At 40.2% G+C, this 126,494-nt stretch overlaps 5 protein-coding genes, 6 long non-coding RNA genes and 1 pseudogene across 18 annotated transcripts; 11 read left to right on the top strand and 1 right to left on the bottom strand.

The window, feature by feature from the left end:
- Positions 1-778: 778 nt before the first annotated feature.
- LOC124342371 lies at positions 779-1,372 on the top strand. Its single transcript, XR_006918790.1, has 3 exons — positions 779-928; positions 988-1,147; positions 1,235-1,372. It is a non-coding gene; the product is annotated as an uncharacterized LOC124342371 (long non-coding RNA).
- A 71-nt stretch (positions 1,373-1,443) lies between these two features.
- Positions 1,444-2,168, top strand: LOC124342238. The gene is made up of 3 exons (XR_006918716.1): positions 1,444-1,601; positions 1,655-1,870; positions 1,954-2,168. It is a non-coding gene; the product is annotated as an uncharacterized LOC124342238 (long non-coding RNA).
- Positions 2,169-24,068: 21,900 nt separating this feature from the next.
- LOC124341711 lies at positions 24,069-24,990 on the top strand. Its single transcript, XM_046794650.1, has 4 exons — positions 24,069-24,147; positions 24,224-24,390; positions 24,454-24,546; positions 24,634-24,990. Exons 2-4 carry the CDS (start codon positions 24,225-24,227, stop codon positions 24,744-24,746), a joined length of 372 nt encoding a protein of 123 aa, XP_046650606.1. The 5' UTR covers positions 24,069-24,147; position 24,224; the 3' UTR covers positions 24,747-24,990.
- An 11,764-nt stretch (positions 24,991-36,754) lies between these two features.
- LOC124344408 lies at positions 36,755-40,571 on the bottom strand. The gene is made up of 10 exons (XR_006919732.1): positions 40,374-40,571; positions 40,228-40,302; positions 40,039-40,169; positions 39,812-39,951; positions 39,647-39,740; positions 39,417-39,581; positions 39,237-39,357; positions 38,295-38,362; positions 37,940-38,105; positions 36,755-37,595 (listed from the first exon to the last, which is right to left on the bottom strand). It is a non-coding gene; the product is annotated as an uncharacterized LOC124344408 (long non-coding RNA).
- A 544-nt stretch (positions 40,572-41,115) lies between these two features.
- On the top strand, positions 41,116-42,418 carry LOC124341800. Its single transcript, XR_006918610.1, has 3 exons — positions 41,116-41,222; positions 41,381-41,542; positions 41,605-42,418. It is a non-coding gene; the product is annotated as an uncharacterized LOC124341800 (long non-coding RNA).
- A 323-nt stretch (positions 42,419-42,741) lies between these two features.
- LOC124341801 lies at positions 42,742-44,060 on the top strand. Its single transcript, XR_006918611.1, has 3 exons — positions 42,742-43,065; positions 43,129-43,206; positions 43,488-44,060. It is a non-coding gene; the product is annotated as an uncharacterized LOC124341801 (long non-coding RNA).
- A 13,590-nt stretch (positions 44,061-57,650) lies between these two features.
- On the top strand, positions 57,651-58,859 carry LOC124342140 (26S proteasome non-ATPase regulatory subunit 10-like). Its single transcript, XM_046795109.1, has 3 exons — positions 57,651-57,748; positions 57,797-58,029; positions 58,126-58,859. The coding sequence occupies exons 1-3, from the start codon at positions 57,651-57,653 to the stop codon at positions 58,857-58,859; spliced, it is 1,065 nt and encodes a 354-aa protein (XP_046651065.1).
- Positions 58,860-65,767: 6,908 nt separating this feature from the next.
- LOC124344366 (glutamate receptor-interacting protein 2-like) lies at positions 65,768-95,807 on the top strand. Of its 5 annotated transcripts, none has more exons than XM_046797903.1 (14): positions 65,768-66,111; positions 81,311-81,460; positions 81,541-81,606; positions 86,356-86,550; positions 91,714-91,957; positions 92,181-92,285; positions 92,358-92,555; positions 92,633-93,172; positions 93,280-93,506; positions 93,593-94,093; positions 94,187-94,339; positions 94,414-94,817; positions 94,888-95,037; positions 95,116-95,807. In XM_046797903.1, the coding sequence occupies exons 1-14, from the start codon at positions 66,066-66,068 to the stop codon at positions 95,359-95,361; spliced, it is 3,225 nt and encodes a 1,074-aa protein (XP_046653859.1). In that variant the 5' UTR covers positions 65,768-66,065; the 3' UTR covers positions 95,362-95,807. The 5 variants fall into 5 exon arrangements, with proteins under 5 accessions (XP_046653859.1, XP_046653857.1, XP_046653861.1 ...); XM_046797901.1 differs by having other exon boundaries at positions 94,184-94,339; XM_046797905.1 differs by lacking the exon at positions 86,356-86,550 and having other exon boundaries at positions 94,184-94,339.
- On the top strand, positions 71,997-74,763 carry LOC124344367 (cytochrome b5-related protein-like). 2 transcript variants are annotated; one of them, XM_046797907.1, is made up of 2 exons: positions 71,997-73,095; positions 73,194-74,763. In XM_046797907.1, exon 2 carries the CDS (start codon positions 73,326-73,328, stop codon positions 74,649-74,651), a length of 1,326 nt encoding a protein of 441 aa, XP_046653863.1. In that variant the 5' UTR covers positions 71,997-73,095; positions 73,194-73,325; the 3' UTR covers positions 74,652-74,763. The 2 variants fall into 2 exon arrangements, with proteins under 2 accessions (XP_046653863.1, XP_046653864.1); XM_046797908.1 differs by having other exon boundaries at positions 71,998-72,114; positions 73,029-74,763.
- An 854-nt stretch (positions 95,808-96,661) lies between the features above and the next one.
- LOC124344046 (constitutive coactivator of PPAR-gamma-like protein 1) lies at positions 96,662-102,462 on the top strand. 2 transcript variants are annotated; one of them, XM_046797440.1, is made up of 16 exons: positions 96,663-96,818; positions 96,893-97,038; positions 97,225-97,439; positions 97,558-97,844; positions 97,899-98,045; positions 98,109-98,276; positions 98,339-98,534; positions 98,596-98,699; positions 98,764-98,830; positions 98,994-99,217; positions 99,469-99,643; positions 99,704-99,946; positions 100,119-100,348; positions 100,425-100,743; positions 100,797-101,217; positions 101,282-102,462. In XM_046797440.1, the coding sequence occupies exons 3-16, from the start codon at positions 97,247-97,249 to the stop codon at positions 101,346-101,348; spliced, it is 2,841 nt and encodes a 946-aa protein (XP_046653396.1). In that variant the 5' UTR covers positions 96,663-96,818; positions 96,893-97,038; positions 97,225-97,246; the 3' UTR covers positions 101,349-102,462. The 2 variants fall into 2 exon arrangements, with proteins under 2 accessions (XP_046653395.1, XP_046653396.1); XM_046797439.1 differs by lacking the exon at positions 96,893-97,038 and having other exon boundaries at positions 96,662-96,818.
- An 831-nt stretch (positions 102,463-103,293) lies between these two features.
- LOC124344047 lies at positions 103,294-104,128 on the top strand. Of its 2 annotated transcripts, XR_006919521.1 has the most exons (4): positions 103,294-103,444; positions 103,505-103,590; positions 103,655-103,907; positions 103,979-104,128. It is a non-coding gene; the product is annotated as an uncharacterized LOC124344047 (long non-coding RNA). The 2 variants fall into 2 exon arrangements; XR_006919520.1 differs by having other exon boundaries at positions 103,655-104,128.
- A 2,386-nt stretch (positions 104,129-106,514) lies between these two features.
- Positions 106,515-108,485, top strand: LOC124344382 (annotated as a pseudogene).
- The last annotated feature ends 18,009 nt before the right edge of the window (positions 108,486-126,494 follow it).

Genomic DNA, 126,494 nt, shown 5'->3' with positions numbered 1-126,494 from the left:
TTTTCTCTAATGGTAGAGCAATTAGGCTTTCTCAGTGCAGCAAGTTGCTCATCAGCCTCACCTAGGTACATAAACATGAGTTTCTAGTATTTAAGCATTCATTTATTGTTTTGTTTCCAACTGATTGTTCCACTGTCACACAAGATGGTCAACCAATTTACGTGCAACATCGTCCAGCTGACATCAGAAGTACCAGATAAGTAAAACATGTTTTGCAGTAGTGCTTTACTCTTTGAGTGCAAATTTGCTTGCACCTACTTTCATGCTTAATTTTTTTGCAATTGCAGAGTATACATGTATGAATCAAACAAAGTCAGTGCAGCACGCTGCTCACTCAGGTACGTAAACATGTTTGGTATATCTGAGTGCTCTATACTGAATTCTTTAAAAACTTCTTTGGGCTTAATCGGGCACCAGATGTCTGTTTTCGACCAATCTTTCAGCGAAATACTAGGTAATCTAATTAAACCATACACGCCATGTCTAAGTAATAACTTAAATGTTTCATAATTAATATTATTTTTAATGTTTTATTACTTTCATATATGCCCAACAAACAGAACTTATTAATCAATCAGCATTTCATACTGAAAATATTGAGTTTTCGAACTTTTTACTGAAGTTTTTTACTGCTGAGTTGAAATTGAAGTATTCGGGGGATTCTGATGACATGCTGTCTGATCTACTCAGTATAGGAAATTTTTGCTTTTTTACAGATTTTTGAAATGTGATGAAATATATTTTTCTTTTGATGTTTCCGAAAAAGGATACACTGTACCAAAAATAACGAAACTTTTGGGATTGCAACAATGGAAAATCAAGTACAATATGAAAAAAGCTGGATTAAGATCACGAAAATTTTCCGAAATAACAAACTCGCATTTAGATTGCATAGTCCGTGGTATAATCAGGCTGTTTCCCGACTCTGGTAAACAGCACAGTGTGTTGTGGTCAGTGACTATATTTAAATCTTTCATTTAATTATAGGATTCAAAAACTTTGTTGGGAAATACAAAATCAGTGGGCCAAAAGTTAGTCTACACAGATCGAGAGAATCATTTTGTAGAGTGAAGGACTTACGGAGGGATCCTCCAAGAAGGACAATCAAGAGGAGGGTATAGAGCGTGAAACATCTTCTCTCTCTTTGGTACGTCGACAGCCATCATAAACTATCAAGGAAGACTTATTAAAATTAATTCAATCACAAGTAAAATAGCAGTACTTTTATCTTTAGATGGAAGTTTTACGTCCAAGGTTGCGTTGATGGATATTCGAGGTTAATGGTGGTTCTTAACTTATCATCCAACAATCGAGCTGCAACAACCTTAAACCTTTTTTCTGGCGCTGTTGTGAAATGGGGTTTACCATTACGCGTGAGGTAAGGAAATAAGGTTATGAAAAATAATACACAGTTCATATTTTGAAATTGTTTTCATTGACCATGGGACAGAAAATTATGGTGTTTGTGATTTCATGTTAGCCGCAAGATCAGAAATTTGCAATCCATTTATCGCCGGCAAGTCGGTGCATAATCAGAGGGTCGAGCGTTCCTGGCGTGATTTGTTTGAAGCTGCTCTTGAACCATTCCACATAATGTTATAGTACGTTTTGTTATGTTTCCAAATAACCATTTATTAATTGGTCTGTTATTTAGTTCATGAGAGACCAATGGCCATTTAAATCCATCGTCCTTGATGGATCTAGTGTCCCTCCACATAACGTGCCGTCCGTTGTTGATTAGAACTGTCGATCCCTTCGCCCAGGGATGGAATAACCATCCTCTAAGCACAGAACATAACGAAACTCCCAAACGCCTATTTCACGGGAAGCTTTGAAGGAGACGGACGACGAATGCGATCTTTTAAAACAGGTAGCTCTAGACTTCTAACCTCCTGACTTGATTCAAAGTATTTCAATTATAATCGTAATTGTCTTGATTCTTTCCTTGTTAAGGACGTCGGAAAAATGCAAGAAGCTGTAAGGAAGTTGCCAACATACCCGACCGATGAATGCAGCATTGACGATTTCTTGATGCGAGAAGAAATGAGAAATTTGAACTTTGATGCGAATGTAGTTACTCTTGAAAATGCATTTGCGATGTATATGAATGTCAAAGCAGCATTATAAATGTTCTGTTTTTGATAAATTCATTTCCATTTAACTGTTTAAATGCTGGGGTAATACAGAAAGATCAAACTTATATCGATTTATAATCGATCAATGCGTAGATTGATTTCGTCTGATATAAAGATTACGTTTCGAAACAGTTTTTGTGCACCAAGTCTATCAATTTCGTTGTTCATTAGCATTAAAAATATTTTTCAAAGCATGTTTGTTGTCTTTCAGATTTTGAACCGTGAACTAGACATTACAAGAACAATTTTATTTTATCTCGGAAATCTACTTTTTTCCCAAAGGTTTTTTTAAACCCCAGTCTGGGACATTGCAACTATTGCGAAAGATTGCGAAAGGCGAAAATCCTACGATGATTAAAAGGCAAGACAAATAGCTGGTCTTCAATGTCTTCTATATCACGCACATAGCTCGTGTCCATCATGATCACTATTAATTGATAATTCAGTTAAAATGGCCGAATTTTAACATTCTAGCGTGTAGCGCCATCAGCAGAGAAAATTAATTTTCATTGTGTTCTATTTCGGATTGTACTCGGGGAAAAACAATAACACTTTTTGGTTTGAATTCTGTATTTTTTTACGCTTTTAGCGGATCTGAATTAGTGAACTAGAGTACAAAATCAATCGTATGCTGTGTAACGTAGAACGAGAAACACAATATAAAAAAGAATGCTAACAGGAACGATTGAATGCGTTCAATAAAATCCAAGATTCATACAATTTCAGGCACTTCGATTCCTAGGTAATTCATCTCTTGATGCGTATTTCAAATAACATAATTGAGTCGCAACATTCGTTAATTAAAGGTGCGAGCACATTAGGGTGTACAGTAAAAAATTGACATTTTTTTATTCACTCGGCATTAGAGATTTGGGTTAATAATTGTAAAATAAATAACTTCTTAAAGTCTTGGATTTTTAAAATAAAATTATCTTTCCCCATTTGCCAGTATAATTTTTGTGTTTGGTTGAAATTCATTTTTTTTTAAATATTTTTGGTTAGAAACTGAATTAAAACTAAATGAATTTAAACGGCGCTTTGCCGTTCGTTAGCTACACATATGAGGCACGCTTACTTAAAATTTGAGCCCTCCACCTCTTTTTTATCTTCACGCACAATCAGTTCAAAGAGCGCCAATGTTGGCAGAAAATTTACTTTGGCCGCTAGGGGTCACTGAAAGAGGTGTTGTTGTTGTCAGTTAATTGTCAGAAGCGTAGAAACGAACGAACGAACGAGAAACAAGTGTAAGTGAAAATGAAACGTGTGCTTCGTTCTGAAAGTCATCATTGGCTTGTTGGATCTACAATCAGTGAAATTCTTGGTTCAAAACTCCCAATCAATCACCTTATTTTAAAACGTTATCTTTTTAAAAAGAGATAATAGTTGCGGTCCATTTACTTCTACTGTTCGAGCCATCGCCAAGATTATTTACGATGAGATTATTTCTCGATTTTGGAATCCATAAAAAAAAATGAATTTCAACCAAACACAAAAATTATACTGGCAAGTGGGGAAAGATAATTTTATTTTAAAAATCCAAGACTTTAAGAAGTTATTTATTTTACAATTATTAACCCAAATCTCAAATGCCGAGTTAATAAAAAAATGTCCACTTTTTACTGTACACCCTAGAGCACATAACACAGTTGTAAGCTTAAAATCATCCATGGCTACCAAAAGTATCTTGGATTTACATCTTGTGGTAGCTTCTGTCTGCCTCAGTCGACGCACTTAACCACAACATATTTATTTCTTGCTGAGACGACGTTATGGGAAAAGAGAACTAGTGGAAGCACGTTGAGGCTTCCGGTCGCGCCAGGATGTTTTTCTTGCTTAACACGAACTTGTAGGCGAGTTTATCGTGCCGTACTCTCGGAACAATTTTTGATGATGTAATGAAGCGGTAAACTGAAGCCACTGTCAATTTTTTTCCATTAGAATCTTTTCCTTTTATATCACCGTCTACATTTTTCAAAAGAGTAATTAATTTATTTCGAAAACTTATTGAATAAAACAAAAATTTATACTCTCAAGTCTTCGCAAGAACGACAGGATTTCGTCAAGCGCTCTGTCTTCTGCGAACCTTTGAAAGCAGTTTTCAGAAGGTGCCACTGCGGGTTCCAACAGTTGTTCGAATTCTTTCACCGATAGTTTGACGGGTTTGAACAATAGTCTTTCTTCTTCAACAAAGCATTTACTTCCAAGACGTCAAGGCCTTCTTTAAAAGGGTGGTCATTTTCCAAGGTATCATGCCAGTGTCAAATGAATGGGGAACACATCTGGAGCTGTACTACCCCAATAGCACACCAGACTCCATACGCGAAAATAATTGAGTAGTTCTCTTCCTCCGTTTCTTTCCCGTCGGTGTTTGAGAAGGACGAAATGTACGAAACATGAATAAGCTAAATCGTTTCTTCAATGCTGTCGAACATTCGAATCACTGGATCAGTTCTTAAACCACCGTAGTCGGAGCCACCCTCTTCGTCAAATCGAACAACCAGTGGATATTTAATCTTTTCCCTGAAATAAAACTGAAAATTAGTATTTTTAATTAAATAATTTGTGATATTACTTCTTATAATTACGTAAAAAAGTGATCACTAACTGCAGCGAGACATTCTTTGTATAGATTTGCCCTTTAAATCGTAATTTCATTACGGAATTCAGGATCACATTATGAGATTTCAGTATGACTGATAAACATCACTTTTTTCTGGTGCTTTTCCGACCCCGTCTTATGTTTCAGTTACAAAATCAGAATCCGACAATTCATCGCGATAATTCTCGGTGGTCGACTCATCAAATGAATGACTTAAAGAAACAACTGGGACACCCAGTCGTTAACCCGAAGTCGAGGAAGAAAAATGTCTTGAGCCGTAGATTTAGATGATTCAGACACAAAAGTAGAGCTGGTGTCATCTGACTTGCAGGTAACCAGGGTATTGGCCATACGTAGATGAGGCGTATGTCGAGAATCACTCGTAATATTGCTCCATCTTATAGGTACACTAGTCACACCCGATGCACATGTTTTGCTAAATTTTGGGACTTCTTTTTTCCAAATCTGCTAAATAACAAACATACAGAGGAATTTATAAAACAATCGATTAGCTTTGCAACTGAATGATTCTGATTAAACCAACTGTTTTCGAGTAAATCCAAAACGCATAAGTCAAAATCTTTTTTACAGTAGCCACACGCAGCCAATACTTCGGTAATCTTGATTATTTGTGGGAGGTTTTCTTCCTCTCTCCTGGTTGAAACTACCACTCTTGAAGAACATCCCTGTTGCAAAATAAATATGTATTTGATCGTAAATAGGATATTCAACAAACGTAACATTTCTTACCCTCAACACTGTGCCTTTTACAATGGGTGCTCCCAGTTCCACCAGGGAATGATTATTCCCACCGGTGTACGCCCATATGTTAAGCCCACCTTTTACCTCAAGGAAGATTGAAAACGCCCTGAAACAAATGTGTAATTTTTAGGCGTAATTTTTAAGCATCTATTTACAATAACCATTCTCAACTTACTGTCTAATTTGATGATCAACAATGGACGAAGAGTCGGTCTCCCAAAATGTAATTTGTTTCTTACCGAGACCTATTGCACGAAAAATTGTTTCTTCGCATTTCGTTGGACCTCTCGGGTTGTTTCGATCAATTTCTTCCACTCCAATAACACTTATTTCCAAATCTTCTTTCTTTGGAGTTTTAGAAAATATTTTGCGTCGATCAATTTCTGAGAACGATCGGTTGGGAGTGCCAATTCTGCTGCCCATGCAGGGAGAATTTCCTGCATCTTAAAGAAATTTAACCAATAAAAGGAACAAATAAAGTACAAATTTATACATTTAGATTTTAAGACGTACTGGGAAACACAGTGTATCTTTTTCCTAGGTTGCTCTTTTGAAGTCTACCAAGGCCTCCTTCTTGCTTGCTAAGGTCTCCGAGTGTGGTAGTAACCAGAAGCCACTCTATCAACTAGTCTACAGTCTGATGGGTAGACCGAAACAATTGTCGCTACCGAAGCACACTTCTTCCTCTGACCTAGTTGTGACCTTCAACGAGTTTTTCTGATCGAAGATTTTGAAATTACGAGAGGGGCTTGACAAATTAGCCGACGGCTTGCCGCCTGATAGTCCTCCTCCGCCAGAATGTCTTTTCTCTACTCTTCATAGTGAGGCGGATCTTATAAATGGTTTCTTGCTGGTGACTACTGCTATGGTGTGCGACATTATCCGCGTGTCCCCAGCAAAATCGTGTCCCCTCGACCCGATTCCAACATCGATCCTGAAGAAAGTGCTTAGTGCCCTAGCTCCTTCGATTGTCAAAATCGCTAATCTTTCTATTTCATCCGGCCAATTCCCAGATACCATGAAGCGGGGCTTGATCACTCCTTTGTTAAAGGACGGCTCTCTCGATCGTGACGTTTTAGCCAACTTCCGACCCGTTTCTGGCTTATCGTTCCTGTCTAAGACGTTGCAGCGGCTTGTCCTCTCCCAACTCAACGACCACATCGCTGCATTCGACCTTATCTCTCCTTGCCAATCCGCCTATAGAGCACACCATTCGACCGAGACGGCCCTCCTGTCGGTTGTTGATGACCATCTCCGAGCTATCGACGGTGGATGTGGAAACGCTCTTTTGTTGCTTGACCTTAGTGCCGCTTTCGACACAATTGATCATGCGACATTAGTCGATCGTCTCTCTGTATCTTTCGGTATTCGTGGGATGGCTCTCAATTGGTTTCGTTCCTACCTCAGCGGGAGAAAACAGTGTGTAGCGATCAACGGTGATTGCTCGCCTGACGTAGTGCTTATGACGGGGGTGCCGCTAGGTTCAGTGTTAGACCCAGTCCTATTTACCACCTATGTGAATCCGGTACGAACGTTGGCTACTCCCTTTGGTGTGAAGATGCATCAGTTCTCCGACGATACTCAAGTGTACCTAAGCTTTCCAATTCTGCCTGACTTTCTTGGCCAAGTGAATGCTCTTACTGTCCTGGCCAACTGTGCTTCGTCCACGACTGACTGGTTCACAAGGAACAAAATAAAGCCTAACTCAAGTAAGAACCTTCTTCTCTACACATCTTCTCTTCACGCTGCGACCAAGATAGCGCCTATTCCTCTCGCCCTTGGTGACACCGTCATCCCGCCGTCCGACTCAGTTAAAAACCTGGGTGTTCTTGATAGCTCCCTCTCCATGGTGGCCCAAATTGGTCGGGTGTACAAGATTTGCTTCTTCCAGCTACGGACGATTGGCAAAATTCGGAAGTTCCTGACCACCTCAGCTGCGAAATGCCTTGTTAATGCATTGGTTTTATCGCATGTCGACTATGCCAACTCCCTGCTCGTCAATCTACCAGAGAAGCTGATCGCTCGTCTTCAACGACTACAGAATGCTGCTGCTAAACTGGTCGTCGGCGCCCGCAAATTCGACCATGCTAAGCCGATCATCAGTCGCCTGATGCTTAATGGGACAGGTTTATTGTGCCTCTCCAATAAACAGTTTATTACCACCAAAACTTCTTGGTTGACATACGAAAGACAAATTTTTTGACTAATGTTTTTTTATTTAAATAATGAAAATCCAATTCTTTCTCAAGTCGTCTCGCGTTGCATAACAGAATAAACAAAAAGGGTCACAATAAAAACTCCCCATGAATCCATTTATCTCATTCATGCCCAAATCATCACATGTAAATTGTGCTAATCTGACATACAGTAGCTACACAAAGTTTCCGCACAGCTGAGAGAAGCTTAAGGGAAAACGGGTATTTTGAAAATTCGCCAAAAATCGAGTTTTCGTCGGACGAAAACGATTTTTGGACAGGGGGTTCTTAGACTTAAGGTTTATAGCATATATTTTTTGGGTATTTTTTCGTTCACGCGAACGTCCCTTTTAAATTGGAAGTAAAAGTTTCCGCACAGTCGAGAGGGCCAGTAGTAAATCGTACTACTTTGGCTCTCTTGTACTGGACGGAAAAGAGGGCTAGGAGAGTTCTTTAGGGCTTAAAAAAAAGAGCATCGTTAGCTCTATAACCTCATCTGCAATGTTGACCCCCATGCTATTTGAGAAATCACTTTAATTTCGATGTGAAAATGAAAAGTTTTCATTTCTCAGTTATTTTCCCTTTGTTCCCCCCTCCCGTAGTTGCCGGTTTTTCAAATACCAAGTCTAAAAAAAGGTCCTAGAGATGGCCTGTCTTTTTTCTCCCCCTGCCCCTAATATTTAAAATCTCGGTATTTGGAAAAACCGGCAACTACGGGAGGGGGTAACAAAGGGAAAATAACTGAGAAATGAAAACTTTTCATTTTCACATCGAAATTAAAGTGATTTCTCAAATGGCATGGGGGTAAACATTGCAGATGAGGTTATAGAGCTAACGATGCTCTTTTTTTTAAGCCCTAAAGAACTCTCCTAGCCCTCTTTTCCGTCCAGTACAAGAGAGCCAAAGTAGTACGATTTACTACTGGCCCTCTCGACTGTGCGGAAACTTTTACTTCCAATTTAAAAGGGACGTTCGCGTGAACGAAAAAATACCCAAAAAATATATGCTATAAACCTTAAGTCTAAGAACCCCCTGTCCAAAAATCGTTTTCGTCCGACGAAAACTCGATTTTTGGCGAATTTTCAAAATACCCGTTTTCCCATAAGCTTCTCTCAGCTGTGCGGAAACTTTGTGTAGCTACTGTACACCTGCAAAGGTCCATTTTCAGTTTGAATTTCAATGCCTTGCGTTTCTAAGAGAGTGATTTCATTAACCATTTTTTACAGCAAAATTTTAATTGCTCGTCTTCATTCTTTAAATCTAACGTGTTAAAAATTTTGATGTTGTTTGTATATCCGGCGAATGCGATATTCAGTCGCTAAAGTAGGAATTACATATTTCAGAGATATTAAATCACCTAAGTCACATCCACTTTTTCTTTCAAAATTATAACTTCAGATACCATTTCAAATTCGCTTAGAATAGCTTCCGCAGCTTTGGTGACTAATTAATCTACATTTTTTTAATAGCTCAAAATATCGATGGAAACCTTTAACGGTATATTTCCTGAAGCCCTTAATCCAATAATCATGTTAAGGGCTTGAGTTTTCATTTTCTCTTTTATTAAGGTTTTTTCATCAAGTTAAAAGCCCACGAGAATCACCCCTCTCCTCAATGTCTCCCACTTCCAATGCAGTTTCGTCTCTTTTTCTCTCATCTAATGTGGCGGCGGTGGTGGCGGGAGACAGGAGATTGGGAAAGGGGGAGAGGGGGAGAGGGGACTGGTTGAGGAGACAACGAATATGCCATGGCAACAACTCCATCAAAATGATAGTGTTGAAACTGTTTCATAAAACTATCAATATCAGTGAGAAAAGAAATGCAAGATTTAGATTGTAAGCACTTACTGGAGAAAGTCAGTTTTCCAAATGTTTTGTGCGTATTAATATGATACCATGAATTTTGAAGAGATTTTACCAATCTAGACACTATAAACTTACACGTTTTTAAAAAAGGAAATCTTCGACGAGTTGAACTAATTAGAATAGCAGTAGTAATTTTTGTATGGCCACTGGCCTATAATTGGAATGCGATGATTCCATATATTTTTGTGTCTACACACTTCTTTTCGTTTTACGAAAGCAAAAAAAGTTTTTACAGAGAGTAAACATTGATGTAAACAAAAATAACTAAATGTCGTAATTTTACACATTTAGTGTAAACCCAGCCTTCCGTAGGCATTCTTCTTCCTCGTCTTCTCGCTTTCTTCTTTTTCTTCCGTCTTCTTGCTTTCTATTCCTTTTTCCTTGGTTTCTTTCTCGTCTTCTTCCTCTTCCATCCAACATACCCGTCTTTATTAGGCTTTCTTCATCCTCGTTCGCCATCTTCTCCTCCTTTTTTACTATGAATACAAGTCTGTGTTTGGGCTTACCCTGCATCTCCATCATGTAACGAGGGTGATCGAGTAGGACCGTTGCATCAGGTGTTTTCGTATAATAATTTGTAAGAGGAAAATTGCAAGGATTGGATAGAGCTGGCAATCTCAATTTAAATTCACGTTGAGGTTTGTTTGATGGGCTGTTTTTAATAGGTGCACCGTTAAAAAAGGTGATGTCGTTTTCGTTGTTGAACCATTTTCAAGATTGCGGTGTATCGTCGAGGACAACATTTGATTTGATCCTTACTTTTAGTTCTGAGGGTGTATACGCTTAATTAAGTACTTAGTGTTGCAGATATCTTTAGTGTTGTAGTTGTGTTGATGCTGATGAAGGTGAACAAGGGCCCTGAATAATGAATAGAAAGAAATATTAAAATAATTTTCTCTAAAAAAACCTTATCCCTATCATAAATATGTTATTTTAGATGAAATTTTAATAAATTTTAGATAAAATTTAACGTTTTTTGGTTATACAGACTTATTGATGAGTGGACCAATCACTTTTCTGGCAATTTTCTGGGCATTATCGGGTCTTGCGACAAACCAAAAGAATAACTACACAAACATATACCAAAAAATGAAACATTCTTTCTCATTTGGATAAAACGAATTTGCCTGGATTTTATGGATTGCAACCCCATGTTCGATACTGGAATAAGGGTCTGTCTTCCCGATGTCATTGTGGGAAATGGGAAATGCTCGTGTTGACGGATTGGAACTTCATCATGTAAGCGAGTATAGCTCAACTCCAAATCTACAGTCAAACATTGGCCAAATAGATTTTTTTAAAGTCGAAGTATTTTTCTTACATATCAAAATCATCGTCAACGTTATCTTTATTGCGCTTAAATGCAGATTTAAAGAGGGTAGTGGCTTTGCTTACATCAGCGTCATCTTCAAGCCAAATCAACTTGGGGTTTGATATGGCTGCTAACCATAATTCTTTATCTTGAAACATGTCTTTAAACCTGGGGGGGGGGAGAATTTTTATTAGCCTACCGAGCACTATTTAGATAAATTTATTTTACCTTAAGTTAGTTGCAAGTAATCCAGAAAGAAGGGGCTGACAATGAATAATGCTGGAATCATCTTGCAAAAGACGAAGAACTGATTTGTGAATATTTATGGTTGGTAGCAGATAACCCAACCCGACATTTTTTTCTCCTTGAAAAATATCCAACGTTTCGACGATGGGTTTCATCACCTTTATGTATTCCTTCATATGCTGCTCTTTACTCGTAGTAAAAAAGGGGGATTTTAAATTCGTCCATTAATTCCCGCATTGTTTTGGCATTCTTGCGCATTAGGATCACAATACAGGCAAACATTATATCGCGAAATACCAAGTGTTTCAGCGCGTTTCATTTTTCAATATGAACAATTGGCCAAGATGTCTGTGAATAGTATCCGAGTGGTTAGAGCTAGAAGACTACTTGTTCCACAAAGATTGTAGCTTTGCATCAACATTTGTCCTGAGTTCGTTAAAGAACAAGTCTTTACTCTTGTCGACATCCACGTTGGAGAACAAATTCAGTAGATGGCACGCACATTGACGATGAACCGGTAGAGTCAGCAGGTAGAGATTGGTCAGCTTTCTATTGATCTTGTTGTTGGGCGTTTATCTAGAATTTCCCCAATTTCGATATAAATCATATTTTCGTCGTTTTCGTCATCTGATAATAAATCTTCATAATCGCCAGAGAAGTTACTGCTAGCACCTAGAAAATAAATATAATATTTAGTTACTTACTGTAGCGAAGTTAATAGGTGAACTGATGTGAACGATTGATACTTCTCTTCCTGAAGTATTTAAAAAATTTCGATCCAACTACTGCCCGAAGTTTACTTGTGATGTCAAAGTCTACATGAATATCCTCGATAACCCTTGCCAATATATCGTGTGTGTGGTTCCCTGTTATTCTTTTTATTGCTAAACAGGCGTTTTTCGTTTTAGAATGTTTTTAGCAATCCAGTGGACAGTTTCACCAAGATAGCTTTTGCGGCAGCTGGTCTACGCATCAACCGTTGTACTGGCATCCGTACATAAAATCTGTCGGTGGTGAATACTCTTGGTTTCCAATTGTTGCGTTAAGAACGTCCAACCATGTAATTGTAGGTTTGGAGCAAAACGGGAAAATAATTGCTTAAATCAAGGCTTCTCTACAGAGTGCACCAATTCTAAATGAACATTAAAATTAACTGTAATATTACATATTTTGAATTTATAACTTCACAATCACATCATACCAAAACCTATCAATGTCATCCAAATCTGCCTGAGTTACTTCAAACTTGGTTGGGATGGATGTACGGGAATCACCATTACTTTTTCCTCACATTTTATTTTTTATTTCCAAACAGGCCTCTTTCCAAAGATTTACATGATTTAGCTCTTTGGTGGGGTTGTGATCCTGAAAAAAAAATAAAACATTTAGACCAAATAAAAACATTTATATAACAACTGTCTTACACAAAAATTTCGCTTTGCATTTGATCTAGTGTCAAAGTAGACAATCATGGGCTTCTCGTTACCATTTTTATCTTTCTTCATGATGCAGTTAGGGAAGGTACATTTGTAAAATCCAGCTTTTTTCGGTTTATCATCAAGGAATTCGAAGTATTGTGGTGGTAACATCAGTCTTTTCGTAGCCTCTCTACTACTGCAACTGTTAAAATGTAATGAAATGTCAATCAATATTTATTATGATTCAATTTTCATTAATGAATAAGAAGCTATGTTTTCACTCATCAACGTAATCATTGCTATCTTCATTGTTGATAATTGTAATTCGATTGTAATTCCTGTTATTATATCGGTTGTTTGGAATTCTTGCAACATCTTAGTAGGATTTCTGCCTTGGTCTAAACCATCTACAAAAGATCTTGCAAAGCAGTTGAGTTTCAACACATTTCCACGGTAAATTGTATGCGTTATATAAAAAATTTCGAATTATGTTTTAATTTAAATTTTAAATATTTTACCTGTTAATTAAAAAAAACGTATAGCATTTCTTCCTTGGTTAATTAGTAAGGTTTGCAACAGGTATCTCCGTCTTGTTTTTCATACCCACTCATAAAGAAAGTTATTTCTGTGGGTTAAATACGGAATGTTGTGAAATTTTCAAGTAATTGAACCTACAGTTGTAAATCAATGATTAAGAATGGGATATAATCACAAATTTAAAAGCATTTGTTACCAAATTGGCTGGTTTACAAGAAATTGTTGACATGTTTTTGCTACTAAAGTAACTTTATTTGATAAAATCACACAAGGGCAAATAGTTTGTTTCTTCATTCTTGTTCATCTTTTAAGGCAACGTTTAGTTCTCTATAACTTGCCAGACCGCTACCCATTGAGCCGATTGTAGGCATCACGAATTGTAAGTGCGCGTTAAAATTCGGCCTTTCTCTGCAATTGAAAACTACAAACAGTTAAAAAAAATTACTAGATGTAATTAAAATATTTTTCAATTCTGGCATGAATATTCTATTAGTTTTAAAAATATCAATTAAATGTAATTAAAATTTTTAACCCACTTGCTAGTAACAATGAAATCGTGAAATATTTTCAATGCATTAGCTCTGATCGTTCTTTTCTTCGATTCTCGTTGAATAGTTACAACGTAGTTGAAAGGCATTGATGTTATCGGTGGCATAATGAACGCAGTAATTGGATTTTTTCGGATGTTTGTTGATTGAAAGATTGTCACGAGAACAACTAAGACAAACCCGTTTATCGTTAAATTTTATTGTACAACCAACTTGATCGAAGCCTATTGGGCACGTAATGCCTGAGGGCCAATAAAAAAAATACATTCCAGGTTTTCATGTTAGTGGCCGTAGCCGTGACAACGTGCAGGTCACTAGGCTTGGAATGTGGACCGAAACATGATAATTCATCTAAAATAGGAAATATTTTAGATAAGAGATGAAAGATGATTACATTTTCATTGCTTCGATATTTGTAGTAACATTAAAATAATACTTGAATTTTTTATGTCAGTACATCACTTAAGAAAACCTGTTCACCTTTAGTCATATTTAGAAATTAGTTGTAGACAACATCATTCTTCATTCTCCCCAACAGCAATCCGTAAATAGAAATATAAACCTTGCCGCCCACAAGAGAGAAAGGGGTAAACACAAGCTGACTCCCTTTTTTAATTTCTAGAGCTTTCGTCATTTTCTTCAACAACTACCTTTCATGGGCAATTCTGTATTACTGAACTCTAACGCTGTTCACACTGACCTTCTCACCACGATTAAACACTCGATATGTTTTTAATACTGGCCCCCTAATTTTATGTCGAACCCTTCAGTGGGTCGAGCTTTAGTTTTTTAAAGCAATTTTGACACCAATCTGTAACAATTTTGTTGGAATATGAATTGAATAATTGTAATAAGTATTCTTGTTATTACCATTAGCATGACAAATCTTGTAATTTTAAGTTGTCTTTGGAAAGTATACGTACGAAATTGCTCAGCATTATCCGATAAAAGAAAAAAATTTTAAGACTTTGACTCAATGTATGTATCTCCAATTTGTGTATTTTTCAATGAGATATTCAAATGGTTTAATGTTAATAACACTAATAACACCAATTACAAAGAATTGAATGACATCATTATGAAAAAATGGGAGGTATTACTCTTTTACTCATTAATAATTCCAATTAGTTATTAATTGGAATTATCACTCTTAATTCTATTTAATTATTGTTTTTATAAATTGTAAGTTGTGTACACACGAGATCAATGAATTTTGCTTCAAAATATCAATAAAAGAAGACACCAACCGACAATTGTTGATTCACCAACAATATCGGCTAAGGTTTTGCCTAGAGGAGATAACCTCTTCCCCCCTTTTTTTCCATATTTTTCTAAATTATTGAATAGTATTGATGACATGCAATTTAATATTGTTACAGATTTTAAAAAAAATTAAATATAAATTTTATTACAAAACTTTTATTAAAATTAAAAATTAAAATTAAAATTAAAATTAAAATTTTATTACAAAACTTTTTTTAACTTATTTTTTATCTCTTTAAATTAACGAGAAATCTTCGTATGAAATAAAAGAAATCCAGCAGTCAGCCTCGAGAATTTGCTTATTGGGAGCTGTTCACAGTCGTATGATGATGATGTGGATGATGGTTCTGGTGGGGATGATCCGAGTAGTGGCTCAGGTCAACATGGTCTCCGATGATTCCAAGAAATCATGTAACAACTTGACATGGCACTGGATCAAAATAATGTTACAGTTAAAAAAAAACAATTGAAATTTATTTCCGTTAAAATTTGTTACTTTTTATTTCTTTACACAATTAGCTCAAATGAATACGAATATAAATATTAAAGAGATGAGAAGGGCAATTAGTTGGAGTTATTACTTGTTGCGGAAGTTTGGTTTGTTGGAGTTTCTGATGACATTGCTGAAGTTAAGAGAGGTGAGGAAGTTAATAAGGGTTGCAGGTAGAAGAATTTTCTTAATTTTCAGGGTTTAGAAGTAAACGGAGAAGAAACTATTGTTGATAAAACATTAAAACGAGGATTGAATATTGATCGGGGTAACGGTGCAGGTTCAGGAGTTTCAGGTTGGTCTACGAAAAAGAATAATCGCAACCCCCCCCCCCCCCCAAAAAAAAAAACAAACAAAACAAAACAGGAAACGCAGATACATGATTGTCAAAGATGGGTGAATTAGGACACATTCGTGAAATTTGCAAAAACCCTAGATCAATTTATCATTTTCGGATATTACAATCAAGAATTAACGATTCTGACATAAAGATTTAATCAGATTTATTGGTATCTAATACAAGTGCAGAAAGCAAAAGTTTTTTTTAGATAAAAAGGAAGAAATAAATCATGAGCAAGAGAAACAGTGACCTATTGGAGCCACACAAAGAAGAAATTTGTCCAACATCATACTTCGTTTTAGGTATCGAAATTTATGAAACGGGACAAAAATCAGAAAAAAGCGAAACCAGGTGATACCTATCCATTCCATTCCTCTTTTTCAGGTAAAACGAGTGCTATCCCGCTTCCAAAAAATCTGCTAGGGCAAGGGACGTTAACATGAGATCCTTTTGCAATTTCTGGCACTTGTGCCAGCCACTTTTTTATCAGAAAAACCAGAATCTGAGTTTATCCACCAGGAGCAAGAAACCTCAGTTCCAACCTCGCTCTTCGTCTCAACCCTTGAATCTACTACGACAATTTCTGACTGGGAATTGGATGCGGCATGAACCCTTAATCTGTATCTGGCAGCGATGGAATTACCACCAAACTGTTCATCGTCCTTCTTCCAGTAGTAAAACATTACCTCATGGCAATATGGTCTTACATCCGATTCATTCCTAACTCGTGGAAATTTTGAAAGTGTTCGTGATAAGAAAACCTAACAAAAAAGATTACTCGACGTTAAATAGCTTCAAGCCGATCAGTTTAGTATTTTATCTTGCCAAACTCCTCAAGAGGAATTCTTGTGCGACTCTCCTGGCTAGACAACACAAAAAAATCGCTCAGCAATTGTCAGCACGGCTTCAGAGAAAACAGATCAACCGCAGCAGCTCGCTCTCCTGTCTCGTTCATTTAATCCATATTTTTGGATAAAAAAGTCGGTGCCTCTGTTTTCCTTAATATAAAAAGTGCCTTTGAAACTGCTTGTACCCCGCAATCGTTGTAGCTTTTGCAAAACGCGCTTCCCACCTTTCCTGTTGAAATTGCTGCTAGTTTCCTTACACACAGAATATCCATCTTTTCCATCGACGAGTTTACTTTAAATCGTCCAGTTTGCCTCGGTTACTCTCAAGAAGAAGTGTTGTCTTACTTCTTGTGGAATCTTCTGGTCAAAAACCTTTTTAGCATTTTCTTCCCCCTGCCATCAAATGAAGGGATACGCAGACGATATCTGCGTTGCAACAGCTCAGAAAGACTCAGCAAGGGTCACTAGATTCTTGTAGCTGATCTATGAACACAAGTGGTTAGCAGCCAGAAAGCTACACGACAATTCTAGCAATACCACTCTCACGATTTTTCTCTCGTAAGAGACTGACATTCAGCGATTACTCCCTTTTTGTCTCCGTAAACGGAGTCAAAATCCTTCTGTCATTTGAAGTCTCCTTTCTGGGTCTCATCTTAGACCAAAATCTTAAATGAAATAAACACATAAAAGTGAAAACTGCACCAGCCAAACGAGATATATTCGCGGTTAGCGGATGTATTTGCCAAGCCTTGGATCCGTCTGCAAGCTTATGCACTTTTCATACTCCACGGTTTTTGAACCAATTTTTTTTTTGGGTGCCCAGTTTTTATTTTCGCAATGGATTTCAAAACTTGTATTAGGAAATTACGATCGTTTCATCACTCAATGTGCCGGATGATCACTGGATCTTTTAAAACAGCTCCAACTTCTTCCCTCATTCTTCTGTCCAACTTTCTTCCCTTTGAGCTGATTTTTTAAAGAAATTGTCTGTAAACGTTTCCTACTTTTCTCTCCTGAAGTTTCTTCACTGCCTCCTCTTCTAATCTCTACCGTTCCCATCACCTTCCCAAAAAATTCTACCCACCTGGTTACCATATCCAAAGGGTTATCGGTCCTGGAACATCAACCTTCGTCTTTGGGCCAATCCGAGTCAACTCAGCAAATCGGTGGCGCGAGCATCTCATCGATCTCATTGAATTTTTGCAGTAGGTTACTAACTACTATATCAACAGTTCCTCCAAAGGAATTTTTTATCTTTAACCGTTTAAAAGTTGTATGAGTTTTAATTTTAATTTTTCTGTTTTTTCCGTGAGCCATTTAAAAAATACAAAATTTAATTTTGCTTCCCATATTGTCCCCTTATTTGTGAAATCTATCATATAACTTCTATTTGATGAAAAAGAAAAGTATCTATACAAATCATTTTTTATTTAAAAAATATTTGATGAAATAGAATAGTTAAGTAAAAAAATAAAAACAAAATGGGTCGACTTCCAGGAACGTTATTGAATAAAGCCTCCGACCATTTTTTTAAATGAAAGATGACTTTGAAAACTATGTGCTCTCTAATTTTGAAATAGGTGACATGTTTCGTTTCACAACCCGCTTTTGTGTGTCTTTCGGTTTCCCCCATGTTTTTTTGGAAGGAGGAGGAGCTTACTCCTCCGTGGTTTTTGCCGTAAATATCACAAATTCGCAATATATTTATTTTTCCCAGTTCATTGCGTCACTATTTATAAGTTGAATATGTGAACCTTGTTTATAGTTCATCGTTACATATTATCTGTTTATCTATGGTGTATGAAACACAATAAAATTTATATTATTTGGATTATTTGAGATGCATCAAGGTCGAAAGGGGAGTCATAATGCTGTTATGCCTAGAAAGAGTCAGTCCTTTTTTTTCTAAGCTGATCATTCTTTAAGTGCTTCTCGTAGCTTATATATTCTGTGTCGGAAAATCTCTCATCTTTTATTTAATCATAAATTCGTATGGTTAATGGCTACTTCAATAAGAAACATAAAAGAGTGCGCAGTCAGATTACATCTCGGGGACAAATTGTGCTTCAGCAATACATATGTGTCTGAAAACAGCTCGCTCATCACGCTTGACGACAGTGATACAATAAACAATAAAATATAGACTGAACATCAAGAACATCAATAAGAGATGTTTGCATCATGTTGCGGCTTTCTCAACTAATTTTCACAAACAAAAAAATCAACAAAGTGCAGAGACCCGTTTGGAATACATTAGCCAAGCTTGGGAAAAAGTAAAGGCAAATGTATTGGTAGTAAGATGACATCATTACTTCATGCTGATCAAAACGCCTTGAAAAGTGCGACAATTCATAATTACCAGGGCAGTAATTATGTTTTGATTGTTATCAACATTTATTGAATTCCGTCTCTGTGAAAAACTTTCAAAGCCCAATTTTCTCGCCTTCAAGCAGTCTTGAATCTCTCAACAAAAATGCGCTTCATGACAGCGACGAAATCTTTTCACCGTTCCAAAGAACTAAATTAGAAGCAACGAATCCGTTATTTGAAGCACTTGACATAACCCCATTGAAAATCAAAGAAAAATCTTCCCATGCCAGAACACTGGATTACCTTGAGAAAAAGGTCAGCAATGTTGAAAGTACTTCAATCATTATTTTCTGGCAATGAGACTAAAATTTCTACAGAAAGCAGCATTGAAATTTTCTCATCAACTGACGCACAAATTTGGATACATGTCCTGAAAAATTGCTGCGCCAAATTAAAATCAACGAAGAAAAGTGCCAAATTGTTGTAATTATTAACGTTAGCGCCCACTTCTTGATTACTTAACAGACGGCGGCATTTTTCTCCGTATCAGTAAATGAAGTGCGTCTCTTATGACTATTGAAAGAGGAGAAAGGAATATTATCAAGACTTATTCAAAGAAATCAAGAAAGATATCAGACAGATGGTCCTTCGAACCGGATAACGAACCACAAATTATTATTATCATTGCAGGGGACTCTATCATGAGGTATTTCAAGAATATATCAGGCAAGGGTTCCTCGTACTCGCAGACTTGTCATATCAGGGTCCGGTGGCCTATACACCGCATCGGCACATCGGCACAGTGCGGAAAGAAGCAGAATCAACGAAAGTAAGACCGGTATTTGATGCTTCTGTAAAACAAAAAGGGGAAAGAAGCCTAAATAGCTGGCTAGAACCAGGTCCGAATTTGAATCCAAATTTAATGGCAACAATAATGAAATTCAGAAAAAAGAAAATATGTTTGACGGCGGACATCAAGCAAGCCTTCTTTCAAATTAAGCAGCATAAATTACCCTTATGGGTAGATGACCCAGCAAGCAAAGACAGGAAAATAATTTACTACGTATGGACACGACTCGCATTCGGGATAACCTGTAGCCCATTTATCCTAAGAGCAGTGATAATTCACCACTTAGACTCAAAAAAGGAAAGGGTAAAAAGCATTTTAGAGAGACTCTATGTGGATGATTGGATGGGCGGGTCAGTTGACATCAATAGTGCAGTATAAAAAATACTATGGACAAAACAAGTGTTTAAGACGACGCGAAAATGCCGTTAATCAAATGTGCACGAATAGCGAAGAATTGAAAGAAAAACTAAAAGGAATAATCGAATTCTCTACGAAAAAGAGAGAAATGGACTCGGAGCTAACCGATGAGACGAAAAAAGCACTAGGTATCCTATGGGATCCAGTCAAAGAAGAATTTCTGTTCAACATCAAACACATGAAAGAGGAGGTTGAAAAAAAAACGCAATTATAAAAAGAACGCTGTTCAGCCTCGGTTCGAAAATTTTCGATCCGGTTGGATATGTATTACCAGCAACAATGAAAGCACGGCTAGTGATGCAGAAAATATGGTCGGAACCCACAAAATGGGATGAATATGTAACTCCGGCAACTTTAAAAGATTGGAACCAATTTTTGAATGGTATAGATGGAATCGAGGATCCGATCCCTAGATGGACAGGCATAAGCGACAACGAACACAGTGAAATACACATATTTTGTGATGCCAGCTAAGATGCTTATGCGGCAGTAGCCTATCAAGTCCAAGGAAATAGAAGTATGCTGATCGCCTGTAAGGCCAGGGTAGCACCAAGTCCGAAAAGGTCAGTGACTATACCGAGAATAGAACTGTTGGGGAACCTAATAGCAAGTACACTAGGAAACTATCTAAGAACGGAGCTAGACTACAAAGGGAAAGTTACGATATGGACAGACTCAATCATATCCGTAGGATGGATAAAATCAGAAGAACAAGACTGGCCACAATGTGTACAAAACAGAATAAGTAAAATCAAAGAGGCAAAAGCAGAAATCAAATTCTGAACAGGAATTGAGAATCCATCTGATCTCCCATCAAGGGGTACATCAGTTAAAGAAATAAATTACACGAAATGGTGGAACGATATAGGATTGGCGTAAAACCAAAGAAGAACTGGAGGAATATCCGGTAAAAATAGACAAAGAAAAATCTATACCAGAAGCAAAAGAAACCATGTGAATATCGTGAAATAAACAGAAAGAAACTCAAATCATGGGTGAAAAATGTGAGTGAGTTGGACACAGCACTGCTAAGGCAATCCATAATATCTAGAGCGTTCAAGTTGCTTTGTAAAAAGCCGATAAACCCAACAAACCACACGGTAAAATTCAAGAACAAGGAATTCACAGTAAAAATTACTCCACCAGAGGATCTGAGAGAAGCAAAGTTCATGCTAATAAGGAAAGCACAGCAGCAGAAATATCCAAACTTGTACGATGCCCTAAAAAAAGGAAAAGCAGTAAACATCAAAAGCTTGGAAAAGCTAAGACCAATATTTGATAAAACAAATATGATAATAAGATGTGTAGGGAGACAAGAAGCAATGTTTTCGCACCAGAAAATACTGCCATTGATCCTATTACCACCAGATCACCGAGTAACAAAGTTGATCATATGGGATCTGCACAAAACAGACAGTGGGCACTTGAAATGATTGAACATGGTCTCCTCACATTATAAAGAATATTGTGAAAATACTTTGCTGATGAATCCTTGTGGTCGGACCACATTCTTTCAATTACGACCGCAGCACGTCATCGAAGTTGGTTCCGCAGGAACCCACTCTGTGTGCGTTTGTGAAAAACATAAACACGTGGAGATTTTGATCGACTGTCTGTGCAAAAACATAATGATAGCGCATTCTTTCACGGATAAATTGGTCTGTGACATCGAAATCGTGTTTGTATGATGTCAAGGTGTGCTGATTGCCCCTTATCTTCTGTTCTTCTCGAACATTTTCTCTCTTTTATTTATTCAAGAGCTACCATACAATTCCAACAGTGGAACAGTACCGATAGGACTACGTTGGCCGTCGCAGAGCTACCAATTGACGACTTTCTCAATAAACTGACGGATATGATTAGTGGGTTTACTACACATCATTTTGTTGCCAAAAAGCAGGGAAGATATTGCAAAGTTGAAGGAAAACTTGAAATCAAATGAATGTATATTACAAGGGGATTACTCCCAGAATTATTCAATGACTATGCAAGACGCTACACAAGGAATGTTTTGCAATGCCTCTAGTCAAGAATAAACTGAAGTAATAACTTTCTGATTTCATCATGCAAAAGAGAAAAATGTTATAGAAATGGGGAATTAGGCCGTTGCCTCCAAAGAGATCACGACTTGATATGGATAGTGAACAGAGTCATAAGGGTGAATCTGATGTAAAACATTTGACGTCTGAATGTGTCGAAGGGATAGTTGATATCGAAGGTACTTCACTTAGCAATAGCGATCTTCTAGTAGTACCACCTGATTCCACACCCATTCCAGTATTCGACTAGAACAAGCCTTTTTAAAGGATACATTTTAAATGTATCATTTATATAGAGATTGGCGTTGCAATTTTCAAGGGGAAATGTTTATAATATATATGAAAGATTTTTTAGATAATGCCACTGTATTCAGGATTTGGACAAACGGCGGTCTTCCTCGTACAAAGCGTTAAAAAACTGGCGGTTCCCAATATAAGCTATCAGTTCGCACTGACCAAATGTGTCAGTCACATTATCTGAAGATGAGCCTGCAAAGAAATTACAAGGGTTTTCTACTATAGCCAATTGATAAAAGAGACAAAAACTTTGGAACATTCTTCTCTTGTAAATGTTCGGACTGCGGATCGTGGACACGGTAAAATTGTGGATGTGGGACAGAACGTTCAAGGTGAGAGCATTTTCGGTATAATTTGCAAAATATTTTCTTTCGCTTGTCACTATAACATTGTCTTGGCGAGCATGTATCCTGAATAGAAGAATTGCAATTATAATTGTTGTTTTTCATGAACGACATATGATTTTAGTTATTACTACTGTTTCTACAAAAATTTCCTCACTTTCTGTGGATGTCTTTCTTTTTCACATGAATACCCACTCTATAGCCGGTAGATTAGGAACATCTGGTGCTTTTGGTCGGCTGTTGCGTATGTTTCTTAACATCTAGTAGATATAGCTGTCCAGTCTAGTTTAAGATTAAGCTGTAGCCAGAAGTGACGCCATCGCCCCGGAATCACGCAGAATGCTTCTCGCACGCGTTGTACGATTTAAGCATTAATTTAAGTTTAACGAAAAATGTTAAAATCGATGAAGTTGAATCTGACGGGAAGTTCATCCAACTTAATAACAAGAGCGAAGAGGTTTAAATGTTTTCTTCAGATAATTTGTAATTTATCCTGAAAATGTGTCGTCAATTTGCAAGAGGAGGTATTGTTGAATGCATGCAGTTTGGTTCACGAGACCCTGAAAGACCGAACTGTTTCCCAATTTCATCGGGCAATCAAAGTGGCTCCCGAAGGGACTGTGTCTATTTGGTCCTCATGTATGCGGCTGTAATTTTTCAGCATTGGTTTGGCACAAAACGTGCAAAATTGAGGCGTTGTTTTGCTGGTTTTGGTTTTATGTACAGTTGTCTTTTCTATTTAGACAGTGGAAAAAAAACACGAGCCACCTTCCACTGATGGAGACACAGCGATGGTACAGTATCCTTAAAAAAAATCAGAATGAATTTTCTTTCAAAAAGCCCCCTATCCATATTGCAGGGAACTGTGTTGGGCTATTAGCACAAATTTAGAGGGAAAGGAACAAAGCGAAAGGTGGGAAGAAAGAAACCCGTCCACTTTCCGAAAAAAAAAATAAGGAATAGCCTTAAGGTGCGTTCACACTGCCACTAACGCAGCGTTACGGAGCGTAGCGTAGCTTAGCGCCACTGGGTGTTAACGGAAGAATAAAATTGACAGCAAGCCTAAAGGTGCGTTCACACTGCCACTAACGCAGCGTTACGGAGCGTAGCGTAGCATAGCGTAGCGTAATGCCACTGGGTGTTAACGGAAGAGTTGGTACTGTAGCGTAAGGGTGTTTGAAGCTCCTCCTCCCGGTAGATTGAGTTGACTCTTTTTTTTTCAGCAGATGGCGTCCTCAACTCTTAATGACTCTGTTTACTTCTTGACAGCTGGAAATGATTTCGTTCAGTTCAATTCTCGTTTCTTATTTCAACGCGTCGAAATCGTAATAGGTGAGTTCTTTCGATTTCCTGTTTCATCATTGGTATAGATTGTTTAAACTTGAAACCTTTTATTTGAAACCATTAGAATGGCGTCGTTGGATTCTCAATTTATTTGGAGCCTAGAGTTGGACAATCAGCTCATGGAGCTGATAGAACAATTTCCTTGTCTTTATAACCGAAACGATGAATACTTCAAAGTTCCCTGGAAGCGTAATGATGCAATTGCAGAAATTGGGAGAATTTTGGGATGTGGTAAGTCATTGTATGTAAAATGGAATTATCAAGTGTAAGCTAATAATGTTTTATTGTATCTAGACATGTTTGAGGTAGCGAGAAGATTCAGGCAGTTAAAAGAAAAATACATTACTGACATCACTGAATCCCAGGACGCAGAAAAATTTGTGATGTGTAAAATGGATTTTCTTCAACCACACCTTGAATCTCATAGTCCCACTCCCAACAATCAATCTTCAGAATTTGTCTTTGAATTCGTAGATGTTCCAAAAGAAACTGAGAAGACCAAGAGAACAGCTGTTGATGAGGACCATTCTTCCAAAAAAAAATATCATTACTACGGAAAATACTGTATGGAGCAGCTATGGCATTAGTCTGGGCCAGACGTTGTCCAACTTGAACCCTCAAGCGGCCTGCTCTCTTCGCCATTCCATTGAATGGCGAAGATCATTTGATCATTGATCATTTGATCATCATTGATCATTTTTCAAGAGCTTAACGAAAATTAGTTTGTTTTTGATTTATTTTTATTGGAATGTGTCTTACAATTCAAATAAAAATATGGCAATGCCTCGACATTAATACGCTTACCTTTGTCCTTTTTTCTATTTCATGAGACATTAATCTGTTGAAAGTCCTCAGAAACTGTCCTTTTGTGTCACAAGGGTTTCAAGTGTAGTCAGAAAGTTGTAATCTATGCATTTCCCCATTCGTTTAAAAAAGTACGTCGCCTTTCTATGCTGCTATTTCATGGCACGCATAGCGATTGCAAGACAACGTCGTCGTCCAAGAGGTCGTAAATGGGTGAATTCTCTTAACACGGGAGATAACAGAAACAAATATGGTGCATATCGTGCTATCCTAGCAGAATCTAGGTTGTCGAATGAGTCAAATTTCTTTTATTTTGTTCGAATGACACCAAGTCAATTCGAGTATATTCATTCAAAAGTAGCTCCATATATACAGCCCGGAAAAACAAATTTTCGTCATTCAATCCCGACTGGTAAGAATTTATCATTTTATTGTATGCTGAATTAATTAAAGGAAAATATGTTTGGTTTTCAGGAGAACGCCTTGCATTAACTCTGCGATTCCTGGCATCCGGAGAAACTCTGCATTCTCTACGCTATAGTTTTCGAGTCGGTGTATCAACAGCACATTCTATTGTCCGATCGACTTCACAGGCAATATTCTTAGCATTATCACCTACATACATGAAAGTACCATCTAGTCCGGATGAATGGGAGACTATTGCAAACGATTTCCACAATATATGGAATTTTACGCATTGCGTTGGAGCATTGGATGGAAAACACATCAGGATAAGTTGTCCAGCACTCTGTGGCTCACAATTTTGCAACTATAAAAACTTCCACAGCATTGCTAATGGGATTAGCGGATGCCAGATACCGCTTCATTATTATTGATGTGGGAGCAAGGTAAAATTTTAAAAGCATGAATAAGTAACAAATCGTTGTTATTCGTTGTGTTATAGCGGAAGAGAAGGTGATGCCGCAATTTTCTCAACCTCAACATTATCTGCCGCATTAAAGAGAAATGAAATGAACCTTCCACAGCCATGCCCTTTGCCGCATTCTGTTTCTGAATTTAAGGTGCCTTATGTTATCGTCGCAGACGAGTCATTTCCTTTGTTGCGTAATGTAATGCGGGCTTATCCTGGTCGGACAACGGGATTACTCTCTATCGACAAGAAGGTTTTCAACTACAGGTAGTACTTCATTGATTGTGAGATGATGTGTTTTTCCATTTTATCTGAATTATATACAATATACTTATATACAATTAATAGTTATACAGGTTGTCCAGGGTTCGCCGCGTAGTGGAAAATGCGTTTGGGTTGTTGGTTGATCGATGGCAACTACTGAAATCTGAAATAAATGCCAAACCAGAAAATGTAGAGAACTTCACAAAAGCCTGTTGTGTGCTTCACAATTACCTACAGTCGGATGAAGAATTCGATCCTGACGAAAGGAATTTCGATCCTAAAACAGATTTCTTAGAACAAATGATACTTCCGCAATCATCACGTCAAAGTAAAGTTGATGGTCATCGTATTCGGGAGAAGTTTAAAAATAATTTTATGTTTGAATATGTGTTGGCTTGGCAGCAGGAACGTGTTGTGAATGATGGATATTCCCCAGTAGATGAGCAATGAATTGTGAATAAAATAGTGCAAATTCCGCTTGTCATTGTTTTATTTTTTTCATTAGCTGTAGTCACCAGGAGAGTCGAACTTCTGTTTAAAAAAACCCGACGCTTTATTTTACAAATCCACACCCTTCCTCTAGTCATCTACAATTGACATTGTGGTCTTTTATTGTTATTAAAGAGAAGGATCATAATAGCTGATTGGCAATAATGAAATCATACAATTAATAGTCTTAAACATTGTCTGTATTTTTCCAATCATTCCATCACATTTAACATTCTATGTAACAAGAGCTGAGTTAATGAAGAGAAACATAACTTGGATTTTTTTTCAAGAAACAAATTGTGAAAATCAGAACTGTTGCGACATCGATGTGAAAATACCATTTTCACATGAGAATATTCACATCGTAAATGCAAGGGTAATCCATCAAACACATTATTAACTTCTCCTCAAGTTCAAGGGTCCAATAAAAGTTGCAATGAAACGACGCCATTCTAATGGTTTCAAATAAAAGGTCACAAGTTTAAACAATCTATACCAATGATGAAACAGGAAATCGAAAGAACTCACCTATTACGATTTCGACGCGTTGAAATAAGAAACGAGAATTGAACTGAACGAAATCATTTCCAGCTGTCAAGAAGTAAACAGAGTCATTAAGAGTTGAGGACGCCATCTGCTGAAAAAAAAAGAGTCAACTCAATCTACCGGGAGGAGGAGCTTCAAACACCCTTACGCTACAGTACCAACTCTTCCGTTAACACCCAGTGGCATTACGCTACGCTATGCTACGCTACGCTCCGTAACGCTGCGTTAGTGGCAGTGTGAACGCACCTTTAGGCTTGCTGTCAATTTTTGAACAAGTGACGAGAAAACCCATAATCTTCCATCACAAACCAGGAAAAACTCAAAGGAACCGCCTTAAGTCACTTCTTTAACAATCGACAATGAGCTTAAGTCGGTTCAATTAGTTTTTCGTGCCATGAAAAATCCAGACAGTCTGTCTGATTTCATTTCTATTTTTGGGGGGGGGGAGGGGAGGGGGGAGGGAGGGAGAAGACATGGCCAGTGGCTTATTAATTCTTTTCCTTTCTTCCCGCCTTTCTTTTTCTTCCTAGCCCCACAAATTTGTGCTAAAAGCCCAACACAGTTCTCTGCAATATGGATAAGGGGCTTTTTGACAATAAATCGCATTCGGATTTTTTTAGGGTACTGTACATTGATAGTAAAATGGTGACTCGTTTGTACGATGAAAAGTAAATTGTAAGCAATTGTCCGAAGTTGGTGCCCTCCCATATTTGTTACATTGTGAGTTGTTTGTTGTTTCGCCCCACCGTAGGAAATGGCTAAGCGAGAGAGCAAAGAAGAGCAGCTTTACACGCCAACTCCGTCGAAAAAGTAGGTCCACCCGCAACTGACCCGAAAAAATCGCTGTACTTTTGTTATCTGAAAAAGAGGGAGGGCAATTTTCATTCTGATGCCATCTGTCGCATTCTTATCTGTAGGCTACATTAAAAATTGTCTCATCATCATCTCTGCTGGCCTCTTATTTTCCTGCCCTGTTATGTTGTCGGATCTCATGTCCAATTGGTGTTTCCATTCACGTTCCTCCGGTCAAAAGTGTCTGTCGGCATTGCGGGATAGCTTATTGTGTTTTGCATTTCAGTGCAATGAATAGTCAGTATTATATAGACATAAGTTTCGGCTCTCTTGTATTATAGAAAGATTCGATCCATGTTTCCTATTATTACTCAGCCGAAAGAAATTGGGGCCCCAAAGAATTCGATTATCTCCACGCGTACGCTTCTGGCTAAGTGTGTGTGTCACGGGAAAGTCAAAATGTTTCATTCCTCTCCCTCTTGGTTCTTTGTACAGTTGTATTATCAAACTGCGTCGTTTTGATCCGAGTACAACGTACACACGGTAAATACATATTCTTGCTTTTAAATCTATCTATTACATATATGTACGTGCTGCACACTGTACACGACTGAGCTGTGAAGATAAGCAGATATAAATAGAGAATAGGTTTTTCGGTGATGTATTGATCGCCGATTTTCTATAGATATATATTTTTCATTCGACTGGGTTTCCGTCTACATGCTCACACGAATTCTCGTTTTGCGAATCACGGAAAGGATAAAAAGAGAGAAACGCACAGAGAAAGAGAAAGGAATAAAAATAATGTCAACGTATTTATTCAGTTATGTCCCGCGCATCAACATCATCACGAAAAGTAAATTGTTGTTGTGTCCGATATTAAGCTAACTGCTATTCAATTCATGACGAATGTGATTCCGGTTATGTCAAGGAAACTATGAACTCACAAGGTTTAGTTTGAATTGACAATTCGAAAGAAGACGTTATTTATTTGCAACTTGGATTCATTATTCCTAATGTTAAGATCTGATGTGATATTCTTCTCATTATTACTGTGATGGCAGCAGAGATTAACGTCATCATTCTCTTATTGTTGGAGTGCCACCGAAGGGCAATTCTTCCTGCTAGCCATTCATACAATTGACATTATTTGATGGATCCATGCGCCTGTGGATATGTGGAAGGGGGACGGAAGGATCTGGATACATAGTATGGTCGAGTTTGGGTAATATTGATTTTACTCTGATACAAGATTACTGCGTGTCGGTGAATATATCCTTTCGAAATATTAACGTTATTTTGGTGACGCAATCATCTCTTATTGACCGGATGCACTCAATCAAACGGTAGATATGCACTTAAGCGCGTATTAAATCAACATGACGACGGTTTTATCTGTAACGTTTTGTATGAACAGGAATTAGCTCGTGTCGTTCAGGGTGTCTAACGTCGTCAACAGGTTTGCGATTATTTCAAAGAGATTGCGAAAGTGGGACCTGTAATTCAGGTTCTACCTTTAGCGTTCAACTTTGCATACCAAACGAACAGGTAATAATTTTTAGCCAGCCAACAGCTTTATTTGAACTATATTTAACTTTGGATCGAATATGTCTAGAAATGCCAACAATATCAGCCCGTGACAACATTTGCGAACCAGGTTTGTTGACAGCAACATTGGATGGACCTTCATCACGGAATTCAGCCAATTGGTTCGTTTTCATTTTCTCTTTTCAACGTTTGGTTTTTTTTAATTGCTTTCTCAAATAGAACTTACCGAAGATGCGTACGTCGTGCATTGCCGTGATCCCGGTCCGATGAGCTTACAGCAGCCATCGGCGAGACGGGCTGGTGTCCCTCGGGAACGTTATGTGATCTTCTGAAACCGGCATATTGTCTCAGCGGAAAATGTGTAGTAAGTGCTTTTCTGAGAAAGTTGTTCATACTCACGATAAATATTTTACAACAAATAATCTTTTTAAACAATGTAGGAGTTTAATGAAGAAGGAGTACCAAAGAAAATTTGAACTGGATCAAAACACACTCTGAATTTTTCAACGCGATTTTCATCTCTAATATTCCTTTTTAAGTGTTTTGTTTGAGTTTTTATTTTGTAAAGCATTTCTGTTTTTTATCAATACGAAACTAAAAACATTGTTCAGAACGAAATTTGTGTTCAATTTAATGATCAATATCACCGTCAAGTGGATGAAATCTCATTATTTATTATTCTCATTTTTGTTGACGACGGTTTAGTATGCAGTAATAGGGCTAACACACTTACTTACATACAGTCCCCCCCATAAGTATGGGATCACCCCGCGCCGTTCCATAAGGCGGCGTGTATTTTTCATATGGGTTTTTCGGGTGGCAAAAATCGAAAAAATGACATAAATTCACCAAACTTGGGATTTATGTCATTTTACGTTTTTTCTATTGTCTGAATTTTTTCAGATTTTTTCCCCTATTTTTTATGCCTAGAAAAGTGGCGCACAAATTATCGGATCACTCCGACGCCGGCCGTGTTGTCTTATGGCGCAAATGGGCTTTTCATATTGCTTTTTATATAATTAATTTTCTAGAAGGAATTTTTATTTTCAAACCCTTTTTACATTTCCCTTTTATAAATTAACTGTAAGATTTCCATTATGATCGGAACCATTTCCGAATTTTCCCAGATTTATTAATTTCCCCAGTTGCTAAAATAAGAGACTACAGAAGACTTCATTTATGGTTTACAACCTCTATCAGCTGACGTAGGCCAGAAAATTAGTGTCGTTTCTATACACCACTGGCGCTCTGCTTCCTTTTTTTACTTAAGGGGCGTATAGAAACGACACTAATTTTCCGGCCTACGGCTGGCGATAGAGGTTGCAAACCCTAAATGAACTCTTCTGTAGTCTCTTATTTTAGCAACTGGGGAAATTAATAAATCTGGGAAAATTCGGAAATGGTTCCGATCATAATGGAAATCTTACAGTTAATTTATAAAAGGGAAATGTTAATAGGGTTTGAATATAAAAATTCCTTCTTAAAAATTAAATATATAAAAAGCAATATGAAAAGCCCATTTGCGCCATAAGACAACACGGCCGGCGTCGGAGTGATCCGATACTTTGTGCGCCACTTTTCTAGGCATAAAAAATAGGGGAAAAAATCTGAAAAAAATTCAGACAATAGAAAAGACGTAAAATGACATAAATCCCAAGTTTGGTGAATTTATGTCATTTTTTCGATTTTTTCCACCCGAAAAACCCATATGAAAAATACACGCCGCCTTATGGAACGGCGCGGGGTGATCCCATACTTATGGAGGGGACTGTACTTGAAAATCTTTTTGAAGTACGGTCTTTTCCGGCCAATCGTTTCCAATACATCAACAGATATCGTGAAAAACGTCAACTCAATCTCTCGCAGTCTTACTTCATCTAAACAATCCTGGAATAATTCAACACACAATCCTGTCACCCAAAAGGTACATCCAGACCCAAATCACTAAGCAACATCATTCTCCCTGCAGATTCAGTCACTGACCACCCAAATGTGCCACCAGTACCGTATCGCGAAAGCATCGCAAGTCTCATATACGTGACGACAATGACTCGCCCAGATATCGCATTTTCGGTAAGCCAAGCATCTCAATTTTGCAAGAACCCTGGAAAAGGACACTGGAATGGAGTCAAAAGGATCCTGGCTTATCTCGCTGGAACGTCACATTTTGGTCTTCTCTTTTATGGCAACAAAGAAGAAAAACTGGTCGGTTATTCCGATTAAGATGCAGGGAATGTTGATAATTAGGAAATTGCTCGAGATCACGTAGTGATCGATGAGCAGTTGGAATGCGACCCGATGCGACAGCGACCCTCGAGCCAGCAGCGGATGAGGGTTCCCTTCCAGATCCGACAGTAGATTCACCACCGGTTTCAGGATACGGGGCGGTTGGTATGCCAACTCCATTTAATTTAATTTAATAAAATTTAATTATTGTTGGCCACCAAGGTTGTGCTGGCCAGACCGGCGTCAGCAGAAGCGCATCCGCTTGATCCCTCCAGATCTTTAAAAAGCATCTGTGAATGAGTTTGAACGGCGGGAACGCATAGCCTCTCAATTTGCCCCAATCCAACGTGAATGCATCCACTGCCATCGCGTCCGGCTGTGGCTGCCAACTGATGAATTTGTCCAGCTGACGGTTCCAAACTGCTGCAAATAAATCTATTTGCGGGTTCCACAGAGACGCTATTTGCTGGAAATAGTCCAGCCGTAGTTTCCAATCGCCGGCTTCCAGATTCAGCCTGGACTGGTGATCTGCAACCACATTCAAAATACCTGGTACGTGTACCGCCTGGATCGCAATCTGTCTACTTTCACACCAAGATACGATATCTAACATGATAGCGTTCAGATTGGCTGACTTGGTCCCACCTGCTTTGTTTACATATTGCACTGCCGGGAAATTATCCATCATAAGACGGACGGAAATTCTGCATAAATTCCCCGTAAAGTTTTTAATGAAAACAAACCCGCCAGTAATTCGAGCTCATTAATGTATCGATCCCTGTCATCTTCCGACCAAGGGCCTCTTGTCGTAACACCGTTTTGTACTCCCCCTCATCCTTTTTTTGACGCGTTCGAATATATAATAATATCGGGTTCTACAGCTGTCATGGCTCGGCTGTTTAAGGACTCAATGTTGTCAACCCACCATTTTAGATTGTCCCGCGACTCTCTGTCTAGCTTCACGATAGCGCTAAGTGATCCATTAAATCTAAAGTTTTCATTTATATGAAAACGTTGCAGTGCCCTGTAATGGGCCTGTGCGAAAGGAATGCATTTGACTGCCCAAGCTAAATTCCCTACAATTTTCGCAATCTCCCGGAGCGAAGCTGTTTCACGCTTCATTAGGTCGTTACATAAATACAAAATTTCGACCAACTTTTCCTGACGAAGAGAGAGAGAAAGGTGGAGGGAATTTACAAACAAACCCAGATATTCAATGATCTGCGTTGGCTTTTCGATAGTTTTTTCAATGTTTATTAAAAAACCGCAGTTTTCTAATATTTCTTTAGCTAATAAAAAATATTTCCTCGCCCCTTCCTCGCAATTGTTAAGCAAAAGAATGTCGTCAAGGTAAATAATGAGACGAACCACTTGTTTCCTTAGGAAAGTTATGACTGGCTTTAAAACTTTAGTAAAAATCCAGGGTGCGGACGACAAACCGAAGGCCAGGGTTTTAAACTGATAAAAAACCTCCCCCTATTTTACGTTTGCAAACTTCCGATCCTTCTTGCGGAGGGGGAGGGAGAGATACGCATCCTTCAGATCAATTTTAGTAAAGAAATCACCTGGGCGTATCAGCTCTTGGAGAAGGTGAATACCTTCCACTTTAAAATAAACGGGCCTAACAAATTTGTTGAGCGCTTTTAAATTTACAATGGGCCTGAAACCTCCTGTACGTTTCGGGATCACAAATAGGCCACTGATAAAACCTCATTCTGGTTCGATCGGTTCAATGGCCCCCTTTTCCAAAAGAGATTTTACTTCCTGATCACAGATTTCTAATTGATCTTTGCCCATCTGCATATTACCCTAGGGGTGTGTTTGAAACGGGGGGACACGAAATCAATTTGAACGCCCTCGCTTACACTCTGAATGATCAACGGATCGTTCGAAATCCAGTGCCAGAAATCTACAAAAAAATTTAACCTACCCCAGCCGGGGGAGAACACGCGGCTTGTTTAGGCGCCGATAAAATTGGCACTTACCTTTGGCTTGATTTCTGCTTGTTGTTCCTATAGCACCCATTCGAGTTGTTGGAACCACCGAAGTTGCCGCCTCAGTTGCCACCATTGAAGCCGTTACGATGATAGCCGCTTGCGAAATTTCTAGGATTATAGCTGGTGGGTGGGTAGCGATTTTTGAAGCTCGATGATTGGCCCGCCGGGCGTCCGATGTTCCTCAATTTCTGGTCGTTAGTCGCCTCTCTGACCATCTCTTTAATGAAGTTACTGCTGAACAGGGGGTCCACACTGTTTAGCCTTAAAACGTTCCGGTTACTTTAACAAGGAGACTGTAAAGGTTGACCCAACACAATCATTGTGTCACCAATACGAAGATACTTAATAACTAAAGAGGCGAATTTATTCACAATGTTAAGGCACTTTAACAGGATTTTGGTTTAACCCGTGTATTTTTACTAGTAAGACAGAACAATCGGCCTAATATAAATTAGACAAGAATAAACGATAGTGACAATTTACTTGAGTACAAATGGTAGGCGGCGATCGAGCGTCAGGCTAGTTGAAGAACTAGTAAAGGGTCGATACTAGTTTAAAGAAGATTTGACAACACTTAAATGGAAGTGAATTTAATACAGAACAGTACGAAAAGAGGAGTAAATGCCTCGGTAATATACGGGTAAAATGAGAGAGAGAAGTGCGGTACAGAATAGCTTTTACATCGGGTTTATATACTCATGCCGGCTGCGTTTTTAACACGCAAGGCATAGGAAAAACAGATTTAGACAAGTTTAAAAGGTATAAAATCCTGCCCGACCTTGTCAAAAAGAAGCAAAACCAAGTTCAGACGAGACAGACAAAGTTTATATAACGACTATTTCTAGAGTTCCGAGAAGGGTAAAACGAGCCACAAAATATAATAAAAGATAAAGATAAAGGGATAAGAGAAAAACATGAAGTAAAATGTAATGGAGTAAAAGATAAAAGTTAAGGGAATAAGAGAAAAATGTAATTAAAGTTGAACGCGCTCTTTTCGCCCGGTTGAGTCTTGCTTTTGCGCTTCTTGATAAATCGTTTCTGGCGGAATAAGCGCGGCTGGCGCTGACATCTAGTAGTCAGAGTTCGCGATTGTTTTGCAGCAGAAAAAGGGGACAGATACGGAACTGAGCCGAGCGTTCTGTTACAAGACGAACTTTGGATCGGACACCTTCAATAAATTTTCGCGGTGGTTTGCCGTGATTCCATGGAAAGTGTGGCCCCACAAACGCAGGGCGACATCGACAGCCTCCGCCATGGGTGAGTTTTGAAGTTCTTCTTCAGCGATCAGCTCTTTCAGATAAAGAATAGGGCGAGCGACATCTAGGACCTTATACTGTTCAGCTTTCAAGGTTTTTTCAGTAGCCTCCGCCTTCGACATTTCGGGGCACTTGAAATCTTTGAAACGACGGGAAAGAGAGGAATCCACCTGAGGACATTTTAAATCAAAACCAGTGTCAGAAAAGCTGGGCAAAAAACTCTCCCGTAGCTGCTTGGCTTCCGAAGGACTCAGGGTTGAAGTCATCCAGTCTCTGACGACCCGCATGCGTCTTTTGGGAACTGCAAATTTTCGTTGCAGGTTCTCTCTTGGGGGTTCAGGAACGCCAATACCACCAGCACCTCCCGCGCCACCAGCACCACCTGCATCGCCTTCTTGCGGTGGTTCTCCTCCGTCGGTCTTCATCTTGCCGTTCTCGTTGGGCCTGTAGTTCACGATCTCGCAGTTCTTGCTGACGTGCCCGGTCTAAGACATCTTGATCTTCCTGGTTGATGTCTCTTCTTTCCCGGTTGCGATTTGCTCGATCACGATCGCGATTGTTTCGACGAGAATCTCTTGATGAATTTGAACTGGAACTGGAACTAGGACTTCAACTTGGGCTAGAACCAGCCATGACTGCGTTGCGTCAAAGCCGAAAAGCGTCTGAGGTGGCAAGGGGCGTTATCGCCCGAAGAAGACAATCCGTTTTTCTTTTGTTTTTGTGTTGCGTCAAATGGCTGTAATACATCGTGTCCACACCCAGTTAAGGTGGAGCTAATTGAGTACAATCGTCGTTCAGTTTCAGGTCTTCTCTTCATTCTCTGTGGTTGCTCAATCTCCTGGGCAAGCAGGCTACAACGTTGTGTGTCCCTGTCCACCACGGAAGCTGAGTTCATTGCTGCGTGAGAATCAACAGAAGAAGCAGTCTTGCTACTTTCGCTGTTATCTGAAATCCTTGGCGTAAACCACGGCTCAACCCACTCCTATGTGACAATGAAGGTGCAATTCGTCTGGTGAAAAACCCAGAGTTCCACCAACGAACTAAACATATAGATTTCAAAATTCACTTCATTCAAAAATAACATCAGGATAAGGAAATCAAGATCATCTACACTCCATCAGAAAACCAACTGGCTGACCTGTTTACAAAACCTTTTCCGACACCGAGATTCAATCAGCTCCGGAAACAAATTTGTGTACACCCCTTGTAATCTTTCTCTCTGTCCCTTGTTTTCTATCATGATCACATTCATCCTATCTTTACTTAACCAATATGTTTGAGAGAAGGTATTGGAAAGGCAAACAATTATTGGTTGCCGAAACCCATTAGGTTTCTGTTTAGTACAACCTTCTTTGAACCCTACCCAAGCCATGGACTACTCTAATTAAGGACGGGACTCTTCGGCCTTTCCTATGTAAGCCATGTAAAACTTTTTTCCGGTAGAATCGGAATCGAAATTTAAAAATAGTTATTGTTTTACCTAATGTCCCTATACCAAAAATGTATGGTTATAGAGATATTTCAAATTACTTTACGGAAAATTTGAAATAGGTTAAAACATCGGTGCCATCTATGAACCAGGTACCCTAAGCTCTTAAGAGTTTCGGTCTGCAAGTGGCAAGATTCAAAACAAACACTTTGGTCACCTTTCCTTACTGCTGATTACCATAATTTTCGACGGTTCTAAAATAAACGATTCAAACGCATTGGACAGCTGAAATCTTTTTTTTTTTTTTTCTCGTCTTTAAACCTTTTTAAGCCCACCCCCTACGCTGTCGCAAATACAAAGATTGACATAACATTTGATTATTGAAATTAAAAGAATGGGATCCGTTCTCAGTTGCAATCATGCCTCAAAGGTGCATAGTTGGTGGCTGTGACTCTGTTTACGGAAAAGGGAATATTAAAACTACATTTCATCAATTGCCATTTGACAATGAAAAAAGAGAACTTTGGATTAGTGTGATACAGGACTGGAGTGGATTGAGACATCTAAGAAAAGACTCACGATTAACAAACGCGGCAGAGTGCGGCAAACATGTCAGTGCCGACAGCTTTAAAGCCGGATTTCTCTCAGAGAGAAAACAATTGCTACCTAATGCGGTTCCCTCAGTTTTTTTTTTGGTTCTGTTCAAGTACCTACTGAAATTCAAATTCCTGCAGCTGGAGTACATAATTGTCAACAGCCGCCAAATAAGAAAAGGCGAGTTTCTTACGTTGTTACTCACGAACATAACGCCGTTGCTCCACATCAAGGTTTGCCATTTAACTCATATAGCTATGCCGACCCTTATGATATAACTAAAAGAGATTGTGGTGTAACAGTTGACTTACCGCATAAGCTGAACGTCGAGGCCTCTTCAGTTGGTGTCGCTGTGAATGACACGGGCGTCACAGAGCCCGCAGATGACGTAGTCGCAAGTTGCTCATCTGGCCGCGGTGTTACTTCGTGGGCTTGCGACGATTTGGATGATACAGATCGCTCGTCGGATTGCGATTCCGAAACCAGTACGTGGGAGGATCGAACTTCAGATTCCGATTACGATGTGGGGTTGTCTGAGGACTGCGAGTCGGAATCCGAGATTGACGATTTTGGATCCCCAGAAACAGACAATGAAGAAGAGCTTTTGCGGGCAGCTAACCCTACAAAAACAGAAATGGAAAAAAACAGCACATACTGCGGTTACAGCAAAAAATCCTTAGGCTTAATAAAGCCAAAGACAAGATACAAAAAAGGGCACAGGAATTAGAAAATGCCATTAGTGGAATTACTTCTCCCGAACTAAATCTACTAAAAGAAATGAAGGCAGGATGTACAGAAGGGGATCCGTGGAGCTGCTTCATGACTGACCAGATGAAAAACAGATTACAGAAAAGCAAAAAAGGATGCAGATAGAATCAGGAGGTGATTCGACACTGCATTAAACTTCATGCTAGAAGTCCAGGGGCCTACGAGTACTTAAGAAGATCGGGAATGGTAAACTTACCATCGTCAAAAACACTGCGGAGCTACGTTGGCACTTCCACAATGGAAGTCGGATTCACTGATGCCATTAAACAAGCATTACTTGCTAAAATTGAAGAACTTGGAGGTGGCCGCGGGATTCATGTAAATCTCGCGCTCGACGAGGTTGCAATAAAACCAGATGAATCCTATATGAAAAACGTTGACAAATTAGTTGGTCACGTCGACATGGCCGGAATAGTTGAACCAGTAAATGGAGCCAAATTGGCAAACAAAATGCTAACTTTCGGTATAAACGGCCTGGCTAATTCTTTTTGCATCGTCGTTGGCTATTTCCTCGTCAATAAAATGACAGCCGAAGAGCTGAGCAAACTTACCCTACACATCCTCGAAGAAGTAGAAAAGATCGGATTTACTGTTGTAGGTGCCGTTGCCGACAACGCTTCTACAAATACAAAAATGTTTAAGTTGATAAATTCAGAAGGTGTTCTCTCACATGAAATCTCACACCCCAATGATCCTACAAGAAAGCTTTACATTAGCTTTGATTCTTCTCACATAATCAAAAATGTGAGGAACAAATTTATTGACCGCCCTTTAAAGAGAAAAGGGAAACCAATACTGTTTGCGTTTATAAAGAGGATCCACGAAAAGCAGAAAAAAGTTCTCCTGAAACTGGTGAAGAAGCTGACGAAAAGGCACCTGGAGCCTACGACAATTGAGCGGCAGAACGTCCAGAGGGCCATCGATATTTTTAGCAGGCAAACGAGCCCTTGAAGCTCTGCGTCGTAGCCGAGTATCAGGATTCATGGGGTCAGAAGAAACTATTGCGTTCATGCTCAAGTTCATCAAATGGTTTGAAATCCATGATGTAAGCAATCTAACGCAAGCTACATCCAAGCGTCTTAAAAATAAAGCTCCTTTCACTTCTACGTCCGACGAAAGGCTTCAGTGGTTTGAAGATTATTTGCAATGGCTGAAGGATTGGAAAAACTCGGTCGCGGAAAAGGATAATTTCCTAACCTCGGAGACTTATGAGGCAATAACTATCACCACGAAATCTACCATAGCTAAAATTAAGTTTTTACTGGATGCAGCCGGCTTTCAATTTGTACTAACGCGAAAGTTCAATAGCGACAATCTAGAACGAAAGTTTAGTGCTTTACGACAAGCAAACGGCGGGAACTACAATATGGACGCCAAAGCTGCAATTTACGGAATGGAAAAACTACTAAGAACGGAAATTACCTACAGCGCAATAAACTGTAACGTGCCGCTCTCACGAAAAAAACAGAAAAGAGGGAATGAAAATTTCTTACGAGTAACTGGCGTAAAAGTTCCGAAGAAAAGAGCTCTCGACGTCCTCAAGTCCCTTAACGCAGAAGAGTTGGCAGTGTTGGACGAATTGAAACGACCACCAGGTACGCTTTTATTTTAAACCTATAAATATTAAAGGAATTATTAATACGATCAATGCAATTTTGTTTTGTATAGCTTACGGGTTTGGGAATGAATGTGACAACAAGTTAGCAACGGCTGTGACCTCAGGATTTCTTCTGTTAGCCATCGGTGAACGGGAGATTTGCGTTGAGTGCTTGGAAAGCCTGAGGCACAATGATTTTCACGACTCCCAAGCAAATGCTGTGAACACCTTGAACAATTGCCTAGGTAATTAGCAATAAAAAATGATTAGGCGTACATACAGATCATTTAATAACGAAGTCCGCACTATACTAGACCGTGGAGGACTGAATATTCCTTCTAAGGAATTTGTGGAGAGGATGTGGACCATTCACAAATTTGTTGACTCTGCAATGAAAAAACTGAACAATACAATAAAAATTCGTGAGGACCTCATAACTTTCCTTGCCCCCCACATGGCTGCCTGCTCTACCTTTTGTTGCACTCGTGGAAAGACTTTGCCAGCTGAAAACAAACACAACGAAAGTCTTGTGATAGTAACTCTATGGAAGTTTATCAGTCCAATGCTGAATGGTTATGCAGCCACGCAAACTGACTTGCAGTCAAAAGCACCTGTTGTTGGTAAAAGTAAACATGTGAATCGCAAGTATAATACACTTTCCAAATAAAAATATGTACGTCTTAAACTTTAAGTCATACCAAACTATACATTGTTCTGTTACATGGCTGTTGCATACTCGTCAAAGTAGAAACAGTAATACAGAAAGTAGATGCTAGATGCAAGTTGACTCGTAATGGGTTGACAAATATGTGTCCGAAGAAATGCACCTCTAAAAAAGAAATAACTCTCATCAGAGTATAACAATAAGTGTTATCAGTTATCGTTACCTATTAGTTATTGTTACCAAAGTAGCTTAAGACATTATCTGTTAGACATCCTTTTCTGCTGCTGGTATGCATTTCCTGGGCATATAAAAACAACAAAATTCAATAAGCAATGTGAGAGTAACAATTAGACATCAATGTCATATTACCGTTTTACGCAGGAACAGAAACATACACTGCTTTTTGTTGAAGTAATCGTCTATTTTCGTATTTAACGAGTCATCACAACTATTGTCATTTGTCATTTCACCTGCCACAGACACAATACCAAATACCACACGTCAAAATTCACTTTGATTTTAGCTAAACGTTTGTTTTGCTTTTGGTCCAGACTCCACTTTCAGTATGACTTGCTTCTGTCATTCCCGGCAACAGTTTACGAATTACCATCGGTAGATGGCACCGGTGTTTTGTCCTTTTACCCCTACTCCTGAAAGTAAAATTAGAATACCTTATTAATTAGTTTTTTTTACTAAGATTTCTAAACACAGTTGAAATCAGCGGAAAAAACTGCATTTATTGATATTTTCCATTAATTATCCCCTGAAAAAAACCCACCCGACTAGCTTCAACACGGCAACATAGGCGAAGAGTCCCGTCCTTAATTAGAGTAGTCCATGCCCAAGCATGGACTACTTAAGCTAGAGGACGGGACAATCGTCCTATCCCACCGGTATGGCTTGTCGGGTGGATTTTTAATCATAATTTTTTAAAAAAAGGTCAATCGATAGAGCTTTTAAATGCGATTCCAAGTCCCTAGAGCACCTTTCAAGTGAAGATATGAAATTAAATTATGTTTGCGTTTTAATTTTGAGGGGACGGGAGAGGTGGTCGTTGGTTGTCTCCACCTAGCGTTAAGAATTGTAAACTCTTCTTTGGATTAAGAAAGGAAACAAACAGAATGCGAATCACAATAACAACGTCAGGAAAGTGTTCAGTGATGAAACTCATTAACTCATATCTTGCAGCAAAAGAAATTCGTTTTTCAGTGAGAAAAGGTTTTGTATTTACGGTTTTCTATCTTGTTTTGGCTCACCGTTGGTTCCTTTGACTGGAGATCAGTTTGTGTCTTTCCGTACATTCTTGTCATTGGTTTTATAAATTACCACAGTAAGAGAATCACTAATTGCTCATTGTGTTTTTGTGGATTTCGCAGGTTTTTACCCCTGCTGCAACAGAATGTGGAGCAATTTGTGACACATGGTGTTAGGAATACCACAATATCTTCAATAATTTTCTCGCTGTTGCAGATTTTTGGGAGTGTGAGCTCAACCAACTTGTATACTGTGTACATCCGTTCCCCAAATTCTTTCGAATGGTAATTCAAGCCTCCTCTATCTATTTACAAAAAGTATTAACATCTTTAGGAACAACGTTTAGGTATTTTTATTATCACCCTGGCATTAATTAATCGTATTCACTGCTTGGACTTGTGGATCTTGAAACTCAAAGTGCCGCAGACCTTCTCTGCATTCCACACATATTTCCTTTCTTCGATGACCATTAGAAGAAAACCGGCTGTGACAGGTGTAGAGAACTTGATGTCATCACAATTTCACTGATAAGCTAAATGGAGCAGTAGTAATTCATTTGCTATAAATTGTAATTTTATTTTCATGACTACCTGTAGCTTTTTTCAATTCCTCTAATACAGCGAAATATTTTTGTCAAAGTTAGCAAAAATGTGACGAGCTCTTACTTTGGGGTATGGCACGGAAGTCTCACGGACTAATGTCCCTATCCCTCTGTGGTGTTTTTCCGTCCTCAAAGCAACATTGCAGTTCATGGCAGAATAGGTGATCCCCGTTTGGAGAATTTTTTCAACACCAAATATCGCAGCCCTCGCATTCATGTATTGTAGTTATGCCTCCGTTGGCTTGACGAAGTGCACTGAATTTTGCTCCAGGTTGTCACTATTAAATTTACGAGTAAGTACAAACTGAAATCCCACTTAAAGTAAATGTTCGATTTTGGCAATTGTAGATTTAGTAGTTATTACGATGGCCTCGTACGTTTCATCAGAAAGAAAATGATTTTTTTCTTCAGCGTTCATCTTCCATTTTTCTAACCATTTGATGAAATCTCGCAGCCACTGCAGTCGAAGATCATATTTTGAGGTGAATGGTGCTTTATTTGGTAGGCGCTTGTGAATTGCTTGCGTAACATTGCATATATCATGTATTTCAAACCATTTTATGATTTTTATGAGGAATGAAATAGTTTCTTCACTGCCCAAGAATCCGGACACCTTTAACCGGCGATACGATTCTAAAGTTTTTAGCCATCAGACGGCTAAAAATATCCAGCGCCCGTTGCTCGTTTTTGTCTCTCGATTTTGGTAGGCTCCAGGTGTCTTTGGGTAAGTTTTCTCACTGGCTGAAGAAACTTTTTTTTCATGTAGTCTCCTTATGAAACGAAACGATATGTCTTTACCGTTTCTTTTCAATGGTCGGTCAATGAATTGGTTTCGTAGGTTTTTAATGATATGGGAAGAGTCAAAGCTGACACAAAATTTTTTTCTTCGCTGTTGGGATGGGTATTACATGACTAACCTTACCTCCAGGGTTAAGCATTTTGAACATTTTTTTGTTAATTGAAGCGTTGTCCGCCGCTATTCCTTCGATGGAATAGCCGACGGACTCGACTTCTTTGAACGTGTGTTCCGATCATTGACTCAGTTCTTCTGCTGTTAAGTTGGCTAAGAGAAAGTAGCCAACTATTATGCAAAACGAATGCGACAGTCCATTGATGGCAAATGTCAATAGTTTGTTTGCTAGTTTACCGACTTCTTTTGGCTGTACCACTCGTCTGGCTTGATCGCCACCTCATCCACAACAATATGTACTTTTTTTCCTAATATCCATTTGTTTTCTTGTTTTAATTCTTCTTTTTTCGCTTTTCAAGCCTTTAAAGCCAAATCAGTGAGCCTGACGTCCACCGTTGAGGATCCAGTGTATCGTCGCAGCGTCTTGTGAGAAAAGGGTAAGAGAACCATTCCTGATTTGCGAAGGTATTCGTAGGAACCAGGGCCTCTTGCATGCAAAATTATGCAATTTTTAATGACTTCTTGGTTCCATCTAAACCCATTTTCATGTTTCTTCGCGTGATTTTGGAATTGGTCACATGAAACAACTCCACAGATGGCGTTCATTAGTGGCGTTTTTAATTTCCCTTATCACGCTGAAATCTTCCATAGTCAAGCCTGAATAATTGTGTTGCATGCCTTCTATCTTTTTAATCAGTGTCTTCTTTTCTTTCTTTAGGCGAAGTACCTGCTGCTGTAACCGCAAAAGATTGTACTTCAGCTCAGTTTTCACATGGGATTCATCATTATCAGCGGATAAGTCGCTTACTGCATCAGCGGATAAGTCGCTCGCTTCATCAGCAGAAAAGTCGGTTGCTTCCATCGTACTTGGATCATATTCAGAATCGGAATCGTCCGACTACGATTCTGATTCAGCATCGCAATCCCATGAGGAGCTACTACCCTCCAAAAAGGATTCGGTATCGTCGTCGTCATTGACAGCAGACTTATTTATTAGACTTGATTTATAGATATATTATTTTTTTGATTTATTAGACTATAGCTCATTTTTAAAATCAACTTATTAAATTTAAAAAAAAAATTGTTGGCCGACGTAAGAATCGTCAAAGTGTCCCGTCCTCTAAATTAAGTAGTCCATGACCAAAGTTGCAAGTCTTCCTGTCAGTGAATATCTATGGTGTCTTTCTCTGTGTGTATCTGAACTTCAAGCTGACAGGTTACATATAATTTAAGTAATAAAGACTACTATTGAAAGAAAACACTCCGCGGTTTATTCCTTTCAACAGCATTTGTATTTGTAATATTATTTTAAATTTAATATTGTCTCGAGTGTTAGCCAACCTTTTGGACTTTACCAACAACTGTGGGTTCATCGGATTCATCAAGATCGCATTAAGTCACGCCCCACCAACCCTTTTAAGGCAAAATGAGGTTGAATTATGTATTGCATTTCATATTTTTTACTTGTACTTGTACTTTGTTTATGGTTCGTACTAGTTTTGCATTACATTTATTATTTTAATTGACATTATTTATCTTTCTTATTTTGATTGATTTATGTTAAATCTACATTTAAGGTATTTGTCCATACATAAGATCTAATTTTACGATACAAAGATATCCATTAGTCATCTTGCTTCAATGTTACTGCTATATCCAAACAACTTCTTCAAATATGTATTTAAGGTTTTTTTCGGTTTTTTTTTAAGTTGTCTTTTTTACATTCACAATAGATGCCGCTTGGACGTCATGGGAAACTCTCCCTTTACGCCCACAGTGCATAAAAAATATGCAGTTTGGACAAAGGGGGAACGAATTTCTTGGCCCGAATTCACAATATACGTCCTTTGACAATTTTAAATATTTTAATATGGATGAGGAAAGGATAGTCTAACGGACGGACAACCCATCTGGAAAATTCGTCCCAAAGATCTCTTAAGCCTAGCTTGCTACTAGTTACTGTTTTGATTGATGTATGAGAGGATACTGTTAAGGTACTGTTTTGCAAGAATATATTTGTTTGCTATTATTTTCCTCCTTTTCTCGCTGCAATTTTCAATCATAACATCATTTTCTTTCAACCCTGCCTCTTTTTTAGTCCATTCTTGTATTTCAGCTTCCATTGCAGAATTGTGTAGTTGATTTTTATCGGTAACAGTCGTCAGTAGCAGCACACTGAAGGACAATTTTCCTTTTCCTGATAATATTTTCCTGGTATTACGTTTAACCTTTTCATTTAAAATGTAGATAAATAATTGAATACCTTTTCTTGTTCATATAATTAAAGAAAATTTATGGCTTTTCAAAATGTTTGTCATCTCTTTTTAAATTTTTTTCAACGATACTCTAAACTCAACTGTAAAGCTGAATACTCTTTTTAGCAACACTTCATAATTGTTGTTGTTTACATTTGGACACGAAACAAGAATTTCTCCTTTAGATTTTACCATATTTGTCCAATTTCATCAGTTCATGTTTGCTGGAATATCTTCGATTATAGGTAAATCGAGAGAGTGAAGGCCACTGATGTTGTTTTGACGTTAATGAATGAATACAATTGAAATGTAGAAGGGCTTGGTTGAGTCGGTGACATCCCGAATCGATTATTTTTTTAACAGTCAGTTATTGCGATGATGAGGACGATGATTAAAAGCAGAAAGGGGATCAGATAGGCATTCTCAAATGAATCTTCAATAGATTATTACCCAAAGATGAGGCTATTGACCATCAAATGGACATATAAGGCAGAAAATATACGTACGGCAGAACAAGCACTAACAGCATGACACACATATTCAACAGAACAGACATGTAAAGCATAACAGACATGTACAACAGAACAGATTCACTTCAACAGTTTAACTAAATGGTACATATACATGAATAAGTGAAGAATAGACACGGCAAGTAGATGGAAATAGCAATAGAAACGAACCTTAATGCAATGATTTGATTTGTTGGTTGCAGATCAAATAATTTAACACTAGACATAAGTGACCAATAAGAAATTACACGTGAGACGGTGGGGGTCATACACAAAAGAAATTTGTGTTTTCATGTGGGCTTTTTGAGCGCTTGAAAAAGTAGATGGAGTTACGTTTGGCCAAAAACCGAGTGGGCAAAAATGTGTTGTCCAAGTTTCCCGAGCGTAGCCACAAAATTTCGCGGAGACGGAATTTGCCAGAAAAATGAGGTTGGAGCCAAAAATGAAATACAGATTTGACGTTTTTTGCGAAAAAATGTAATTTCATTAAAAAAAATATGGCGGCCAAAGTTGGAGATCCCAGATAACACAGTCCCGAGCAAAGACGTCCTAGGGACGTCATTTTGGTACGAACGCGATGCCCCAGGGACTACACGTTTTTTGTCTTTAGCTGTGTCGCAACCACGTGCTTAATTTGCGTTTAAATATGTGTTTCACTGTAATCAAATTGAAGACGTTTATGACAACACCTCCTTATAAGGCGCAACAGTTTATGTTACTTGGTGAAGCGTAAAGTGGAACTGCTGACTATAATACTTGCTTCATCGTTTACGCTCAATGATTCACTAGGATCCTCATTAAAATGATCCCAGTCACTGCCGTTGGTCGCATTTGAAAATGAAGGTGATTTGAATACTGAATAACTGGGAGTCTTATACAAATAAAATATATTGTTGGATTATTAAAATTGATTCTTAATTAGGTATAATTTATTATCAGTCTCTGCTAGTCCTACAGATTAAACTTACATTTCAGGGACAAGCAATGACTGACTTCCACGTGAGGTAGACACCAAAGGAAGCTTTTCGGAATGGCGTTGATGAGGAGCAGCTGGAGTACTGGGTGAAGGTCCTAGAGATTGTGTTTAAAAAATTCAGTGGCCGAAACCATTTACAGCAGTTGGGTGTTTAACACGCAAACGTAAACGAAAGTGATGGGCCGGGGTTCTAATATTATATATTTTTTGATGAGCAAAAAAAATTACCACTGCCTCTGCTTGTCTCTGCAACAGGCTCAATTTTCTTTTCATGGGCTGATAGACTTCCAAGTAAGATATACACCTGAGGAAACTGTTCCATATGATTGTGTCGATTAGAGGCAGCTGGGGTACTTGATGTAGGTCATGGCGATTAATTCAGTTAGCGAAGGATAACTTTTGAATTTTCCTTTTTTTCGTTTGTTTCCACATGTAGAGCTGATTACCATCACAATTTAATAGTTTATAGCAAATTAATGGAGCCAATCAAGAGACGATGCAATGTGGAAATTCTTTAATTGATCAATTCATAACCGGAATCACTTCTTCATCCTTGTTGGATTGGGACTTTGCAAGGCAAAAATTTCAAACGCGCCAATTATTTAATGTTAGTTTTTGAAATTCTGTTGAAGTTATACAAATTTATGATCCATTCAAACGGTTTGGCGGATTCAGGTCTGATTCAAGTTCCGGGTGATCTCTTCCTCATGTGCGTTCATTACTTTCCTTTCCAGCTAGCACTTTATTTCTCAAGGAACTGCCCACACGCGTGAATAAATTTAATTAACTGACGACATCAATAAATAAAAATCATGAATTAAAGTTATTATATGGCCTACCTCAATAAAGTGGAAGTAAGAAAGACAAAAAGCTAGCGCCAGTGTAATTTTATTGAACGAAACCCTGTCCATTTACATATTCAGCACAGCCATCGTTTAGTAAAAAATGGCATTACCAACCGTAGGGTCGTTAGTAACTTTTGCCACACTTCGTTTACATGATTCCGCAAATCTTCAATGTTAAAGCCATCAAATATTCGATAGTTGGGCTTTTCTTCTAACTTTACTACGCTTTCTTTATTAGTAAAAATTGTTTTGCTGTAGCATGCCATATACAGCAATTCTTCGATTGTGATTCAAACAAATATTTCACGGTTGACGAGCAAGATTTGTGGGGCGGGTAAAATTCCAACTAAGAAATTCACCTTCAACAGGCTCCCAGGTAGCCAAAATGGTAGAGAGGGTTGAAAGATGCCCTATATAACTCCTGGCAGCTGATAACTTCATGCATGACATTACGTTTCCCGTCTGCACTCCATCTAGAATGCGTGAAATATTTCGAATTTTAAATCTTACAGAAGCCTTTTTCATTTTATAAGTATCCTTCTCGGATTTCATTGAAGGATAATGAACAAAGCAACTAGAAAAAATCATTTTCAGAGAAAGTTCCATTATAAATTCTGAAATGTCCCTAAAATAATACGAAACGTTTCACAACAGCGAATCCCAATAAAAAAATATTTAAACAATATCTACAATTACAAAAACACATATCTAACATATAGTACTCAGGAATACGACTACACATAATAATGCACAAAATAATCAATCTTTATTGAATTTACTGGAGGAAATTATGATAGTGTGCCAGTAATTAAAAGTTTTTTTCTAAATTTGTATATCAGGAAACAACCCATTGTGATTGTATTTAACAGAAGTGTCGTTTATTATTAGATATTCAGCAGTACTGTGACAGTATTATCTTACTGCTAGTTGTGAGACTGAATTCTTTGACGCTGAAAAAAGCCAAACACATAAAATCAAAATTACGCCGTTGAAAGTGAAAGGATTATTTTTTAAATCCTTTATGTGAGGCATTTTTAACTTATAAACAGTCTAGCTATTCATAATATTTTCAATTAAATGCCTGTATAATAACTAAGAAGACGACTAGTAAGACGGATATTTTTAATCTGCTTATTTGATATGTAGTAAAAAACCTCTTATTATCCTAATCTGACCTCATTTTTAGAATTAATTTTCATACTTCATTGATTTTATTATTTTTTGTTACATTATTGACAAGATTACTTTATTTAGTGCAATCGTAACAGAAAGATCAAACTACGTCCACTTTTTTCAATCTCCGAAGTTAAACGTTCTCGTAAAAAAGGATATGAGGTGTCCATGACCAAAAAAAACGAAAAAATACTGTCTGATAAACTCTTCGGAATGATGGCCAGGATGCATGACTACGTTACTGAATTCAATCTAAAGAAGGTAAGTTAAAGGCCAAAATGCATGAGGAAAGTATTCAAGTGATGAAGAATGATGTTCTGTTTCACACAGGCAGGATCTTTTTGTATCTAAAAAGCAGCCCATAGGAGTTTTACAGCTTAGTTAGAAATTATAATAGCTTAATTGACATTCTTAAAAAAACCTTGCTAATTTGCTTTTCAGCCTTCACCATCGATTGACAAATCCGATGGTACAACGTACCATTGGAGTCAACCGCATGGAACACATTTACAAGGTGATAGCCACAACAGACCTTTTTGTCTTAGCTAATAAAATCGTTCGATGCCACGACGAAATGGAAGATTGACACAATCTTTCCAAAAAATTGCGAAATAATTATCAGATTCAATTTCAAAGTAATGTATTGGATGTCTTTAAACAAAAACCACATCTAAATTAATTTATTTGGTAAACGGAAACATCCAAAATCGATGAATTTTTATTGCGTTTTGTGATAGAAAAAAAATTATTTGTTTATGAAGCGTTTGAAATTAAGGATTTATGGGTTTCAACATTTGAACTAAGATTGCTTTACCGTAAATGCAGATGTGAGATTGCCGTATGGAGAAAATTCATCAAAAAAGTTATCGTCAGTTACACGAGCTTGGAGATAGAATAGTAGACATGGATGGATTAGGATGGAGCGTGCTTAATGCCTGACAATACTGTAAATCCTAATCGCCTTTTCAGATGTTTGCAAGTAAATCTTCGTCATTCAAAGGTTGCATCTGCCTCCTTGGCGGATGTGATTTTAGAAAACAAATTTGATTTAATCTTTATTCAAGAACCTTATGCTAAGAACAGTAATTCTCCCACCGTTTCAAATATTTCTCCTGGCTATATATCTTTCCACTCTCTTTCCAAAGATCATACATATGGGTCGGCTGCTCTTGTTAGGCTCTCTCTTGCCGCTACCTTCCGGTCAGTTTGTCACAGCCAGTCTAACCACATTGCGGCCGTTGATTTGCACACTCCATATTGTTCCTTCCGTTTTATTTCAGCCTAACTTCGTCCATCTATCAATGACGTAGTGACTCAGTTTATCTCTGGCATCGGTGGCATTCTTACCAATCTGTCGATCGTTGCAATCGATTCTAATGCATTGAACAAAATCTGGAACAGCAAATGTACCAACGCTAGATGGACTGAATGGGAATCTGTAATTTCAGATAACTGCCTGCAAATTTTAAATCAGCCTTTAGACCAACTTTCATTCGTTCCTGCTGGCACCTCATTTCTCGATCTTACGCTTGCCGGAAGCTCTGCGCTTGCCGGAGCTTGGAAGCTCCTCTGTAATTCCAATCCAGAGAGTAGTGACCTGTTCTCTCCCCTGAATGTTGCCTCTGTGAAGCTATCTTGTATTGGTCTCCCTACCGTGATCTGTATTGATGGCATTGAGATATTAGAACCCCTGGCCATTTTGGAAAAATGTGCCCAAAATTTCTTTCCCGAACCTCCCCCGTCTGAAGACGCTCATCTCCCTGCCGAGAAACTTGCAGAGTCGTATTCTTTTTCATCTCAGTCCCGCTCATTCATCTTCCCTCCAATAACAGCTGAAGAACTGGCATCTATGAATGTTAAGTCTTCTCCCGGACTTGATGGTCTCTCCACAGCCTTGATCAACTCCTGTTTTCCACTGATCACCGACCATCTTTTAAAAATTATGAATGCTTGTTTTTCCCTCTCCTACTTCCCGACTTGCTGGAAAGCTGCTAAAGTTGTCGTCATTGTCAAACCCAACAAGCCTGCCTACGATTCTTTTAACAGTTTCCGCCCAATAAGTGTTGTTAATACCTTAGCGAAAGTTCTGGAAAAACTGATCTTGAGCCGGGTCAGGTGGGTGGCGTCTACCTGTCAGTGGCTAAGTCCTAGTCAACACGGCTTTATTCAGGGAAGATCTACTGAATCTGCAGCACACTCCCTAATCTCTTTTTTTTAATCTTCCAACATAGCCAAGTGAACTACAGCCTGTGCCTTTTTAGATATAAAAAGTGCATTTGATGCGGCGTGGCATCCTGCCATTATTTCAGCCCTTGACAGCCGTCATTGTCCACGCTATCTGACCCAATTAATCGTGAGCTTTCTCTCAGACCACACAGCGCTTTTCTCTCTAAACGACTCTTCTCTGACTGTAAATGTTGGCCTTGGCTGTTCGCAAGGTGGCGTTCTGTCACCCTTCCTTTGGTCGGTTTTAATTGATGGTGTGCTGCGTCTCTGCTTTACCTTCCTTTCTTTTACTGTGGGGTTTGCTGATGACCTTACTGTGGCTACGGCCCACAAAGATCCCACCATAGCCACTCGCAACTTGAAGATCATGTGTGATCAGGTCAACAATTGGTGATTGAGCAAAAAAATGTCATTTAATGCTCGTAAAACTGTTTTCATGCTGGTAAACAAAAAATTAATAAACTTCTCGCACCTCAGCTTGACAATCAATGGGTTGTCCATATGCCCAACCCCTGAGACCGTCTTTCTTGGCCTCACAGTCGATTGTCGCCTTAATTGGCTAGCCCACGTTAATCATAAAATTGCAGCGGCCAAACGTGCTTTTTTTTTCTTTAAGAGCGGCATTGAAATCAACGTGGGGCTATGACAAATATAGAGTAAAATTTTTATACTATTCTTTTGTTGAACCCATCCTGGCTGTTCTGTTTGGGCCCCTATGCTCTCTTCTAAGAAAAACATGAAGCTTCTCCGCTCGTTTCAGCTTCTTCGTTCTGTTACCCTTCCGCTTTCTAGTGCCTTCAAATCTGTCTCGACAGAGAGTTGCCTTGCTCTCTCCAATATACTTCCGATCCATTTGTGAGTGCTTGAAACCATTTACATGCGTTATTGCTCTAACTCCACTGGCTACTTCTCTCTTGCGTCCTCGTAGTGGTTACAAGCCGTTTGCCTGGCCTTACCACGCCCGTCAAATATGATTTGCCCATGCTGCACTCTCACCCATTACTAGCTCCCTGGGAGCCTTTTTCACAACCTTCTCTCCTTGTCGAGGGGTGCGAGTTGCTAGCCCCTAATGACAAATCTGTTTGCATCTTTGTTGCTGCTGCAGCAGTGTCACGTGGATCGTATCGTGGTTGTTACGTGGCGACTAGCCATGCTGAAATCACAGATTTAGTAAATAAACCTGTTCCTTCAACCTGCACTTTTCTTGCTTTACAGCTTACAGTTTTGAGTGCGATCACGATGGCTTCCCGTGTAGTAGAAGAGGGTCTCAGTGTCGATATAATTGCAATCGACCCTTCTGCCTTTACATTTTCTCGCAATTTCTCTAATCTTTCTGCAATTCAACGTCTCTGTCTCGACATGTCTGTCCCCTCCCGAGACAAGATACGATTGTTTATTTGCCAGCTCTCAAAGTCTGTAGGCCTTCAGCTTTCCATCGCTGGCTGTCAACTACCTGGTGACAGTCTTGATAACCTCCCCAAATTAATTCCTTCTAAATCTTCAGTTCGACTCTCGATTAAAAAGATAGCCGAGGAATTGTGGGATTCGGAATGGCAGAGCTGCTCAAATGGAAGAAAGACTAGAGAATTTTTCCCAACGATTGAGTCCGTCAGACCTATTCCCTCTCACCAGCTCTGCCGTCAGATCTCCCAAGTCCTTACCGGCCATTCTCTCCTTAAAGAACATCAGTTCCGTTTTATATTTGCCAATTCTCCGGTCTGTACCTGTGGCAGTCCTGCGTAGTCAGTAGAGCATTTTATTTTTCACTATCCGCTCTTTTCCAAGCAACGTCTTCCTTTTGCTGCGACTTGCATCTCTATTGATGGTTCTTGGCCTAGGCCATTGCATTCCATTCCATCGAACCCCACCTTATGGGAAGCCTTTCGGCAGTTTCTGCGCTCAACCAAACGACTGATGTGGAAAGAAATGTAGGGTGATAACCGTATTTTGCTTGAATGTTGGCTCTATTCTCCTCCCTTCTTGTGACCTTACCTTTCTCGATGCTCACTCTGGCCCTAAGAATTACTTAGGCTGTCTCGGAAGTCATCTTGCGGTTTTTAACTATTGTGTAAATTGCGGCTCTGCTCCCCTGCTGGTCAGGGGAGTGTGAGCCTTCGCGTTTTACTTGTACATATTGATTGCCCATCTCCAACTTCAAGCTAGCCAGAGATTTTCCCGCTTTAACTGTGTTCACCGCTCTCTGCATCGTTGGAGGCTGTACCGGTGGCCGCCGGCTGACGTTCTTGAAGGTGTAATCAAACCGGGGACTCCTGAAAGCCATGCAGAGCTCGCGGATGATTGCCCGCTCAGCGTGGTGTAAATAGGCCCAGTTTCCCTTACTCATGCTGTCCTATTCGTGTACTCTGCCTTCGCCTTATTACCATGGCGATGTGTTCATTGTGTTGTATCTATTGCCAGTATGTTGTACAAATACATTCGAGTGACACTCCAGCAGGAGGTTACGCTCAGTTACTGGAAGCGGGCTTACGGCTCTTTGAGTCCTTGGTGGGCGTTCGGGGTGTGTGTCGTTGGTTGGCACATGGAGCTCCTTCGGATTTGGCAATGGAGGTATGGGGGTCACCGGTAAATTCGAGGGGACTGCGTCGGCTTGGCGATCTTGTCCACCTTGAGTGATGCGCTCTTCCAGTGCTCTTTCGGCTCGGAGTCTGGCCGTGATTGTGCGGATGTTCTCTGCGTTCGGCTCAGGTGGACCGAGGAAGGTGCTCCCGACCAGAATGCGTTCCTTCGATTTTGGTCCACTGACCCTGGCGGAGGTAAATGGCGTTGCGAGTGCTGCCATGTTGCACTGCAAGGCAAGATAAGTCTCTGACACTTTCTGCTTCTTCGTACTGAGCGTTTGGTGGCGTTGCTCTAGCTCAAACTCGTACTGATAGAAGGGGGGCTTCTGATATGGCTATATGGCCTTTAGCTTGCTCATTTCACGGGCGTTCAGATTGAATTCCCGTGCGATCCTAGCGTTTTTGGTGAGGATCCAGTCGTCGTTCTCAATTTCCTCCCTTCTTTCTGGAGATGGGCTAGCGATGGTTTCTTTCAACCTATTTAATGGGATTGAGGTTATAATATCCGTAACAAACTACAGAAGATATTTACATCAAAGATATTTCCACAATTGCCGTCTTTAAAGGAAAACCAGGACGTCAAATATGTTATTGATTCGAGAGAAACATTTTGTAGCATATACTTCTACAAACATAAGATGCACTCTACGAAATATTGCAGAGCATTTAATTCTCCTTAAGCAAAGAAACATTATTATCCAAAACCATACCCAAAATAATCAGATCAGAATTATTGATTTCGGAAGGAGTTAAACGAATGTTCATAGGGAGATCGTACCTCGGGTGAGCAAGAATAGGAGGGTTAATTTAATCTGCACTGCTGCTCCTCTGACCCCCCCCCCCCACCTCTATATATCTCATTAATTCTTTTAAGTTAGCGCTGAAAGCTGATAGCGCTTCCAGAGAAGCCAAACCCGAAACGAATTTTCTATAGTAGGAAAACAATCCTAAAAAGCGTATTAAGAGCAATCGTTCATAGACCCCAATGCGATGGTATTGAAAAAGTTAATAGGACATTAGCCGATAGTATAGCTATAGTTATGTATAAAACTTACTTTTCTCACGTTTCGAAGGGGTTCAAAAATTTTCTATGGCAGAGATCTTTACGGGGTTTGGCAACATCCCATACTGCTAACTATGTATCCTACGATGGATTGTTCTAAAAAGGAACATTTTGCCAGTTTCAACTTCCCGTTTTTTCAGTGCACTGGAGGACGAATTCTAAACGTGTTAAATGTTGGGTCACCGTCAATGAGAAGAAAAAAATGACGTCAAAGTATACGAGGCAGGTGATTTACTTGAGCCAAGACAGAAGAACATCTATCATTCTTGGGAAAGTGGCCGGGACATTTTTTAGCAGTTTAGTCGAATAGTCAATGCAAAATCTCCATCCCTGTCCTTTTTCTTTACCAATACTACCAAAAATGCCCACGGGCTGCTGGATGGCACGATGGCCTTTTCCCTCATCATTTCTTAAGCTTGTTCCTTAATTAATTATCGATTCCGACAGGCTCTTGCATGTAGAGGCTGGTGAAGTGGTAGGGAGGTCGGAAGGTATCGATTTCGTGCTAGACGATTTTCGAACAACCCTAATCGTGCGAGGAGGCAGCAAAGCAATCGGAATAGTTGGTAAGCAGGGCGAGGAGAATGATCCAGATTTGTATTAATCCAGCTATCCAAAGGAAAACTGTGCTAGGGGTTGAGGAGGTACTCTTGTCAGTGAAATCTCATAGGATTTGTCGAACAGAAAAAAAATTTTCTATTACCATTTCATCCTGAAATAACTGTGAAACGTGTAACTTTGTATGACTGTGTGAAGTGGAGTCCGTGACGAAAAATTCGTTAATCTTTAAATGTTGCTTTAGTTTTTTATGTGCACACGGAAGGATGCTCTACGGAAATGGACAGAAAAAGAAGAGAACACTTTTGCATTTTTATGAAATATATGATAAACTCACCTTCTATCCTAAGATATCATCAGCATTTTTCGTGAGAGTTCCTACTTTACACAGATGTGTTCAGATACGGTTCAATCTTAAGACAGAAACATACAGAATATGGTGAAAAACAGAGTCATTGGTGAAAAAAGAAGTAATTGCTTATGCTTAGCGTCATTTAAATACTATAGAGAAAAAGAAGGAGCATGATAGAAAAAGAAGCTTATGCGATTGAGAAAGTTTAACAGCTTTCCCCGTACCTGTAGGGCAGAAGATTTCAAATCCTAAGTGACCACAAGCGATTGCAAGAATTATTTAAAAAGCAAGAAACTTTCATTGCTCTTTTCTTTCTTTTCATCTTTTAATTATAAACGGATACCAAATTTGAGGATAGAAACTAAATCGTTGAACTTGAGAATGGTCTATTCGGACCAATGAAAAAAAAATTTAATCCGATTTAATGAATGTTTTGTAAAAACATTAGGGAATAACACGATTAAGAACAATCGTTCAGACCTTAATGCGATGGTATTAAAAAAATGAATAGGACATTAGCCGATATTATAGCTATAGTTATGTATAAAAAGAACCAATTAAATGGTCATCATGGAGCAGTCTAACATCCACGTTTCCATCAAATTTGTGTCCCAAACGGCCCAATCAGCGTACTACGTTTTAAAGATGCTGTACGCTGATAAGCCATTTTGGACACAAATTTGATGGCAACGCAGGATGTTAGACTGCTCCATTTCCTACTATCAGCAAATTTTACTTACAACACTGCAGTTCACTGTACTAAGGATATGCCCCTTTCTACCTTGCCTGACTTTGTCTAACCAATTGATGAAGGTCAGATTACGTCAGACAAAATCAGGCAAGGCGGGGCGGGCTATTGTAGCAGACATAAGCGAGACTCTAATGCTGCGTTGCCTCGATGGCAACAAATGTCAAAAAGATGTCGAACAGCCCTACAGAGTTAAAGAAAAAAAAGGAAATATAAATTACAAAATATATTCAGACGACGAGAAAAGAATGATATGTCGATGTAGACAGAATAAAAAAATTTCACGAGGAAAACCCAGACGTAAAGGTTAATAAAGAGCAACCTAAACGAAAGAAAAAACCAGCGAAAAATCCAACTAAATAAACTAGCCCAGCACAGGAATCTAGATATTCTTTAAGAAAAACTATCCGTGTGTCAATTCAATATGGAAATAACTAACCTCAGCATCATTCCAAATGGTAACAAACTCATTTATTACAATCCTGAAAAAATCATTATCATTACCCATCATTATCATCGCTGAATATAACTATATACAGTACCTACCCAAAGTTTGGGAACGCGCGAGAAAACCTTATGGAAAAAGGTATTTTTCGGTGTTCCCAAAAAACACAATTTTCGTAGGAACGCGACGAATTTTTTTGGTCGTAGTCATTGTGTGTAGGAAAAAGCTAATTTTGTTTCAGATTTTTGCAATCAAGGGAAGGGTAACTTTTAAATCGAGCCCTAAGTTTGGAAACACTCCGTAGAGCTATATGCAAATGAGGGTACTTTAAGGGGGGATAACTACAGAACGAGTAGAGCTGTGTGGTGTATGTGTACGGTACATTTCTGTGTTCCATGTTTAACATTTCTTTTTTTGTTTTGTTTATAGACAAGCTTGTCATGGCGTCAATTCGAAAATTGTTTGGTGCCGAGTCTAAACAAATGTTACGTTTAGTGCCTGATGCTGATAGCAAACCTGAAGAGCATCACAAAATATCAGAACCTGTGCTCTTACGATGGCTACTCAATGAAGAAAATCTGAAGCAACTCAACGAAGCTGAAATAACTCAAATGCTGGGGATTTTAAAAGACATGGACAAAAATTCAAAAATCACTCAAGTTGAAATACACCAAAGCAGCATTGGCCCAGCGAAGGATTCGTCGAAGGCATTTCACGTTCGGATCGTCTTCAAGACGACGAGTGAAAAAGATGGAGATTATTGGTGGTCACTAGAAAAGAATATGAAATGCATCGTCTTGCAACGTTCCCGCAACAAAGAAAACGTCAAGGACAAGTTGGAAGGCCAATCGCGAAGCAAAGTGAAACTCATCAAAGATAATTTGAAAGGAAAAGGTACGATCAAAGATCTGTTTGCTGTACTTTGGGCCCAACAGATGATTGTGGAAAAGTACCACATCAAGAACTCAAACTGCCAGTCCTTGGCCACTTATGTGTCATCAAATAAATTACCGAAATTGAATACGAATACGAGGGTTTTTCCCGTACTCTCCTCCTCGTGAAAGTGGCCGGTACAAAGAAATGTTGGATTGGATCAACCACATAAGGGGTTATAGCTTTACTGATTGGCACTCTATTATCGTTCTAATTGCAATGGAAAAAATTGATCTGTTTGATGTAATAGTAGCGAGTGGCAAGTACGACATCAACGCTTTGTACAATGGAGAAACTCCGCTCAACTTTGCCATTAGGTAGGAGAAAACCGAAATGGCTCAACATCTTCTAAAACCTCCGTATAGTGCCGATCCCTCAGTGCGTGACGGACTCGGGAAGAGCGCCCTTCATTGTGCGGGCATGATCACAATGAATGCAGAAATCTTCGATTTGCTACTAGCACATGAAAAAGTCAGTATCAACGAAGTAGACGAATGCGTAAGAACTGTTCTCCAATGGCCCATAATGAAATCCAACGTCGCCGTTGTCAAACACTTGATGGACAAAGGAGCAGATTCCAACATCGCCGACCAACTAGGTCTGTCTCCTCTTCTTTAGGCAGCACAGGAAAGGGACGGTAACGAGATCATTGATTTGCTACTTGCACATAGCAAAGTCAACGTTGACCATTTAGACGGAAATGGACACACGGCTCTCCATTGGGCCGCTATGAAATCCAACGTCGCCGTTGTCAAACACTTGATAGACAAAGGAGCCAATCCCAACATTCAAGACAAAGAAGGTCTGTCTCCTCTTCATGTGGCAGTAGGAGGAAGAAACGACAACGAGATCATGGATTTGCTACTAGCTCACCCCAAAGTCAACGTTGACTGTGTAGACAAATGCGGAAGAACTGTTCTCCATTGGGCCGCTATGACATCCAACGTCGTCGCTGTCAAAAACTTGATAGACAAAGGAGCCGATCCCGACATCGCCGACAAACAAGGTCTGTCTCCTCTTATTTGGGCAGCACAGGAAAGGGACGGTATCCCTATTATCGATCTACTGCTGGAAGCTCAAAAAGTCAAAGCCATAGGCGATGTAAACGATCGCGATGAAGAAGGGTGGACTGCACTTCATTGGGCCGTCTTGAAATCCAATGAAAACACTGCCGAGCATTTAATCAACAAGGGAGCAGATGTCAATTGTCAAGACAACTATGGCCGTACCCCACTTGACATTGCTGCACCTGGTGCAGAGGACATGAAAATCATCGACGTATTACTCAAGAATATAAAGAAAGAAAAGGTGGACGTCAATTGTGTCGACAATGAAAGACGTACTGCTGTTTCTTATGCTCGAGACAACGAACACGGACTAGGCGAGACGATTATCGCCCGACTGAGGGAATCTGGCGCTAAAAAATAGTAAGAATTTATGAATTTATAAAATTACAAGGCGCTGGCCATTCTGGAGAAGTACTTCTCAAATTACGTAAGTGATTCTATTTTCTGGCTTTTTGAAAATATTATTTCGATGACTACCACAACTATTCACATTCGGAGTGTTTTTGTTGACAGCTTCACCATATTATTGAGATTTTTAAACATTATTTTTATTTTGAAATCTCTTTCTTTATTCCGATTCATCGTTTTTTTATTGTTTTTTTTTTTCTTCCACCCATTTCCACCCCGTGCGCCTTTTTCTCTGTTAAACAGAGAAAATGCGCGCTTATGAGGGGGCGACAATCCGGCGTGGGTGGAATGGCCTGGGAAGAAAGGGACTAGAACGGGAAATAAAATAAAAACCTTTTTCAATTTTAAAATGACTAGACAAGCCAGACTAAAATCTAAGGGACCCTCCCAAACCCGTAAGAACTTCACATCGTACAAAGTTAATTTTCACCTAATATGGTCGCCGCAAGGATGCCATCGAGGGGTAGTCAACTCGAAAAAATATCCGTACACCCCCGTATTTTTAATGAAAAAATATGAAAAAATATGAAAAAATATAAAAAATATAAAAAATACTAAAAGTTTTAACACGAAAATTTTTTTTGCCTTACACAAAAAGGTTGCACTGAACATGTTTATTACGATTTTTAGGGTACTGAAAAGGAGAATTTTTGCACTTAATGTAAAAATGTTTCACTTAATATGGAGAACACACTTAAATAATCTTAAAATAAGTGTCTTTTTTAACAATTAAGTACTTACAAAAATTAAGTACTCTTTGGCAATGTACTTAATTTAATTTGCATACTTAATAAATTTATAAATAAGTGCCCAATGGTACCTTTTCCTCCTTAATATAACTTTGCACTTTTTCAGCATTCTTACTTATTCTGGGGCAACAGACTTAATTTTAATTTGCATTCTTAATAAGTTTTTTAAATAAGTGCTCAATGGATTTAAGTACCTTTTCCTCCTTAATAAATTGGAAGTGAAGTTTGAACATTCGGAAAAGTTTCTAAGTCCCAACCCCCGTCGTGTCATACTAAAGGATTGTGAAGAAATTCTTATATCTACAATGGCACAGTGGATGAGCATCCGACAGGCTTATCAATTATTATTAAAATACGTATGTTGAGTAGGTAAAAAATTTAAGTACTATAGAAAGAAAGTGGCACGGTAGTATTTCAATTTTTTTAGTGTATAAAATAGTTTAAGTACGTTGATACTATTCAGTAGGCAAATATTACTCACAAAACAACATACATATAAAAAAATATAAGAAATACAAAAAATATAAAAAATACGAAAAAATATAAAAAATACGGAAAAATATAAAAAATACGGAAAAATATATTTTTATTTAAATATTCGTACACCCAAATCATGAGTTGACTACCCCTCGGATGCCATGGCCGGGGTACGCGTCATTGGTTTGCTTTATTTGTAGTATTTGTAATGGTCAGTACCAGAGCCATTTACTATGGTTACCCGACTCTTATGGCGGAATATTCTCTCGGAGACGGCGTCGTCTTGATGGGTCCTTTACGGACATGCCTCTTTCAAACTCTATTCCGCCCCCTTCGAATGCCTCCCAAGTTTGAGCGCATCTAACGGTGATAGTCTCAACTTAATGAAAAACGACGAAAGATAAGCCGTTGTACAGAAATATTACAAAGCGGTTGAAATCATTTTTATCACCTTCAGTTGCAAATTTCGTCAAATCTCTAGAGGTGACGAATGATTGCGCTGAGCGTGGAGTCAAAATAATTAATGATTTCAAAGATGTAACTGAAGATGAGGAACAACTTCAATATGCACTTTTAAGTTATAGAACACTGAACACCATCGACGATTAGTTCCATCCCTCACCAAAGAAAATTTGAATAATCAACTATTTCCGTAAATTAGTCAAAAAGGCACAATTTTCGATGTTGTAATCATTTGCGGCAATACCAAATAAAATAGAACAAAGTTCAAATTTTCAGCAAAAATTACTTTCTTAGTGTACCATCTACAGTTAAAATAAGAAATTGATCATGTAATAACTTGACCCTCAAAAAATAAAAAAGTAGGGTTTTGGGGTTTTTTTTCATTTGCGGCAATAGATAAGATTTCATTTTTTAAAAAAATCAGTGTTATTTTAACGATATTTTAGTCGGTCCAAAATAATTTGGTGCAAAAATTCCGACTTTTATCGGAAATGAAACACCCTAACGCACTCTTGCGGAATCCGCCATGTTTTCACCCAATTTCGTGTTTCTCTCGAGATTCGCATAGGGAGAGAGGGTGTCATGAAAGAATATTCGTGAAACGTTTCCAGTTAACAGAAAACGACTTGGAATAATTTTTTGTGAAAGGTAATTGAACAAGCTACATTTTAGTATAAATTGATGTGACATATTTAAAAGAAAATCCGTCAAATTCAAATGTTTTCCGTAATGTTTACGGTTTTAGAGACCGAATCCATAGAGAATCGGCCCGAGGGAAGAAAAGGGAGAAAAGGAAAGTATGAAAAAAAGGGGGGCCCATACTTTCCTCTTTTCCCAATGTAACGTTATACAGAAACATCTCCATAAAGAATATATGAATGTGTAGGTTTGGGTTTCCCCTGACTTGGTTCCTTTCATTTGTCACGGAAAAATCAGTCATACTGTAGACGGCCTTAAACGGAATCACGTAAAAAAGTTCTCGGTTTTGGAAGGAAGAAAAGATCGTTATCTCTTTAAGTTATTGTGAAGGAAACTGCTTTGTGCCGTGGTTGTTGGTACACAATGAGAGCAATCTACTGGAAAGAAAAAGGTCAAAGTATATGGGCACGCCAAGAACCTATACATCTCACGTAATACTCGCTGCAACCGGCTGCAACATGCGGCAACATGTGTTATTGGGTCTACTACTGGGTATGGCAATATACACTAGTAAAAATAAGACATACAGTTAAACGAACGCGAGGAATAAATCCGACCACCCATCAACCTATGATGCCGCAGGTAAGAAAAGAATGACTCGACAGAACGATGGTTGATGGAATATAAAGAATGGGCATGCTGTGCAATGTGCATTCCTATGGAAGCTATAGAGTAGCATTACAAATGTTGGATAGAAACAGTAAGGTGAAAAGAATCTTTAAGTTGCGAGATGATGACTGTGTTATTATATTCTATTGCGTGTTGTGTTAAGAAAGAAAATTCAACACATAACCAACGTCATTTTATACAGCCGACTGAATACAAAGGAAATTAACGCAAGGCTCCAACAGATAAATTTTTAAAGTTTTTCAAAAGTATTAGTTTCATGATATGATATAAATAACGATGAATTTACGAATAGATAAGTTATTTTTTCTTTTACAAAATTAAATTTGTACTTGCAACATATACACTGTGTCGGATAGGCTGATTGGATTACACACGTCACACCTGACTCGCCACAATTTTTTTTTTTTTTCATTTGAAAGAAAGATTTTTATCTTCAGCCATGAATTTAGCGATTATCGCATTGCCATCTCCTTCTTCGCCTGAAAAATTTCCTTCGAAAAAATAAATAAATAAACGAAGACTTCCCGTCAATGCGGACCGTGGTATAATTGGATGGGAACGTTGCTGTTGCTCCTGTCCGCTGTTTACGAGTGACTTGCAGCACGCGTGATGGATGATCCTGACGCTATATACTGTTGCCTCGCTCAGGCTGAAGCTTGTACCCCAAGAACTGATAGCAACTCCAAATGTACTGATACCTTTTTTAAAGATTAGTCTACTAGCTGAGTTTGAGTGCTTTATCGTCTGCCATTACTCAAGTGTATGTCAATAGATTTTGCCAAAAAGCGACGTACAGCGTTTTCAAAACAAGGCGCCCTGCTGGTCTTTGGAGCAACACAACACACAGCAGAGCATGGGGTGTTTCGTATTTTTCTCTTTTATCGCTTAACGCGACCGTGAAATTGTGCCAGTCTGCTATTCCATATTATTGTGGCGAGGGAGTACACACACAGCCTGTGGTGTGTACTGAACTGAATTCCGGGGATGTCTTTGGCGGTGCATACAGCCCCGGTAACAAAATATAATGCTGCGGAATGAAACGCTGTGTACAGTTTAAGTAACAATTGCGTCTATGCTACCGGTATAATGCAGCACAACACCCTCCCGCTGCACAGACTCGAATAATGAGGCATTGTTAGCTCTATACAGCCTATATACTGGATATGCTAAATTCTCCATGAATCCCCGCTGGTACACGTGGATGCTTCAGCGTATGTATACCAACTGTATACTTACAAATAGATATTGTAGTTCGAGCAACTTCTGTATACTATATACCCACGTCGAGAGCGGTCGAGAGAGAGAAAAAGAGAGAAAAGCATCTATTTTCGGATCCTCTAGCTTTTAGACTGCACGCGTTTGCCGGTTTATTTTGTTTCTTACACAAACCAACCCGCAAACAAGAACGATGAGATTGAAAAATGGGGAAAAAAAAACAGTGCGCATGATCGGCTGGCACAAATGCAAAAACGGTTCGTTTTTTTTTTAACAGGGTCCTCTCTTCCCATTTCTCATCCATCAGCTTTGATGAATACCGGGAAAAATCTATACGATCTCTTTGTAACTATGTATGTGGAGAAATGATAGTGCTGCTGCTGTCACCCGATTATTATAGCGAGCCTGTAACTGTTTAAGATTTCTTTTATTTCGCATTTGTCTCTTATTCGAGTGCTGTGTGTGATCTCTTGGAAATTGTTTCCCAACTCTTTTCAGCGTTGCAGCAACTGTTATGCGATGAGACTCTTCTCTTTTCATCTGTCGAAGAAGAAAAAAATTAAAGGCTATACCTATAGGGTAATTTAACCCATAAATGGTTACATCTCTCCTTTGTATGATGATGGACCGTGCTGCGTAAAAATACGACACGACACACTCGAGTACAACAAGATGAGAAAACTCAGCATTTTTTTTCTTTGTATATTTTGACGATCGCACTTCTAAACTTGGCGACGGCCCCGATGAGGGTCTGGGATTGGTATTCAATATGGTACACCATGATTCCGTGACACAATAGACGCTACTGTTCTCTTCTCTCCGAGTGAATCCATCATTCTGTTTGGTGAATGCGGCGCTATACTAGCAGCAAAATAAAAAAAATAAAAAAACTCTTTAAACCGCGTCACCACGACGCATTCTTGGATACAACACAAAGAAAGAGAAGAATATGATGTCAGACTTCAACCAAAACCCGTGTAAAGAGAAACGATAGCTAATACAACCTATTCACAGATATTATGTATTTAGCAGCTCACATTTGTATCGACAGATCGTCTTCAACGACGACGAGAGACACATCGAAAGTTTTTGAAGTATAATACCTAATAGACGAACATTCCTCATAGTTTCGTCCCTTTTATGTTGCTGCCTTTTGGTTTGTTGCATCATGTCCCTTGCCAAAAAGTGGGTCGTAAATTGAAGATTGCCGATCCTAACACAAAGAAAAAGAAAAGGTTTTAATAAATATAAATGTATGTACTGTCCTTTTAGTGCTATGGGAGGTGGAAGGGGAGAAGGATCGATCCATTCGAGAGAAGCAGTGTCAACAACAGAACCCAGCCGAGAGAGAGAGCGAAAACGAGAAGAGAGTCACAACACACACACAGGGCACACACAACGAACGCAACACTACACCGCCAAATTGGGAAACTTACATGCTATATACATCACTCCTTTTGGGGCGATTCATGAATACACACATTTGCCTCCTATATGCGACTGTTATAGGAACTCTAAAGTACTCAACATTTATCGTTTCGCTTGACATGTATTGGGCCCGCAGCATGAAAAAAGAAAACCGTGTTTTGTCGTTGTCAATGAAAAACCATCGGCAGAGATAAATCATGTTACGGTCATCTGCATAGTGTCTCTCGTGTTCAAACCTCAGTTTATTACTATTCCATACGTTTTACTGTGCCAAAAAATGAATATAAGAACGCCAGAGGTATGCCTTTGGTATTTTTAAACTATCTATTCCAATCAGGTTGTTATGTTAAAATGTTTATGATATTAGCTTAAATGGCTATTGAATAAGATAGCCGATATAATCTCATTGGTTTTAATTTTTTGTTTTATTTATTTATTTATGTCGATGTATTTTTCTATTACATTCTAATGGATATAAATCTCGCTCCATAGATGTTCACCTCCTCTCCTGCTGTTTCAGTTCGACTTCTTAATTGGCCGTTACATCACCTTTCGTTCCGCGTTTTCTTCCATCAATAGTTTTCCCGTAATAATAATGGATTATCGAAGGAAAGATGGTGCCGGGACGTTTTGAAATCTCCCCTCCGCCTTTCTCCATTTTCCAAACCGTAAAAAAAAAAAGATAAAGAAAAAAATCCAAAGATAATCATAAAAATCAAGTCATAATATGTATAATGTAATAACCGGCCAGGAATTCCATCAATATAGAAATTGAATTCGTAGTGATGGTTTTTCTCGGCTTAATGAGGAGGCCGAAAGCGACGACAGATTCATACTGTTTTTTTTTTTACCCCGCCGGGTCGCAATTCAACTGATTTACAGTCGGACATCGGAACTCCCATCAGTAAATATCTAGTCAAAACAGTTTCGAAGGAGAAGGAAGAGAAAAACGACTGGAATGTTTAGCAGTTTGGCTTAAAAAAGCCAGAAAGTCCACACAAAAAAAAAAAAATAAAAAAAAGTATATACAGTTGGCCAGCTATGCTGTGCGCTGGAACTGTCTCTCTATTTCTTATTTTCTCTCTCTCTCTCTCTCTTTATATTGACGAGAGGGGGGATGTGGGGTGGGGTAGGGTGGTGGTGGACTCTCGCGGGACTCTTTAGCGATCCGCTGCTGTGGCTCTGGCAGTCGTTCCTCAGCTTTGCTCAGAGCGGGAGCTGCTACATCATCACGCTCCATTTGACGCGGTGTGTGTCTTTTCTACGTATTATTTAAACAGACAGAGTGACAGAGAGATTCTGGTGAATAATAGGGACAGTTCTTTTTGGTGGTTGGTGGGGTGGATGACAATGAATATGTAACCGGCCGTGAAAATCCCCCCCTGTCGCCTGTGAAAATTATTTGATTTCATCGAGAGAGTGCCACCACACAACGCACTCTCCTCCAGCGCTCTACTGCCTGCCATTGGGAATTTAAAAGCCGCGCGTCACAATCAACGATGAAGTGGCTAAAAGCCCTGCAATCCATCAGCTTGTCTCCTCGCGGTGAGTGAATCCCCCCCAGTTGCTTTTGTGTCTCTCTTGCTCCCGGCTCGTCCCTCCGAATATTTGGCTATGTTTCGATAGACGTATATATAGAAGATGTACACTACACAAAACAAAAGGCCTAGAAATATCATTGGTATATTTAGATATGGGTATAAATATATATAGATATATACACTCGCAAGTTCTCTAAACAAGGGCAATAAATCTACGACTTGAAATGACATTGATGTGCTGGCTTTGCGATGGGGCGCAATTGGAAAACTCTGCTGGCCGAGACTGGCTGAGCTCCTGCGAGCTGCTCTTCCGTGTACATCAGTGAATCTATGGCCTCTTATTTACGTTGATGGCTGACAAATTTCTCCACACGCACGAAGGAGAGATGTCATGTCCTCTCTTCTTCTCGGTCGTCGTTATTCTCTTTTTCTTTCGTCTCTCTTGTTTCTTTCATTCTTTATTCCCTTTTTTCTTTTTGTTGTTTCCTCTTCTCTGCGCCTCCGTTTCTTTCCGTCTCCTTTTTGCTTCCTCGTCTTTAAAAAGTTTCAAAACTATTTTTAAAAAAGCGGGACTATACTCGGCTTTTCAGCGACGTAACAGGACGACACACACACAGAGAGACGACAACGACGACGACGACTCCATGCTTGCCGACTGATTAGACAACCCCAAAAGTCTGAACGGCATAGCTCTCCTCTCTCATCTCTGTGGTACAGCAAAAGAAGTCGCCTTCTCACACACATACACACGGGAGCAGTCCCCAATCACAATAAATCCGAAATGGGGACGTTCGTTGGCGTTTTCCTCGAAATGTCTCCAGTTTTTTTAATAGTTATTTCCCCGTAAAACCCCGTAAAACCCCCGTCATCTGGGAGTTAAGATGATGACTTTTGTATAGTCTCGTCACTCAAGAAGACACAAGTGCAGACGACGAGTGCAGGCGAGTGCAGGCGAAGAGAGGCTCCAGTGTAACGGAGGATTCCTTTTCCGGGCGGCGCTGCTGGTTATTTCAAAAGTTGTGGGGCGGAAACGAAAATTGTTATTTAGGCTTATACTTTTTCTCTCATGCCGAAATCAAAATGCAAACAGATTTGCTATCCTCTATACAAGCTATGTGGCATGTATAAGAGGTTCCATACTACTATACTTCTTATCTGCGCATGTGTATACATGCAGGCGCGTATATAGAGCGCGGTTGCGGCTTCCCAGTTAAACGCGATTAGGCAACTTTGAGGAAGTTTACTCAAAAGAGCTACTACCGAAAAGCTAGCCTAACATGTTGGGCTTATTTTTCACCCGATTGACTTCCTTTCAAGATCCTTCTAAATGGCGGATGAATGAGTCGAAACCTCCCTCGATTATCAAGCAGGTCTCTCGTTTTTCCCTCGACTTGATGCTGACTAAACTGAGGCTATATAATATAACATAACCTCTTGAAATGGCGTTTTAAAGGGGCCGTGCTGAGCTATTCTATATACACTCTTTAGTCTTCAGCAGTCTATATAACTGTTATATATATGTGGTGGTAGGGAATGGGCCGAACGGTCGGGGGTAAATAGAAGACGCGCCATGAAAGAACCAGCCCCGGCTACTGCCGTTGGTGGCTGTGCAGCTCCATTAGGCAAACGACGAAGAGCAGCAGGGTGGTATGCGTCAACAGCCGTTTTCTTCTTCTTCTTCTTCTTCTCTCTCTCTCTCTCTCTCTCGCCTATTCCTTCTCATAAAGCTCGCACTCGGGAGAGTTCTGAAGTTGGTGGCTGCTCTGCTAGTCTGCTGTGACCAGTTGGAAATTTTTTCGACTGATGTGAAAATTGAAACTAAACAGCAGTCGGCCCTGTTGATGTTCCCCCCATCAAAAAGAAAAGAAAACCAGGCCGTCAAATTGTTATTCCTTTTTCTCTCTACCTCTCTTTCCTTTCCTATTAGAAAGAAATAATAATCATAAAAATAACAACAACAATAACAACAGAGGATGAATATTTTTCCGTGTTCACCTGTGCTGGGAAAAAAAGAAAAACTATTGTCAGAATGAACCGCATTGAAATAATCGGCCGGTGCGGATTATTATTCTAAAAAAGCTTATATATACGCGTACAAGTGCTGGTGGTGCTGCTCAAGTCCAGCACGGAAGTGATTTCAATCTACGTCTAGTTATATCTGTTGTGTGTGAACGTGCTGTTGTTCCAACGCTGTCGTTATCCCGCCGACGTGTAGACTGCTATAAGAGAGAAGCGTAAATACAAAAGAAAAAGAAGAAAGAAAAACAAAATACAACTAGTATATACTACTACTACACGCGGTGATGTGTGTGGCTTTGCCCGAGAGAGTAGGAATTGTTGATTTTGGCTGTTTCGTTCGCTATTTTCTCCCTCTCTCTCTCTCTTTTTTCTTTCTTTCTTTTGTTTTTTTTCTCTTGATGACTTCCGGTATATGCCCTTTGTTTTGGCTCGCTCCGTCTATTCTCTTTTCCCATTCTTTTTCAGCTAGTAGATCGCTGGCGGTGCTGTGCGGGCTGCGGCCAGCTGCCGCACTTCAAAAGAGTGTTGGGGGAGAGAGAGAGAGCCTGGCACTCTCTCTCTCTCTCTTCTTATATGCACTCTCGTCGATTTCTAGCACTATGGTAAATGTAGTTCTTGAAAAACTCAGCGTTCCAATGTACGTGCGGGCTACGCCTTTTCGCCCTCCAATGGCAGCAAATGCGCCGTGTTGTGTGTTGTGTGTGTGCTGCCCGTTTTGTATATTTTCGTTCGTTCCCGGCGTCGAGCTCCGACAACTTCATCACCTGCTTCTTTGACCGAATCTTTTTTGTTTCTTTCTTTCTTTTTCAGCTAACGAGCGTAGATAACATCCAGTGCCGTCAAATAAAATTGAAATAAAACAAAGGGGAAAATAACACACAAGAAAAAGGCAATAACTCTATATGCACATTACGGTATATAGAGTCGATTTGCATGTTACTTTCCAATGTGAATATAATATTATAATATCCACTTGGGTTTTTGTGTGTCTGATGCTGATGTTGGGTGTGGAGAACATTTTTCAAGTCTAGTGTTGTACATGGACCTATACAATAATGAGAATGTGAATGCTTAAGCACGCAGCTGGAGTTTTCTATTTGAAAAAAGAGAAAGGAAATAACAGAGAGAGAGAGAGAAGCTGTCACATCCGCTTTGAAACGACTCCGTCACGCCGGATTAAAGCTTTTTTTTTTTTTAATACTTGGCATATATATCCGCAGCAGCCAGCGAAACCGCCAACAGCATATCAACTCCAGCAGCTCCGGCTCTCTGACGTCAAGTCTCACCCAATTGAATCATCCATCACATTTCATTGCGTGGCTTTAAATTCATCTTTCTTATTTCTCAAAAATGGTGCATACAGTGTATGATCAGACCAGACCTTATGTGGATGCTAGTTGATTCTTGGCTGGCTGTAAAAGGATGAATGCAGTCATCGCCATTATACTGCGCGCTAATGGATTGGAAGCGAACCAGTAAATAAATACATTCTTCGGGGATTGAAAGTTGCCCCATTACCAAATAAAGGCCGAAAGCGATTTTATATGAACCCGACCAGCCGGAAAAATGTTGTTGAAAATCGTAATAAAAATCCAGAGAGAGAGCCAAAAATGAAGCGAAATAAACGAGAGTCTCCAACCGGGGTTTGTATAGTATACAAGAGTTTTTTAGAAAATGGTTGTGTATTTATTATTATGTAAGGGGCAGTATAATAATCGCCGGACCGACGTCTATACCAGCAGAATGAATAACGACCTCAAGCCATGTTAACATTTGAAAAATGACGGTGTTGATAAACAATGAGGGGGGAAAGAAAGAAACAAGCTTATATGGCTGCTGCCCTGTCGTTTATGACTAAATATTAAAAAAAGAGACAGAATAGAGCGCGGTGTCCGCCGTGTGTAATAATAATAATAAGAGCAAGCATATGGGGAGAGGACGAAACAGTTTCCCTTTGGCTCATATAGGCCTAATATAAAGCTCTAAGTGGTTGCGTTTAGATGGTAGTGTACTATATAGTCGCCGCTCTGTCCTTTTATACATTCTACACCGCCGGCCCATTTCGAATGGGAAAGGGACGGATCTCCCTCGTTGACAGATCGGGTGACCGGAACAACAAACAAACCACCCATTCTTTATCTTTTTATTCTTTTTTAAGTCTTTTTTCTTTTTTCTTTTTTTCACTTTAGTTTTTTGTATTTATTTATTTTCTTTTCGTTTTGTTTCTTTCGTCTTTCTCCACTCAGAGCTCGTTCGAATGTGACAAGCGTTCAAAATATGTTCCATGACGGGCGGCGGCCCGTCATTTCGGTTGTGACACCCGTTTAGCTTCATTTTCTTGTTTTTAGGAGCTTTTTCTCGGGTTTTTGTTGATTTAGCGTGTCGCGCGCGCCCAGCTCTTTTGGAAAAAGCTAAAAGCTCCTGGCTCGATCGTGTCACCGCGCGCCGCCGCTGCACTGAGGAGAAAAAGAAAAAATTTTAAAATAAAAAGAAGAAAAAGAAAAGGGGGCGACAGTTGAAAGATACGCGGCAAATGTGTTATTTTTCTCTCCGCGTTTCTAAATGCTGCGCGGGTCCGGCTTGCCCGCGCCTATATACCGTCTGAATTCGTGCCAGCAGCGTCATGTAGACTCAACGTTAAAGGCTAAAAGCCAAGGCCTATACAGAGAGCCAACATTTGACAAACGAATGATGGGCGGGACATTTGAACGAGCCTGTTGATAAAATGGCAGAGGGGGGCAAAGCGCGGCCGAGCCGCCGGAACGATGGAAACGAGACCGTCCGTCATCGCTCCAGTCTTCGTCCAATGTGTGTCTTGTGCGCCTTTTCCCTTTCACAGAAAAATTAGGTGTTCCGCCGGGGAGAAGAACTGCGGGAAGAAGTTGAAGCCGATGATGAAGGAAGCTTCTATACCTACCTATGGGCGCACCCCGCCCAGCTAAATAACTCCCACCCAAAGGCGCCGTGAGAATGGACAGAGCTATGGCCATTGATATTTTTCTCACGCCAAGCTTTTGCCGGGGCTCCCAAGAAACTTCTCTGCACAGCGTACAGCGGAGAGAGTGAAAAGTCGAAATAACGAACTGCTTCGTGTTACACAGACTTGATGAATAATGAGCCGATACAGAGTTACTCCAGTAAACAGCAACGGTCTCGGGAGCGGAGCTCTAGCGCGGAGAAGCCGCTGGCAATGGGCGAAATGCTCCGATGGTAATGGCGTCTGTAACGTCAGAGCTCCGCCAGCAGTTCGGATATAATGAACGCGGGATATAACTACACTGAAATATAGACATCGCGTTTCTCCTCGGGAAAACCCAACCGACCCTTTCCAAAAATGATTTCCTCCTTCATATAGGAAAAGGAAATCTATTTCCATACGCAAATCTCCGTTTGATTTCTTTTTTAAATAATTTTTTTTAGATAAAACTGAATGTATTCTATTTTAGTTTACACAAAGGTAGAGGCCAGAGAAATGCCAGTGAGAAAAGGTCAGTTTGTTTTGGCGAATCAATTTGGGATTTCCCGTTTGCCAAGTCATTGAGGATGAGTACATATTTGATCCCGTTTGCGGTCGGAGGGGTCGTTAGATTCCGTTGTAGACGCAGACTATACATGAAAACAGGTTCTGGCCGGCCCTGGCCGTGTCTCGCCACTTTGCCGTCGTCACGTCCGCCACTATCCAACATATGCAAATACATTCCACCCTCCTTATAAGTCTCTTTATCTCCACTTAGTACAAGTGTGTGCTTCTCACGTGATCATCTCTCTCGTTGGCCGGCTCGGGGCTGGATGACCAAGTCAAATAGTTTTTGTCGGGTCAGCAGATTTCCCCTGAAACTTCAATCTGTTCATTGTTTGAATTGTTAAACTCTCCCTCATCTGTTCCAAGTGCTGCTCGAACAGCTCGGCTCGTTATTCTCTTCAGTTTTTCGCCAAGAGCAAGTGTTGGCAGACGTATCAGCTCGACGGTCCAGCAGCCACTTTCCAAGTCCGTCTCATCGTAATTCTTATCTGTTGCCTTAATTACCCCAGTAGTAGTTGTTTTCTTCCTAGAACGAGCCTTCATTTTCTTGAGCAGAAAATAACTATAACACATGTTGATGTAAGAAGACTCTTGGGATTGGTCGACTCGCAGAGAAATTTCAGAGCAAAATAGCGGGTGTTTCAGCGCCGGAGGCGAGTAGTTCCTTGCCAATGTACCGTACTTGTTTTTTGTTTTCGTTGGAAATGAGAAAAGAATTCCTCCGGTTCTTTCTTTAGTCGACTTTGTGCGGGTTGGAATAGTTGACGTCGATAACACCCTCATCACCGTTCCCACTCGTCGATACGATACGGGACTCGGGCAGTGTCTCCTTACTCGTTAATTAGGTATTGATTTTCGCCTTGAATTATTTTCGCCACGTTGGAAAGCTCGTCTCTCTCTCTCTCAAAGCAAACAAACAAACCAACGCGTTGCTTTGCTCTCGTTTTCATCTAGTCCAGCCCCGGCTAGCTAGTAGCTAGCTCAAAGAGGTCAAGGGGCTGTGCTGTGCTGTCTAATAAGTCTTCGCTTGAATTGCGTCTCTCTCCTTCATTCGAGACGACACTCGATCAAGTGTCGCTACGTGCATTTCGTTTGTGTTGCGATCGTTACGGGCCGATTTGAACGTTACACAGCGCCGGCTCATTGCCAACTTTGCATTTTTTTTGTTTTCCAAAGGAAAGAAGATTGACGAACTTGAACTATACCCCCCCCCCCCCCTCCATTGTGTGTTCATTAATCTCCCGACACGTTCATTAGCCTTCGTGAAAAACAAGTGATTGTGAATTATTTTATTTACCCATCACCACAGCAGTTGGGTCAAAACCAAAACCGTTTTCTCAGCTCTTTCTCCTATACATAGTTGTTTATTTCACCGCTAGATGTCGCTTCTGGTCGTCTAGAGAACAAATTCAGAGGATAACAAATCCCAAACGCAAACTAAATCAAGTAAACAAACAAGTTCTCTTGACGTAAAAGAAACTTTAGTGGCTGATTACAACTTGTTTTCTGTTTGTTTTAATTTTTTATCGTCGCTCAACGAGAAGTGACCATAGCTGGTGTGTCGCTGATTATTATTATTCCGTCGTGTCAAACTCTCATAGCTCTCGCGGCGAGTAGTTGCGAGTTCATTTTCAATTTCTGACCGAATTTTTGGTAAAAGTCAAAATCTCAGAAAGATGGAAAAACAATTTTCAAGTGACGGATTTCGCAAGTATCCATCGTTACGTGATCACCCACTCAAGACGGCCGCCCAGTGGTTGGCTGGGCGGGCGTTGGACGACGGTCACGACCAGCTGTGGCGTGTCGGCGACAATCTTTACGACCTGTCGGCCTTCGTTGCAACTCATCCGGGCGGGAGCGAGTGGCTGGAAGTGACGCGCGGAATGGACATCACCGAAGCCTTCGAGTACTCCCACTTGAGTCCCCACGTCCGCACTGTTTTGGCCAAGTATTACGTCCGGCCGGCCGGAGTCGCCCGCAACTCGCCGTACACTTTCGAGCCGGACGGTTTTTACATGACGCTCAAACAGCGCGTCCACCGCCACCTTTCCACTCGGGTGAGCCGGGAGGAGAAGGAGGCGGCCCACAGGAGGATCACCACCATCCAGGATCGAATCGTCGCCACTTTCTTCCTGCTGCTGATAGCCACGGCCTGGACCGAATCCTACGCGTCGGCCGTCCTGGCCGGCCTCGTCCTCATGCTCAACATCAACTGCTCGCACAATTTCTACCACAAGAAGAACAACTGGCGCATGTACTGCTGGGATCTGGGTCTCCTCTCCTCCTACGAGTGGCGCATCACTCACGCCCTCAGTCACCATGGTTACACCAACACCTTGTGGGATTTCGAACTCTCCGATTTCGAACCTTTCGCCGACTTTCGGGTCCACCCCAAGAGCTTCTTCAAGCGCTATGTAATCCCGCTGAGTGTACTCACGTCGTCGTTCATCTTCTTCTTCGCCGAGGCCGTCAAACGGATCATCACCATAGCCATTGGCCAGCAGCGGTTGCGTCCGGAGAACTTGTTGCCGTTGGCTGAATTGATTTTCCTTTGCTTGCTGGGCTGCCCGTTCGTCCAGGCCGTCAAATTGTGGCTGGTTGTCCACGGGGTGAGCAGTTACATGTTCGGTGTTGTCGGCATCATCGCCGCCCATCACCATCCGGACATGTACCACCCCGGAGACGGCCCGTTCCAGTACGGCAACGACTGGGGACTAGGCCAGTTGGACGCCGTTCGCGATCGCAGAGATGTGGAAGGCGTTCTGCTGGCGGAATTGACCATGTACGGCAACCACATCCTCCATCATCTTTTCCCGACGCTGGATCATGGCATGCTGGACCTCATCCGGCCCGTCTTCAAGCAAACGTGCCTCGATTTCAAATTGCCCGCCGAGTGGGCCCAGCCAACCAGCCCCTACAATCAGTGGGATCTCTTTTGGGGAGTGTTCCAGCAGCTGGCCCGCACCCAACCTCGCCCTCTTTCCCGTTCTAAATCAGATTGATCCTCACACACAGCCCTTCCAGATTTATTTGTACAAGATGTTTTTTTTTTCTCTTGTTGGATTATTTACTTTATTAGCAGATTCGAAATATATAAAAGACTTGAACAGCTAATACTCATACAGCACGACCCATAACTTTTCTTTTGTAAATAAAGTAGTTTAAGATTTTTTTTTACAAATAGAGATAAGAAGCGGGAAAACAAAAATTCGAAAAAAAAGCCGGCGGCCACAACTCACGTTGACATTGATGATGCCGCGATTTTTTCCGTGGCGCGGCATTTTGAAGTTTATTTTTTTATTTTTTTTCTCGGCTGTTGTCACGATTGTTGTCATGGGCTCCCCGACCTATACCTCTTGAAAAAGCAAATTTAAAGTAGAAAACAGGTCAGGAATACAAAACCAAAAAAAACAAAACGAGATGACATATCTAAGCGAGATAGAACTTGATGGAATAGGCCATATAGACCGCCGTTTAAAAAGTGGGTTTTATTGTCTATGGGTGTCCTCTCTTTCGTTCCAACGCTTATGGATATATATTCCCGATACCTAAATCACGTCAGACTCTCTCGCCCAGCGATTAGGCTGGGCAGATTAGAAAAGTATCAAAAACGAATGTAAAAAAATAAATAAATGGGAACTCTGAACAAATTGGACAGTGTTGAGAAATTTTCTTCATTGCGTTGATGTTGTTTTCGTATGGGGAGGGAGAAAATTGTTGCCATCCATCATCGGCGCCGATGGAATGTTGTCGGTAAATATCAGTGGAGAAGAGATGCGCAAGCGAAAAAGGGAGGGGCTGGCTGGGAAGTTATGTCAACTCTCTAGACCATCACATCCCTCCGTCTCGCTCTTTTATAAACACACACAACTCGAGCTGCTGCTGCTGCTGCCGTATTTTTCTATAAGTTTGATCTTGTCATCGACCTCTGCATATATATACCTCGCATTATTGAGTGTAACATGGCTCGGGAATGTTGTACGCCATTTTCGCGCACCATTTCGTTTGCCTCCTTCTGCATCTCGAGTGTCGCTGTCCAATGAATCAGAACTTTCAAGAGGAGAAGGAATGCGCCAGCTCAATTCGATAAAGATACGATTTCAACCTTCAGCTAACGTCGATTATCAAAGGATCTCGAACCGTTTCGAGACGTTCTTCTATTTTTAAAAAGGAAAAAAAAAGCTTTTCTCTTTGACGTCAAGGAGCCTCGAGTCTTTTGAAGAGCAATTGGGGATGATGTGTGTGACAATAAGGGCCAATCGGACGGAATGAAGACGTTGCATCTTTGTATTAAACTTCTTCTTTTGAATCTTTTCATCGCCATATTTTAAAAAAAATATTTTTGCCGTCGAGGATTTTTTTTTTCTTTCTTTGAAAAAGAATTTTAAACGCCGTCCTCTTTGGCGCTGACAGACGGGATCGGATTCTTTTGAAAATGGCCAGTTCGTCTGGCGAAGCGATTTGTTCAACGGGCCATTTAAGGGACGAAATTGGGAATAGGGCGACACGCATGACCATTTGCTGCCCAATCAGCCGGCCAATTGTCTGCCCGTTCCGACCAGAGTGCGACGAACAAAAGAGCGAACGAGCGGATGAATTTTTGAAAAATAGATTTAAAAAAAAAAAAAAAAAAAAAAGTGTAGAAAGTCAAAAGAAGATAAGTCACGAGGGGTTTTAAAAAAAAATTCCCGAACTGGCGTGTCACGACCGATTGGTATATACTCTCTTACCTTGATGTCTAACAGTACATATATTATATTCTCTCTCTCTCTCTCTCTCCTGTGTTATATCTATCTACATAAAGAGAACATACTTTCTTTTCCGCCCCGGCTGCTGCTGCAGCATGGCATCGGGAGATTTTCGTGAACGTTTCGCCTCGTCATCGTGATAGACCCTGGCGCCAAACCGAACCACGTCCCGATGATCCTCCTCTTTTCTCTCACTCGCATCTCTTTGGAAAATGAAAATGTCTTTCTGTCAAAAAGAAGAAAATAGGAGAACTCCCCACCACAGTCCCGTAAGCTTGCTGGCGAGGGTATACGACTTATCAACTGACTATGGGCTTTTTTCCTTTCTTTTTTGACTCTTTCGTGAGAGATATGTATAGTTGTGTGTGACTGCGGATGCTGGGCTGACACGCTGGATGGCCCCGCGAGTGATGCATCATAACCGGAACAAAACAAACAACAATCGCTGATGCCATCGAAAAAGATCAAAATCCAAAGATAGACGCCCTGCGCTGGCTGGCGCATCTTCTTTTTCTTCTTCGTGAGTTGTATCTCACCGCGACTTCGCGCCGCGTCACGAAACCGAATTTTCCGTCTGTGACGAGGTGGAAACGTGCCGACTTTTTTTTTGTTTTGTTTTTTTTCTTTGGTACTTTCACACGATTGGCCGGACGTGTTGGCTATGCAGCAACGCCAGTTCAAAGTCTTGTCGTCTATTTTTTTTTTTTTTTTATTTTTGCTTCGACATTGTAGAAATGGCCACTACTCGTTTCAAAGGCACGTTTCCATCGCAGCATTTTCCTCTTCTCTTTTGGAAAAAAGAAAGAATGTTGAACTAGAGGAATTTCTCGTCAAGAAGAAAAGAACCGGCGGGAGTGAGTTAATAAGCGGCGGTAAATCAATCGAGACCCTCTCCATCGTGTCAACTTTCACGTTTCCGTTGTCGTGCCCGTTCCTTGTTCCGGTATTAAAACAAAGAAGACTTAACCGCCTTCTTCGAACTGGATATACGTATTTCATCGGGACCGCCTGCCATTACATCCGAGGACCCAATTATCTCGTATTGAGAGCCAAGTATCTTATACACTCTGTGTAATATACACAGCACAACAAAGACGGAAATACTGTTATAACAAACAAGCGTAGCGCACAACCCTATTTTACTTTTCCCTTATAGACTAGCTATAGATGAAGGGTGTACGGGGGCGTCTGAAGTCTTTGAAATACTCAAACAACAAGAACCACCCACACGTGCTGCTAGCTGCTGCTGCTGGCTGGCTTCTTAAAAAACAAAAAAAAAACAAGAAATGGGGTATGTTTAGTGCAGTAAAGAAAGCCATCCATCATCAGACGGCCTGTTGTGAACCCAAGAGAGTTGACCTTTCTCATTTTCGCGAAGCCCAAGAGGAACACCGGCCGTCAGCCGAGCCGTGGGGTTCCACCAGCCACCACACACATGTGCGCAAAAATATTTTCCATTAGGAAAAACCCAACTCTCGGAGGAATATCTAGGACGTAATTGGGCCTCTCACTTTTCTTTCTTTTTCTTTGATGTTGGAAAAATTCTATTTATTTATAGGGGTGTATATATAGTATATAGTAGAAGACGCTGTACAGTTGCGACCGTACAGCCCGTCGAAATACCAAAGGGAACGACGGTCGGAACCTTTTTGACTGGACGCCACCGAGGTGCTGCACAACAGCAGCAGCAGCGTTAGGGTTTCTTGCTAAATTTAAACTTTATTATTATTTTGTTTTCTCTCTCGTGTAGTAGTAGCTGTGTGCGATGCTTTTGTCGTCTATAGATCTCCGGCGCGGGGTTTGTATTTTCCCCCTTTTTTTTCCCTTCTTCTTCTCCTCGTCGAAAAAGATCAGATTGTTTTAGAAAAGAAGAAATCCAGATGATCTTGTTTGGAACACGGTGCAGCATTTTCAGAATATAAGGAGAGCCCATGGCAAAAGGGGGGGAGAGTGTACTACTACTATACATATACCCCATATAGTCTGGGCTGCTGCACTATAAAACAGACACAGACAGCACACACAGGCGGACACATAGTACTGCTGCTGCTACTAGTTTACCGTGAAAACAGTTGCTTTTATTTCCCCCCTTTTTCTTTTCGAAAATAGGGTCCAAATAAAAGCCAGAACGTTTCATTATTATTTTCAAGGCATTCTTCTTGGGTCGACTCCTTAAAACGTTCCACAGCCTACACGCAACACTCAAACTCAAATGATTTTTTAGACGTTTCTCTCTCTTTCTCTCCCGCGGCCGAAGGGAATTTTTTTGTTTTTTGTTTTATAACTAAAAGCTTTTTAAGCGCATTCGACTTGAAAAGGGAGGAGGTAAAAGAAAAAGAGGAGGGAAAATAGTGAGCAGCTAAAGTCACGATGAATGTCGAGCATGTGCGTCTCGTCGTCAAGTCATCGATAACTGTTGTAAGCTTTTTTGTAACTTATATTTATATATGTGCTATCCTAGACATTTCCTGTAGCTTCTTCTTTCCTTTTTTCTCTTTCTTACGATTTTTGTTGGTTTTTTTTCTGCTGGGTGTATCATCAGTGCGCCGTCCGTAGCCCAGTGTGTGGCGTCTTGTTTAAATATACAACACACACACACATATATGTATATATAAATAACTCTCTCACGAATCGACGGGAAAGAAGAAGAAAAAAAACCACCAGCATCCCGAAAGGGGTATACAACATGTACTCGTTGGGATGGACGACAGACGTCGAAGGAGGCCACTTGATATTTTTATTTTCTACAAATTTCTGGCAATCAACGACCCCCCACCAGCGGTTGATGTTTGGCTTCAAGTGAAACACACACACAACGAATTTAAAAGAACACAAAAAAAATAATACTAAACAGTTTGTAAACGAACTCCAGTTGCCAGAAATGTTTTCGGTTTTCTATTTCTTCTTCTTTTTTTTTTAAAGAAGAAAATTTAATAAAAGAATTTTGAGGGAAAATAGGCAAACTGGTGTGCATACTTGAACTGCTGATTTCCAGTATGAATGATGGGCGAAAATGGTGCGCTAACTGAGCATGCCAGGAGAGACTGCTGTGCATGGTAGTCTCATCAGACATTTTCTAGGGGTTGTCGAAGGGTCTCGACTTCTCTCGTTCTGGTTGATAAGTGAGGGTAGGTATGTTGTGCTGCCGGCGAGTCAAACCATTCGAAACATTCGCGAAACATTCCGCATCTGCTGCTGCTGGCTTTTGTGTGTGTTTTCGAACAAGCTTACGCCGGCCAAGAATCTAATACATAATAAGAATAAGGAAAAAGCGGAAGTCTCTCCTTAAAAACAAGGGCTGCTGACACACGACCAAGGAGCTTGGGTATATAGAATAAGTGTCATGCAACTCGTCTAGCTTTGCAGCTGTTTGGGAATTTGTCAGCCCTTGTCGTCGTCATCGCGACGCCCGCGACACACTCGCGTCGCACGAGCTCATCCGCCAGCACCGTACGCCTCTCCCGACTTAGTACAAAGTTTAAGACAACAAACTTTGTTGTACTACATGTGAAGTTGTAAACCACACAGAATTCAATACAAAGATATAAGGGATATAAGTTAAGTGACTACCGAGAATCTTATTGATCAAGTCATTTCGACACTTGTGTGGGAGAAAACGATTTGATTTTCGTCCGAGTCGTGAGATTTGGTGAAGGAAAACATCGTGTAAAATCACTAAAGGCTGACTGATTGACTGGTATAGAGATCCCGAAAACCACTTGGCAGCTAGCGCTCGGTATAGTGTGACCAGCTGTTTTATCCATTGACTTTTGTAATGGGATCCTGTCATCGCCCAGAACATGGGATCATCCGTCTCTTTTTTTCCCCCAGCTTGATATATCCGTGTGGATCTGTGTAGGAATGGATGTAAGTCTCCGTACAGCGCTAAGAATTTGCCATAGAATTATTAGCCATATAGAGAGAGGCTTAAAGGGATTGAAAAGTCGTAAGAAGAAGGAACGACCATTGGCGGATTTGTGATTCAATAAATACAGATGGAGGACGCAACTCTTGAAAATCAAGCTCTCTGTTAAGTATAACCGACTCTATAGCCCACACACACACACACAGACACACTTTCCGACTTACTAGCTATCAGCTTTGCTCGTGTTGACGGTGGCAAGTTGCCCGTCGGCGTTCAAATTGTGCCGACCAGTAAAAATAGTGAAACTAGCTACACACAAAAAGAAAATAAAAGGGAAAAAAAAACAAAAACAAAAGAAGAATTGAACGCGGCGCCGATCTCCTTTTTGAATAGTTTTCAAAAAATGCCCGCCACTTTGCGGCCGGCACATTCCGGCCGATTCGATGGCTGCTGTTGTTGTGGCCGCCATCGACAAACTCTTTCCTATAACAAAATCCCGAGCGTGTCGCTGCACCACCAACACATCAAAAGTTGTTAACACTTTTTGTTTTTTAAAAAAGACTCGATAAAGTTTTCAGAGTAACGATCCAGCACTCTCGAACCGAGTGCCGAGCCAATAAAAACACACAAAGAATATGTCTAAAAACACGTAATAATATTGGAATAGAAAGCTTTCAACAAGCGCTATTACTACTAGTTTCAAATTTGTGTTTTATCTTTTTCGGCAATTTTTTATTTTGGTTTTCACCCAATTTTTTTTCCAAAAGTTCATTAGAAAATCGCCACCGATAATGGCGGTTTACGTTATAAGAACTTCTTGAATGACGTCGGCTTCTTTGTTTCATTTGATTTCCGCTGATTTCTTTCGCACCCAACCATTTCGAGCTGGTCAAAGTCCGGCACTTGGACGACTTGTTTAATGATATAAGAATCTATAGTGGGAGTCATTAGCCGTTTGCGTGTGACGAGAAAATGTTAACGATTTCCCTTTTTTATTTTCGTGTTGATGATATGGCGGATTCCCGCCGGATTATTATGCGATTTGCAGACGAGTCTGAATCGCCGACGCCGTCGCTCTCTTCGCTGCACTCGTCGTCGCTGTCGTCCGCCTCGTCGACGGCATCGACCTCATCATCGCTGGATCATCATCACCGCGGCCATCAGCTCCTACTCCTCGAGGCGCCGTCATCAAAGAGAGGTATAATTCTTTTTTTTTATTTTGGGGCTGTATATAAGCGGACGAGTCTAAAATTGAGCATCCCGCATTATGATTATTAGACGTGACAGATGCGGAATTCACGATCGAGCCCGACAGCCACCGACTAGTTATCCAACACGCGACAGGTAATCCAATCGGACATCAATTTTGATTATTTTCCACGGCGATTTTTTTACATTATTCGTAAGAATGTGTAATATACTAAGTGTCTCTCTCTCTTTTTTTGGCATGTCCTAAAAAAATTAGCTACGCATTGGTATAGACTATTTATTTGAGATCCAATTGATGTCTGCCTATCACAGATCCCTTATTAACGTTTCATAAATAAAAAGGTGGTAAAACATAAAATTACGATGAAGTCAAGTGAAGTCAATCCATCCTTTTTTCAGAGGACAACGCCATATTATCGGATACGGATGATTTGACGGACGGAATAGAATCCAAATCGGGAAATTTAATTATTTTATTACATGTCAGTCACGAAAAAATAGAAATGTAGGCCTATATTTTTAAACTACAAAACATAGAAACAATTGAAACAATCGGAAACAAAACATAAATTTGGTTTAAACATAGAAAAATGATTTCTTTTGAGAAACACTATTTAGTTACAGTATTTCAAAAGTGTTGTATTTATTTAAACAAATCTAATTAAGCTCGTCCAAACATTTGGGCCACTAACTTATAGCGAACCTAGCGGCGATCATGCGAGTTATGATTTTTAAAGTGGGAGCGCGGTACTCTTTCGTCTTCTGGCCACCTTTCCTGTTTATTACATCATATTTGAACCATTGAGTAGGATATGACTAGGAGGACATGGGACAGTCAGTAATTTTTACCGTAAGAGAGAGAATGCCGCTGTGCCATAATATATCACGACGCCGCGGCCCGCGGTACATTTGAAATAAAGCGGAGGGTGTCACCCAACGCTTTATTCTTTTCCTTTTTTCTGTTGCCTGTCTCTTGTAATCTAATGTGAAGCACTCTACTGTAACTGGGTGCTGTTACGTATAGACTCTATATATAATGTCAATAATGTGTTGCGTGAAATTGGAATTCATTTCCTGTGCTGCTATTGGCCCTTCTCTCGCAGTTTGACAGTCGCAAAAGAGAAAATGTCTTATAGATGTACAAGAAATTAGTTTTGGCGATGTCTTTTGATTTTGCGCCATGTTTCTTGCGTTGGAAAAAGTCATTTCGTCTTGTGTAATGTCTTCCGACATTCAGACTCCGGAAATAGACAACTCAACGGAAGGAAACAAAAGAAGTTGGAGAGGGAAACAACGCTCGCTACTATATATATATAAACGCTGTGATGTTATTGGCGAGAAAACGCGATTGGTGCCCAGCCAGACGTCACTGTGAATTGAGTCACACACAAGAAGACACGCACAAAAAAGAAAAACATTCTTTTTTGGGGGGGTTTAGTAGGTGTGACGCGCTTGGTTGCTCTCCTTTAGATTTTTTTGTTGGGTTCTGCATAAATCAGATTGCTGAAACTTCTAAATGACGAACCAGCGCGCATCGCACTAGCCGCTGCTGTTATTGTCAGCGCCTTCCATCATAGCGCGACGTCCTTTTGATGGCGCAAGTCCGGGTGGTGCTGCGGCGCGGTGACAATTTTTTGGCCTTTTTTTTATTCTGTTTGTTCCTCCTTTTTTGGCTGAGTGTATAGTAGAAGAAGAAGAATTTTTTTTTCTCTCTCTTCTTGTTTGTTTGTTATTGTATATCCTGCTCGAAATAATCGGCTTCCGCTCTATCCGAAAACACCATATACTTATCGGAGCGCTCGTCTACAAATTGCTTTTTTCATTCCACATTTTTTCCACGTTTTTATTTTTTCCTTTTTTTTTCTCCGACGCTTGTTTCACATTCAACATTTTTTATCCTCAAACTTTCTTCTTCTTTTTTTGGGGAAGAATATCGACTGGAAAAATAGGGCCCGTGGAGCATATTATGCACCGCTTTTTCTAGGGGAAAAAAGAAAAAAGAAAGATGTATAACATATCCTAGAGACAGAAAATCGACTTATTTAAACTAAAATGTAAATATATCGATGAACTTTGATGATCCAACTATGACAAACAGTTCGGAGTCGACGTCTTTTCGACCCTACAAACTATCGTAAAGAGAATTCACTTAAAACTGTTTGTACCCAGTAGAAAAAAATGGAAAATGTGTACAACAACAAGAAAATATCTAGAAGAGTTTCCCCCCTCTTCTCTGAACATTAGGAGAACATTCGGGCGGTGTGCTGGCCCTTCCCTACGGCTGGGCCGAGCCTCTGTGATGTCAGTAGCTCGCCAGCCTTGGAGCGCGACGGTTTGTTTTTGCCTTTTTTCTGGTGGCTGCTGCTGGTGGTGGCTGGTGCTCCGGTTGGTCCCTCGTCGTCTTTTCTCGTTCAAGCTGTGCCGGACTTTTTTTTTATTAACTTCTGCTCTTATATTATCTGGGATGGGATGTAAGTTGGCGAGCAGCAGCAGGGACGTCGTTGTGTAATCAAGAAACCAAACGAAACGAGAAAAAAAGTGTGTGTGCGTTATTTTGTTTCCCTGGTGTGTTTTTTTGGCCGTGTGCTCGTGTGTATACTTCACGACGGGGTGCACATGTCTGACGTCGAGGGCTCGTTGATCGCCTTCTCCCGGGGCCGGTGAGAAAGAAAAAAATAAGATAAAGAAAGAAAGAAACGACGCCCGTGAGCGCGATCGTGTGAGCACCTCATCAGCATATCATCATCATGTTGACTTCGCTGAAGAATTCCCTGTCCAGCTATTTCAGCATCAATAAACCACCCCGGCCACCCAAACGCTCTCCTTCATCAGGTATATAGCCTAAGCTCATTTTTTGAATTTTATCGAAGAGTTCCGCCATTTATTATTTCCAGTTGCATCATTTGTTGGTTATCCAATATACCCCCGTCTACATGAGATAATAGGACAGCCAACGCTGTGGCGATCTATGACGAATGGCCTTTTCGCCACTCTTATCTCGACATCAGACACACATTGAACGAGTCACGACACTCGACAGCAGCATCAAATCTACAAACTTTGATGCATGTACATATGAGAATTTGTCGGTGCTGCTGCTGCTTGCCGTGCCGCTCTCTTTGAAGTTTGAACTGAGGGGGCGGTGCGAGCGTGTCTCGTATAAATATACATAATAAGAGCTGGCGGTGTGCAATCGGTGGTCTTATATTTCCCATTGCTGAACAGAACCGCAACCGTCTCGGTTTGGTTGTCAGAAACAAGAAAAACCAACACGCCATCATTTCAGTACCGGCCGCCTCCGTTCTTTTCCGATCATTTCACACACAAGCTAAGACGCTCCCAACCTCCTTCGTTCGGCGTCGGTACCCGCTGGGAGCCTTTCAAGTCTTCTCCACGCCACTGTACATCCTCCTACGTACATATAACTATCATTGTCTTCCTCCAGCAGCAGCAGCTAGCACTATAGCTTTTATTTTTAATACCATTTCGTTTTCTCTCGCCTTTTATTCCACCTCTAACCGAAGAAACAAAAAGGCCATTAAGACAAAAAAAGAAGAAGAAGTTCCCTTAGTCAAACATGTACGTCCTCCTTTTTTATAGGCGGCTACTGTGTATTAGATGATATCCTATATAAGCAGCCAAAGACAGTATTACGTATAGTACATAGACGGGCCGAGAAACCAGATCTGGTTCGTTAATTTCCGTGTGCTCGGAATGAATTAATCAGTATATATAAAAACAGAAGAAATGAAAAAAACCTGGCGTCCGCTACGAAACCGATCTATACACAACATTTTGTGTTGGTTCCCTCAATAAATTAAATTTTGTTTGTCGTGTTATACGCTCCGCTCTCTTTAAGCGACTACACACGACTTTAGATTTGTATCTTCGACATAGTTCCTCTTCTTTTTTTCTATGGCTAATGCTTAGAGTCTATAGGTATAAATAACGTTCGATTACAAACGACCGAATGGCCTTTTTTTTCTTCGTGAGTTATCGCTCACGCTGGCGACAATCTCACGCGCCGTCCGAGACAACAACAAAAAAGAGTCGATGATTCAAAGGACACACAAGCAACAAGAGAGTCATCGGCGCACACTTTCACCACGACCAAGCTCTAAGCGGCCGGGCGGCCTCTATGTATACGAGACAAGTGGCCATCTGTCGGCCGGGGCGGTTTAGAGAAGATGGTCCGACCGGGGCGACGGCGGGTGGTCGCCGACGCCGCCGGTCGGTCAGCTCACAGCTCCGCTCAGCTCGCGTCCTCTTTTATTATTTGGTCGGCTCTCGCTGCTAGAATAAGGTGCGATTCATCACTTTGCCAGGCCATCTATATACTGCACACGGAGGAGGAGGAGGAGAGATAATCGCTCCGTTCCGAAGAGTTGCGCTCTGTCGATAATGACTGGTAAAGGAGTGTGCGAGATGCTTCGTTGAATCTCCATTTGAATCCCCCGCCGCTTTTTTTGTCTCTCTCCCCCCCCCCCCCTTATCCTTATCTCCTCTTTTTGTTACATGTAAAAAAGAGAAAAATATCGTGACGAGGCTGATGGATTCGTGTGATTAGCCTCAGACCTTTTAGCGATTCTCTTTTGAGTCGGGGGGGGGGGGGGATGTTGTTGTTTAGTTTCGCGCTGCTGTGAACAATTTTTTTTCTCCAATATTATAACCGGCCAGGAGTGGGGGGGGGGGGGGAAGGGACGGACAGACGCGCAAGTGTGCCGACCAACTGTTTCCTCTTATTGAAATTGAAAAGCAGTTGAATGACATTACAAACTGTGTGTCCATCCCTTTTTTTATTTCGCCACTCGTCTCAAGCGCAGACAAATTGAAAATGACAAAATGTTTTTCAATGTTGTTGTTGTTGTTGTTGGTTTCGCTCAGGTGACAAAGGAGGAGGATCAGGCCGTTCGCGCTCGTCGGTCGCCGGAGTGTCGCGCAACGGCGGAGGCGGCGGCGGCGGCGGCAGCAGCGGCAGCGACGACGAAATAAACAGCATCCACCGCATCCTTCAGCAGCCGGATGTCGATTATGAGCTGCTACCGTCGTCCAGCAACAACAGCAGTTCCTACGCCGCCGGTATAGAGATAACTGAGATATATATTTACCCGGCCACCACCACTTCGTGTTTTTCCACCTTCTCTTCTCTTCTCTCTTCAGTCGACAATGTGTAAACACAAAAAAGAGGAAATCGGGATTGCTTTGGTCTTATACACCAACAAGTAGACGAGAGAGGCAAGAGCTTTTTTTTTGTGTGTGTCGCCGTGCTGATGATGTGAACGCGTTCAACGCCCCGCAGGCGTCTATAGATAGCCTAACGAGCTTTCACGGGCTCTCTTTTCTCTTTGGCTGGGCTCTCTCTTGCCGTCCGCCACGCTGTTTGATACAACTACGTACAGTACCTCCATTGATTGCCTTTTGATAATGTTAATAGCGCCCAAACAAAAGGACAGCACTACACAAAATCGGCGGCGATTTAACGAGCTATTGACACGTAACAATCGAATATGTGGACACATTGGCTGGATGATGATTATTATTAGATATTATAGGATCCGGTATCACAAAAGGAGAAATCAGCGCCAGCCGATATAACGAATGGAGATAATCTTTTGGGTTGTTTTCGGTTGATGATCGACTCTCTTTTTTTCCCTGTGTGTGCTGTGCACAGTCGTCCCCGCCCTATAATATTATCCCACCCGCTGGTGAGCGCTCTCATTCGCTCGTTATGTCTCAATGGCTCGGCCGCGCTCCCAGCCAACAACATCCGGTCCGCATTATCTCTCGCGCTTATTTCAAACTCATTTTTTCTCTCTTTCCTTTCTCTGTACAGGAGTGCCGCTCCTGTAAAACCGTACGTGTTTTTGTTGTTTGGAAGGAAAAAGAAAAAGCCCATTATTTCCAGTCAGAAATTATTAAGAGCTTTAACCTGTGTGTGTTGTTTGCCCACCCTCAGCAAAAGAACTATACCCTCCGTTTGAATTCCGGTGGGGAGTGTAATGAATTGCGGCTGGGCATTTGCACATGGCTAGGCCTTAAGTAGGCTCTCTCTTCCTTCTAGACTTCTTGAGTGCGTGTTAAGACGGAGCTATTGTTTCTCACTTGACTTTGAAGCCACCCCCTCATCCGCTGTTACATTTTCTCTCCCCCGTTTTTCTTGTGTGTCTCTTGTGCAGCACTGGAAAAGATGGAGGAACAACCCCCTGTTGTTCTGATGACGTCCATTGATACATTGGCTGCTCTTGTGTGGGAAAAAAAGACCAAAAGTTTTACCAAAAACTTTGGCCAAGATGTTGCATGTTGGCGCCGTGTTACAGCATTTACTATGATGGGCCTGTATGTATAAGAGCAGGTTCAAAGTATCTTGTTAAGCTTGTCCAGATAAAAACGGCCGGTCTCGAATGTCTTCTTGAAATTGAAAAATTTCTGAAGGGCCCCAACACCAGCAGTAGCCGCCCGCTAGCATTGCGATCTATATGTTTCTGAATTGAGATTCCACAGGCGACATCCTATATAGCGCGCAGGGGCTTGTACGTACAGCAGCATTGATGTATCATTTGGCCCGCCATCTATTTGGCGGACCTTTGGAACGTTAGACGGCCAAGGGACAACACACAACACAGGCAGCCGTCCAAAAAGGAGCGGCCTCTCACGACAGATGTTTTGATATTTTTCCTTTTGGATTTTCCCATTTGGCCTCTGAATCTTTGGTCTTTTACGCACCAGCCTCCGCTGCTACCAGAGTAGGACTATCAAGATGAGCTAGCGCTTGGCGTTTTATAATATCACACAGCACGCAAAAGCCAAAGGCCAGCACGGCAGCCAAAAAAGCTCAAAAACCCAGAAGACAACTTTTAAGTACGGCCATCACTATAGTTAGGAGAGAGGACTCGAACGTCTCGTAAAAATCCTCTCCAAGAGTGTCATCGTAAAAAATGACGAATAAAAAAAATATGTAAGTTGAAATAAGTTTGGTTAGGTTATTATTTTTTTAAATATCAATGAAGCGAATTCACGACTTGTCTCTCGCTTTTTTTTTGGGAGGGGGGGGGGATATTTCTTCGTGAGTGTGTCGTGTGTGCCAAATCGGGACAGAAGGTGGAAAAAATCAGTTTCACAAAACTATCATAACGTACAATAAACATAATGCGACAAAAAAATAAAATTAAAAAGCCGTTCTTGTCCGGCGTAACGGCCGCCTTTCGTGTTTTCTACCTATTTTGATGGCCGTCGCCGTCATATATTCCTATATCTCACGGCATCGTGGACTTATATATTCGGTCTGGCCGTGTTGTTGTCCATATGATACAACACACCACACACTTTTTATACTGACACACTATTTGCTGCTGTTCATTTCTATTTACCATATTTCTTATTTTTTAAAGAAACAAATGTCTTTTTCTTTCTTTATATTTCGGATGGGAAAATAGCGCGGGCAGGAATAATAAAACAATATCCAACACGACAGACACACACAGCACAATAAGAATGATGACGAGAGACTTGCATATAACGGTCACGCTCGTAATCAAAGAAATGTCATGTACCATGTCTTATATATAAATTTGATTCGCCTGGCGTGTTGGAATCAGCGGATCGACACGACGACCGCGCGCCATTTTTTCTTCTTTCAATTTCGTTTTAATTAGAAAACAACCCAAAAAAAAACGGGCGCTGGTATTTTGATGGCCTATTTCGAATAGTGTCAAGCTTCGTATGAGCTCTTCTCTATTTCACGAATATTTCGGGAGTCGCATTGGAGTAGAGCTGAAGGAGGAAACTGGAAACCCGACGAGCTCAATGGATTCGAAACCCCCCGAAAAAGAAAAGGAAGAAAAAGGAGCGAACAACCGAAAACAAATCGTTAAGAGTTGATTGGGTATATCGTTATCTGAATGTTTGTGCCAGTTGACGTGTGAGTGTGTGTGTGTGTGTGTTGAGACAACACGTATCAACGGCCCGGTTGTCTGTGCGTGCGATGACGACCGCGCGGCGCGGGAAACCCACACGATTTCTTTTTCCTACCCGAAAAAAGCACCGCAGGAGGAACAAAACGAGACGACGTGCTGCTGGGGTTCAAACCGCCCCCAGCCCCAGGCCCTGATGGAACAAATTGTCCCGCGCCGTCGCCTTCACACTCTTTTAACATTTATTTATTTTCCTTTTATTTCTTAGTTTTAGTTTTAGTTTTTTTTGTCCAAATTCCATGGTCAACAGATTGTTTTTTTTTGGTTGTTTAAGTGTCGAATCGTGAGTACCGACGTTTCAGTTTGCCAGTTGGGATTTTTGGGGTTTTTTTCACTCGACTCCCGTTTCGAGGAAAATAATAAACCTGACCCAAAACACCATCGCCAGTAGATTTTGGAATTAAGAAGGGTGGAAAACATTGTTTCGTTAACAGCCGCTTGAGGTTTGTTCAGCTGTTCCTTGTGTACTGGTTCTATTTTTTTGCATCAATAATTTGGTGGTAACTACGTCTTCATTTTGTTCCTGACGCCCCAAACGGTTGTCACAAATGCCGACGAGGTGTTGCCAATATCGGCAATAAGCGCCACTTGGAGATGCTATAAATTCATTTCATTCTAAAGGCTTTATTTGAACGGAAATATATATTATCCGTGTACATATATTTTAGGGTTACGCAATACATCACTCTCTGTCAATGCAAGCAGCCGACGACGCCGTAAAAACGCCCATTCCGACGTCGTTCTCCCTTTTTTGTTTTCTAAATTTCGTTTCATTCATTACGAGAGCTATTCTTCTTTCTTTTAATTATTCTTCGCTTCCTCCTAGCCGATCCCCGCGCTCTCTCAAATCACTTGACACTCGTCGTCGTTTGTCTTCTTTGACTTGCAGCAGCGGCAGCGGCAGTTGCGTTGTGTCATTTTGAGGAGGAGATTTTCTCGGTGGGGTTCACCAAGAAACTTTGTCTGCTGGTCGTTTTTCTTTCTTTCTTTCTTTTCTCTCTCCCCCCGGTTGGCTTATTACAGACACTCGGACGTGTGATGTGGTCGTGTCTCTCCGGCGGGGGCATCTTATACGCCCGAACGGTTTATGCCCACAATAAAATAAATGCAAGAAAAGAAAAAGAAAAGAAAAAGAAAGTTAAAAATGGGCAAAGAGAAGAGTCCTAATGGAAGAAAAGTGTCATGACAGAGAGAGAAAAACTCTTAACACACAACGAGTCGTTGTGTGTGGCTCGTGAGCGCGTTATATTCGCCCGGCTGCCACTCACTGATATTCCGGGCGTGTTATTTCCCATCGCACGTCTCCGTCGATATACATCTTCTCTTATCCTATGCGCTTGTGTGTGTCTGTGTGTTGGACAACACATTTCTTGTCTATTCCTATTCTTCTATTCTCTCTCTCTGCTCTCTCCTTTTGTTTTTTGTTGGTTTCCAGAAGTTGTGTAAGTTCATGGGTCTTCTTCTTCTTCTTTTTTATATCTTTTTTGAAATAGTTTCGTTTCCTCCCTATATATCCCGTAGACACTTTTAACCTTTTTCCTTCTTCTTCTTCTTCTTCTTCTTCTTCTAGTTCCCAATCAGGCGCCACCTCCGCCGCCCCCAACTACTACACCCTTTCGAAGAGGTTGGGTATATATATATATAGAGAGAGAAGAGGGACGGACGCGAGTGTCTTGGTTTATAACTGTGACGGAAATATATATATATATACATTCCTCCCCACCGCCGTCTCACTCACCGTGGCGTTCTGAATTTTTAAAATATTATTTCGTTTTCCCCATCTTCATATTTTTCACCGCGAGTCGTCCGTCTTTTTTTTATTTTATTTTATTTTTCTCCCTCGTTCGTTTTTCTTTTTCTTTTTTCACCTCTGTTTGTCCGTTTCCATCCGCGCCCACCGGCTTATTTTACGGACACGCCTGCGATATCCAAAACAACCCCCTTTGGTTTCTGAGCTTCCCCGCGCCCACCCTGTTTCACGGGGGTGTGCGTCATCATCCCGCGAAGAAGAAGAAGAAGAGTCGAAGCTCGTTTTTCTCTTTTTTGAACGCATTCTTTTCCCGATGGATGATGATGGATGATTGATCCTCCATCTATCTGTCTATTTATCTCTCCGCGTCTCGTTCGTTTTCAGAGACGGGCCGTAAATCCCTCTTTGTTCCGCGTTCGTTCGTGTCACCTTATTGCGTCACACTCAGTCTTCCATTGGTTTTTTAATTTTATAAATTTTTTTTTTTAATTTTTTTTTTTTTTTTAATTTCGCTCTATACAGGTTCCAATATCAACAGCCAGAGGCAACCGACCATTAGCATCCGGACGAAAGAGATCCGGTTGGTGCGCGATGCCGGGAGTGCTGGTAGCGGTAGCGGCGGCGACGGCGGTTATGGTATTACGTTACGTTGCAGCAGCAGCAGCAGCAGCGCCTCCAACGGCGGCGGTGGTGGGGGTGATTCCAACGGAAAGAGCGGACGATCGTTTATCATCACTTTCGTCAAGCCCAACAGCCCGGCTGATAGGTACGCGCTGTACACATAATAATAATAAAAAGTTATTCGATATTTAAGATGCTACCTACCCCTCTCACCATTCACATCAAAATAGAACCCGATACTTTTTTGCCAAATAGTCACAGTCACACAACCGGAAGCGGTAACAAATGATTATGCAACCATAGGTTCAAGTTTCTTTTCTCTTTTCTTTTTCTCCCTCTTCTTCTTTTCCGGTCATCGACACACGCAGAGACGGAACCGTTCAGATAGGAGATCGCGTCCTATCCGTCAACGGACGCGAGTTGGCCGGATGCAGCCTCATCCAAGCGCAGAAATGGATCCGGGAGACGGACAAGTAAATACATCTCACGCGCCCGTTTTTATTTTGAAAAATGAGTAGAGTTTTGACACGGTGAGTTGATGACAGGTTGTCGGCCGTCATCGAGTACGACGTCGCCCTGGTCGACAGGAGCCAATACGCCCACAGTCCGTTGCTGGTCGAAGTCGAGAAATCACCTGGATCTCTCCTGGGCATCAACCTGGTGGCCGAAAACACCACGCCCAAAACCAATAACCAGCGGGGAGTTGTCATCGAGTCCATCACCAGCGCATCCATCGCCGAAAGGTATTCAACATTTTGTTTTTTAATTATTTTTAATTTCCGGCGGAATAGAAATTCAGAAATGTCTACCTCTCATCCAGGTGCGGGGCTCTGCATCCAGGCGACCAGATCTTGGCTGTTGGCGATGTCCGGCTAGACGGGCCGAGCGGTGTCGACGTCCAGGAAGTGGCGCGATTGCTGCGCAGCAATTACAGCGGCGACGTAGTCAAATTGATTGTCGCTCCGTCCGGAATGCTGGGCCAGCGGAGGAACGGCGAGCACGGCAGCCGGAGAGGTTTGCTGCCGCCGCCCAGTCCCAGGCCGTCCCTGAACGGCACAATGCGCAGCCGCCTGAGCAGCCGGACCAAGTCGCGATCGGGGATTCAGCGAATGGAAAACTGCTCAACGCGATTGGAAACGGCCTCGGTGGCCTCATCCGGCCAGTCGGGATCCAGCAAAGGTTCGTGCTCGATGAGCAGCCCGTCCACCAGTCACGGCCGGGTGATGCTCAGCCACCCGGAGTGGGTCACCGTCACCCTGCAGATTGATTGCCGCGGCAGCTACGGGCTGGCCTTAGGACGGGCGCCGGACCACGAAGCGCCCGTCGTCATTAACGTCGAATCAAACAGTCCCTGCGATAGGTATGTACATATACAATTGATTGATTTATTTTTAATTTGAATTTAATTTCCATTTTTTTGTTTTGAAACACCTTTTTTTGGCCGGAATTTGGTTTCCGATTGTATAGGGCCGGATGCATCCAGCCCGGTGACCGAATCCTGCGCATCAATCAACAGAGTACGGCCGGCATGAATTTAGACGAAGTGGTCGAACTGATGAGAGACTCTAAACCGCGGATGACGCTCGACGTCGAGTTCGATGTGGCCGACTCGGTCGTTCCGGCCACCGGAGTTTACTGGCTCAAACTGATCAAACCGACCGGATCGTCGTCTACCTTCGGCATCACTCTCCAAGGTAATAACAATTTCATTTTCATTGCAGATTAGAAATTTTTTATTTTTGTTTTTTTGTTGTTTTTTTTGGGACGGGTGCCCATTCAGATGATGCCAAAGTACAGAGGACTAGCGACGGAAGCTTGGCCGTCAGTGCCGTTCTGCCGGGCTCGGTGGCCCATCGAACGGGTTCCGTCCAAGCCGGCGATCGCTTGTTGGCCATCAACAACAGCCGCGTCGAGATATTGACCATCGACGAGGCCCTTTCGGTCCTGCAGAGCGAGCAAATCATCCGGCTGAAATTGCACAAAAGCCAGTCGGCGGATGAGTTGCCGCAACAGGCCCCTGTCGTCTACACGGTGGAGCTCGTCCGGCATGGAGGTCCTTTGGGGATCACCATTTCCGGCACCGAGAGCCCCGACGATCCCATCACCATCTCCGGACTGACGGAAGGAGGACTGGCCGAAAGGACCGGAGCCCTTCACGCTGGTGACCGATTGCTGGCCATCAACGGCCGCTCCCTCCAGGGCAAACTCCTCTCCGAAGCCATTGAGATTCTCCAGAATTCCGGCGACATTGTGACGCTGAAAATCGGCAAATCCAACGCAAGTAAGAATTAGTAGAATAATATTGCAAAACCTAATAATAACCAGACTAAATTGTCATATCTTATCCGCATTTCGTTTGACTGTTTTCCAGAAGTGCTCAACACGGGAGAACTTCAAAGAGAAGATTACCTGCCTCTCAAGTTGCCTCCGCTGCCTTCCATCGATAGCGCCGTCGAATCGTGGGTCAGCGGAGCCTCCAACCGGAACAACAACAACAACAACGATTCGACGCCGATTTACACGGCCGGTGCGTCACCTGATTTGAAATTGACGACTCCAGCAATGTTTTCCTCAAAATAATTATCTTCTGATTGATTAAAGAGAGCGCCACGGTAAGACGGAGGCAGAACAATAACCGGGAGCAGTGCTGGGACATGCTCAGCTCGCCCAGCGTCGACAGCGGCCAATTCGAAGTCCAGTGTAACGTCATCGTCAACGGCCCTGTGCCCAGCAGCAGCAGCCCGGCCAACTCGGCTGCTGGGACGTCGCCGGGTCAGCAGCAGCAAGACGGGTGCGAAGTGGAGACGGCCGAGCCCGTCATCCGCATGAGCGATCTAGCTCTGGTCCAGCGTTGCAGCACTTTACCCCGCAACTACCGCAAGCTAACCCATCCGCAACGGCCGGATACCGACAACTGCAGCAACACCTCTCGAGCTTCGCCCATCTACTGCCTAGCGCCGGCCTTCCCTGGCTCCCAACTGCCGTCCAATTTGGAAATCCACCAGGTAAAATCATTTAAAGGCGATTGATCATTTAAAAAAAAATGAAATGCGCTGACTTTTCCGTTTGGCTCAGGTGACGTTGCACAAGGATTCCGTGTACGAAGATTTCGGTTTTAGCGTTTCGGACGGCCTGTACGAGAGAGGGATCTACATCAACCGCATCCGCAAAGGAGGGCCAGCCGATCTGTCTGGCCTTCTCCAGGCTTTCGATAGAATCCTTCAAGTATACACATCATTTTTCCAAACTAAATAATAACCAGAATCTAAATCAATTGTTGGACAACCAAAATATATTGTGTAGGTCAATGATACTCGGACGTACGATTTTGATTGCTGTTTGACGGTGCCGCTGATCGCCGCTGCTGGAGACACGATCCTGTTGGTAGTCGGCCGCAACCCACTCTCCGTTCACCTGGACCTGAAGGAGAACGCCGTTAGTGGACTCAACTGGGACGAAGACGAGGACGGAATGATTCCGGCCGACGCCGACGATATGGCCACTTCGTCCGCTTTCGTCGGTGTCCGCACCATAACGACCACACTTTAAACAAAATGAAACACTTATATACAGTATATAATATTCACACACAATTAAAAAGCAAAAATTAATAAATAAATAAATAAAATTTAAAACAAGATTTGAACCAATACCAAAAGAATGGAGTGGACCTGATTGTTTTTTTAAAACGTCTAAATTGTATATCGCTTTATCATGTATGACACCGTCTCCGCGCCTACGCAAATATAGTGGAATAACATTCATTATCGCAAAGCATTTTGTACACATACACACTCAGACACACACACAATGATGAACTGTTTTGAACTGTATCAAAAGAACCACACGATAAAAAATGTTGTCACCGTCGTGCTTACATAAGATTGTCTTCCTTCCATTACTGACACTTTCTATCATACTATTATTGTGTTTGAATTAACCCCATAAAATGTCTGCGAATGGATTTACCTAAATATATTATCTATTGTCGCTTGTTTCTTTTGTTTTCGATAATATAATTTACAATCTACATGTGTTTGAGATTACTTGACAGGGAAGTTTATGCAGAGCTACATTTTTCAAACTCTTAAGGTGCGCTCCTTTGTTTCGGGGGGGGGGGGGCGGGAACTATTGTTGAATCGACGAAGTGCTACGTTGCCGATTTTAAACTAAAGCGCAACCTTTGAACATTAGTCCAGTTCCAGACTTCCAGTATACTGATGACCTACTTTTTTACATTTCCTTGTGGAAAAAAATGAAAAAATCATTTTGGATTCTAAAAGTAATATCGCTACTTCAAGTGGATCAATTTGTCAATTTTTTTTTACATGTTCACGTTTTTTTAATATTTGGGATTATACATTTTTTTACAGGAACGTTAGAAGACATTCTGGACATTCCGGATCTCTTAACATCTAGAAAAAAAAATTACTTTTAGATTTCTCTTGAAATAGTAAAAAAAAAAAAAAAAAAAAATTAAAAACAATATGATATATTTTCCCCTAGCTTTCTCATGGTGTTAAGCCAAGCTGTAATCTATTGTGATTCTCTCGATTTGGATTTTGTTTTTCCTCACTCGCGGATTGCTTTTCGAAAAATTCGAGAAATTTATTTTGGTTATTTCTTCTTGTCGTTTCTATTTCCGTTGAAACACACAAACGAATTTTATGTTTTATTTAAAAAAGAAAAAAACCTAACTAATAAGATATGCTATGCATTTATAAGGTATTCTTTCTTTTTACGATAAAAAATTCCCCATTTTGAATCGAGCGCCACTAGTGGTAAAGAGGGAAGTTGGACGGTTGGCGCTCGTCAATTGTTACTCACGTGGTCCAACAGCGCCACCTGGAAAATTTGCGGCTTAACATGGAATCGTCCGGCATGCGAGTCGCTGTAAAAGACGATCGACTCTAAAATTTCCATTTCGTAAACGTTTCACTCCCGTTCAGTATTGTTTTAACCACTATGTTTCTTCAGTAAAAATCTACCAGTTTTTACATTCACAGGTGAGTTGTCGACATTTTTTAAATACTTTTTCTCATTGATACAATGTTCGATGTCCACATTTTTTTTCGAGTAGACGTCGTAGTGCTGTATTCTCCATGCTGGAATCTCGTGCTTGTGAAGTACACATTCGTTGTGGATTCACCGCATGGCGAGATGTGATGTGACATTTTCTTTTCTTGGCAGTTTTCAATCTTGCAATTACATATCATCAATTCCTGTGTTGAGTACCTTCTGCATTTGATTAATTGACACGTTTTTGTAAAAATTTGTCTCGAGATATGTCCGAAGTCATGAAAGTGACGTTTAGAAATTAAATTTTGTATTGGTGGAACTGGTGCCCACATGCATTTATAATTTTCGTTCGTAATTACCACATCACTTAATTAATCCTATTTTGTGTTTTAGCAGTTTTATTTGGATGGCCTAAATGCCCAGTGGAACCATGGGGCTGCAGTCGTTGCAACAACTGATTGAGTCTCAGTTTGCTGGGGCGTGTGTGTCTGTGGACTTGCTGAGAATTGCTTCCTCCGTTGCTAGCCCATACCAAGGGAGGGTGGCTCTCAGTCTTGTTGTCGATGCAGAATGCTGCCTTGACAGACTCTATGGTGGCTACGTTTCTGGTAAACAATTTTTTATTCAAACTGTTCAATTTCAACTGACGAACTTGTTTTGCTATTGCTATTGCTTTTGCTTTTGCTTACAATTTTCAATATAAAACAATTCTAATTATTGTTACAGATTGGATCTGTGGTGGTCAGTGGAATCGAATGCTGCAATTTTTGGCATCTCTTGTTCAGACGTTGCATGCACACAATCTACATTTGGCTGTCTTTTTCAATGGCTCTCTGGAACCACCCCGCATGCATGAATGGGTCAGGAACCAGCTTGCCGCTCGAAGCAATATCTATCAGGTGTTACGCCATTTACATACCAAAGGAACTCCGCCACCGAAAGTCTGGTGGGTGCCTCCGTCCACTCTCAGGACGGCTTTGCGTCTTGCTCTACGTCATTTAAAGATCGCTGTGGTAATTAACTCATGTTGCTTTCTTTCTAATGACAATGCTGACGTTATTTTTAAGTTGAGCAGTGTTGATGATCATCATCAAGAAGTGATAGGATTCTGTCGTGATAATCATTTTCACGGCATTTTGGCGGAAGATGCTGAATATGCCATCTTCGATCCGCCCAGGTATTTCTCTTCCAAGCAGTTGAAACTCACTTACAAAGTAAGTCTTGAAACTAAAATAACCATCTCATTAGTTTAACGAGTTCGTCTCTTTCATCGCTAGGGTTCATTGGAAACTAAAGAATTTATTTTGGACGAAGTGGCCAAAGGTTTGAACCTGAATCCTAACAGGTTTTGTGTATTGGCAGCGTTATTGGGTAATTTTCTGCTCACTGATGCTGATCTCAGAGAATTTCACAAAAGAATATGTGAGGAAAATCAAACGCCACTAGTAAGTTTTTGAGGACGACTCTATTTTACGAAATATGTTAACGTTTTGGTTACAATTTACAGAATCAACCAGAAGGAGTGATACGCGCTGTGGCATCGTTTGTGCGCGAACTGCCTTCCATTGATAATTTGGAGAGTGTAGGAGCAAAAGTGTTCAATTCGACCACCGATGGTCGAGTCAATCGTTTCAAACAAGCTGTTAATTATTTCTTGAATGGAACACGTGAGCAGTATGGACGGCATAAAAATGCTACGCTACGTAATTTTACTTCAGAGGATAAAGATTCAATTATTCACTTAATTTTTTTTCTTTTAAATAGTGAGACAACACAATCATCATAACGAGGGTAAAAATCATAAACATGGTATTGCAGCCCATGAAACTAAAGCTAGAAAGTTGGCGTCAGAAGCTGCCGATGAGGAGGTGAAATATTAGAAATACGAGAGAAAAGAAACAAATCATTTATTCCATATTAATTGTTTCTTAGCAAAACGAAATTCCTGATGCAGTTCCTTCCTCTAGCGATCAACCTCAAGAAGAGGTCGTCGAAAATGGTATGTCTCGAATTTTTTACTTATATTTTTATATTATTCCGTGATGATAACACACTTCAATTTGAATCACTGTGATGCATTGATTAGTCTTGCTGAAAGTAGCTGAACTGTAACTTGTTCTGTTTTCCAAGAGCTGCTGTATCATCACTTTTTGTTATCGTAGGGGGGTATGTTAACGGAGGTTCGCAACCTCATGGCAGTAGTAGCGGGAGCAGTTCGGGTGCAACATCTCCGCACCGCGATCGCGAAGCGTGGGGAGGTCCTAAATCAGCAGAAGGTCAATACCAGCCTAGTCTTCCCCCGGTAGCTGCCGAAGTGCTAAGGACGGCCTACGAAAGACATCGCCGTGGTCTCATGTCGCCTTACATGTATCAACTCTTGACTCAGGTGAGTTTTTTTTTACTTATGTTTGTGGTTCTTATTCGTTAACATCTTCAAAAAGCACCGTTTCTGGTTTAATATACCGGGTAGCGGTCGTCAAATGAAGGTAAATCAAATGTAGTGTCTAGGTGGGATCCAGTTTTTGTTCTCAAATTGTGTTCTCAATAAGGCATTCTACATAGACTGAAAAAAAGAGTTTGAGAGTTTGATGTTTTGAGACTTAGTACGGATATGTTGCAATTTTTGTTCATATATAGGGAGAAATCCGATTACCAGTAGTGCTGGAAGATCAGTGCCATCGCGAGGTTCCCAACATCCAATTGTTCTACAGACCTGTTCGCCAGATGGTTTACGCAATTTTGTTCAATCTTCACCACCACACGTTTTTGGCTGAAAAACAACGAGAACAACAAACCGATAAATCTGAAACAAGTAAGGACCTATTCGTTGTTGCGTTTTTACTGTGCCCTAACCACAAATTTTCTTTGTTAGATGGTGTTACCAACGGATCATCAACGCCTAGCAATTCAGCCTCGACTGGCAGCTATGTGCCTCCTCAGTCATTGAATGGTTCTGGAACCGCCACTCAGTCAAACCCACTTATACCTGAAATCAAAATTCGGGAATGGGTTTGGACGGCAGCGAACCCGTATCGTCACCCGGAAATTGTCGTTGCAGCTGCGGTTGGTTGGCCCGTTCCTACCGTTCATCGTCTATGGTTTGGGACATCCATGGGTGCGTATTTGTTTGTTAATTATCTGGTAACTTTATAAGGCCACCTCAATGATGATAAATGTCTGATTACTAGAACCAATGATGTTAGTATTGATTAGTCTTTCTGAAATGAAAATTTATATTTGAATTCTTCCAGTTGTCGACATGTTGTTAACTCATCTTCATTTTATAGATGACAAGAAGAGAAGGTTGAGGGCTTTCCTTTCTTGTTTGCACGCGGATACGGCATTAATGTTGAATCCGGACTATGTTCCTCAACATCTGTTAATTTTGGCGTGCGTACTGAGGTATATAATGGCTGCTTCGCAAGGGACGATTCTTCAGAAGCAAGAATTGGACGCTTTGATCGTACAAGCCTTTGCAATGGAAATAACAAATCCAAATTATCTGCAAGATCTCCAAGTAAGTCTGGTTATCCAATCATGTGTGCAGCTTCAAAGAACGTGTTATTTATTTTATTTCATTTAAAAAAATAAAGCTGACAAAGGTGAGTGCACGTGGCGTCCAGCTCGCAACCTTGGTAATGGAAGGCGTGGAAACTGCTTTGTTGGTGAACGACGCGTGTGGGTCGCCCGTCCCCTGGCCTGTCTGCTGTCCTTGGCTCTTCTTTGATGGAAAACTGTTTCATACTAAACTCAGTCGAACACAGACAGTCAGAGACCTTCACGAGCTATGCGAGCATCGTGGAGATCTCATTATGAAAGTAGAGAAACTACGCAAGGCCATATTGGATGGACTAGTGCTCACTCCGCTTCCTCCCCGTCCACCAGCACTAGCTCCTATGCACGACCCAGCTTGTAAGATCTTATTACATTTAACTGTGATTACTTAATTGATTGAACGATTTTAGGGGCACCTCGAGATTTCTTGGCGGGACCTTTTAACGTTAATTTACCTAGTGGATTAAAACGAGGTGGTCAGGGTCAGCGTCGTGGTGTGGCCCGTGGAGGCCAGCTGGAAGTGGCTGGCGTCGTGGTTAGTTCATGGGTACCAAACTACGGTGGTCCCCGTGGACGTGGGCACATGGGATCTGCTTCAGGGCGTGGCGGTGGAATGATGCCTGCTCAAAATATGGCTCCACCTCAGAGAAATGGACATGTCCATTACTCCACTCGGGGTGGTAGAGCGGCTCGTGGTGGTCGGAGAGGTGGACATCAGGCAACTCAGCGAAAGCAGAACAATGCCACTTCAACAAACACAGCGACTGCTAATGCCTCACAGAGCAATGGGAAAGCTAGTGTGAACAGCAATGAAAGCTGCGACAGCAATCGGTATAGAGCTTCTATGTAACTACGCCATACTCCTGTTTAATTAACTATTATTTGTGTTTAATAGAGGAGTCAAACTACTCACGCATGAGACAATCCAGCCTGAGGTTAATGGTGAAGAAGTTGCAAAGTGAACGGAAGGATATGTTTGGTGTGGGCGCTGGCGATAGACGAGGGGTTGTTGCCCGTACAAAATGACTTTTTGTGACAATCAAAGTGAAACATTATTTTTCTAATGAACCTTGATAAAGTGAATTCAAGTGGTGCGGCTCGTGCTCCTACTCGTCATCAAGTCCCGCGATTCAGCTCGAGATGCTCTTGATCCTTCTCCACTAGTTCCCTCTTTTTTCTTTCTCTTTGAACCGACACTTGAGATCCTTCAGAAAAAAAACAAAGCAAAAAACATTCAACCGTTCAAACCTGTCAGTCAATCCGCGAGTCATTCTTAAAAAACGAACTGAGTTGTTCGTTGTTTTGGTTGACCTTTGAAAACAGGACGATGCCAGAAAAATTTTCATTTCTAACGGTAGAAAAGATATCGGGTTGAATCAGAAAATAATTGTCTAAAAGGAAAACATAGTTGGAAAAAAAGTAGTTTAAACTTGTCTCTACCCCCATCAATTGTGCCGTGTTTAGTAGTTCGAATCTGCTGCCTACGAGTTTCGGTTTCCCCACCCAACCGCTCTTCATCATTCTTGTCTAAAACCAAACCTTCCCTCTTCAGAGAGTTTGATAATTTTTTGTAGTTTTTCATTGAGGGGATTCATTTGTTTTTTCATTAATATTGGCATTCTTATGGTAAAAAAGAAAGTAGTTAAATTTCTAAACCATTAAACGTTTTCATACGCTGTGGCGTGAAATGGCAAAAAAGTAATAATTGAAAAGTAATCCTTGATCTTGGCACTTGAATCGTTAACCGCGGATAGATAATCAGTAAATGATGGTTTCTCCATCTCTTAAATTGCTTACACTACTGTCATGAATAATTTTCGCTTCTATATCCTATCCACCTACCTTACATACCTTCCGCTCCTAATTGGCCACTTTTCCTATCCAATTGTATACCACAAGATTTTTATTTGACTTCAAAGAATCATGTCAATTTTTCGATGCATGTGTGTGACTGCGTGTCAAAACGTGATGGTGTCTTGAGCCTCGTTGCTGAACGGCAAAACATTTGTACATGTGTATGATATCGATGTAATAGACAAAAACGAATGAAAAAATATTATTTGTGTTGACGCTGAGGACAATGCGTTAATTTAAGTTTTTTTTTTTTAAATTATTTTGCAATTTTTAAAGTATTACTTCACCTAATAACTTAGATGAACATTTCTTATTTTCCGTTTCCATATTTAGATTTCAAGGCGGTAAAACTAAAAGGTGTCCAAACATTGTGATCACGAATTATTGTAATTTTTATCCCGGCTCCTCTACAAGTGTGAGTGCAACTGTTCTGAGATCAACGCAATCGGATGGTCATTAGTTTATTACATCGGCTGAATTTTTCCTCGTAGCCAATTGCCAAGAAGTTACCGTAATAATTTTCTTTTTCGTTTAGTCTTTCGTCAACTTCTCGGCTTTGGGCTGTCTTAAAAGTTGGAGCACATCTTTGTTTGCTTAGGGGGAGGGGCGTATGTAATCTCAAAATTCATAAACAGGCAGTGAGAAGGGCACAACCATAGCAATAGAAGCGGGCAACGACTGGAAGTGTACGAACGCTGACAACGGTACCTGGGTGGGACTGGATGTGAACGCTGACGAGTGTTGACTGATCGGTCAGGCTGGTTGCACGGTCGTGATTCAATTTGATCACTCGCTACTGATTTAAACACTCAAACTCAGGTAGAGACCCTAACTGTTTTTGAGTTGCACAAACTTTAAATGTTTTATTTTTACCAGAGATTTGGTTTTCTAGTCAATCCTGGTGCTGTAATAATCGTCGATCAAGAAAAAAGGGTCACAAACAGGAAACAGTTTGTGAATTGTGATATTTGCTAAAATTATTAATGAGCAGTGAGCTCGCGGCGAGCGGGGGGGGGGGGGGTGAGCTATTTTCAAAAATCTGTCTAAGACGAGTTGCGGCCATCGGCCGCTACGATCACTCGGAATAGGGGGTCGTCGCTGGGCTCACCCGCGTCTGAGGTCTGAGCTAGCTAACCCGTGTTGATTACTCGATTGCTGTTCCATTCTGAAATTAGTTGTTTTTATCAATCGGCTCTACAAATTGGTAATTAATTGACAAAATAATAAATGACTAGCAATAACATATAGAATTTCATAATTTCAGGTGACCAAGATCTTGAAAATTTAACTTGGTACAAAGTTTAACAGAGAGTAAGAAAGGCTCAGCAGGATGTGGGAATTTTAAATTAGGTATGGTGAAACGGTAAAATTACAGTCTTATGTTAAATTAAAAAAAATTATGTTTTAAATTCAGGTTTAACTACCACAGGGACCACAGGCTTTGTTGCTAGCTATGGTCAACTAGTCCAGCCTCCTACTGAACTTTAAGGTGCCTCTTAATTGGAGAAACATTATTTTTTAGTAATGGACTAATGTATAACATGAAATTTTATGCTGGAGTCCTTGGGCCCCTTTTGACAACAATTGGCATTTGTATGTAGAGTACAGAAGTTTTAATCCGGGAAGAGAATTGGCCTAGGATTTATCAAAAGTAATTGGATGTATTGGTAATTGATTTGTTTCACTTCGGGGTGGATTCTTTCAATAATAATGTTGTTACTAAATGCACTTTAATTAGGCTTTTAGGCATCCTTAATTTTGTGTTAGCTCCATTGGTGATTGCTATGGCAACTACTCTATGCTTTCTTCAATAAATGCAGAAGTTTTGAAAAGAGAGCCCGGAAGCCTTGGCGCTCGCAGGTGGTCAATAAATAAGAGATTATATTTGCGATATTTTAATCAATCAGATCACGAGTTACAAGTGCGATTGTTTTGCAAAAATTTTGGAAATTCTATGTTTAATAGAGGCTCTACGGTGATGATTTAGTGTCGTGCTTTGTGATTAGGCCATTGTAATTACAGCTGATCGACCGTCCACTCAATAGGCCTACCCTTTTGGGTTTTCTTCTAACATGGTAGCATATCAACGATGCTTCTTATTATTCGGGATTGGATTTTGGAATGATTTGCTGTTACTGAACCGGTTGCTACCAATATGGCTTTTCCCACTCTATTGCTTCGAGGTACCCAGAACCAAATTAGTCTCGTATTGGTTCAACCAATACAGGCAAAATCAACAAGTTCGAAATACAAAATTGGGGAAACGCCTGAAATTCGAGAATCGCCGAATGGAGATGTCAGTGCTGACCCTGTTGAAGTTGCGTCATCAGTTCTGTCTGCTGCAATAACAGGTCTTTCTTCTCGCACTTTTACATTGAATTCAAAATGGTAGTGCATTATATATACTTTGTTCGTTTGCGTAAAATATTCTTATCATTTCATTTTTTGATGCTGCGTGTGGGAATTCACCGAAATATATTACTTGGTAAGAAAGTAATAAAATAACTAGTGAAACTTGAAAGAAAGGTTTTTTTTCTCAATTTTTATTTGCACAATTAAAAAATAAAAAATGTGCTGAAAATTCGAAACACTCTTCTCTTTGTTTATTATATTTATATGATTATATCCATAGCTATGACGTGAAACCGACGGTACCCATCAATTCGACTTTCTAATAGACATAATATTTTTTTGAATTCGAATAACGAGCATCGACTACTGCAACAAAGAAATAGCTAAATATTGAAATAAATAAATGATTAAATAATGAATCATGTATGCAGTAACAAAAAAGCAATCGAATTGAGATATTTCTATCTAGCCTAGTTTTAGTTTATATGGATTGGTTTTTTATGATGTGATTAACTGATTATACTGTCTTGCACTTTTTCTTCAGATGTTTTTTAAACACCATTCTAAAACTACAAAGTGAATCAAGCAAATGAAAATCTAGCAATTTGTTGATGAAAAGTTGGAAACGTTAGTCATCGCGGTTTAAATGTGGCTTTCCCATTGCTGTTTTTTTTTTTAAATAAATGATTGCGAGATAGCGCGGGGCTTTGCCCTGCAGCACCACTTTTTTTATGATAGTTGCACAAATCAAACTGAAGTCTATATTTGACGGGAAAATTTAATTTTTACAACTGTCAACTATCGGTGTGACCATTTCACAAAATATTGACATCGCAACAAACCAACGGTTTGGCCCACGCAGCCCCACATTAAATCTCGAAGGTCGACATTAGCGTTTTTTTAGATCGAAACGCAATTGGATCTCTTCAGTGAGTCACTTTGTTTAGGCAAACATTCCCTTGTGAAGTCGATGTTTACGATACCATCTCTTTCTGAAATATCGACAGAGTGATAACAGTACTTTTTTAACATCGATTGATATCTATTAAAGGAAGCAGTGTTCTGTCGGATAATTCCTTTCGAATAAAATTCCATATTCGCGAATAAAGAATAACATTATTCGTATTCGTTATTCGTCGAATAAATGACAGTTATTCGTATTCGTTATTCTTTATCTTTTAGAAAAAAATTATTCGTTGTCCGCGAATAACATTTCGAATAAATAAATCGAATCAATTTCGAATCAATGTTGCATTTTGGGATACTGTTTAAGGCACATTTAGCGCCAGCGCCACCTGTGGTGAGACAGAGGAAGACAACTTTTAGGGGGTTGAAGCTCCACCCCCATTGCTAGGGAAAGGAATTGCCTAGAGGGTGGTGCTTCAACCACCGAAATTTGTGTTGTAGCAAATTCCTAAGTTACACTAAGTGGCGCTATGAGTCATCACAAATCGCTATGTTGGGCATTAACTGGAAACTGGGTTCTGCAAAAATTTAAATTCCAATTAAATCTTAAATGTGGTAGGAAGCCAAGACCGAAAAACTTTTATTTTGTTTTTTCATAAATCAATTTCGTTTACCCATTCTCTTAAAACCTTTTACTAATTGATTAAAATCCGAAATTTTCTTATCTTTTATTCGAAAATTTATTCGAAACTTTATTCTTATTCGTTATTCGTTATTCTATTCGAATAAGACCCTTATTTTTATTCGTATTTGTTATTCGTCGAATAAATGAAAGTTATTCGTGATTCGACTACGCTCAAATCACGAAAAACCTTATTCGACAGAACACTGAAAGGAAGTATAGTTTAAACAGTTCCGCTCTTTAGTGCGAGGGAAGGGCGTTGGATAAGTGGACGTACCAAAACACTTTTAAGTCTTCTTTAAGGAGGCAAGTCAAACTAAGGAATCAGTGAACTATAGCTGAAGCCAAGGCTGTCAGTCGTGCCCAACAGCAGTAGCTGATCGTATTGTGCTTTTTATATGTTTTTATTCATTGAACACCATATTGTTTGTGCTTTATTGTCATAGTGATGGTTCAACTCAACCCAACTGAAATAAGCATGGCCCAAAATGTTTCTCTAAGACGGTCGGACGACCGCGTGCCTTTACTGTCAAATAATGGTCGTTTTCGTGAACCGCCACTTCGACACCTGTGGCTAGGCCTCCAACGCAGCTCCTGGTTCCTGATCGCCTTTCTCGCCGTCTTCATAACGTACCTATCTCTCGGTGCCTTAGTCTTTAGTTCCATGGAGCAGCCCCTCAATCGCCATTACCGTCTAGATATACGCAATCGCGTCGAAAAATTTCTCTTCAAATATCCATTGATTCCAGGTCTAAAACACCCCTTTAATGACTCACATGACTCTCAGGATTTTTCTTCCAGTTTCTATCTCTGTATTTTCTCCTCCTCCGTTTTACCCTGGGGAGGCAATCAAATATTTCCTATATGCCTGGGGAAAAAAAAATTATACGTATGGGTTAGAAGATAAGCTGTTCAAGGTTGATCATGAAAAAGAAAGACCTTGATTTGAAATGGCATTGACGTGTACTTAACAACCTTTAACATTTTATTTTATTTTATTTTAGAACAAGAATTAGACGCATTGTTAATGGATGTTGTCCAAGCGACAAATCGTGGAGTAGCTGTGACTCGAAACGTCTCTTCCGAACCCAACTGGAGCTTTGGCCAGGCCAGTCCCTCTTTTTCGCTGGAACTGTTGTCACGACTATCGGTATAAATAAGAATACAAAATATGTTTAAACAGCTGGATGAGATTTAATGCTTACATAATTTTCTCTAAATTTAGGTTATGGACACGTAACGCCCCTATCTGAGGGAGGCAAAATATTCTGCATCGTGTACGCATTGATCGGTATCCCTATGACGTTGATGCTCTTGACAGCCCTGGTGGACCGACTTATGGTTCCTAGTACCTGGTTGCTACGCTACCTCAATGCCAAACTAGGCCATCTATACCAGCCGTTCAACATTCGCGTCTTCCATCTTCTAGTCATCGCCACTGTCCTAGTCGTTTTCTTCTTTCTGGTTCCGGCTGGAGTTTTCAACGTTTTGGAACCCGACTGGAATTATCTCGACTCCATTTATTATTGTTTTATTTCTCTTACGACGATTGGATTGGGTGATTATATCCCGGGTGATTCGCCCTATCAGCCACTCAGACCACTTTACAAAATCGGAACAACCGGTAAAAAAAAAAAAGAAACCAACTGACAAACTTCATCAAAGTCGAAATGATTTAATATTTGATTCTATTCGAGAATAGTCTACTTTTTACTTGGTTTGGTCTTCATGGTACTTACGCTGACCGTATTTTACGAAATTCCCCAACTCAACGTCGGTTCCGTATTTCTCCTGAAATCTGATGAATATTTGGCAAATACGTCAACTGACGACTCGGAAAAGGCACGGATTCAGGGTGGCCCTTCTCTCGGCATAGTAATGCCCTCGTCACTGGGCTCCAGCACAACCTCGGCTGTACCATTCGGTAGCTATGGTAATGCTATTGTTCTGCGTATATGCAAACATTTTCGAGCTCTTAATGTATTCCTTGACTGCTGATTTTACAGGGGCCGGGTATGGTGCAATTGAAGAAGAATCAGGTCGACCCAGCCATCAGATAGTTCGTGTTAAATCACGCCGAGAAGAGGACTCACCTAGTCGCGAAGACACAACCCCTGTTCACATAAGACCTTAAGACGAATTTTCATTTGAAAACCCAGGACCTAATTCCTAATTCCAATTTCTCTTGTTTTTTTTTTCTTTTATTTGTTTCAAGATTCGATTTTCCTTTCCTATTTGTCGACTCCTTAAAAAAAAAATTTCATTTACATTAGAAGTAAGGCGCGAAAGATAACTGCTCAGCGCAATGTTCCGCACTAGTATTTATTGGTTAATTGATTCAGTGTACTCGCGGTGGCAGCCGATAAAAACGCTGTTGTTTCCGTTTTTAAAACTGAATTTAAAGTTTTAAACGGTCAATTAAATACATTCTTCAATTGACATCCAGTCGCATTCCAAGTCCATCTTTTAATGCCTAATATTCAACAATTCGATTTAAAATATAAAACTTACATTGGGGTTGAAGGCAGATTTAATATTTAAACAAATCTCAGATATTTATTGTTTTTGTTTAGGTAAATATATACAAAATAAAAATTTTCTCAACCAAAAATACAATTCCATAGAAGAATTTTTCCGTGCGGAAACGGGATTTATACAGTCATCCGTGAAAGTTTCTTGAGCAGGTAAATGGCTCTATACGTTTTAAGTTTAATTTGACGGAAGGGATACTACGGTGCCTACCGTACCCCCAATATTTTACGCTTTTTTCTCTTTTTCTTTCGTAGGTAAAGAAAGAGAAGAAAAGAAAGAAAAAGAGTCAGAATTTAAAAATAACTATTGAATTGCATAATGTTCCTATACCTAAAATTCATTGTTACTTGAAATTGAAATTCATACTTACAATTTGTTTTACGAAAAAAATTGAAATTGGTGGAAACACCGGTGCCATCTGGGAACCAAACCCTTTTTAAGCTCTTGTAAGTTTGCAAGCGTGGATACCCAGAGAATGAGAGACCACCCTTTTTTCTCTAATCTGTCTGACAGCTGCCTTACTCTCTTTTACCTTTTTAGCGTATATTAGCAAGAGCTTAGGGTGCTTGGTTGCTAGATGGCACCGGCGTTTCCACCAATTTCCCCTGCTGCTCGAATTATAAAGTATCTTTTTAACTATCTTATTTCACTAAGATGTATGTACATGGTTGGAATAAGCGTAAAAAATTGGATTTATTGATATTTTTTATTAATATTTTAATGAAAATACTTCACCCGACTAGCTTTAACACGGCGAAATAGGCGAAGAGTCCCGTCCTTTAGTTAGAGTAGTCCATGGTTAAACCACAGACTTTAGATTAGAAAGATGGCGACTAGATCCATTAGGATAATGCTCGTGACTCCCGCTGCGGCGCTGCGAACGGTTTAGAGGAGACTTTTTAGTGAATTTTCCTTTATCCCTACTGATTAGAGTCTTCACACATCTTAAATAAATTTTTTTTTTAAAAAACACGCGGAAATAGTTTCCGCACACCCATGATTTTTTTTTCAGTTACGTACCTTTAAAGGTAATAAAGTTATTGAGGTTTGAATTTTTTCTTGTTTTTTTACCAGGCCGGGGTAATATTGGACAGACGCCTGTACCATGTTAGACAGGGTATTAAAAGAGGGATGGGATGAATAAAAAATTATGAAAAAATCAGGAAATATAGATGGTAATGTAGTTAAACCCCAAATAAATTTTGGAAATGATATCTTTAAAGCTGAAACAGTTTTCTTATAGGGAAAGAATTACAATTTTTGTATGGGGCGAGAAAGGAAAAAAATGTAGGTGGCGCTGAAGTCTCTCGTTAACAAAGGACAATTTCCCTGTCCTAAATTACCCCGAGAGACCGTCCTCCACTAAAATATCGTCTAAACTATAATACTTAAAAATAAAAATTTGGGTGAATACTGTAGGCAAATGACTAGCCTATGTTTTTGTTAGTAGGGAAAAAATTTGCGCATTTTTCCCTTGTTTCTTTATTTCTTGAATACCTCAGGAAAAAACCATGAGACTTTCATGAAACTTATAACTGTTAATGCTTACACTACAAAGAATAATCTGTAGAAAAATTGGATTTTTACAATCTTTTTTACTATTTTTACCGACCCTGTCTAACGTGGTACAGTGTCCAATATGGGTCCGGTCTCTACTATTTGATCTCTGTAGCTATACTTCCAATTATTTTTTTAACGTCCTCAGGATTATTTGATTGGACCTTTAACGTAGGAAATGACAAGACGGTGTAAATGCTTGTCAGCTTCAGATTTATGTCGGAGTTAGGTCTAGGTCGAGCTATATTGTCGTATATTGTATACATAGTAGCGCATAATAGGCACAGGGCTATGCAGCGCGCGTCTGTTAATAGTAGGCTATAGCATTTGAAATACAAAAACACTATAAAATGTGTTAAATGTAATAACGCAGGCCTATAGACTCCGAACTTCAAATATTACGGGCAATATTAAATGGTTAGTCATTGACTCTTTTCTAGAACCCTCCCCCCCCGTTTCATTTTAAAGACCTTAGAAATTAAGGAGTTATGCCAAATGTATGTGTAGTCTAATTAGCTAATTACAAATTTATACCATAGGCCCAAAATTTTTTTCAAGTAAAAAACAAAACAATGCAACTATCGGCGGATCGTTTTTAGCGTACGAGTTTTAACTTATAGAAATACGCACCTTGTCTCCCTATTTTTACCTGTCGGCCTATCATATTAAGCATGTTACTAGACACAAGGTGGTAGCAGATACATGCACCTGAAGTTAAAATTAAAAATTACAAGCGTAGCCTATTTACTGAAATAAGTTGTTATGGTAATACTATTAGTAATCATGCGATATTTATTCTATTTAGAGATTAACGTCTTTTATTATAATCATTAACCCACTTTAAAAACTAGGCTACACTAGAGAGTGTTTTAAGGTTAACGTAAATATTACTTTAAAAACATTAAATACTTCTAAAAATTTTCCACGACTACGTGTTCTTCTTTTTCAACTTTTTTACGTAACAACTATTTTCAAGAAATATTTGGCGCATCCGACAAACAGATTTGATCCAACTGTAAACGCGCTCACTCATTGTGGGGGTGGGAGGTGAAACGCCGCGATATACTCTTTAAGCATTTCAACTGGGCACGCCAGAGAGACTGGAAGTAATCTCTTCAACGTTATAACTTGTAAAGGAGAAGAATCCTTTGATTTTCTTGGTTTTGATAGAGAAACACTCGCCTGGGTGTCATGGAAGCCCTGGTAATGCTAGTCAGATCTGACACCCTACATGACGTTGAAGAGCCAGTAAAACGGCCAACGTGTTTGATCATTTGGAAATGGCAAAACACTGTTAAGGTCTGAGTTAATCAAGTAGTCTGCTACCTTGCCTATGTCTGAAAACCAGCTTCATTAACAATAGCGGATATTCATTAATTTGAAATCAAAATAACGATGTATAAAATCATACCACAATTTCTACTTTCTTCTTCTTACTTCTTCAATTTTGTTTGAGAATTTTGAACAGGTGAAGTATGACATTTGAAAAAAAATTAAACTGAAAAAACAGGCTTAATTCTATATTTCTCTTTGTTAATGTCAGAAGTGGTGCTAAAGGCCCAACCAATTGAACCGGAATAGGCTGTGCTGGCGTATATTGCATCTGTGGCAATTTCGCTGAGAATAGAAAATCGGTTATTGTTTACTTTCCAATTTCCAAAGCATTTTTGGAACGAATTCACTATCATGTTCAATATGATCAGCAGGAACTTCCATGGAAACGCGTGGCTCATTCAAGTGGACCTCAAGCTCATCAAGAATTTTTGTAGGTCCTACTAATTTGTTTCGAAAACCGATAAATACAAAGATTGGCTTCCTCGTTTTTTCATGCTGATAACTGATGGTCGACTGGCACAATTATGACATCTACGTCGTTTCTGAGGGATCTGGTTTTGGTTGCATTGAGTTGCGCATACCTTGATCATGCAAAGATTCACCTGGTTATCAATCAAATATCGTCACAAAGATATTAAATGATTCACTTTTCCATCGCGGATAGCTCTGTATCGCATTTGAATTCATATTTTTACTGTCAATGTCTGAAGTCTCCGATTATATCCATAAAAGTTGATGCAACCCTTTTTAAATCTTGGATCCAAGATCATTTCTGCAATGCAAAAACGAGATAAATGAAAAATAAAATTGAAACAAAAGGTATTTGTAAAAAAATATTACCAAGAACATAAATTACGTCATTTAGTATAGAGGAATTGGCGTTCTAATGATTTCCGCAGAGCTTCACAAAATCATTAGGTTTCTTCACGATTCAGCGTCAGTTGACTTGCCGGATTCACCACTTCTGCTCCATTTCGATTTTTGGTGGCCGAAGTGAGATTGTTTATTAAACCAATAATGTAAGCATGAATCGCATTCCTAATGGTTCAAAAGTCAGCATGCAAAAGGTTTGAAGGGATCACAAAAAGCTTAAAGATGGCTACGAAATTCCGTAACAAGACGAGTCGAAAGGCTGTAAGAGCGCCATGCTTTTTCGAAGTATTGAGACGAGTGCAAAAAGTTAAATCTTTATCAATCGCTTGAATAAACTTTGCCAACATGAAGAATGTTCTGTTCCAACGGGTTGCCTTTTCGGATGGAAGGCGGAAGTCCACTGCATTGAAAACGTTGAAAGTGCTCAGAATACTTTTTACAATGTAGTTGACGGGTTTGCTAACATAAAATCATTAACATCACTTCTCCCTTGATAAAACAACTGAATGCTATTGTTGATAATTGAAGTTCACCATTATTTGTTTTAATTACCAACACGAGTGCTTAAAAGCCATATTTTTTAACTAGTCAAAGCTTATGAGCCACACAGTCAGAAAAATTAGATTATAGCACTTAGTCAGTTTCCTGGCCAGTTGAATTTACCCTTGGTGTATAAGATCACACATGGGATGGAATCTGTAGATGGCATCATTCCTTAAAATACATTTTTTAACGTCTTGAAATTCCACATTTTCATAAACATCTTGCAAGGCAGTCTCTATCATATAATTTATAACACCCATTTCTTAAGCAACAGACAAAGTGGATCCTCTTCGTTTTATTTATCATTCAATGTAGATCCTTCTATTCAAGACTCATTTACTCGCAACATAAAAATGTTGTGGTTAAAAGACGGTAAAAGGCATTACCATATCTTGCGCGATAGAATTTCTCAATTGAAAATTTTGTATTTGTATACATAAAGAATTTCTGTGGTATTCAACTATATGTCCATTTACAGAGAGTAGATTGCTATTGCTTTTTTATTATTTTTTAAAGAAACAAGGCCGATTAATTTTGGTGGTGCAAGGGCGAAATCCTTGCCCGGGGGAAGAATGGAGGAAAGAGAACAGGGAAGAACAAAGGGGTCCGTCAGTTTTCCCTCTTCTATTCTTACCTCGGGGCAGGATACGCTCCATGCGACGCGAGAAGAAATACAAAAATGTAATACAAAAATCGCCAAAAATCGGCGTTTCATTAAAAAAATTTGAAACTTTGCTCAATTGTAGACATAGTTATTTTCCTTTTGTGCAAGTTTCAAGTAAACATTTACAAATTTGAATTTTTGGCAATTTTTTCAGTGCCACACCCATTCGTATGGAAACATATGGCGGAAGCACCAATATTTCCAAACTTAAAATCTATGGATTTTCGGGTAAAGTGCTATTCACAAAAATTTCAAAAAAATCAAGGTGAAAGCATGTTATTCCCTCTGCAAGTGGCTTTTTTATGTTTTTCTTTGCGATAACTCAAACGTGAGTTATCGCGAAAAAAAGAGGAAAACTGGCCTCTAAGCCGCCGTGTTAAAAGCTTAGGGTGGGTAGTGTACTTATTTTATGCAGTTGGCCTATCCTTAACCTGTCTCATACACACGCAAATTTTTCATAGCCCAGAGGTGTTCAGAATTAGAGATACTTTCCTATTATCTCTCTTGTGTTAAAATTTTAGGCAGTCGACCACTTCCTGGGTCTCAGCAGGCACCAACGCAAACTCCTCGTCATCACTCACAGACTCATCATCCTCTGATAATTCACTACCCGGCAATACATTGCGATACGCTACATTGCGAATAAAAATCCATACTCGTCAGTAACAACCAATGCTGTCTGGGGACAAATGCTCTTTCCTTCAAAGTTTTCAATGAGATTTTCATTTAAGTCAACTAAAGTTTAATTTTTACTCATTTTATTGTTTTATATTACTTTACATAAACTTGAAATAGCTAAGAAGTTAGAAACAAAACGTTATCTCTACTCTACTCAATGAAACCACAAAAAATATTTATCCCAATTTGAATCGTTTTCCATAAGTTTCACATCAGACTACAAGGCATTTCCACTAGAACGAATCCAAAAAGAACGGCCATAAATTTTATTATCAGTTTCAGCCATTTCAACTGTGTTGGGACGAACAATTCTAGCTAAGTCAGCCTTATCACTTCAAAGTACTACAAGTGTAGGGAGTTCGGTGGTTTGATGCGTAGTATATAAAAAATTAAATCTAATAAAAAAAAAACACATTATAAAAAATTGAAGTTCGTTTCCATTCATTCAATTTGGCAATACTCTTGTTTGTGTTTTCCATCTCTGATGTACAGTCTAAGAGTTATTTCAAAAATTAATTTTGAAAGTGCCTCATAGAGGAGGGGATGTAATTTAATACGTAGTTTTAGGGGAGGAGGTCAACATACTTCAATCTATTACAAGGGGGAGGGAGTCAAAATTCAGTAAAAACCCACCTTCGTAGTATGTGAACGCTGAACGGACCCCAACAGTTGGTGATTTGTTAAAATATCTATATACTTTAACGTTAAAGTAATTGGAGATGACATGTAGCTAGTCAATGTCATGCCAAAAATTTTGTTTGAAAGGAAACTTTATTGATCCGCATAACCAGCCCGACAACTAGCTTCGAAAGGCTGGTGAACATATAGACGATACAACAGTCCTTGAAGCCAATAATAAATAAAGAACATGACATGGAAGACGAACAGTGTCCCGCGCTAGCCCGAGTCACCTAATTGATTCGTATGGGTTAGTTACTAACTGTTGCTGCAAAGGATCATTACGAACGTAGATGTTGTAGTTCGACGATTATTCCTTTGACGTAACAGTTGGTCCGACTTGGCAAATTCAAAATCCAATGGAGTTACTGGAACAAATCCAGGTGTGCCGTATCCGAGCATGCATGGATTTTCAAACTTAATGGTATATCCGATTCGATTCTTTCTAAAACTCCCGACGATCCAATAAATTAATAACATGTGGAGGCATTGGAATTGATCTAAAAAATAGTTATTTTTTAGTTTTTTAAATGATTATAGTCAATATGTTACCAAACAATTGCCTTTCCAAGTATTCAAGAATGATAAAATCACAGTTTCATTTGCAGGTTGTCCCCATAAGTTACATTTATCACTGTTTGGGTAGCCAATACACTATCATAGATATTCTAACTTTTCTTCTTTATCATATCTTAGAAAAAATAAGTGTTAATATTTAATTTGACATTTATTTCATTTTAATGTTAAACCAAGTAAACCTAATCAACCCAACGTAACCAAACGACCACAACCCGCTACCCGACATTAACACCTTAAATCAATCCTCACCTTCATCAATAAAGCCAATCCTCAATAGAAGCAAAAAAAGCGGTGGAGATGATAACAACCCTTCATTATAGGACCTCATCAGTATCTAATAGGACATAATCGTCAAAGCAGGTGTTATACAGAACCCGAACGGGTTAATTTCTATTGTGACCAACGCAACTCGATTCAGTCGCATTCGAACGAACGCTGCAGTTCGAAATAATCCACTTAGCAGTAGGGAAAATTTAGCAAAAAAACACACGCAAAAACTAAAGAAACACAGCAATAAGTAAACAGCAAGGAGCAACTCGACTAAAAAAAATATGGTGACTGACAGTGCTCCAAAACAACGCAATAACTGTCTCTTCAAGCGATTAACTTAGTCGGAGGATACCTGGAGGAACATTTCAGTACATTCGCTAACGTACACCACCGTTTAGGGCAAACGGTATATCTCAGAAAAGTGTGTCGACAAGTAGCATAGTGTACCAAAAGGTAAAGAGTACAGATGACATTTTTCTGACCAAACATAAAAAGTGTGTCAACAAGTAACATAGTGTACCAGAGGAAGAGAAGAAAGAGTTCAGATGAAATATTTTTACCCAAACGTAGAGCAATAACGCAATACACTAGTTCAACTGAACAGTCAAGAGTTCTTCGCAACAGTTTTGCAAAGGCAAGATGCCGTAACGGTGAGCTAACTCACACAGTTGGGAAATGTCATCGAAGCCACATGCTAAACAGTAATTTTCCAGCAAAACACCGGTATAAATAAACTTCACCATGTCCGTGAGCAATTCAAAGGCAAATCAACTATGATACTACTCCACCAGTGGCTGATTCCTTCAGACTGCAGCGAAACAAAGATTAAAAGTACATGTTTCTAATACACAAAATATCATTCAAGGTTTTACCACAAGGAAACTGAAATGTGGCGTCACACAATTCTTAAGCTAAGAAAAGTTTGTCAACTTGGATTGGAATTGAACGTGAGTAACATCAAATTACAGAGGAAGCTGTTAGGTGTTAAGCCGCTACCAACGGACGAGGTACAGCAGGTCAAATGAAACACATTTTTTAAAGTAACAACATTTCTGTTGCAACAATAAGAAATCAAATATGTGTTACAGATGTACATGTTGAATGGGAAGAAATCTAATGCAAAAGAGTCTGAAAAACTGCTACCTTTTCTGTTGATGACGAAAAAAACTCCCAACGACGCCGAAAGAAATTTCAGTTGCCGTTGGACGTTTTCTTGATGATGAAAGAAGTGGACAACTGAGATGGCAATAAAGAAACTGAGTCTTCCAACATGTTATGAGTTGAAATTTTTTCGTGGAAAACCCACTAACGGTAACAAGTAACTATAGTTTTGTTGCAAGGAATGTGATGAGCGTACAACCTGTGAACAAACCACAAAAAAGATAGGTTGTTTCCAACTGCTTTGACAGAGAAAGAGACATACATTTGGTTGGTAAGGCGGTTGGCATAAGGCGGTTGGCAACGACTGTGCAGAGTACACGAGTAAGGAACATGAAATTATGTGCTATTTCCGCTGTGTCATTGAAAGGTTGCTGTAATGTGACTTAGCCACACAGTACAGATACATTGCATAAATTATCAAGACACTGGGAAGCGGTGGTAACGAGTGTCAGATAGGAGGCGATGTTCTATTGCTTGAAAAATAAATAAAGGTACCTGAAATTGGTGTACTTGTTCCAGTGTTCATTTTCAGTGACACGTCCATCTTCAAAACAACGAATAAAGCCGTCACATCTCCTAGGTTGGCAAATATAATGCCCTGTCCTGGAGAAATGTGTGCTATAAAACCCAAAAGGTGAGAATGCAGTCACACTTACTAATACCACTTTCATGTTTAGCAACAATGTGTAATGTGAGCTTGCAAGACGAAGTCGTGAGACTGGCATGTTTGAACTCTATTTGAACCAACTGTTATTACTAAAATCCGCCACATTTTTTAAATGTAAATCAGTCAGTTAACTTTCCCCCCAATTCATGAAGTGATACCGCGCAGAGTAGAATTGTGGCACCCGCAGGACTGACATTCTATGGCATTGCTCATCCGCGAGAACAATTTTCATGTAGTTAGCCAGCGTCTTGGTTGTCTGACCAACAGGAAGATTCCAGGCCGTCAGTCATTCGCTGCTGGCGGATGTTTCACCGCATCTACGTTTTTCCAATGAAGTAGACATTAATATACGAGTGAAACAAAAGGGCATTACAAAAAATTCAATAGCTTACTGATTGCAAGTGCGTTCTGGAAATATCAGAAGAAAAATGTTTCTTCCTTCATAACATTTCTGTGTTTTGATTGTCTTCTTTGTAATAGCAAATACTTGGCTTACACTCTCAGACTTTAGTTCTTAATTCCAAATAGTTACTCTTTGTTGGACAAGTAGGATTTCTAGTATATACCAGGGCTGTGTATATAAATAAAAACACAGACGAGGGCCATATACTATATTATGATGCGGGGTACCACTGAACAAACATACTAAACACTAGACACATGAACAACAACATGAAACATGAATAGCAGGTCATATGTCATGACACCTTTGTGACAACAACAGGTGCGTGTTTGTGCGGCAAATTTTGCAGTGTTTGGAGGGTAGTCTCAGTGCAGAGCAATCTAAAATGGTGAGAAGGAAGCGACACAGCCATTAAGACAAAAATTGAGAATAAATCTTTTGAAAAAACACATTCAACTACGTGTTAAACTACAAATGACGCAGTAATTATCACCGTGGAGTATAGACAGTTCTAAAATGAGGCATCGGAAAAGATGACCAACGACATGCAAAGTGTTAAAAAAATCACGTGCGTGGAAGAGCTGGAGCCAACAAAAATAGTTTCCCTGACAGTTTTCTGGCACGGAATGAAACATTATGGCACGTAAAGACTCAACTTAGTAACGTCCTAGTGCAGACCCATCAGGGGCAACGTGCATGACTACTATCCTGGTTGGGAAATGCAGCACGAGACCAACTTCATTCGGAGATATTCCAAATTCCAGATGTTATCCAATTACACCAACAAGAAGTGGTCTCAACTTGTGTGTAACCAAAAACAGATGGAGAAAACAGAGCAAAAAATACACTGCTCCTGGAAAGGCATGGCTCAGATATGAGTATGTAATCCGTGGCTAGTTTCGTAAATTGTTAACTCATTTATTTTTTTAATAATTTTTTTAACATAACATTTTTTTTTACACAGACGATTTCAAGGCGGCAAAGAGAAGATTAACTGTTACAAAAAGACAATATGGTATGAATACCAGTAAAAATGAAGAGAAGGAAGAGATAAGTAGAGGAAACCGATGTAAAAACCTATGGTATAGATGGAAGTTGACAATCGGGGATCGAAATGAAATCAGAGTGTTTCCGATCACAAATTAGATTATGATAATTGTTCAGTTTTCTTGTGCCACATATTACTGGCTGTGCAACGTTTTGCTGTAAGCGTGGAAAACAACTGCCCCTTCATCTACACACAATGAACGACTTGCAATTCTGGTATTGTAGATGTTTTTAAGTCCTATACTTAATTTTTACTTAGCCACAGCAACTGATTGTCAAACGAAGGCTCCCACTGTTTCACAAAATAAGATTAGCAATAGGAAATACAATACGCTAACATGAATATAGAATTTTTGTTACCTTACTAATTAATCTGTAACCCATTTTGAAGTTAACAATGTTGATTTATTGACATGTTGAAGAGAAACATGGCATTAGCATTATCGGATTCCTTTGAATGGTCATGTCAAACACTGCACCTGCAGTCACCTATTGGGTTTCGTTTACAAAAAAGTAGGAGTGATTAGAATTACCGTCATGTAAAAGAGAAGAACAGTTTGACGTATACAATTGAAGCACATGAAGAAACTTCCGTAATTTGTCAGCTTAAAGTGCTTAAAGTTACACGATTCGAAACCTACCGCAGTAAATGACAACAAACATCCACCAAAAATTTCATCACTAACATGGTGACTAACTTAACACATCACAACAACAAATCACTACAAACCTAAATTGCGAATACAAAAATATCGCAGTCACTTTCTGTTTGCCAGTACACAACACAAAACTAGTTGCCACAGACTTCACTTTCAGCCTTCAATTTGTAAACAACAGACTAAGTATGTCTATAAACTTAGGATGTTTCGCTGATAGATGGCGAATGAGTCAAGTCGCCGAACTTCCCCTTCTCCGAAAAATCAAACCTTAATATCTATTTTTTTCCTCCAAGTTTATATAAAAAATTTCAACATAGCTGAACTCGCCTTTAAAAACTCTATTTCTATAAATTTTTTCCTTATTTTGCTGTAAAAAAGCCGAAAAAAGCCTATCCGACAGGCTTTAACACGGCAAGATAGGACAATTGTCCAGTCCTTTAGTATAGAGTAGTCCATGATTTCGTCTCAATAATGCAGCAGACAACGAACGTGTACTTGAACAGAGATTCTTCGAGTACCACTTTCTTCACGAAAACGATATGATGTATGGTATTACCGAGATTGAAGCTATTGCGCAATCGACTTCGAGACATGAACGCACCTGTTGCGGAGAGCCAGATTAAGACAAAGATCATCTGTACTATTCCATCTCGCTATCGAGGCTTCATGTTGGCATGGGACAGTGTTCCTATATCAGACCAAACTATTAATTCCTTGACATCTCGCCTACTGAAGGAGGACAGTTTGGCGAAGCAATGGAAAAGAGGAAAGATGGACCACCAAGACGCTGCATTTTTCACACGAAATTGGCCACCAGATAGATAGACTGACTCTCAAGCACCACGTGGTCTTGGACGTGGCAAAAACGGACGGACGCAGATCATGGAAAGGCGATCATTCTGGTAGAAGAAAACATCACTAAAAGGTCTGCACATATCACAGATGAAACTGCCCCCAACGGTGTCCACCCGTTTCAAAACTTGAAGTATGTCGCCAAAGGATCAGAGACGAGAATAATGACAAAGTTTCCGACACCAAAACTTAAACAGCAGTCACTTTTCAAAAAGGAAACGCCTCTGTCAAAAGAGATGATGCTGTCGAAGACTCCGCCTACATATCCCCAACATGCTTTCTATCGAAATGCACACATGACTGGTTTGCAGATTCTGGTGCAACTGGAAACATGACTGACAAACGCTCATTCTTTACTCCAATGCTACATGACACATGGGCCGTGAAAAGTATTTGTTTATCTCGTCTATATGTACGCGGCCGTGGAACAATTGATTTCTTAGATACAGTCAATGGAATCAAAAATACCGGAATCGCAAAAGCTGTTAAAAGACGTACTAAGTATTGCTGAAGATGTTAAAATTGTCTTTAGAAACCAGAAGAATTTTAACATTCGTTTTGCGGTCATTGAGCAAAACGGCGGTAAAAGCAGGATACTGGACCTGAAAATAACCAAATTCTCGCTGGACGACGTCAACAAAAAGATGGTAAGAACTGTTTCAAAATCAACCTGCAGTCAAAGAGCAACAAGTAATAATGGCCAAGTGTTTTATGTTTGAAACATGTATTCAAACATGTTGGATCTTAGATATACTGTGTTCCAAAACTGTTCCCATAATGAAGTCGATTGTGACAAAAAAAAACAAGAATGAAATATACGTCTAAAAGAAGCAAAGTGGCAAGTTTTTGGTTAAATAGCTGAGATGTTCCATGTAGTGACAGGTATCGCCTTCTATCATAATAAGGAAATTTATTGCCCATTTAACTATTTAATACGGACTCTATCCATAGGTTGCTCAGATTGGGAAATTCTTCGCTGCAAAAATATTGGTTTTAGTCGGCATTCTGCTCACCAAAACAGCGGAGGAGGATGGTGAACGTAAGAAACGGCGTTAATGAGAAGTTATAAAAAAAACTAGAAATATCAGCTTTCAAACAAGCACATCCAGAACTACAGGACACGAAATTTTACTATGTATTTTGAAAAAAAAAATTGTGTTATATGAATTGAAACACGCCTACTTATTCAAAGAAAGATCTTAGAAATCTAGAAAGCTATATTGCCTTAATATTATGACGACATTTGTGACCCACTGTACATTAATGTGAAGACGAGGGAAAACTTCATAGAAAATTAGGAAATCAGTGTGGTATAACAGTTAAAAATTGTAAATGAACTATGTTCGTATTATCAGGTGGTCAAAATATGTTTTTCTAATCAACTAATAACTGGTGTAGCGTTGGACCTTTTCAAATAAGCTTGACTTTCCTTATTATCCGATACCCAGCAAAGGCTCTAAAAGTGAGGTGCTAGTTCCTTGGATGGAGTAAGTGGAAAAGCCTCAATTCTTGAACTTGGTGCAACTCGTGTTGACTGCAGTGCGAAACTTGCATTAAATTCAAATAGTAAAGTAAGAGTTATCCCACTCTAGCGGTCTTGGGGAATGTGAAACACGTTTTACCCGAAAACTATGACCAATCTTGAAATCGGATAGTGTGTGGGTCCATGTTTTGTGAATCTCTTTTATACATCATCTACACAACGCTAGCGCCATTTGAGATGTCAATTTCTACGTTCTTTTTCTCGGTGTAGACCCCTTTTTACTTAAGTGGCAGCTTAACGCAAAGTCAAATATCTTATCTCAACAGTGGTGTGGTTGTGGTGGTGGTTACGCAAACGTTTGGGTGATAGGTGGAAGTTGGTTGATAAAATAAGAAAAAATGTGGGTATTGTGAGTATTGTCATTGTTAATGAAATAAATAGTCGAGGGCGATAACTAAAGAAGAAGATAAAGTATCCAAACCCCGTTGAGAACACAAATCCACCCATCGTTTCCATACGGATCGTCAAACACTTCCTATGAGGAGTTCAACAACCCCTGATGAAAAGCCGCGACTTTGGAATCGTTTCCTGATAACTTCCAGGCGCTCAACTGGAGTTTCCTCGCCAGCAGCAGGGGATGCGGTTCTAAGAGATGAGAATGAATTAGAAAGGGATGTGAACGAAAAACGAGCGGGATATATGCCGAAATCTGCAGAAGAAGCGGAAACCAAGCCTGTGACTGCCATAACGGGCATACTAAGACCACATCTGCCTGATCCCGTCTAATCTTATCTAAGCAACGAGGGATTAAGGCAAAAGGAGGAAAGGCATAGCCTTTCAAGTCACTCCAATTCAACGCAAAGGCATTAGCTGCCAAAGCCTGAGGTTGCAGCAACCAAGACACAAAACGCGGAAGTTGAGCATTCCAAGCGGAAGCAAAAAGGTCGGTGTCAACATGCCAAATGTTTGTCAATTTCCGGAATTCATCTGACAACAGCATCCAAGTAGTAGTAGTAGTAGTAGAAGTAGTAGTATTATCCAAGAAAATGTTGAAGGAAATATGCGACGACAAGGCGGTGTAAATTTGAAGCGCAAATAATGCGCCCATCAACTCGAGTTAATTAATGTCAGAGACCATAATTAATCGGCCAGAGACCAAGGACCCCGAGACCGTATACCATCACAAAAAGCTCCCCATCCAAGAAAGGAGGCATCAGAGAAAATAACTAAATCAGGATTGGACGGAAAAAGAATTTTGCCGTTAACAAATCTCAAATGAGACGCTCACCAAAGTAAGTCGTCTCTCGCATACGTCGTAAGTGACACCAAATTGTCCAAATCCCCGTGGGAATGAGAAATGTAGAAAGCCTGAAGCTAACGAAAGTGCCCTTGGGCAAAAGGAACCGCGGGAATTGCCCAAGAAAAATTTCCCATGATCTTGGCGAGATCGCGAAGGCTTACTCGCCCAGACTTGTCCGACCAAAGGAAATCCAAACAGAGTTTGGAAATAGCGTCATCTTTGCCCAAAGGCAAAGAAAGTGAAAGAAGAATCCAGTCGATAATGAGACCGAGATACTCCAATTGTTGGCAAGGGTTAAGGCAGATTTTTCAAAATTAATAACAAAGTCCAGAAATTCCAAAACCTTCAGAACTAATTTTAATCCTTCAGCAAATTTGAAGACGACTGATTAAAAATCAAAATATCGTCCAAGTAAATGAGGTGGATGCCGCGTTCGCGGAAAAAGGAAAAAAAAACGGGTTTCAGCAATTTTGTAAACACACGAGGGGCTGAGCGAAGCCCAAAAGACAGACAAAGATAGTCATACAATGAATCATCCCAGAAAAAACGAAAAAAATTTTTAGCAGTAGGGAGACAGGGGAACCAAAAAGTATGCGTCCTTTAAGTCAATCTTAACTAGCCAATATCAATTTTGCAATACAAATTTTACAGAATCCAAACCCGCCTCCGTTTTGTAATGTTGATATCGTATAAATGAATTCAATTGTATCAGATTAATAAGGACCGCCATCCCCCAGACATTTTAGAGATCGAAAAAATATTTGACAAGATCAGAGATAACTGATGAAACCCTACGGATAACACCTTTGGCCAATAAAGATTCCACTTCGGCGTATCAAACCCACCGCATTTCGTCTGAAAAAACACAGCCCGTCTGCAAGGAATGTTGAATAGGAGGTGAGGCAAAATCACTCACATAACCATGCGTAACAATAAAGAGGACCCAAGGATTAGAACAAAACATGCTCCAAGCATGGGAAAAGAGAGCCAAACCGCCGCAAATAAAATTTGAATAGGTAAAAGTTGACCACCCTGTTCACCACCTGTTCGATGGAGTTTGCTTAGAAGATGATTGCCCGAAACCGTTTGCGTTCCTTGATTCCGGAAATCCATGAAAACTCTTCTCCGTTACCGTTGCCACCAGCAGAAGAACGGCCATGCAACTGGCTAGGACGAGAGCCGGAATTCCATCCACCACCAGAAGTGGGTTTAAAAAACGGTCCGCCACTGCGTCCATTTTTTTTTACTTTATCAAAGTCGTCAGCGTACTTGACATCGAATTCAAGAATTTTTTCCGAACAATCGTTCGTACTCACGTGTGTAAAACTGCGGTCATCCTTTAGAAGAGGGAGCAAATCTGGATTCACGTGACCAATGGCGTTACTACGCCTCAATTTGGAAACGGAGGCAAATGCATTGCCCAACAATTTTAAAGAGGTCTCCACACCATCCAAGAGGTTACTGTCTGACGGCAGCTGATTTCATATGTTCAACAAGGGTTGAAAAACGCCCAACAATTGAAATCGAACTGTTATTAATTATGTTCTGTTCTTTTCTCTTTCAGAGGCAGGTATGGTTTCAAATCAGGTTTATGATATTTATGATTGCTCACCTCGATGGATTTATCTAGTGAAGATGCGGATGAGTTAACATAGTAGGTAATTCAAATTCTGGAAGCTTATTGCCTCTATAATAAATAAGGAGAAAAAACAAGAGCGGTAAATCACTTTTCATTATAGCAGTTCTTAAGCAACAAGCACTGGGTATTTTGAATGAATGATACATTGCTGTTTTGATACAGAGTCCCAGGTTTCACATCCCTTCATAATTATTTAAATTGAACTATGATGTGACTTGCCATTGTTGCCAAAAACTTGCTTAGCTGAATTTCTTCAGATATGGTATTAATTTATATTAATTAAAGGTTAGGAAATGTCTACAAAAGAAGAAAAACAATTAGCTGCAATTTAAGCTTTTTTTAAAGCTTTGTTAAAGCTTTTTTTAAAGCTAAGTCGTAAACATCTTGGCCAACATGTTGGCTTTGGAAACAACAGAAAAAAAATTTTCTCCTAGAATTTGAAAACATAAATTTTCAAACGTTTTATCTCTGTGCATGATTTGTTGTCATTCCGTTTTAGAAAGATGGTCCTTTCAAAGTTCAAAATAAGAAAAGCCCGATTGATGGTTGAGAGACTCCATGCAAGCTGTTAGAGTCAGGGTTGCATTCTCAGCAAGCTTGACGGCCGAAAACTTCATCACTAAAATAGCTTGTCATCGTGAGGTTCTGGCTGGCCTACACAGGATCTTCCGTAACTCTTACAAGAGCCTATCAAAGGTATATTTTTGTAAATATTTTGTAAATATTATTTTTGTATATTTTTAAGTATATTTTCAACTGCATTGTCTTTCATAACATATGGGCTTTTAACGGGGTACGTATAGATATAATAAAAAAATGTTTACTTAAAATTATTTTCAAACCTTTTTTGGTGCTGCTGATCGGGGTGATTTTTTACCAGCCATGGCTGGGGCCCACAGCGAGCAGCATTACTCACAATTGCAGCTGGAATAATATTGAATGATCCTCATGAACATGGTTTTTATAAAGTAAAAACTTTCATCATTTGTAAATACTTATATTATTTTCCACTCAGGTAGAGGCGCTGCAGCCCTTGTTGCTCGTGCTGGAGCCCATCCTGGTGGTGGCATTCGTGGTCTTGGTGCTGCTGTGGGAGCCAATGCTGCTCAAGCCCAAGTTACAGCTGCACACATTGAAATGCTCCGAGATGCTGCTGATGGTTGGCCTTGGTAACCCGGACCATATTTCTGCTTCAGAAGAACAGGCTGTTGGTGCCCGTCTGGAAATGCCCCGTGATGCTGCTGATGGTAGCTTCGGTGCACCAGACCTTGTTGCTGCTGCAGGAGACCAGGCTGCTGAGGCCCGCCTTGAAATAGTTGAGAGTGCTGAAAGTGGCCTTGGTGCTGCTGCTGAAGACCAAGTTCCCGCTGTTGGAAGGGTCCCTGCTCCTGGTG

This window comes from Daphnia pulicaria, chromosome 6 (assembly GCF_021234035.1).
Source record: "Daphnia pulicaria isolate SC F1-1A chromosome 6, SC_F0-13Bv2, whole genome shotgun sequence".
NCBI classification, from domain to species: Eukaryota; Metazoa; Arthropoda; class Branchiopoda; order Diplostraca; family Daphniidae; genus Daphnia; species Daphnia pulicaria.
The sequence above is the reverse complement of the archived record's forward strand: the minus strand, read 5'-3'. Positions and strand labels throughout refer to the sequence as shown.

Excerpts from the sequence above, each read along its gene's own strand:
- LOC124341711 (XM_046794650.1), top strand. The coding sequence starts at position 24,225 with ATGGCGTCGTTGGATTCTCAATTTATTTGGAGCCTAGAGTTGGACAAT. Across the intron at positions 24,391-24,453 it reads TGGGAGAATTTTGGGATGTG|ACATGTTTGAGGTAGCGAGA; the intron begins GTAAGTCATTGT and ends TATTGTATCTAG. Across the intron at positions 24,547-24,633 it reads CGCAGAAAAATTTGTGATGT|ATGTTCCAAAAGAAACTGAG; the intron begins GTAAAATGGATT and ends TTGAATTCGTAG.
- LOC124342140 (XM_046795109.1), top strand. The coding sequence starts at position 57,651 with ATGGAAAAAATTGATCTGTTTGATGTAATAGTAGCGAGTGGCAAGTAC. Across the intron at positions 57,749-57,796 it reads CCGCTCAACTTTGCCATTAG|TGCCGATCCCTCAGTGCGTG; the intron begins GTAGGAGAAAAC and ends ACCTCCGTATAG. Across the intron at positions 58,030-58,125 it reads CAACATCGCCGACCAACTAG|ACGGAAATGGACACACGGCT; the intron begins GTCTGTCTCCTC and ends TTGACCATTTAG.
- LOC124344366 (XM_046797901.1), top strand. The coding sequence starts at position 66,066 with ATGAAGTGGCTAAAAGCCCTGCAATCCATCAGCTTGTCTCCTCGCG. Across the intron at positions 66,112-81,310 it reads CATCAGCTTGTCTCCTCGCG|ACGAGTCTGAATCGCCGACG; the intron begins GTGAGTGAATCC and ends TGCGATTTGCAG. Across the intron at positions 94,340-94,413 it reads GACGCCGATTTACACGGCCG|AGAGCGCCACGGTAAGACGG; the intron begins GTGCGTCACCTG and ends GATTGATTAAAG.
- LOC124344367 (XM_046797907.1), top strand. The coding sequence starts at position 73,326 with ATGGAAAAACAATTTTCAAGTGACGGATTTCGCAAGTATCCATCGTTA.
- LOC124344046 (XM_046797439.1), top strand. The coding sequence starts at position 97,247 with ATGCCCAGTGGAACCATGGGGCTGCAGTCGTTGCAACAACTGATTGAG. Across the intron at positions 97,845-97,898 it reads GTCATTTAAAGATCGCTGTG|TTGAGCAGTGTTGATGATCA; the intron begins GTAATTAACTCA and ends GTTATTTTTAAG. Across the intron at positions 101,218-101,281 it reads GAAAGCTGCGACAGCAATCG|AGGAGTCAAACTACTCACGC; the intron begins GTATAGAGCTTC and ends TGTGTTTAATAG.